Genomic DNA, 144,179 nt, shown 5'->3' with positions numbered 1-144,179 from the left:
CAGTGATGGATGAACAAATGCACTCACACACAGATATCCCATGAAAGAGCAGGCTTAGGGGTCCAGGCCACTCACAGATACTGAGGAGGGTCCAGTAGAGTTAGCGGCTACAGGCCCATCAGCCAGTTCTCATTTATTTAGTACAGATTAAATGACAAAGGTCTTGAGTAAACACCACTAGAGGGTAATTGACATTGCTGACCTCCCGAGTAGAGAGCAATCATGTACCAAAGATAATCAAAAGAGAATTCAGCTGCCTTCAGCCAAACTTTTAATGAAGCTATGCAACCTCCCCAGCCTTCCAATAAGGTTTGTGACTATTTCCTATAACTATCTTTATCATTTCTTCTCTGAAATTTTTCCTACCACTGCAGGAGGTGAGCAGCAGGCAAGAGAGCATTACTGCCTGAGCTCCGCCTCCTGTCAGTTCATTGGCAGCATTAGACTCTCCCAGGAGAGTGAATCCTATTGTGAACTATGCATGCAGGGGATCTAGGTTGCATGCCCCTTATGAGGATATAATGCCTGATGATCTGAGGTGGAACAGTTCCATCGCAGTTCCATCCCAAAACCATTCCCCACCATCCCCAGTTCACAGAAAAATTGTCTTCCATGAAACTGGTACCTCGTGCCAAAAATGTTGGGGAATGCTGCCTTGGGCACCTGAGTCTGCCCTGGCAACAGGCATGGCTACACTGAGGCTGCAGAATTGGCCAGCAGACCAAGGGATGTTTGAGTCAGACTGGCCCCATCTGATGGACAAGACCACCCTGAAGAGCTGAGGTCCAACAGTTCCTCTAAGGCTAAAGTCTCCTATCAGAGCAAGTTAAACCTAGGGAGATGGACAACCCTGTCCATGTTCCACTACAGATGCTCCTACACCAAACCTTCTGGGCTCTGCATCAGTTGATGTGATGTTTCTACCAATTCTTTAGGCCACTCTCCCTGCCAAATCAAATGTTCTTGATATTAAGGGGTCTCCTCCTGCCTGGATTTCTGAGGTCCCTTGGCAAGAGCAGGTTGCTGCATGCCAGTTCAACTCATCCATTACCCTGGAGTCACTGGGGGTCAGGAATGAGTTCTAGTATATGGTAGCCCTGGACAGTGTTCCAGGCTTCCTCCCCCACTAGCCAGCTTCTGTGTCTTCACTCTGAAGATCTGTTAGGAAACATGTCAGTCATCTTGGTTCCTCAATGGGAGCTGTTCCACTTGGCTGTATCTAGTTGGCTATCTTGCCCTCTCTCTAAAATAGCTAAAATTCAATGAAATTGAGATATGAAAAATTCATTAAAAAGATAAATGAAACAAAAAATTGGATATTTGAAAGAATAAATAAGATTGATAGACTGCTAGCTAGACTAATAGAAAAAAGAGAAAAAAGATCCAAATACACACAATCAAAAATGACAAAGGTGACATTACCACTGACAACACCAAAATACAAAAACCCTCAGAGACTATTATAAGTACTGCTATGCACACAAACTAGAAACTCTAGAAGAAATGATAAATTCCTGGAAACATACGACTTTCAAAGATTGAACCAGGAAGAAACTGAATATGCAAATAGACCAATAATAAGTTCCAAAATTGAATTAATAATAAGAAACCCACCAACCAGAAAAAGGGCTGGCTCAGATAGGTTCACAGCTGAATTTGACCAGACATATAGAGAAGATCTGGAACCAATTCTGCAGGCTGCTGAACTCTATTTGCTAGTATTTTGTTCAGGATTTTTGTGTATAGGTTCATCAGGGATACTCGCCTGAACTACTGTTTGATCCGGGAATTCCATTACTGGGTATGTACTCAAAAGAATATTAATTGTTTTCCCATAAAGACACATGCATGCATATATTTATCACAACACTATTCACAATAGCAAAGACATGGAATCAACCTAAATGCCCACTAATAGAGGACTAAATAAAGAAAATGTACATATACACCCTAGAATACTATGCAGCCATGAAAAGAATGATATCATGTCCTTTTCAGAAACATGGATTTAGCTGGAGGCCATTATCCTAAACAAATTAATGCAGGAACAGAAATTCAAATACTAAGTGTTTTCACTTACAAGTGGCAGCTAATTTTCGAATACACATGACACAAAGAAGGGAACAATAGGCACCATGGCCTACTTGAAGTTGGAGGGTGGAAGAAGGATAAGGATTGACAAGCTGTCTATCGGGTAATATGCTTATTACTTGGGCAATGAAATAATGGATACACCAAACCCCCACGATGCATAATTTACACCTGTAACAAACCTACTCATGTAGTCCCTGAACCTACTAATGATACCTTCTGTTTTAATGCTAGAATGTAAATATTATACCAAGAAATAACAGTTAAGAATGAAAATGATTTTAGGGGTGTGATATGATGTTATCACAGAGTTACAGCTTAATAGAACTGTTTGAAATTTTTTGTTAATTAATATTGTTGCTTAAAATAAATCTTCACTGGATTGTGATTTGAGAGTGTAGAAACAGTGGGCAAGTTGGGGTGGATATATGGGAAGGAAATCTAGATGACACTAGCATAAAAATGTCTAATTCTCTTTAAAACGCTGTGAATAAATGGTCATTTTCACAAAGATGATTGAATTTTGATGAGATTCAGTATTTCTAAGCACACATAGCATAAGTGAGCTATAAGTCAAGAACATGGTTAATTCTTATATCTTGAGTTCTTAGCCAGAACTAACATTTTCTTTTCTACCAACTCTAAAATTTTATATACTTTCTTATGCTTGGTCATACATCCACTATTTCTCAAAGTTTTCTGAATGGATGGAAAGTATATGGAATAAATGGATATATTAAATTTCAGAAACTAGATGATGTGGGTATGGGTGACATTTTCTGCCAAGGCAAGTGAATTTCTTACTATCAAGCCTGAAATAAGCAGGATCCTAGCAATTATACACACCCAGCCCACCACACACATGTACACATGTATGTGTGTGTATGTGTGTGTGTATTGCATATATCTGTAAGGAGAAATACTTTATTAATTTAATGCATAAATCTGAAAGGGAGAAAATCTGTAGAACTGGTTTCTGGACTTCACATACCTCTATTATGTGTAAAGAAACTTTTGGAATCTGTAGTTAGTAATTCTTTTAGGTGTATCAGTTCTTAACATTTCAACATAATTCTAAATACATAATTTCCAAGTGGTATAGGAAGGCTCCAAACTGCTTTTGCCTCCTTATTACAAAAAGGATACATACATATCTAGTTCAAGAAAGTTGACAAGAACATGCTATTTTTCTCTGCCATAAACAAACTTAGTCATGATGATAGAAACCATGTATATAAAGAAAGTGCATTTAAAATATGGATAAGAACGAAAGAAATTACATCAATGAAACAGCTATTCTGAAAATTTTCTGGATAACAGAAAATAAATGGAATTTCAGTGATTAAATATATATAGAAATGAAAACCGTAGAAATGAAGCAATGACTCAGAACAGACACAAGAAAAGGTCAGAGTTGAAGTGAAGACCTTCCTCTATGGGGTGGAACTATGGAAATGATGTAAACTTGGAGTTCTCAGGCAAGAATATTTCTGTTAGACCATCATTCATAATCTTGTAAATGCCTTATTCACCATCATAATACTGCACATAGCATTGGGTTTTTTTTTTTTTTTAAAGGAAAAGCATTTTTATTTTTAAAGATAATTAAGTCCTGCAATGAGCTGATGTTTGTGGAATTTACTGGTCTCACTAGGATACTTCATCATCCTGAGATAACTGCACTGATAGGATGATGCAGTGACCTTTTGAAGACACATCTGTGGTGCCATCTTGATGACAACATCTTACAGGGCTGGAACAAGTTCATATGTCTGGGAAATCAAGACATAGTAATTGAAGTGTCTCCTCTGTTACTCCATATAAGTAATTAATACATTGTGTTGTTTCCTATCTCAACAAATTTGTGTTCATATGGCCTAAAAGTCTTAATTCCCAAGGAAGGAAGGACATTACCAAGGGGTACATGGTTCCATGGAACCAGTAGGATGTGAAATGTGGAACCTGCCTCCATTGTAGTCCTCATGTCAGTAAAACCACAAGGAAAAAGGATTACTTTAATGACTGGGGGGATTGATCCTGATTATAAGGAAGAAATTGTATTACTGAAACACGATGGAGGTGAGAAACAGTACATCTCAAATGCAAAAGATTCCTTGGGGCACAACTTAGCACTTCCCTATCCTGTGATAAGAGTTAATTAAAAAGTATAATAATACAATTCAAGGAGGACTGCAGAGCCTTGAGGAATGAAGATTTTAAACACTTTGCCAGGAAAGGAACCTCAGCCTCTTGTTTGCTTCTAAGACGTAAAGAGAATATGAATGGACAATGGAAGAAGGAAGTTTTAAGTACCAGCTATGACTTCATGATTAGTTCCAGACATGAGCACTATAATAATTAGATGTATTAGTTTTCTTATTTTATTGTAAAATATATGAATATGTTTAATCAAATTATTTTCTTTTTATTTTTCAATATTCCATTTCCCTACATCTAATTACCGTGTGTCTCAGGATTTATGTTGCAGGATACCAAAAGGAGAATGAGACTCTTGATATAAGAGAAATCTCTTAAAGGTGGATAAAGTTAGGCTTGGGAGTTTGTAGATCATTTTGGGCAGAGGTTAGTGTGTTTGCATTTGTATGAAGGGTTGTTGAATCATGTTATGCAAAATCGTGATTTTTACCACCATCTTAGGAACTTAGGGGTTGTTAAATGAAGAGTGAATAGACACGTGACATTTTGACAGGAATGAACTACTGTATCTTTGTGCTGGGTCAGTTTAGCTAAGCTAAAGTTATATTTTCCAGATTTCTTTTTACTGTGTGATTCTGATTTAGGTTGGCACCAAGAAAACCTTGTGTGAGAATTACAAGGGGGCAGTGAAGCAGCAGCCATTGTGCTCTGAAGGCATTATGAAATCCACATATGTTGAGATTTGTCTGTTGCTCACCTTAGCCTGGGGCCACAGCCAGGTCTGCAGGTCCTCTCACACTTGCATATCATCCCCTTTATACTCCCTGAGTCCTGGGACAGGTGCATGTGTAGCTTTGTGGCTAAGGAACCAGCTTCTTTTGCTGGGTACCTGCATCTCTTGAATTTGGAGGTGGTGGGAAACATGAGGATTTCAGTAGTCTTGGGGGGTTCCAACTAGGTCTCATGAGTTCCATGTACACTTATGTTTATTATTGTCTACAAACGCATCCCCAACTTTTCCTCCCCTTCACCAGCACTGCTATCTCAGAGCAACTTTATTATTCCTACAGATGCTGAAGAATCAGCTTTCTATTGATCCTGCCTGTTCTCAGGATTTTGTGAGCCTGATTCCCTAAGCTAAATGTAATATTCCCCATCATTCTTAGTGAATTTACTTTTCTATCAAACTGTAATGGATATAAACAGTATAGATAAAAGTGTGCCTAACTTACTAAGGAAGTGATACAAATTTACACATCAGGAAAACTGGGACTCATTTAAAGAGCAAATATTGGAAGATATCAAGAGAAGAGTTTGAAAAGTTCAATGCAGAAAATATAAAAAATCTAGATGACGTGGATAATTTTCTAGAAAAACAATTTATTCACTCAAAAAGCTTACTAAAAACAATTTCCATAAAATAAATCATAAAGTTCACAGAGAGTTACCTGGATCTTCTTGAAGAAGCACCAGAGTAAAATAGTTTTTCAGGAAAAATCTATCAAAACTTTAAAATGAAGATAATTTTAATGATATTTAGCTTTTGAGAGCAAGTGTTTGCAAGTTTTTCTCTGTAAAAAGTGAGATAATAAATAATATAGACATTGCAGCCCACATAGTGGTGTCTATCACATATTTTTCTCTTGTAAAAATAATTCTCATCCTGAGGCTCTTATAAAAACAGCCCATACTCTGGATCCAGCCCAATGGCCACAGTTTTTAAACCTTTGTTTTAGAGGATATAGAAAGAAAAACGAAATGTATGGATTCTCTCATGTGTATAAACCACATTTTCTTCACTCCATTTGTTGACAGGCATTTGGATTGTTTACCTGTTTTGCTGTTGTGAATAATGCTGTAGTGAACAAGGGAGTGCGAATCTTCCAAATCCTGATTTCAATTCTTTTGGACGTTTTTCCATATGTGGAATTGCAGATCATGTGGTAGTTGTATTTTTTATGTTTTAAGGAACTTTGAGACTGCTTTCCACAGTGTAGCCATCATTTTACATCTCTACCAGTAGTGTAAAGGGTTCCAATTTCTTTACATTCTCTCCAACACTTGTCATCATTAAAAAAATATATATTTATATACATATATATAATTTATAATATATAAATATATAAACATATATTTATATATACATATGTAAATTTATATATAATATATACATATTTATATAAATTTATATATTTTTATATATACACACATATATATATGAGATAGCCGTTCAGTGTAAAAAAAGAAGGAAATGCTACCATTTGCAATAATATGAATGAACCTGGAGGCCAGTATGCTAAGTAAATAAACAAGTCACAGAAGGACAAATACTACATGATCCCACTCTTAGGAGGAGTGTAGAATAGTCAAGCTCATAGATGGAAAGAAAATTCAATTAAACCTTTAATAAGAAGATAATTTTCAATGAAATTTATCTCTCCTATGAATAGTAACTTTAAAATTCCAAATAAGAGATTAGAATCCAGAAACCTAAAGCACATTTAAAGATTAATATAACAATTTAGCCAGATATAATGGCTCATACCTATAATTCCAGCACTTTGGCAGGCTGAGACAGGAGGATCACTGGAAACCAGAAGTTGGAGACCAGGTTAAGCAACATAACTAGATGTCATCTCTACAAAAAAATTAAAAAATCAGCCAGGTGTGGTGGTGCACGCCTGTAGTCCCAGCTATTCAGGAGGCTGAGGCAGGAGGATTACTTGAGCCCAGGAGTTCAAGGCTGCAGTGAACTATGATCATACCACTGCATTCCAGCCTGGGTGACAGAGCAAGACTTTGTCTCTTAAAACAAACAAATAAGCACAGATGATTATAACATGAAATCAGCAGTATTTTCCTCCCAAGAATGTTGGGATGGTTTGGTTTTAGAAAATATATTGTATAATAAAATTTGTTGTAATTATTTACTGAAAAAAAATAAAATGTTCATCTTCAAAAATGTTAAAATCATTTGATAAAATTGAACTCTCATTCTTGATTTAAAGCAATATGACTATGCTGAAAATCCAAGAAAATTTACGGAAAAAAATCCTTTAAACAATTGGAGTTTTTAGTAGATGATAGAATATAAAATTAATATAACTCTTTATAATACAAAGATTAATAAGCTTTACTACATAAGTAAAAATAAAGTTATAAAATTAAAATATCACCCTGAACAGACTTAAAAATAAAAAAATAGTAAAATTATGCAATTTATACAGTCCAAAAAGGGCTAATTGCACTAATATGTAAAGAGTTTCTAGAATTTGGTAGGTAAAGGACTAACCAGCCAGACTAGGTGCAGTGGCTCATCCCTGTAATCCCAACACTTTCGGAGGCCGAGGTGGGCAGATCATGAGGTCAAGAGATTGAGACCATCCTGGCCAACAATGGTGAAACCCTGTCTCTACTAAAAATACAAAAATTAGCTGGGCATGGTGGCATGTGCCTGTAATCCCAGCTACTCAGGTGGCTGAGGCAGGAGAATTGCTTGAGCCTGTGGGGCGGAGGTTGCAGTGAGCCAAGATCGCACCACTGTACTTCAGCCTGGCGACAGAGCCAGACTTCGTCTCAAAGGAAAAAAAAAAAAAAAGACTAACCGTCCAATGGAAATAATTGCAAAAGACACACAAAAAACCAGTTAATAGTAAAAATACTAAAACAGAAATAGCCTTAAATGTAGAAAACATACTGAATTTCAGTCCTAATTGGAGAAATTCACAATAAAACTTGACTAAATGGTATTTTACTTGTCCTATTGGCATAATTCTTAAAAGTTTGACCATATAATCATAGTGGGGCTATAAGAATATACACCCCTTATTACATAACTGCTGGGAATATAAAACTGTACAACACCTATAGAAATCAATTTGGCAAAATATATGATTTTCTCATTGCCCTTTGACCCTGTGATCCCAGTTATGGGAATTTATGCTATGTGTATACATGCACTCTGATGAAATAAATAACATATATTCAGGATATTATTTAGAGATGACTCAACAAATGGTAGCCTCAATCTTAGCTATTGTGTTGAATTTTGAATCCTTGTTCAAACAGATCAACGCAGCTTATGGAACCTAGCATGGGGTATTCTTTTCAATACCTTTCATGCAAAAGGATCAAGTGTAACTTTACTTTGAACAGGCAACAGCATCCATTCACAGAAATGCCTCAGGTGATTGAATTTCAGAGAAATGACTGTGTTTCTTTCTGACACAATACAATGTGAAGGGAGCTTGATTATTCGGATATGCTGGAAAACATTGCATTCATGTGCCATGGTGATGCTATGATGTTAATTATATCTAGTGAGAAGGAAGTAATGGGTTCCTTAAATAGCCTGATTATGTCCATTAGTGCCAAGGACCCAGTGAATGACCTAGTAAAATACTTGCTGTATTGATAAAGGTTTTAAGGGCCAGCTGTTCTGGGACATACTGAGATAGCACCTCCCAGGTAAAGGAAATTCTATTTCATCATTAAAACCCTACCACTATGAAAAGACACAGTGCTTATTAAACTCTTTCAGAAAAGGAGAACATCAAATACCCAGAAAGCTGCTGGGGGAAACATGGATAAGGGAATTCAGTCCACAGTAGAAATGGCCTTGTTGTTTAGGTTCTAGAAAGTGATATATCCGATATTGCTAGAGGAGTTAAGGGAACTGTGTGGAATTTTTGAGAAATACCAGTACGACAGTGACAGAGCAGATCTCTAAGACTCTAGAGCAAAGTTATGACTTCTGCATAAGAGAGTTCTTCAGCTTTAGAAAATCATTGTCGAATATGCTACTGTAGGGCCTTGCAGAGAGAGCCTATGAAAGGCCATCAAATGACTAAGCAACCAGAGATGCCTATCATGAACTGGATTTGTCAGTTCCACAAGCTGAGCATGCCCAGCAGTAATGCATCCTATGGTCACAATGCTATGTTTTAGATCATCTCAGAGGAGATTTGGAGGACACAAGAAGATTATGCGCATGAGTGGACCAGAAGAGATGGAGGATGGAAAAACCTGAATCTGATTCATAAATGAGTAGATCTTTGTCTCTTACATTAATACCTATCAGAGAGATTCACTGCAGGGAAAATATTGAGTGGTACCTGTTCCCAGCTGCCATAGTACTTGTGCATAGGCCCAGAAATAGAATATACAAGGAGTCAAAGATGGAGGATATGCAAATATCTAAACACAAGAGTCTTCATTATGGCTGATGCAGCTATTGAATTTGTTGAGTATCTAACTTGTCTGCAGAACAGACTGAAACTGATCTTTTTCTTCAATATTGTTCCTTTAGTAGAGCAGTCAGTTACTTTGCAGAAAGGCACATTGGACTTTATCTCCCCTGAAGATGAAGGGGTTATTGCTTAAAGTAACACATATTCTGAGGTTATAGATTTTCTGCTTTTCCCACGGTACCTGGACTAGTGTCTTTCAAAGAGGGCTAAAAATGTCTGATTTGTTATCATGGGATCATCACCTTCCATGAAGAAGATGCAACAAGGGGCATTTGACCATGGGACTCACTGGTCCTAATATATACAGCATCATATGGAAACTGATGTCCTAGAAAATGTTAGACTTTTAAAGGCACAGCTGAAACTCTGGCTTAACGAGATTCCTTGTGGAATTTGGATGCTGGCCTTCAAAATGCAATGTATGCTTTAAATAACAGCTGTTTTATGTTTGATACCCAATAGATAGAATACATAGGTTTAGAAACTAAGAAATGTAGGTGGAATTGTCCCCATTTACCATCATATCCAGTGACCTATTTTCATGCATAGAACTACTTTCTGCTTCCCAAGAGGGTGTTTTTCTTTCAGAAGACACAACAAGGGTTCCACTATAGCAAAATTCATGCCTACCAACCAGTCACTTTGCATTTCTTGTGCCAGAATATTAGTCTGCAATCCATGGAGTTTACTGTATTGGAAAGGGTGATTGACCTTGATTATTGTTAGGAGATAAGGATACTGCTACATTATCAGACTGGAAAGAGGATGTCTGGAACCCAGAGGATTCACTGTAGGGTTCCCATGCCTGCTGATAACTCGAAATCAGCAATTGCAGAAACAACAGTCTTTGAGTGAGTAGACCAGGTTATTAGGAAGGCTGTTCTGTGAGGAAGAGTTTAGAATATGTCACAGAGTAGAGAGATGATGACTACAGTCGTCCCTTGGAATCTTTCGGAAAATTCTTCCAGGACTCTCTGCAGATGCCCAAATTCACAGATGCGCAAGTCTCGTAATATGACATAGTATTGGCATATAACTTACACAGTCATCCCTTGTACTTTAAATAATCTATAGGTTACCTATAATATTAAGTACAGTGTAAATGCTATGTAAATAGTTGTTATGCTGTATGGGCTTTTTATTTATATTTTTTAAATTGCATTCTTATTTTGCTTTCTTTTTTCAAAAAAATAACACATTCCTACTTGGTTGAATCCTTGGATGCAGAACCTGTGGATACTGAGGTCCAGCTGTATTCATTGCAGCATTATGAGACTGACTTATTTCGCTGGCTCCCCTGTTTTTATGACCCTCTTTGTTTTAATTTTTTAAATTATGTCCAACCACCACCTTGAAAAATCAATGACTGTGGAGTGCTTTTGGTGCATGAGTGAATCTAAGCAGTGCAAGGGGTAGACTGTAGTAAACACTGTCACCCCATCACTCATATATGTTCCAGGAGCAGCCATCAAACAATAACTAACAGAAGTTCATATACAAATATCCAGATCCTTTGCTTGTTGTGTTTGTTACTTCTAAGGTACATATGTAACACTGGCTTCCAGAGTTCCTTCTTTAAGATGAGGTTCCTGTAGCCTACAATGGTAACTAGCTTGAAAATACACACTTTATTGGTGACTTTTTCTTTTTTGGCTCACTTCTCCACTCTCCTGCTTGTGTGTTCTTTCCCCTTCCAAACAGACTCCTTGTCCTTGAACATCTCTATCAGGATCTACTTCTGAGGGAACTCGAAGGTAGATCTTAATTCTTACTTTTGATGGGTGAGTGTCTGTGTTCCCTAGTTTAGGTAAAGTTGTCATTTGGTTGTTTGCAGATCTCCAGTGGAACCACAATAAGGCTTATTTTATGGAACCTTTCTCTCCCTCCAAGTTAAAATTATTGCTGAGTAGATTCGATTACATTGAGATTTACAAGATTGCCGAAATGGCATCAAGTAAAGTTCATTTGGGTTAAAAAGTGTGAAGGAACTGAGAGAAGTTCAGGAGAATCAGGAGCTTACAGCTATTCCTCATCCTGAAATGCACTTTACTCTCCTCTTTGATGAAATAGTGCATCTGTTTTTTCAAGGTTAGTTTAGCTTTTCCCTCTCCAATGAAATCATTCATTAAATTCCAGTTTTGGGATATTATAACTATAAATCCCTATATATTAATATTTTCTGTGTCACTCATTTACCATTTAAGAATAGAAATATAGGAGAAAATTATTAATAAGAATGTAGATGAGTTCCATTTTCCCCAGTTGTATATAATATATTAATATATTGTGCTCTTTCTGAGAGTAGGGCAAGTTGAAATGTATCTCTGTGTCTTTCCCTTGTTGATTGGACTTTTAAAGTTCTTTAATTTTTTTTTTATTGATTAAAGGAAGATATTTTGATGAAGATTAAATTCTAACAAATTTTCCAGTGAAAACTGTCTGTATTTCTAAGCCAAATTTTACTCTTGGAGCTTCTAGAGCAAAAGAAAATAATACCAGTTCTTCATAACTGGCATCCCCCTCTGTTTTTATGGCCTTCTTCTGGATGTCCATAGCTCCCTCCCTAGCAGGGTCACTCTGAGGCTAATTGCAAAAAATGTGCTTTAGAATTCCATGAACACCTTGGGTGAGGGCAAAAGGAGATGGTGGTGATTACTTAACTTCAAAGTATTACTGATATTAAAACCTATATATCTTGTGCCATGCTAGAAGATAGTACCTAAAAATACAATTGATAGCATCATCTTAGCAGCAATTAAACCCTAAAAAGCACAAAGTAAGCATTTCTATTTCAAACCCAAGTATATTTTCTATCGTCTGTCTCCCTCAATCTCACACATGAATGACTTGTTCTTGGTTATTATACACCATAGGGATGCTCTGGTCCCAGAGTTCAGAGTCTGCTGGTATACTGTAGAAAACAGATCAAGCATTAATGTGTGACTGTGGCTGAGCTTTTCAGGGATATTGAGTTCCACAAATGGAAGAACATTTTTAAAAAGACATGCAAGAAATTATCAATGGCTACGTTGCTTCTCAGCCTTTTGGTTAAGATCAAGTGAAGAAATTATCAGTGACTTAAGTGAACAACAATAATAAATAAGTCAGTAGTTTTCCTATACTTCATGTGTTTTTCTTTATGTATTTTAGTTTTTGTAAGATGTTACATGACATATGATAATGTACACTATAGACCTTTTTAATTTAGAAACACCAAAGCTTCTCAGCATTAAGGAGGATTTACATCTTTTCTTTCAAGTTCCCTGTGCTGTAGCCAACTTCTATTTAGAAAAGAATTCTGGTTCTTCCTGTGCTTGTTAACTTAGTAATGGGATTATCTTTGGCAACGCAGCATTTGTTTAGCATGTGGAGGATCTCCTAATGTTTAGGATAGACATTAATACTTCAGGCATTTGTATCTGCTCTAACAGGTTTCCATTTTTAAAAACTGCACCCAGTTTCATCAAAGCAAAACTCTGTCCAGAATTGCCCAATTCTTTACCTTCTGATTTCCTTTAATAAAATATTTTATTTTTGTGCTAATAATAGAGAGTACAAAGTCTGTTATTTTTAGATAAGGTTTTTAGGATAACTTTTAGCTTACTCTACTTTTCATATCATCTTTTTTTTCCAGATAATTAAATGGAGGGACATAACTAAAAGTAGTATTTCTTAGAAGTGATGATATATTTTTCTTTCTGTCAACTAAATAAAAAATTGTTATTATTAACCTTAATCATTTACAGTGTTAGTTTTTACTTTCTGACAAACTGTACCACATAATTCTTTTAAATAGCAAATATTCATAATACAGAATTTTGCAAGATGATTTACTTTACAGAAAGTTATCAGGAATTAAGTCAGAATATGCACTGTGTTTTTTTGTTTTTATTTTTTCCTGAAGCCACTACCATCTGTCCTGGCCACACTGATCTTATCTTTCTAGACTGACATCACCCATCTATGTAGCACCCAATGAGATCGGAGCTGCATTCATGCTAACAACAACAACAACAAAAAAGTGAGAAAATCCCCTTCAGTCTTATGCATGCAAATGGCCCTAGTCTTTATTCCTTAGGCAATAGACATAAACTAGAATCCCAGGATGTTTTTCTCTAATCTTCCTGCAGTCTTTATTCTGCTCTGGGTGGGTCACATTTTCTTGTAATTTGAATAAAACCCTTATCTCCTTCCTTCTGATGGTTTTCCACAATAAATGCATTTTCTCATGTTACAGTCATTTATTGCTATACTTTGTAAAAATATGGCTATTTTTGTTTTCTCAAAAAGGTTATAAGCTCTTTTATGCTATAGGCTATTTTAAATTATTCTGTTGTATTTTTCAAAATTTTAATGTACAGAAGTATTCAGAGCACACAATGGACACTTTTATATTTAATTGTATGTAGTGTATGTAAAGGAAAGAATATACCTGTATTGATTTGTAATGTATTGCTCTTAGTGAGACATTTATTTTGTCAGATAGAGTTTTTATTTATAAACTTAGACTATTGTCATAAAAATCTATAGAGAAAAAAGAAGTTAATGATAATAATTACACATTTCTGGTCACCAGTCTGTTGGCTGTGAGTTTTCTTTAGAATTATTTTTACTATTTTGTAGTATGTTTACTATTTTTGTATTTATGTCCCTGAAAATTCCATATTTTTTTCATAAGCTTTTTATGTGACTTAACTACTTTTAAATTTTAATTTAGCCTTTGAGACTCATGTTTGGTGTTTAATAATTAGCAGTATTCATGTTGTTATCCTTTTTAGGTTCGAGACAAATTGAGAGGAGTAGTATTTGCTTGTATTTAACTCCCACTTACAAGTCCTTAAGAGTTTTACATTTTTACATGTTTATAAGGTTTGGGGAAAAAAGTCTGTGTCTACCCAGGTATCTTTTTTAGTTGTAAATATATCAGATTAATTTTTTTTCTATATTTTTTATCCCTTAACTATAAAAAATATAAACAGCCCAAATGTTTCAACTCATAATAATTTTGCACATCAGTCTTTTCTATTCCAATTGAGTCTCTCTTAAAACCATTTCTTGTTATCTATAAGCCACAAAATCAACAGCTCTTACTCTGTGAATTCCAGATAACCAACTTAACTCTACATCCTTGTTCAACTGAGAGTTCCAGTCTGTATATTACTATGTGCTTGGGGAATTCTCCTTGACAGGTCAGTTTCTTGACATGTGCTAAAACTTTAGGTCTTTTTCTTCCACAATATAGCAGTATCGCAAAGGCCTTCCTATCTCTCCTGAGAATCTACTGCTGCTTCTTTACTTGTTCTGTACATGCTGTCAAACCAAACTTCTATAATACCATGTTATTTTTGTATGTAATGTTTGGATAATCCTGCACTCTCATTAAGAAGTGTGCTTTAGCAGACATCAAACCTTGAGCACCTACATCCTCTTCATCAAATACTTTTCTACCTGTCATTTTCAATATAACTTACATATAACCTTATCTCTGGGCTCCTGTAACACCATTTGCTTACCTCTCTCATAGGAGAAAATATATTACAGTGACATTATCTGCTTCTCTACCTGTCTCAACTTTTTGAAAGTAGGTTCTTCAGTAATAGAGACTAGATTTATTAATTTCTATACTCCAAATACTAAGCAAATAGTTGTTCAATATACATTTGCTGAACTGAATTATACATGTGAATCTTGGCTTCAGATGGAGTAAAACTTGAAATAAATCATCACTTAGAAGGGTAGGAGACACTGCAGACTGTAGAGCTATTCAAGGCGATAATATGACCCAATAGTCCTCAAGATTATTTGAAAGAAAATATACTTGAAACTCATAATGCTTTTTGAGAAACACTGTAAAAATGACTACACCTGCCTTCTAATTTATTGCTAAGTTCCACATTGTTTAAATGAAGCAATGAAGACATCAATACGTTCAAGAATATACATGTATGGATTTGGGAATAAAATGATTTGAACCTGTCACCAGAATATTTTTAGATATTATACGGGCAATGTTTCAAGAAATTTGTTGGTTACCCAGATACGTTCAGTATGCCATTACTCTGAGCATAATCCTTGGAAATAGGCAGTAGGTACTTTTTTTTTCTTTTTAGTTTTCCTTAAGATATTTTTTCATGATGCCTTGTGAATTAATGTGGTCTGTAAGCTTTGTTTTAAACCCTTAAATGAAATTGTGATAGATATTATGACATTGAGTATAGGAAAGGATAGATCATTTGACCAAGTAGATGACGTTGTTATACATGGAATTAAAAAAATCAAATCAGTTCACTTTAGTACAAGTACAGGCATAATGCTGAGGAAAAGTCAAAGTAAAGAAAGTCTTACGTCTGGAGCATAACTACATGACACCTGGATATTTTATGCAAGAATTTCTGTATTAAGATAAATAAGTTAGATGCAGTTTTAGTATTCAGTCTTCTGTTCCTAATTTGTACAAATAACTATTTAATATTTGTATCAATATAAGTCATAACACAGTATATAACCAACATTTTCACATACACCCTGATTTTAACCTGTTTTTTGTAGAAATTTGATTTTGATTTGATGGCTTTTAAATAAGATCCCAGTTTGGGGGATCAAGTAATCATATAAAAAATCAAGATTTTTTAATCTATCAGAAATAGATAGGTTTGCATATGTTAATAGTAAAACTTAGAAACAGCAATAAAAATGACTTCCACTTCTGGCCAAGTTGGAGAAAGAGAGTCTAGATGATTTATAATCTGACATGAAACAGCAAAAATACTAGACAAAATATATTAAATGATGATTTTCAGACATTGAGCATCAGGAGATGCTGGCTGGGAATCTTTAAGAAAGGGGAACTAAATAAGGTGAGCTTAATGATTGCCCTGACTTACTACCCCAAGAGAAGCTCCAGGCTCTATGCAGTGCGTGGTAGATTTTCTTGGTTAAGTGGATGAAGCAGGACATCTGGGGAGGTCAAGAGAGCTAAAGTTACAAGGAAGAGCACCAGAAAAAATAGAGATGCATATAGTGAGAGAGAGATTGGAAAAGACTGCCTTTTTAGTGTTCAGCTGAGTATTGATCTGCTCATGCACATAAGGAAACTATTGTGAGGCCAATGTGGGTGGATCATTTGAGGTCAGGAGTTCGAGACCAGTCTGGCCAATATGTCAAAATGCCATCTGTAGTAACAATACAGAATTAGCTGGGTGTGGTAGCACATGCCTGTAATCCCAGCTACTTAGGAGGCTGAGGCTACAGTGAGCCAAGATTGGGCTACTGCACTCCAGCCTGGTTGACAGAGTGAGACTCTGTTTCAAAAAAAAAGAAGAAAAAAGAAAATTCTTGGAAGCTAAGAATAGAGCCAACAGAAAACAAAAAGAGGTAGTAATTACTGGGGCCCACAAAGGGCCAGGAATAGTTCATGATTCCACAAGTTAGTGTGAAAAATATTGTAATTAAAGGGACATTGTTTAGAGTATTCAGAAAGATGCTGACTCAGTAGTAGAATAAAGTTAGACTAAACATATGTAAAATTGTTGCCCCTGAAATAGCATGTAGAGGAGGGGTAAAATAAAACTTATGAAGAAATACTGATCGTTAATTTTTCATATTTGATGTAAACTATAAACTCATCTCTCCAAGAAAGTCATTGATCTGAAAGTATGAGGAAAATACAGAAATATGAAACGAAAAGCATCATATTGAGCTACTTAAAACAAATGATAAAGTTTCAAAAGCAGCCAGTGAAAACAGACCCATCCCATACAGAGGGACAAACATTAAAATGAGAGAAGACGTCTCATCATAAACAGTGCAGCCCAGAGTACAGTAAAACAACATCTTTAAAGAGCTGTAAGAAAAAACAAATCTGTCAACTGAATATTCAGTACTCAGTGAAAATATCTTTCTAAAGCAAAGGCAAAATACAGACTTTTTTAGATATATGAAAGCTAAATGAATTTTGTGTGTGTGTGTGTGTGTGTGTGTGTGGTGGAGGTGGGAAGATATAAAAGTGAAACACTTTATATATAATGAAATTAAGTTACTCTAGATTTAAAATAGACTGTTATACCTGGAAGGTGTTTTCTGTAAGCCTCATTGTGACCACAAAGAAAAGAAAACTTCTACTGGATATATGAAAGATAAAGGGAAAGTAATCAAAGAATACCACTACAAAAGTAAAAATAATCAAATCACAAAGAAAGACATGAAAAGAGGAGGAAAGGAACAAAGGACCAAAAAACATCAGGAAACAATTAAGAAAATGGCTATAGAACATTTTACCTATCGACAATCTCTTTTAATGTAAGTGAATTGAATTCTCCTATCAAAAGGCATAGAGTGGCCAAATGGGTAAGCAAAACAGGATCCAATAAAAATGACGCCTATCTATAGGAGACTCGCTCTAGTTTAAGGATATTCATAGGCTGAAAGTGAAGGAATGGATAAAGGTATTTCATGCAAATAGAATACAAAAGAGATCAGTAGTGACTCTACTTAGACAAAATAGACTTTAAGTTAAAAACAGTCATAAGAGACAAGGAAAGTCATTACAGAATGATAAAGTAGTCAATTCTTTAAGAGGATATAACAGATGCAAATATATGTGCACCCATCATCAGATCACCTAAATATAAAAAGCAAATATTAACAGATCTGAAGGAGGAAATTGACAGCAATACAGTAACAGTTAGAGATTTCAATACCCTACTTTCAACAGTGGATAGATCATCCAGACAGAAAATCAATAAGAAAACCACAGACTTGAATAATACTATATACCAAATAGATCTAACAGACATATATAGGACATTCCATCAAACACCAGCAGAATACAGATTCTTCTCAAATGTATAAGGAGCATTCTGCAGGATAGGTCATAAGTTGGACTGCAAAGCAAATGTTAATTAACTTAAAAAGATGAGAATCATATCAAGTATCTTTTCTGATAATTTTGTGAAACTAGAAGTCAGTTACAGAAGGAAAAGTGGATAATTCATAAATAAGTGGAATTAAACCACACGTGATGGAACAACCCATCAGTCAAAGAGGAAATAAAAAAGATTTAAAAAAACCCTCAAAACAAATGAAAGTAGAGACATAACACGTAAAAACTTATGAGGTACCGCAAAGAAGTTCTAAGAGGGAAGTTTGTCCTGATAAACACGTACATCAATAAAGAAGTCAGCTCTCAAGTGAGAAACCTACTTTTAAACCAAAGGAACGAGAAAAGAACAAACAATCCAAAGTTAGCACAAGGAAGGATATAATAAATAGGGAATAAAAATAGGAAAAATTAAGAAAAACTGAGAGTTGGTTTTTTGTAAAGATAAATACTCAACAAACCTTTTTTTGTCTTAAAAAAATAAGAAAATACTTAAGTAAATGAAATCAAAGAAGAAATGCCTCAGATTTTTTTTTTTTTTTTTTTTTTTTTATATAAAAGGTTAACAAGAGACTTGTGAACAATTGTATGCCAACAAATTGGATAGCTTAGAAGAAATTGATAAATTCCTGGAAACTTACAACCTACCAAGCCTGAATCATGAAGAAATAGAAAATCTAAACAGACCGATAGCAAACAAGATTGAATCGGTAAAAAAATCCTCCCAACAAAGAAAAGCCATAAGACAAGTTACTAGGATAGCTAAAGACAGATTGACAGGACACTCACTAAAAACCCAAAAGAAAGTAGAAATGGTTTTATTAAACTCAGGGGCAGAGCATGAATGAATTCGAGGAAGTAATAGATATGATACTCCAGCAGGCAAAGGGTGAAGTTAAGGAGTAATAATTCCATTCATACTTAATAACCTTTTCATACCGTCCTACAAAAAAGACCAAATTCCTTCATGGACTCATAATGCCCTACTTGCTCTAACTCCTGCCTGACTTTTAATCATCATCTTTTTCCCTGATCTTTCCTATCTGGTCTCCAGCTTCACTGGCTTTCTTTGTTTCCTGAATGCAACATACTGCCTCTAAAGTTTGAGCCTTAGCAAAAATGTTCTCTTTACCCATAATGTTTTCTACTCCTCATTTTCTAATCAATTCTAAATGGTTAAATCTCAACTTAAAAGTTACTTGGGGCTGGGCGTGGTGGCTAATGCCTGTCCTCCCTGCACTGTGGGAGGCCGAGGTGGGTGGATCATTTGAGGTCAGGAGTTTGAGAGCAGTCTGGCCAACAAGGTGAGACGCTGACTATAAAAAGACAAAAATTATCTGGGCATGGTAGCTCATGCCAGTAATCCCAGCTACTCAGGAGTCTGAGGCAGGAGAATCTCTTGAGCCCCAGAGGCAAAGGTTGCAGTGAGCCGAGATTGTGTCACTGCACCCAGCCTGGGTGACAGAGTGAAACTCCATGTTACTTGCTTTACCTAGAATAAGTTACTTCTGATATTTAATCTTGTCACTTTGTGACTTTTCCTCATAGGATTTATAGTTTGTAATTATCAATTTTTAGAAGTACAATTGACCCTTGAACTATACAGGTTTGAACCACGTGGGTCCACTGATACATGGATATTTTTAAATAAAAGTCACTCCAAGTGTGCCTGATCCTTGTGCCTCTCTTCCACCTTCTCCCCTTCTTCTGCCTCTGCCACCACTGAGACAGCAAGGCCAACTCCTCCCCTTCCTCCTCCTCAGGCTACTCAATGTAAAGATTAGTATTAAATGTATTTATTTTCCTTATGATTTTATTAACATTTTCTTTTCCCTAGCTTACTTATAAGAATACAATATGTGATACACATAACATACAACATATGTGTGAATTAACTGTTCATGTTTTAAGACTTTCAGGTCAAATGTGGTGGCTCATGCCTGTAATCCCAGCAGTTTGGGAGGCCAAGGCGAGCAGGTCACCTGAGGTCAGGAGTTTAAGATCAGCCTGGTCAACATGGTGAAACTCTGTCTCTACTAAAAATACAAAAAATTAGGTGGGTGTGGTTGCAGGCTCCTGTAATCTCAGCTACTCAGGAGACTGCAGCAGGATAATCGCTTGAACCCAGGAGGCGAAGGTTGCAGTGAGCCAAGATTGCACCATTGTACTCTAGCCTGGCAACAGAGTAAAAGACTCTGTCTGAAAAAAAAAAGACTTTCGGTCACAGTAGGTCATTAGTAGTTAACTTCTGAGGGAGTCAAAATTTATATGCAGATTTTCAACTGCATGTAGAGTCAGCACCCTGAATCCCTGCTTTATTCAAGAGGCAACTGTATGTGATTCATACCTGCCTCCTCTACTAAACTGTAAACAACTTGCATATAGGGACTATCTTTTTGCACTGTGTCTCTGCTATTGACACAAAGTAGGGACCAAAAAGTATTTGTATATTAAACAATGATAAAGAGAAGGGGGAGACCAGCACCAGCTCACAATAGAACAGTGAAACCAGAATGAATAAAATAAACACAAAAATAGAACATTAAAGTCCAAGATAGACTGAGACAGTAAGAAAACATCTATAATTCTGGTCCCCTTGCTTGAAAAATATCTTAAGATACTGAAGAAGTTGTCTGAGAGGCAGTATGGTGTAATGAGAAGATTTGTTCTTCCCCGCACATAACTTGCACATCATGGTCTGGCTTTCTTTTGTCTGCTGTATGCTGCTATTATTATTCTTTACTTTTGCAATGTCCTTTTCCTTCACTTTGACATAGCTAGGACATGGCTTGCAGACACTCAATGAAAAATAACATCACAAGGGAATAAATCGATGAATGACAATGGTAGAAGTTCTCATCATGGCCATGAATGCTCCTCAATCTAAGAAAGAGAGTTTTTAGTGAAATAATGATGCCATCAGGGTACCCAGTACTCCATGAATCTAAAGTGAGACTCAAGACTTTTGTTGACATCATTTACTTTCTTCAATGGCATGGTGTGTGTCTTACTGGCAATAGCAAAACTATCAGCTTAGAAAAAAATCACAGTCCCTGTAACCACAGTCGTTCTCTGAGTCACAGGGAACACAGATAATGTAAACCTTGCTGCTTCAAGAATCATTAAAGTTCTTTTTATAGTTTGTTTAGATCTAAAACTCAAAGAAAAAATTAAACTCTTAGTTTTTTTTATTAAGTTTCTGATTTAATTATATTGGCTAAAAACCCCTGTGACCCAAGCAGTCAGATTTATAATAGTTTAAATAACTGACTATATCTTTATATATAATTTAAAATGCTTTTCATCTTCCTCATATAAATTTGTTAGAAAAGAAGTGTACTTCATTTTCTATTTCTCTTCTAGCGTCAGTATTGCTTTGGGGAAAAATACAACTATAGGCTCACAGAAATAATAACGTATTAAGAAATATTTGTGTGTGTGTATGTGTGTGTATATATGTATAATGCATATATATGTTATATATATTTTTATGTGTGTGTGAGTATTTGTGTGTATGCCATATTGTGCTTTTCCAGAAAATATATTGGCTTCTTTTGCACATGTCCACTTTCATGTAACCATTTCTTCCTTTTTAGTAGAAAGCCCACACTTTAAGATGCTACCCTTTATTTTTCTTGACCAAACAATGGATCATCTTAAACACAAGGAGAGTAGATAGAAAGACTGCATGAGAGATTCATATGTCATAGGTGAATAAAATTACCTTCCTTCTGGTTTTTATTTTGGCTCGCAAAAGCACCTGGGATGATAGGTTCTACATAGAGGTAAGATAGTGCAGCACAGAGATAATTTTTATTATCCACTTTTTTTCATCCCATATAATAGGGATACAAAGTAGGCACTTTATGGAAACACCAACAACTCAAGCTGACATATACCACAATGACTCACATAAAAGCACGTCATGCACAGATGAACTGCTCTTGAATACAGAAGATGGATTTCAGTTCTGGACAGTCAGGGTGGGAATTGTATCTGTGATAATAATGGCACAAGGCAGACAGAAGCTATTTTTAAAAGAAGTGCCTGGAGGCCAGAGGGTTACTCCCAAGGGGAGAAAAATAATCAGCATATCTATCTTCACTTCTAAATATAGAGCTTTGACTTTCCCAGTCCTGCTAACAGTAAAACCTAAACAAATGTGGATCAGTAAAATATGCAGCAGAGAATAACAGGGAAATCATGAGTACACTATTCTGCATAGTGCATTACCTATAAATCTGTGGTTAGTATCTCTCCTGCTTCATGTGACAAAAAGAAGTCTCAATGGATAAAAAAAGAAAATGTGCCTAATTACCTTCAGTCTATTACATTGTTATCAGTTAGTGCCTTCGAATAATATATGCCCCTAACAACTATTGGAATCATAAACAATGCATGATAGATTGGAAAACATATTCACAAACTAGTGATATTAAGTTCTCAACTCAACATATAAACCTTTTGCTCATTCATATCTCTCTATCCTTGACATTTCAATTCTAATTTTGTTCATTTGAAAATATGGTCTTTTGATTTATATTCTTCAAAAGTTTCATCTCCCAATAACCAGATTAAAACAAAAAAAGAAAACAAAAAATTCAGCCCCAACTAGATTTCTCTTCTTCCAAATAAGTTTAATTTTATGTAGTCTGATTATTGAATTACTTTTTCTTCTGAATGCTCACATCAAATATCAAGAAACACCTGTGGGCAGGGAAGAGCATAATCAGGGATCTCCAGAGAATTTAATAAACACAATATACTTCTCAACATATCTCATAGGATTCTGGGAACTGTTCCTTCAATAGAGCTAACATCTTTTATGCTGGGTCATCTTTCCCACTCTTCATGGAGAAATCATTGCTGTTAAAATGTTTAATCTCAGAGAAAAGGAAGTTGAGATAGAGACATTTAAACTACTATAAGAATTAAAAGTAAAGACTGACAATGCCTGTCAGACAAACATGAGGCATTTAAAAGTCAAGCATTAAACCAAGTTACTTTGTATAGATATCTGTTGTTCTGGGGAGCTGGATGCAGGGGAATGAGAAGGGACCTCACCCCCTCATCTCACTTCTGCAGTTCTGTTTTCTGATGCTCAGTTTTCATTTGTTTTAATAAAAAGAAATTTTTCATTGTTTAAGACACAGCATGTAATAATAAACACTTATTGAATACTTACATTATCTGCTTAAAACCCAAGCTAAACAAACACACATCAAACTTATAATGATTTGCTTTAAAAAAACAATGCTGTCTACTAGTTGCTGTCCTTGTTGGTCACTATGGCCTGTACAGATCAACTTCTTGAAAGAGTATTCCATTCATTTCCTCCAATTACTTGCTTCTGCATTCTTCGAACTACCACACATGAGCTTCTGAGTCCCAAACTAAAATCCAAGGATCAGTTTGCCAAATATAACTGATGTTTTTATATGCCGAGATGTAAAAAATTAAATGCTACATAATTCAAGGTTATTCCCCCTTCATTTTCTTGCCATCTTCCAGTTAAAAACTGCCAATCCCTGAGTGTGTATCTTCCTATTCCTCTTGCTATGCATTTATAGGTAGATTAAATTGCTTTTCATTCCTTGCTCTTTAAATGTTTAATATATCCTACAGGTCTCTTGCTGGTGGCACATCAGTGTGGGTGGGTCTACTTCATTCTATTTAATGGCTATGCTGTGAATGCCCCATAATGCATATAGCCTCTTTGCTGATGATGAACATTTAAGTTGTTAAAATTTTTGTCTTTAAACAATATTTCAATGAGTATTTTTAATAGGGTTAATGAGTCATAGACAAATGCATTTAAAAAATTTATAAATATTTCCAAGTCATTACCAAAATCATTAATCTTTTCTCATCAACAGCAAATGAGAATTCACATCCAGATTCTTATATCTGAGCCACACTTCTTTGGTATGACTATCTCATTGTGAAAAATATCTCATTTCATTGATTATTAGTTAAGTCAATCACCTTTCCATGTATTTACTGGCCATATGCTACTGTTGCTTTCTCTTTTATAAACTTTGTTAATATTTTATAGCATGGTTTGCCTTATTATATTGGTTTCTAGGAGATTTTTAGCTTAAAGGCATTTAATCCTTTATGTATTTCAAATCTCTCTCCCATTATGTTGATTTAAATAATTTTAATGTTATATTGTGTTGAACATGATTTTTAAAAATTTTGTGTAATCTGTCAGTGCTTTTATGGTATTAAGACTTATGTTACCTGCTTCTGAAGGTCATAAAATATTACTTTATAGTTTGTTCTGCTATTCTGCATCTTTTATCTATTAGGACATTACTTTTTGTCATATATAAGTAGCACGTATTGCTAATCAGGGTTCTAATGTTTTTCTCCTAGTGGAAAGACAGTGTCCTAAGCCATTTATTGAATTGTTTGTAACTACTTAATGATTTTAATACTATCTTTTTTATAAAAATGAGCATATTTCATGGATCTGTTTTTAGACTCTATTCTTTTTTTCTAATGGCTTGTCTGTGTCTGTATTAATACTGTAATATTTAATTTTTATATCAATAATTTATCTTAGTAATTTTGTTAACTGGTAGGGCATGTTTGTCTATACTACTATTATTTTCCAGTATTTCTTGGTTACTTTAATTTTTGTCTTCAATTTAATCTTTGAATTAGCTTATCAGAGTCTCATGAAAATCTCCAATTGGACATTGCAGTATAGGTAGGATATGATTACTTTTAATCATTTAATGTTATTATTCCACTTATTTATATCATCAAAAATTTCTCAAAACTTTGTGTTCAGTGATTACATTTTCCTTTTGATTACATAATTTCTATTTTTTTTTGGCAACTTGTTTTACGAAATGAGAGTTGAAGAGTGTGACCAGCCCTCCTCTTTTTCATCTGACTAATTATCTTGCTTTGCTTTATGCATTAGATATTGCTGACCACATCTTCTAGGACCCCAAAACCTCCCTGATTTCCTCTTACATCTCTGACACTGTTCTGATTTTCTTCTCAGATATTCACTTAATGTAATAAAAATCCTCCTCTGATAGCTCTACTAAGAATATGATTTTGTTAATCTACTGGATACCTCTACTAAAGTAGCATCTCCAGTTTAACATGTCTGATGTAGAAATTACAGTCTTCTCAAGAGATATGCCATCTTAACCCTGTCTTACCACCTCTCTTCCTTAAATATCTTAGTGAAAGATACCAGGAAATGTTCCTTCAATTCTTTCTCACATATGGTTGTCTTCTCTGCTAAACTTACACAGTAACTTCTTTAGCTTATCAACTTCCCATTGTCCTCAAAATTGTCTTGTCCATCAAGATTCTTTCACCCAATGCCATAGCTTGAGTCACTTAAAATGCACATCTGTCAATATAATTTTACTGTTTTTCTTAAAAATATTCTTAGTTCCCCATCACCTGTACTAAACTATGAATTTCTTGACCTCTAAGTCATCTGACCATCATCTGATCCTTGCCCATTTCTCCAGGATTATTTGCTGCTCCATCCATGCATCCATTCCATATGGTTTAATGATATAAATATACTTACAGATTCCTGGTATACAAAACTCTACACGTGTCTCCACGTTGTATTTTCTTGTTGATCTCTCTGATTGGAATGCTTATCTTCCTTCTTCTCAAGACTACTTCCTATGCGTTCTCCAAGGCTTAGTCATGGCTAAGTCTTCCATTAACCCTTCTCAGTATGGGGTAGGTGTACTTCTGTTATGCACCCTGTAGTTACTTCACTATAGCACTTGACATTTTCTAATTGTTGAGTTATTTTCCTTTCTCCTCTAGATTCCGAGGTTTTTGAAAATAGAACTGAACCTTTTATCTCAGCTTCTCAGACACCTATCACAGTTCCGATCCCATTTGTGATATTTAGTAAATGTCTAGCCAATAGCTACATAAAATTGAATGGAAGTGACCAGTATAGTTGAATGTAAGTAAATAAAATAACCACTCAAGGAGGCCTCCCAGTATTAAAGCTGTAATGTGGTATGGAAGTATTCCTGGAAAAAATCAATGCTGCTACCATCAGTATCGTAGGGTAGCTCTGCCCTGCTTAGATTCCTTGGGTTTTGCCTCTGGTTATCAAAATACTTTCTCAAACATTTAAGACCACAGGGAATCATGGACAAATGTTACGTGACTTCAGAGATAGTGAAATCTGCATCCAAAGTGCTAAGGGTGAAAAACCAGGTTTCCCTTTCCGTGCTTAATGTCTGAGTGTTTTCAGAAGTTATTGTAACCAGTGTGGACTCAAAAGAGAATATGCACTCTCATTGGTACCCTACCAAAATTCAGAGCCATAAACCCAGTTTGCTATGTATTTTTTTTTCCAACTTGGGGAAAAGAATATTAACTAACAGGATTGAAGAACTTGCTTAAGGTACAAGCTGGTGCTGGGCATGGGGGTTCATGCCTGTAATCCCAGGCAGGCAGATCTGAGGCGGGGCAGATCACTTGAGGTCAGGAGTTCGAGACCAGCCTGGCCAATGTGACAAAACCTTGTCTCTACTAAAAATATAAAAATTAACTGGGCGTGGTGGCACATGCCTATAATCACAGCTACTTGGGAAACAGGCATGAGAATTGTTTGAACCAGGGAGACAGAGGTTTCAGTGAGCCATGATTGCACCATTGCACTCTAGCCTGGATGACAGAGTAAGACCCTGTCACAAAAAAAAAAAAGAAAAAAAAGACTTAAGTTGGGCTTTTATTTTCAGACTACCTTTATCACTTCTATATGTCAATAAGGAATATCAATAAGATACTAAAAAGTGGCTGGGCCCAGAGAGGACATTTGATCTATAAAATAAACTCAAGAAAAGTCAATACAAGAAGTAAAGATAAATTTAGTGCAGAATAAAAGCATGTTAGTTATAATTACATTTATTTATAAAGATAAATTTAGTGGAGAATAAAAATATAGTTACATGGAATATTCTTTCATACCATTTTTAAAGAATAGCATTAATTTACCTCATTGTGTTATTCATTTGATTGATTGATTTTTACTTAGTTAATCCACTATTTGCCAAAGGAATAGTATAGCTACCACTTATTCAGAGAAGGCTCTGGAAAGCAGGAGCAGCTGTTCCTGTCTGTTTACTTTTTGCCCACTAATTCCCAACCTGCTTCTCCTCATTATATGGCCTCTGTACACAGTGACTTTAGTATGACTTTGACTTCCATTTCAGCAGTGCTTGTGAGAGTTTCATTCAAAGATATTAATTTACTATTCTCTTATTTTTTGTAGAAATATGCAGTTGTCTAGCTCACAGGGATATCCACAAGCCAGACCCAGAAAGCCTTTGCCACTATTGATGAAGATGCCAAGTCCAAATCCCTCTAGCAGAAGACCCTTGGTCCAGTAAGTGTCATCCTGTGATTCTGTGCTCTGAGAGCTCCTAGAAGGTGAGGATGGTGAAGAAGCAAGGCTTCTGTGGGTCCCCAAAGTGGGTCCTTGGTTCAGGGAGTAGGATCCAATAATTCCTGGAATAAATTTAAAGGAAGCTGTAAAATTTCCTGCAAGAAAAGTTGCTCTGTCAGCTTCCATTCTCATAATATTACTGGCTGCTCGATTAGAGCTTAAGTGCTTATATGGTCCTTCAATTTTGTAAGTTTTCCCTAAATACTCCTCAGCTTATGTCATATATCTACATGTGATAGGAATATATAGTTCGTCATCTACCACTTCAGTTTCCTGCATAATCTGCATCCACACCGAATAACTATGACCAGAACTCACTAAATGGATATGGAAGACTTCTGGAAGGATTTTTCAAGGCACCAGGTGAAATTATTTAAAAGCCGATAGATTCTGCAGGCAAGAATGTCAGCTCTTCTGACACCGCTGGGAATTCACACCCTGAAGAAATTCGTAAATGTGAAACAGAAGCCCAAAAATTGTACTGTGCAATGACAAAAATGTCACTATCCCCAAAAACCTGAGTAGATGAAGGAAGTTTACTTTGCATCCTCTGATACAAGCATACATCCAGTTGTCTTGTCAAGTAAAGAATGAGAGCAAATAGTACTACTTAGTTTCATTATCTTTTTTTGCCTTTGATTAGAGGATTCCATGTGCTGGATTTTTATGGAAGAAGAGGAATATGTTGAGAAGGGATGGGATGGTGATAAAATTGAAAACTTCATGGTTGTTGCATTGGTTTCTGAACCTTGTTATTCCTCCTACCCTCAAAGTTCCATTTAAGAAGGGGTCCCAGGAGGTGGGTGACTCTAGCTGTCAGAAAACATAATTAGGTTTGACTTCTTACCTCTTACCACTGTGCCCTAATTCTCAAGAATTAGGTAATAGAACAAGACTCTCAGGGCATTGAGAATCTGTAGGCAAGCTGCACCGTTCAAGTTGAAGACCCAACAGACAAGTCCCAGAAGAGATTGCTTTACCTTTCATCAGCAGGATGGGAAAGATGTATTGCAATGTTGAAATAAAATGTTGAGAATGTATTTTTTAGGAAGTCTACAGTGATGTTTGTCAGTCTGACTTCTATCTGTGTAAAGAATGCAAAGTTTCCTTAAGGAACTTACTATTAATAGAACAAACAAAACTTGTTTTTTAAATTCTCCTTTAGTTTAACCTTTTTTTTTCTTTTAACACAATTTGGCTATTTGTCTTCAAGGACTGAGAAAATAAGCCACAGTCTTTCTTTCACACAAGTCTTAGAAAGGTCTTCAATAGTGCTTAACTTTCTAGTATGCCACTAATTAAAATTAACTCTTTGGGGAAACTTTAGAAAAAGTATTCTTAAATTGTAGAGGTGCTACCACATGCCAGGATTTGTTTGTTTATTTAGGTCTTAAATCTCTATGAAACATCGCTCTTGGAAAATGTCAGGGTATTGATTATGTTCCCAAAATGATACCATATCCTTTTATTAGACCATATCCAGGAGGCAATGAAAATTTATCTTATCTGATGTGACATTCAGAATAACAGTCTAGAAAACTAGCAGAAAAAAAATCCAAGAGCTATTTAAAGTAATGGTATGTGACCTTAATAATCACTTACATCAGTTCTGTGACTGCACACTTATTTATTGGTCCTAAGCTTTTGCTTTAGTTAGTAAAACCATTGCAATTAGATTAAGATTAAATATTATATCATATTTTTGTACTGTTTGGTGCAGCATCTTTCACCGGGCCATCAGTAAATGTTTGCTTATGTTAGTTGTGGAAAGCTCAAGTGGTGAGCAAAATCATAATAAAAATAGTGATTACATTGCAAAATCAAAATTGTTAAAGTTGTAAGCATAATGTAAGTGATCCAAGTGACAAGATCTTTACCTTTGGGAGCCTAATTTAACAATTAGGACCTATTTTGATGGCATTGGCCATAACAACGGAGAGGGACACAAAAATTAACAGGAGTGAAGAGCACCTGCTAAGCTGTGGGAGAGCAGAACTAAATCCAGCAAATCTAAGATGGAGAACACCCCTCCTACCCATATCCTAATACTGATATGCCTACAGCGTGGGAGCAGAGGCCAGGTACAATTGAGAAAATCCTTTTCTCCACCAGTTCCCTCTTCCTTAGCTTACCTACTTAGTTTTCCCCTGGTTTCTTTTTTTAAAGATCAAATTGGACAATAGTTGTAATTGTAGACTCCTGGGATAGGTTGAATTGTGTCCCCCCAAAATTCATGTGTTGAATCCTAACCTACAATACCTTAGAATGTAATCTCATTTGGGAACAGGGTGGTTGCAGATGTAATTAGTTAAGAGAAAAGTATACTTCATGGAATAGAGGGAGCCTCTAATAGAATATAATCACTATCCTTATAAAAAGGGGAAATTTGGACCCAGACATGCATGCAGACCACCAGAGGTCAGGGGAAAGGCATGGAACCAATCCTTTCCTCACGGCCCTCAAGACAACCAACCGTGCTAATAACTTGATCTTGGATTTCAGCCTTCAGAACTCTGATGCACTAAATTTCTGTTGTTTCAGCCACCCAATTTGTGATACTATTTTATGGCAATCTGAGCAGACTAATATCACTCCTTTGGTGTAGACTCCCTAAGTCACAATTTCCAAAGTGATCTGATCATCAGAATTGTTTGTGCGGCTTTAAAAAATATAGATTTTAATGGAAGTTCCCATGACAGATTCTGATTTAGAAAGTTTGGGTGGGGTCTGGGAATCTTTATTAAAACAAAACAATAACAATAAAACCAAACAAAAGGTCTAGTTTATGATCCTGAGGCAGAGTTGGATTTAAGAACCACTACTCAAGAGAAAAAGGACAGAGATAATTTTTCCAACGTCAACTAAACTGGTTCTTCGGTTCTAGTTTTTTCTCTGATTAAGTTGGTGAGCTTAAAAAGTGTTTTCCTCTTCTGGGTTGCACCAGAAGTTGAACCTTACTATAAAGCACCAAAATTTGTAGTCAAAGTTGTTCTTGCCAATATTCCTTCCCTATTTTTGTCACTGAAGAGAACATACAGAATGCTTCCTTCATCATTGTGCATGTGGCAGTCAGTAACAACTTCCACCTTCCTGTGTAGGTCAAGCTCCTCAGGAAATGGACTCTTAAGTTAAAGACCTGTGTGCAGGTGGCTTATTGGAAGGTGAAGAAAACAGAGTGAGCAGAAGGAGAACTTTTGCTGCCACAGAGTCTCAATAGGGGCTCAAACAGTTCCCCTGCTGACATGTGAGCTGAACTAAGCCTTCAGATATTTCCCAAATTGAGGTTAGGGGGCTGGACTTTGGATTGCCACATTGATCAGCCACTCACTAAATGTTGGTTGCTTTCAGATGAAGAAGGGAATTAAATAATAACATTAATAGTAAAACAAAACCTTATAATTTGTAGTTGCTGTATAATAAAGTAAATTTTGCTGTGTCGTGTGCTGTTTAATATGATACCTCCCCAGCTCTGTTTAAGGCAGAATATTAATTGCCTTCCTGTAAACCATTTAACCTTATCTATCCTCTCCACATTTTCAGCAAAGTTCCCACGCATCTAGACATTCCTGTTTTTCTTGCTGACCAGCTGTGAGGTCACAGAGCAGATAAACTAAAAACTGCAAAATATGTTTCTCAAAATGTTACTTTTCCAATGTAAAGTATGTCACAAGACATGTCACAAGTTAATTAACTGCTCTTTGTTCTGGCTTCTGTAAAGCTACTTCCTGCTTCATCAACCTGTACCACCCAGGTGCATAAACGGCAACCCATTTTCTTTGTCCTTTGCTCAGAATTAGGAAGCAATTCCAGTGAGCTCATGATCATGTTACAAAAAATCCTCCTGCAACCCCACTGGTCTTTCCAGATCTCTGCTTTCCCACTACACAGAAAAGGTGAGGAACCTGTGTGAGAAAGCATCCTTCAGCTGAGGACAGCTCCTAAGGAGGAGTCAGGCTGAGAGAGGTGACAGAAGTGCCTCAGTCCTAAACATGGTGGGTCTCCTGGAGGCCACCAAAGCAACTCCTACAGTTCACCTTCTGCACATTGGGTTACACTTGTTTAGGATATTCACCCCATCTGAGAACAGCTCCCCCAAGATTATAGCTTGTCTCTCTTCCTGGGCAACTTATAAAGAGGAATGTTAGTTGGATAAACTATAGCTCTTATTGCTTGCAGCTTACAACTCAACACTTATCTCCCCACTTACTCTCCTGCCTATTTTAAATTCTCATCACCCTCATCTGCCCCCTCTGTTGGTCTATGTGGCTTGCCTGGTGGAATGAGCCATTATCACCCAAGCTTTCTCTGACTATGGCTGCTGCTATAGTCAATTTACCATCATAATTGGACAAAGGAATACCAAGGGATCTCCTTTGTGAGTCACCTCAATTCCTCAGTGATTCACCTTAATACTTGCTACTCATTGTTATAAGATGCTGTTCCTTTCAATAGTCCTGAAAGAGGTGTCCAAATTTCACTTATAATTTTTATATTCTTTACTGCTTTTTATAATGGACATGGGAAAGACAATATAGTTACTTTATATGGAGACTTCATAGCCGTGATGGTTAATTTTATGTATCAGTGTGACTTGATCATGGACTGCCCAGAGATTTGACCAAACATTATTTCAGGATATGGCTGTGAGGGTATTTCTGGATGACATTGGCATTTGAATTGGTGTACTTAGCAACACTGATGACATTATCCATCACAAGAGGGCCTGAATAGAACATGAAGTCGAAGAAGGAGAAACTCACTGTTTTTGCTTCCTGTCTGACTAATTGAGAGCTGGGACATTGGTCTTTGCCTGTGTTTGGACTGAGACTCACACCATTGACTTCTCTGCTTTTCAGGCTCTTGGATTGAGACTGACTTGATACCTCCATCTTTCCTGTATTTTCGGCTTGCAGACAGTTGATTGTGGGACTTCTCAGCCTCCATAATCAGGTGAGCAAATTTCACTTAATAATGTAAAGATTGCTCTAGTCAGCTAGCTAGGTTCTTAAATTCTTGGAAGTAAAAGTGATGGCAGGAGCTGACATCGGAAATACTATAACCTGTGACATAGGTGAAGGACTTTCTCTTTTTTCCATATGATTTTCATCCAGAATTACTTTTGGAACTGGCTAGAAGAATTTCAAGCACTATCTTTTATTGTGAGAAACACAATAGTATTAATTTAAAAATCATATATTTTTTATGCTAGATTGTTGTCTAGCTTAAGATATCCTAGGACCCAAAAAGGACATAATTACTGAAAATCGTGTTCAAATACTGGTTATAATGATCAACATTAAGGTCTTTTAATTCCATACTCTGTGTATTTCAAATAGAATCCTCTATTAGGGAACCAATATCAGTCATGATAAGGGAAACTAAATGCGGCTCTAAATAAATATACTTATTTATGTTTTATATGCTTCAGATTTGAGAAGTAAGTATATTCTGTCTTATAAACCCACAAAGCCTTAGAGGATAGCTCTGTGATTGGTTCATCAATCTATCATGTTAGGCAAAAGTTTATTTCCAAATGTAACAACAAAACACATGATTAAATGTTACAATAAATAGGAAATATGGTTTCTAGTGAAAATGAAACATCCTTGTGTGTACCATCCTAATAATTTATCTCAAGGCTCTTTACAGCATCTTACCAATCTTAAATTTCCAATCAATGATTAATCCAGATCTTGGGCCTTGCGTGTCATCATACAGTTTCCTTTTTATAAGGAAGGGCTGCTTTCATGTGTTACATTTCCTCATGAAAATTACAAATCAGGTATACACCAAACAAATTGGTATACTAAATTTTGTTGTGATCTAATTCCCATTTAAGGCTACCATAATAGTGTTTCCTAGGGAAAATATATTTGAATTTCAAGTGTCATTATCATAAAGGAAATACTTCTCCTGCCTTCCTTACCTCCCTTCCTTGATTTTCCTCACTCTTTTCCTTGTACTTCTTCCTTCTCTTTCATCCTTTCTTAAATATTTATTGAATGTAAATTATGTGCCAGGACCTGTGATGGGCTCCAAGGGTACAGAAATGTGACGCACTACCATTCTTTTAAAGAATTCGTAGTGGGCAAAGCAAGAAAATAAAAACATAAGCACATACATACACACATAGATGAATAAATAACTGCAATACAGTGCAATAAGTGAAATAGCAAAGAAAGATGCAGGAAAAAAAGAGGAAAATCTTAATCCTGAGAAACTTTACAGAAAAGATAATGTCCTAACCCCACTAGGATGAGGACTTTTTAATGCTGTAATACTAATAGGAAAATAATATTACAGACAGAAGAAAAGGCAGCTCAAAGATTGTAATGTCAGTAAAGCATGATATATTTGGGAAATGCAAATTCCTCATTATCACTTGAATTTAGCCCACAGTAGGAGAGCGGTAAGAGATCAAGCTTCAGAGACAAATCAGGAAGATGTAATAGGTTAGACTGCTATACTAGGGTTCCCAAATTTGATTATATTGGATAAAAGCATCAGCAGAGTCATTTTGTGGGCATCAGGAATGGTGTGTGTGTATGTGTGTTGTTTAATCAAGTTTAGTCTAAAGCTGCCTGCTCACATATTTTAAGTTCAGCATAAATGTTACTGTGTACATTGTGACAGTAACCTAAATGGACTTGTAAACAGACTGTAGCCGATTCTTGTGCCAATCACTGAGTTTTTGCTAATCAAAGGTGGTGAATTGTTCAAACCAAGTTCAAATAAGGCAAACAGACAATCTGGCTGTTTATGTACCTCACCTCTGTTTTCTGTGTGTCACTTTCCATTTTCTGTCCATAAATTTTCTTCCAACATATGGCTGCACTGGAGTCTCTGAACCTACTCTGGTTCAGGAGGCTGTCCAATTCATGAATCGTTCTTTGCTCAATTAACCTCTTTTGAATTTAGTTTGGCTAAAGTTTTTCTTTTAACAGTGTGCAAGTGCACACATGTGTGGGCCAGTAGAATTCTGGTAACAGTTATTAGGCTGAGTTGTAAATTTGGGGGGTGTGATAGTTAATGGTGTGTCAGTGGTGAGTGGGCCACAGAGAACCAAGATTAAACCTTGCCTCTTGGTACATCTGTGAGAGTGTTTCTGGACAAGAATAACATTTATGTTAGTAAAGTCTGTGAGAGAGATGGCCCTCCCTGCATGGTTGGGCATCATCGGATCCATTAAAAACCTGAGGAAAACAAAAGGTGGAATAAAGGAAAATGTGTGTTTTTTTTCCTGCATCACTGCTTGAACTGGGACATCTCATTTTTTTTTTAACTTTTATTTTAGGTTGGAGGGTACAAGTGTAGATTTGTTATATAGGTAAACTCAAGTCCACAGGGCTTTGTCATACAGATTACTTTGTCACCCACATATCAGTACTAACTTGGAATGTAAATGAGCTAAATGCCCCCATTTAAAAGGCACAGAGTGGGACACTAGATAAAATATTAAGGCCCAATAGTATGCTGTCTCCAAGAGACCTGCCACATACACATTGACACCCACAAGACATCTTATCTTTTCTTCTCTGGTTCTTCAGCTGCGATTTACATCATGGACTCCCTTGGTTCTCAGGCTGTCACACTCAGACTGAAAGACATCTCTGGCTTTCCTGGTTCTCCTGATAGCAGATTTTTCAGTCTCCACGATCATATGAGCCAACTCCTCATAATATACCTTTTATATGCATTTATATTCTATTAGTTCTAGTTCTCTGGAGAACTATGACTAATACAGAGGATTAGATAAGGTTAAAGGCAAAAATGTCAGTTAGGAAATAATTATAGAGTTGTTAGAAATTGTAAAAGAGTATAGCAGTATCTCTTATGAGGACTTGGAGGGAAACATGTCAGGATTTAGTGGCTGATATATCAAAGCAAGAAAAAGGAGTCATGGCTTAGTCGTTCATTTTAACTTGGAAGACTGAATGGTTGAGTGCAGTCATTCTTGAAGATATGAACCTTAGAGAACAAGCAAAAACTGCATTGGACCCATTAAATTTGCAGTACATGTAGGAAAGTTGAATTTGTGTTTTTCTTTGTTGCTTTTGTAATGTGAAGTTTATTTTACCCTGCATATTTTTTTCTCTCAGTTGTCTAAGATATGTCAACATAGCAGCATAGCCTTGTGTATGTTCCTCCCTGAGACTGTTGCTATTTTGAAAGAGTGAATTAAAAGGTGTTTAGTGTGCTTTATACAGTACTCAGCATACTACTTTGTGCGAATAGATCCACATACCTTTGGGTGAAGATTTTATCAGGAGCTACCCTGAAGTTATCCATAAATGGACAATGACAGATTTTTCAGCAAGTTGTCACCTATTTTCTTTCTACTTTCTCACTATCTTTAAGTATAGCACCCCTGACATTAAAGTGTTTTACAAATGGCAACTCACTTATCTTCACACCCTTCCTGTGAAATACAATTGTGATGAGAAAACCTGTGATATTTTGAGAGGAGAAAGAAACACACAGACTACTGATTATGTCTTTGCTGAGTATCAGAGGGGGAAATTATCACAGGACTCTTCATTTCAGATTTAAGTATTTCAGAAGCTTGTTTCTCCACAATTTTAATGCCTTGCAATTATCCTTTCACTGCCAATATCCCTGAATTTCATCAAATTATCCATGTACAAAATTAACCCTAATAGTTCTTCACACCCAAAGATAGATCATTTCTAAATGTTATATCCTGTTGTTTTTTTTCTATTCCACCTCAGACAAAGCCAAGGAAGCTATACTTCTTCTGAAATGCTTGAATGGCATCTCAAGTCCTATTCTAACACAAGTTTATGAAATAGAGTTTTGAGGAAAACCATAGTCAGATAAGATTTCTAAAATAATGTATTTGCAAATTATTTGTGACATATACATAGCAATTTTTTCAGTTTTTCTCATTTATGAAGAGTTGGAACTCTGATGGGCTCATCTAACTTTGGATCTAAGACTGCATTGTTCTTTATGTTCTCATTTCAGTAATTGCTGCTGCTCAAAGTGTTTATTGACTCAGATACAATACGATTTTCTCAATTCATATACACCTGGGGAAACACACATTAATTAAGCAGACTTCTGATTTTTAGATGCTCATAGAACTTACCGTGCTGGTGAACATTGGCCATTATTTCACAAATGACTTTCAAAACAAATGCTGTGCACCATGTTAAAGCACTGAACCTCAGATATTCAGAGTGACTCATTTAGCAACAGGATGCAGCCGGGAAATGCTGAAACTGAAGAAAACAAAAGATTTGAAAATTTGTGATCACAAGCAATAATCCCTATCACGGCACATTTAGAGCCTAGGTTGGCCTGTATAGCCACTCGCACAGCCTGTATAGCCACTGTATAGCCAGTGTCTCGAAGAAACTGTCACTTCCAATCCCAGTTCTCTCTTTCTAATTGTAGCTTTAGGTATCAATGAAGCTCTCCGATATTATTTCCTCCTTTGCAAATACTGAGTTTTTAATTCAGCAAATTATTGCAACAAAAGTATCTCTTAGCTGTGCACTTTGAGAGTTCTGAATGCTTATAACAGCTTTATTTATGTTTACCAAAACCTGGAAACAACCATGATAGCGTTCACCCAATGAATGGATAGACAAACTATGCATATATGCATGCAATGGAATCCAACTGAGCAATGAAAGAGAACAAATAATTGATTTATCTAAATTATCATGAATATTAAATGCATATTTCTAAGTTAAAGAAGCCATAAACAAGGTCTTTATTCTATATGACTCAATTTATATAATATTCTGGAAAAGGCAAGACTATACGATGGAAAATGATAAGAAGCATCAGTGATATTCACAAATTGGAGTGAATGGGGGATTGGGTATAAAGGAACAGTGCAAGAGTTTGCTGGGTCAACCTATCTGTTCTGTATCATGACTTTGATGGTAGATACACCACTCTGTGCATTTGTTGAAACCAGTAGAATTACATATCACAAAAAGTGATTTTACTATATTCAGAAAATGGAACAGAAACCAAACCAAATGAACTAACCATATTAATGAGAATAATACAATGAAGGGAAATAAAAGAACCTATTTAACACTGGAAAATAGGATTTTGATTGGGTGATTTAAGACTAAAGTCAAAATGTGCTATACATACATTTTCTATTCAAGTTAGAAAATAGTGCACAGGTGTATGAGTTAGCAGTTCTAAAACTAGCAGGCCCTAGGGTAGAACAACTAAGTAAATGTATTGTAGCAATCAGAGCGAAAATTCTTGCTGTTGGAGAAAGCTCCAATATTCTTGTAAAGGCTGGAATGAACCTTTGAAGTTTGATTTGAATTAGAGGCATCAGAATGATCTTGATTTATTTTTAATAAGTAGATTGATAGATACATAGAAAGATGATTGATGGAAAATAGAAGATAGATGGGTAGATAAATAGATAGATAGGAAATACACATGGATGTATATGTAAGCCCAAATTACTATATAGACATCTACTTCCTAAGCTTTTTCAACTAAGAGAGCCTAGAGGTAATGACACTCTACAGCAATGAGCATAGCATATTCTAAGATATATTTTTCTAAGTCTCAAGTACCATAAAAGCAATCTTGAAGAAGTGATGTATTCCAGAGGTGGGGCAGAAAAAAAATAGCAGATGAGCCTGGAGCATCTTGTGGTACCAGAAAGTAGGGGTATGCTCCAAAAAAAGACAGGTGGCATATCGAAAGCGCAAGGAAGAAAACCTGAAAGAGCTATCAGTTTTAAAAATTGGAACATTTTGGACCACAAAACAATAGTAGTAGTAATAATGGGTATACTCTCCAAAGAAAATAAATATCTAAAATTCTATACTGAAATAAATAATTGAATGACTAAGTAACTGAGGAATAACACACAGCTGTTTCTTACAAAGAATTACAACAAATAAATGAAGAAGGAAAGGAAAGAAAGAAAATCACCACTAGAACACCAGGGTAGTAATTATTTTAAGTAGGAGCCACCAAAGGGTGCAAATTAGTAAGCAAAATTTTGAAGAGAAATAGGACATTTGCATAGTCTCAAATCACTTATTACAAATGAAAAAGTAGTATATTTTCAATCAAGAAACTAAGGCAAAGTCACCTTCATCTGATCATTACAGTACTCCAGTAATAAGACATATTGACATCACATATAGTCTAATATGATGCACTGACTGAGGAGGGTACATTCTTCTGTGGTACTCTTGTTAATAATGAATGTTAAACTTTCATAATAAAACATCAAACAAGCCCCAATTAAAGGTGCAAGTCAAATTAGCTGGCCAGTACTCTTAAAAGTGTTAATTTCATAAAAGAAAAATAAAGACTCGACTTTTTTGCAGATTGGAAGAGATTAAAGAGACTAGCAATGAAAGGCAATTCCATATCTTGGATTGGAATCTAGAACAACAGCAATAAATCTATTAGTGGAAAAATTTATGAAATATTAATAAAGTCCATATTTCAGTTAATAGCATCATACTGATCAACATTACTTTATTAATTTTGCTATTTGTACTATGGGATACAAGATTTTACAATTGAGGACACTGGGTGAAGGGATATATAGGAAGCCCCAGTGTATTTTTTCAATGTTTCTGTCAGTCAAAAATTATTTCAAAATGAAAATTCAAAAATGTAGACATTGTTATTTTATAATTTAATGAGAAAGCAGGGTGTTAGCTAATGTTGCTCATTTTGTGTATACCAATGCAATACACTTTCTGTGAGATTTAATGGGTCTTTTACAAGAAGCTAAAAGACAGTTCTAGGCTACTTTGGTTCTCTTTTGGGTAGAGATCATTGCAGTGAATTGTGGGATGATATAAGCCTATGTCTCCTCATGGGTAGAGGATGACTAGCTTTTTTTGGCATCCTTAGGCTCCGTTAGATATATTGGGAGTGGTCATGTAGCTGATCGCCCAAACATAGAAAGGATACAGAGAATGGTATTTATGGACATGAGCTTGGGGTGAGACTGCTTGTGCCTGAATTCAGCTTCATCACTTGATTTGTGGTCTTGGGCAAATTACCTAATCTCTCTATGCCTCAGTTTCCTCATCTGTTAATAAGGAAGAGAAACATGTCTTAAGATTTTTATAAAAGGTAAGTGAGAAAAAATTTGCCAAGTACTTAGAATAGTGTCTGGCATTAAGTAAGCCTAGTATAAATTTTTAAAAATATTAAATTGAATGACAGTAAGAAAAATAGAAAATAGCATCTTAGAAACTCCAGATTATCTTTGGGTAGACAGCGTACATACAGGCATGGTTTTAAAACATTTTACCAAGCAGTAATAAAATAAGCACAAATTAGCCTTGGTATAAAGAATGAGTATTTCACATGCCAAGTAAGCGAGTGATCCCAGTCAAGTGGTGTTAATCAGGAATGCTGAAGATAAATCATTTCTTTCATAAATATTATGTATCTGATGAAGCTATCCTCAAGGGCACTTCATCATTTTTAATAAAGATGAATTACATTTTATTTTTGAATAGTTAACACATTTTTGTACCAATAGTGAGAACAAGCATCTGCTTCACTTAACAGTATATTTAAACTAGCAGCTTTTTTTTTTTTTCTTGAGACGGAGTTTTGGTTTGTCACCAGGCAAGAGTGCAGTGGCACAATCTCAGCTCACCTCAACCTCTGCCTCCTGGGTTCAAGGAATTCTCCTGCCTCAGCCTCCCGAGTAGCTGGAACTACAGGCATGTGCCACCATGCCCAGCTAATTTTTTTGTATTTTTAGTAGAGACAAGGTTTCACCGTGTTAGCTAGGACGGTCTCGATCTCCTGGCCTCATGATCCGCCCAACTTGCCTCCCAAAGTGCTGGGATTACAGGCGTGAGCCACTGCGCCTGGCCAGCAGCTTTTGTAAGTTCTGTAACTTTGGCAGTTGTATACACCCATCATCACTGCAATTATCACCTCTTTTGGTAATTCAACCTCAATTCCTGATCTCTCTCCTAACATACACTGCACTATTTCTACCTACTTAGCCTTTCAGAGCCTCGATTCTATAGATTAAAATTAAGGTTCCTCATATTTTATTTAAAATTCAATTCTTTTTTCCACACCATTTTTTCAATTACACAGATGTGTAATATAACTTCACTGTCATTTTGGAAACTTTTTTTTTTTTTTAACTAAATTCAATAGGTAAACAATTCTTATAAATTCTACATTTGTTAGTCAATGAGAATATATACTGAATACTAGCGAATGCCAGACATTTCACTAAGTACTAGGGATACAATAGGGAATTAAACATTGTCCCTAGACACAAGGAAGTGTAGGGTAGACAGAGGCTTACTGAACGTTTCATTTCTTTCTCACATCCTCCATCTTACTTGTTGTTGTTAGAGCTAGGAGACTAATCCTGTGGTCTCTGAGCAGAAATGACAGGCATCATCTTGAGCTGAAGCAGTGAAGTGCCCATGTGCACATCATTAATTCCTGATGCATGGTGGCTGAGAGCCATGTTTCCAACAGAGTCTGAGATATATTTGCATGTAGGAGATTTATTTGGGAAAATCCTTTTAGAAACAAAATGTGAAGGAATGAAGAAAGGGTTGGGCAGACGGAGAATAAGATGCATTCACAACATAGGCTTCAGCTGCTCTTTTGGGGAGTCCTGGAGTTTAGGGGCTGTCAGGGTTGTCTGAAGTTGAGGCAAAGGTGCTGACCCTTTGCCCTCTTTTATCAGCCAGTTTTTAAATGTAGGCTGATGCCAGGACTAGGCAGCTACCTAGTCTTTTTCCTGTGATGTCTAATTTGTCCTTAATCTCATCCAGTGTATTTTTCATATTAGGCATTGCTGTTTTCACATCTTTAGAAACTTTACTTTTTTATATCCCAATCTTTTCTCTAACATCTTTAACATAGAGGTACATTTATATTAATACTTTTAATAGCATTTGCTATTCTACTCTGTCTTTCCTTGCCCCTGCCTTTGAGAAATCCAAGTGTTCCAAAAGGTATAGCCACCAGATGGAAGGTCTGTGTCACCATGGGTTTTTGAATGACTCGCAGAGCAAAGTTCCTCATCTGACGGGCATTAGACATGCAGCACATTTAGGAAATTAACTTGGTAATGTAGAGCCATTGTGATTTAGGAATCTTTTAATTGTAGTGAAGTATAACCTACTTTGTATATGTGTGTGTGTAATGATATATGTGTGTGTTCTCGTTTAACTGTTTTAACAACCCATATAAAATTGGTTTTACCAACTATATTTAATAATAGAGTCCCAAATGTCATGTTAACTGCTTAAGATTACATGGTGAAGAAGTGAGCTGGGCTTTCAACCCAGGCCTGGCTGACTTCAAATTCTATCATCCAAATAACTACACTGCTGTGATTGTCCTGAACACCTCCCTCCCTCCCTCCCTCCCTCCCTCCCTCTCTCTCTCTTCCTCTCTCCCTTTCTTCCTTCTTTCTTTCCTTCCTTCTCTCTCTTTCTCTCCTTCTTTCCTTTTTCTTGCTGATTTTATGCAAAGGGCTGGCATTCTCTTTGTTCTTTTTTCAGGTTTAATCCTTATTTTAATAAAGTTTTCAAGAAAAAAAAAGAAAGAAATAACTGATCTTTTCAACCTGGATGAAATTCCTCACCTGATACAAGTACTTGGATGCACACCTACATGTTCAAAGACACTCATTTGCAAACACACACATACTCTATCCTTTATGGCCCCTCAGATATGGGAGTAGACTTGAAAAGAAAAAAATGTCTACTCAGTTGATTGTGATTCTCCCCATTCTTGCCCTTCCTTTTTGCAGAGTGACTGGTTAGGCAATTCTTACGGAAATTGTGTTTGTGGATAGCAGAAAAGAAACTACAGCTTCTTTTTAAAAATTCTTGTTTCTAAATATTTTTTCAATTGAATAGAAGTGCTATTGTAAAATAAAAAGAAGTGCAAGGAAGATATATGGTGGTTTTTATGAAGTAGTAAAGTACAATGAGGACACTGGCAAGAGGTGAGGTGGCCTGTACTGTGCGGAAAGGTGTCCTTCAGGTGAGGAATAAAAACTGGTGTGCAGACATAAAGGCCTCCTCCCTGTCCCTGGCTTACCTTCTGTTGGGGAATAGTAAACATTTTGAACTTAATATTTCTTCTAAACTTTCCCCACCATAGCCCCTTCCCTCTCTCCCTAAGTATTCCCACCTCCATCAGGACACATTGCTCACCTTACCTGCTGTTCGTGGCCTGAAATTCCAGCCTTGATTGGTTGGAGCCCCTCCTAAGAGGTGAACCAAGAGGCAAATGTGAGACAAGCAGCCTTCACACTGATTCTTCACATCTACACTATAAAAGGCTATATGAAAAGATGACATTATTGGATAAATTACAGCGTGAAAAAAGGAAAACAAATTCTTGAAGCTGTCATTAGCATGACTTTTCCTGTTGTTCAAAAGCCGTACCTTGGAAATTCAGTGTCTTTACAGAGAGCCCTCTGGTGGGCACACCTTGGTCCCTAATACATCCTCCATCTGCGACTCTTCTCTCAGAAATGCTTTTTCACTCATTACCAGGTGGGACACCATCCATGCAGTCACCTCTTAATAAACTTCTCCCCATCATCAAAGGGATTAATATCATCCTCAAGAAAGAGGATGTCTTCTCTGTGTCTCTGGTATTCAAGCTAAGTGACCTTATATGTGGGTCATTCACATGGCGAATATAGGAGTTGTGACTTGACACTCCAAATCTGGAAGGGTCATTTATGGAAAAATAGGTGTGAAGGGAAGAGGGGTGGTATGTGGACACTATGCATCTCAACGGCAGTTGAGTGTGAGTGTGAGCTTGATATAGTCCCTTCTCATGGCATATGTTTTAGAAATTTCTCTTTTCCTTTCTGACTGTTGGGACCTGTGAAACACACACACACACACACACACACACACACACACACACACACACACACAGAGTTTTCTTCATTGAGGACAAACTTTCTCAGAGATAATAATGCCCAAACTCATTAGAAGAGACGGCTTTTTCTAACTCCTCAGTGTTTTACTATTTTACAAGGCAACTACTTTCCAATGGAGTACAGTGTTTTGCATCAAAGTGTTTGTTCCTTTCGCACTTCCTCTCTGCCCCTGAAACTTTTATAATTGGGCCACTTGGGTGCCTAGCAGAAGAATGACTCCCTGTACTGAGTGATATTTCTCTTAATAAAAAGTGTTGCCTGTACATTCTGGACCACATGAAAGAACTTACTCAAATCTTTAGCCAAAGGCTAGTCTTATTCAAAATACTTGCTTGGAAAGAGGAAAGAGTTGTTTTATTTTTTATTTTTTTTTTTTTTTATTTTTTTTTTTTTTTGAGGCGGAGTTTCGCTCTTGATACCCAGGCTGGAGTGCAATGGCGCGATCTCGGCTCACCGCAACCTCCGCCTCCTGGGTTCAGGCAATTCTCCTGCCTCAGCCTCCTGAGTAGCTGGGATTACAGGCACGCGCCACCGTGCCCAGCTAATTTTTTGTATTAGTAGAGACGGGGTTTCACTATGTTGACCAGGATGGTCTCGATCTCTTGACCTCGTGATCCACCCGCCTCGGCCTCCCAAAGTGCTGGGATTACAGGCTTGAGCCACCGCGCCCGGCCTTATTTTTTAATTATAAGAAGAAAGAGACCACTGTGGTAAGAATTCATTTGTAGTCAGGATACAAAAATGAATGAAGCTTTGACAGATGATAGCTACTTCCTCTGTTAAGTAAATTTGGGGTCATTGGCTAATGGTAATGTGGGAGATAATTGGAAAATGGTATAGAAGAGAGTGGTTGCAGAAGAAATAGTCATTATGGAGTTGAGAAAGGCAGCTGATAACTCTGTATATAAGTTCTTCTATAAGTGGGCCTAGTTGAAGGTAAAGACTGTACATTTTTCATGGTAGTGATCTACATGTCTATGGCTTGGTACAGAAATGAAAAACACAAATGGTCATACTGAGCTAATGTTAAGAGTTTGTACGGGAGTGAGTTGCAGACCAAAAATAGTAGGTGGATAGATTTGCTGCTCAGAGAGTGAGTGATATACTGCGCATAGCCTAGGGAGTCTTCCTCTGCAAAAGGGGAGGGGAAAGGAAAGGGAAAGTTAGGTGGGTAGCATCATGGGCTTCTTCCTGTCCCACTGTGACTAACCTAAATCCTGTTGGCAGTCTTTCCCAGAGGTATTCATACTGCCTTGCAACCCACCACCTCCTGATCCTCTGTGTTACAAGGATAATTAAACTGTGATGCCACGTTAATCTTCCTATTGCAACATTTTAATTAGGAATTCCCCTTGCTCAAAAACTTTTCCAGTCTTCCCATTGCCGTTCCCATGTACTCCATTTCTCTTACTTGCAACTTACAACTCTCACATGGACTGCATTTCTCGATAGAGTATTCCAGCTTGAAAAATGATCAGCTCTATTAAGTATGTCACTTCAGGTAAGGTAGGGTAGTTGATTCTAAGTCTTTAGGGAAATTAATCTAGTTAATGTTGACCCCACACTTTAATGAAAGAGAGGAGCAGTTCTGACAGACAAAAGGAGATGTGTATCCGGAGCATAATACAAAGTCAGAACCCTGACCCTAAATTGGGCTTTGTGATTGCTGCAAATCTATAACAATATGATGAGAATCTGAGATGTAACCTAATTCTTAAGCCCCTTCCTTCCACATGCTCAGGTGGGAAAACAAGGGGCACATGGAGCTAGCTGTGATCCATAAACTTATTAAGAGTGTTTTAGATGTTAGATCATACCCATCCTAGAGAGAAAGCATATGTTCTCTGTACTTTTCTCCAGTGTTGGAAGTGTTGCCTTGGAGGTTGTTGTCATGTCTCTCCTTTCTACATACATAATAAATTGGATTTTTTCCCTTTGTTAAGATTTTTAATAAGCAGCAGTGTTAAAGAGCACTTACTTAGATGAAACATGCTAGAGAGCAAAGGGGAATTAAAGTATCCTATAAATTATTGAAATTAGCCAATGGGAAACATAATTAATATCCTTTGCTTTCTGGCAAGTCTGTATATGCTCTGTATCCATGCCTTTTGAAATTTTATCTACTCAAAACTTACCTCCAGGGTTATTTTGCACGCATAATTTCCCCCAATCATATATGTTCCCTTCCTCCTTTCAACTCAGGGTGACACTTAGTGTTTTGTAAAGCTAATATGTTTCATGTTATAAAATAATTATTTCCTACATATCTTATCTCTACAATTGTAAAATTATTAAGAAGCTTATAGTGACATTCATATTCGCATAAAATGAATACTATTATTTTATTTTGAATAAAGTTTTATATGCCTTTTCTATTTTAATCCTTGCTGTAACCCTCTGTGCAGACATTATTTTGAAGATTATTACTGTGCTCTAATTTATCTTGAAGCTTTAGAGTAAAACAGTCATGGCTGTATTCCTGGATTCAAAATATATTGAATTTATGTCTCTAGGCAAGTTATGTAATTTATCTGGGCTTAATTTTCTTCATTTGCAGAAGTAGAGTGGTATTTATAGCTTATATAATTTATATAGGTTCATATATTCATATAATTAGTTGTTGTAAGAAATGAATGCTTTCTTATATGTAACATGTAAAATGCCTACAAGTAAGGTATTCAAATAATTGCTATTGGAAACATTTTTTACTATATGTATTGGGATTCTACAATGTTCAAAACAGTTTGGAAGTTGCAACTTTCAAGTACTTGCACTTGACTATTAGTGGTTAGGGAATAAGCCAAAATAAAGCATGGAATCCTGCAGTCATACCTTTATCTTGAAGCTTTATATTTTCATATTTTCTAAGAGCAAATCCCATAGTCCTAGACATCATCAAACACGTAACACAGGAAATTGAACAGAATGAGTGCATATGCATACAATAAGCCAAAATACTATATTAATAGGCTCAAATGTTATGAATCATGAAAGAATATCATCATAAAAGAAATTACCAATAAAATATGCAAATAATAAGCTCACTAGCATAACAAGTTGCTACTATTAGGCAAGTGTAAAGACAAAGCAGACATAGTGATCTTTCCAGATTCTTCTGAGCTCCAAATAGAATGAGAAAAGTTTACAGGCATTACATGAACATTACTGACTGGTAAGGTATAGTGTGCCTCTCACTGTGCACATTTTAACCTCTTTCATCGTGTCTGTTGCAAGAAGAACAGTATGTCAAAGTAGAGGGTCTGGAGATTCTAGTTAAATACCGTGAGTATGACTGATGAGAAATGCTTTGGCATTGTTTGAATATCAGACTCATTTACACTATTTTGCAGAAAAAAAAATGTAGCTGTACTTAGAGTGATGAAAACATCTGCTACTGGCAGTTCGACAGAGAGTGGCAAGTAAAAGATTTCACAGAGGTTGGCTTATTGTGGAAAGCAGCAGGCCACAGCTGATACCGATTGAGATGGACATCCATATCAATGTGACCTATATAATGTCTTGAAACAAAAATATTTTATTTGATGGCTTTGGCATTCTTCTGGCCTGAAAAGACTGTGATAACTTTATGAAGAATGGCAAAAGCTGACTCATGATAATGGCATTATTGCAAAATGGGGCAATCTATAGGGAATTAAGTAATGCCATAATGTATTTTGAAGTCAGCAGAGGCCATAATATATAGTTGGAAACATTTAGTCATGTTGTTAAGCAAAATGATGTATTTTCCCACAAATGCCCTCAGATGTATGAACGCTTGAAATGGAAGCAATAGGAGTTGAAAAAACAAGGACAGGACTTTTGACCCAGATGTAACTGGGCTCCTGGGTCTTTCACTTTCCAGCTGTATCACACTGGGAACAAGAGCAGGAAAAGACATTATGTATACTTCCAGTTTCTCTTTTATAAAGTAGGTGCCAGATTAATTATCTCATGGCATTATTGAGAAAGAGATACCATGTGTGGCCGACACAGTTCCTGTTACATAGTAGGCACACAGTCAATGGCAAGTTTTTGTTCATAATTTTATCATGGCTTTGGTTGAAATATTCACTGTGAGTTCAAATTAACTTTTTGGTTTTCAATGCTAAATAAATAGTACCTCAGTGATACCTCAAGAGTCAAGGTCAGTAGGAATGACTTTCTAGTGTACTGGATAATAATCTCCATTTGGAATAAAGAGAGATGTGTTTCTGCACTAACTTATTTTTACACACTTACTTAATGATTTGATTCTACTTTTAGATGAGCTAAGTGTCCTTCTCTGTTCCCTTAGAAAACAGAATCAGTCCAAGCACTCACTTGTACAGTAGATGATATAGTTTTATTATCAGAATTTAGGGGTAGCTTGAAGAGATCACTGGCACTTCTACATAATTACTGTTAGAAATAATTATTTAAAATGAAGTATTCCAAGGTCAAAATAATTTTTTGATAAGTGTCCTTCAGCATAGAGTTAACTCCACAGAACAAATCTGTCCATTCAATTACCTGGGAGTTCTTTTTATGACCTGTTTATTTTAAAGGATTAAACCTGGACATTGCATTATTGGAAGTTATATGTTCTCTAGGTGCTTCGTTCAAGTATGAGTTTAGTAGTACTTTAACACATTTCGAGTTAACATTATTGCAGTCTTGCCTCAAGGGGAAAAAACACGGAGGCCTCAGTTGCCCATTTGACAATTTGTTGGTGTGAACTTCAAATTTGTGTCTGAGCGAGTTTTGGTTCTGCTTGCCCAAACTAATTCAAGAACTCCTCCAAGGTTGGAGGAGTATCTCATGCATGTTTTTGACCTTTACTTTGCTATTGGTAAAGTCAGGCAGATATTCTGTTAATTGGCAGCATGGACTACTGTATCTTAGCTGTAATAAAAACTGCACAAGGATAATCGCTTGAACCCAGGATGTGGAGGTTGCAGTGAGCAGAGATTGTGCCACTGCACTCCAACCTGGGCCACAGAGCGAGACTCCTTCTCAGCACACACACACACATACACACACATACACATGCACAATGTTTCTGAATAATGTTCATGGAGGACAATTTGTAGGATAATCCATTTCTTCAGATACTTTAAGTCTTATCATTTGGTGAAATCAGACTATAAAAACTATGCTACCTGTATGCTATTACTCAACAAAAGTGTGACTTCTTGGCGTCTGGCAAGTGTAACTTGTCACTCCGTAGCCAGCTCTTTTGAAAATTTGGTTATAGCACATTCTGTTTATTTTGGATAATATCTCATCCCTCAGTTTTAGGAATAGATTAATTCCTTTAAACAACTTACATATATATTTTTGTTGGCCAAACTAAATTGTTTATAAATGATATTTCCTACTTTTTATTGAATATTTAAGTCTCAAAGCAATGTTTTTGATCCAAAAGATTTTATGGCATGTATTTTTCACTAATCTTATGCTCAGTTTCATCTTATGATTCTCACCCAGTTTCCCTTTGTTCAAATTTGTTTAAATCTTTGCTTTTTAAAATTTCTTGTATCATATGAGTCATTTGTGGTATCATGGTAGCCATGAAAATGCATGGTTCTGATCTCTTTCAAGAGACCAAGCTGGAGTATGTATGTCACTGACAAGCCTAGAGATCCAGCATCATTTAGGAGAACATGTTTTCCCTGTGTAGGCTTCTCAGGGATGAGGGCTAAGTGTGGTGTACATCCTGGTGCTGGCCCATTTCTACTGGATACAGGATGCCTTCAGGCTTGGGGATCCCTAATCAGCCTGACCCCAACTTGTCTTGAGCTCTGCTGTAGTGTGAGGCTCTTCTTGCTCCATCTTCCACAGCACTACATGCTGGAGGTCCTTGCTGCCGACTCAGGCCTTGTTCCCTTTGCCTTCAAGTGAGTTTCTCCCAATAAATCCTCTGTACAGCTAATGTTGATATGGTTTGGATGTGTTTCCTCTCCAAACCTCATGTTGAAACATGATCCCCTGTTTTGGAGATGGGGCCTAGTGGAAGGTGTTTGGTTCACGGCGGCAGATTTTTCATAAATGGCTTGGTGCCCTGCTTGTGGTAATGACTGAGTTCTTGCTGTGAGTTCATGCAAGATCTGATTGTTTTTTAAGAGAGTGTGGCACCCCTCTGCCCCTTGCTCCCACTATTGTTATGTGAAATGCTGGGTCCCCCTTCATGTAACATCATGATTTGAAGTTTGCTGAGGCTCTCATCAGAAGCTAAGCAGATGCTGGTGCCTTGATTGTACAGTTTGCAGCACTGTAGTCCGAATAAACTTCTTTTCTTTATAAATTACCCAACCTCAGGTATTCTTTTATAACAATGAAATGTATGAACATTGGACAAATGTGCTATAACAAATGTAGTTCTTGGTGTATACTTCTTGAAGGGCACGAACTAACAGAAGTGATCTAAAGATTAGTCTGAACAAGCAGACATTGAGATGGTGCTTGGGAATTCGTTCACTTGCTGCTAAGGTATAGTCTCTGAAATAAGATGGGAGTGTGGTTGCTAAAGATTTCATGAGTCGGCCGGGCGCGGTGGCTCACGCCTGTAATCCCAGCACTTTGGGAGGCCGAGGAGGGTGGATCACGAGGTCAAGAGATCGAGACCATCCTGGTCAACATGGTGAAACCCCGTCTCTACTAAAAATACAAAAAATTAGCTGGGCATGGTGGCGCGTGCCTGTAATCCCAGCTACTCAGGAGGCTGAGACAGGAGAATTGCCTGAACCCAGGAGGCGGAGGTCGCGGTGAGCCGAGATCGCGCCATTGCACTCCAGCCTGGGTAACAAGAGCGAAACTCCGTCTCAGAAAAAAAAAAAAAAAAAAAAAAAAAAGAAAGATTTCATGAGTCATAACCTAAGGAAACAAGGATGTGCCCTTGTAGGTGGAATGATGCAGCCTGAATGATGCAGGCACTTGAAAGGTACAGGGGGACATCATGTTCATAAGAAGAGCAAAATTGTGAGTTTACAGCCAAATAGTATTGGCCTTGCAGAGGAATAAAGAGAAACTGAAAAGCTTTTGCCAAATGGAGGCTAATGTGAAAGTCAAATGGGCTTATTAAGTTTAGAATGAGGCCCATAAGTCCTCATGTGAAAGCAGACAGGGTATTAAAGAGGAGGAGGAGTAGTTCTCCCGAGTCATTAGGTAAGGCAGATCTGTTATGCTAAAGTCAGACACTGACTTGAAAAATATGAAATCCTGAAAATGAAACAGGCCCATCTAAATGAATGTTCCTGGGGATTTTGATTCTGCAGCAGTGGGCTTCGTCTTCATAGTAGGAGCTAGCAGTTTGTCCTGTGGATTGATAAAGTAAATGTCTTTCTCCAGAAGGCCAAAGGTGCCTCCCTAGACCTGTTATAGACTGAATTGTTTCTGCCCAGAATTCAGTGTTGAAACCCTAACTCCCAGTGTGACTGAAATAGGAGATAGGATGAGGTCATAGGGTAGAGCCCTATTCCAACAAGACTAGTGGCCTTTTAAGAAGAGAGAGTGACACCAGCAATGCACACGCAAAGAGGGAAGGCCCCGCAAGGATGCTGAGAAAGAAGGTGGCCATCCGCCCACCAAGGAGAGAGGCATCAGGAGGAGCAAACCTGTCAATACCTTGATCTTGGACTTCCAGTCTTCAGACTGAGAAAATGATTTTTTTTTTTTCTGTAAGCCACCTGGTCTTCAGTATTTTGTTATGCTAGCCCTAGCAGTAGTGCAGTCCACCACTGTCCTGGCTTCCAGGCCTACAACTAGGGCTACCTTCTAGCATAAAGTCACCAAGGATGTCCTGGGCACAATGAAGGAGGAAAATGATTACACATTGAAGGAGACAGGGGTGGGGGGCAGGGAATCATTGGTATCTATTGGTAAGACCTGAGGGACTTTGGTGGGTGCTTGATAATGGGGACTGGAATAAATGCTGGCTAAGCAAAAACTTACTGACTTGGATTCACTTTCTTAGAACATAATTTAACATCTTGGCAAGGATTGCAGGACATGAAGCAAATTCCCTGCTAGGGTGACCCTTAGAAGCCTGAAGAAAATGTAAAAGCCCTTTCTTGAGGAATTGCCAAATTTCCTAAATTGTCATAACGAAGGGTAGAGAAAGGTAGAAAGAGGATGAGGAAAGTGAGTACTCTGAAATGGACACATTAGGTGAGGGCAGAAGATCTGCCAAAGATTAAGTATTATGACACGCTGTTCACCAAAGCCATCAGAAATGTGCTGGTGAAAAAGGCTACAGACTCACTAAAATTTCAGTAGTGGCTGTTCTATACAGGCCAGGGCTGAAGGTAGGAGAGGCAGTCACAGGCTGGATTCATTGACAGCCATGGGCAAGTTCTCTCCTCCACACATCCATTGGGCTCATGGACCCATTTATTGGTCATTTTCCCATTGGCCAAGTGGATAACAAGGACTAATATACTAGACAGTTGGAGTAACCCCCACATTGGATCCTAACCTAGTAAGGAAGGCCAAGTCAAACCTCTGAGACTGACCCTCCTACTCAGTCCAAGTTAGTAAGTCTCTAACAATGTTGCATCCCAGGAGGATGATGATTACTACCACCATTAAAGATCTACATGGGCCAGGTGTGATGGCTTATGCCTGTAATCCCAGCACTTTGGGAGGCTGAGGCAGGTGGATCGCTTGAACCCAGGAGTTTGAGACCAGCCTGGGCAACATGGCAAAACCCTATTTCTACTAAAATACAAAAAATTAGGTGGATGTGGTGGCATGTGTCTGTAATCTTAGCTACTTAAGGGGCTGAAGCACGAGAATCACTTGAACCTGGGAGATGGAGGTTGCAGTGAGTCAAAATTATGCCACTGTGCTCCAGCCTGGGTGACAGAGCAAGATTTGATCTTAAAAAAAAAAAAAAAAAAAAAAAACCTAAATGACACAACACTAATGGTTCTTAACCTTTCCCCATTTAAATTATCTGGTCTGGCTCCTGGATGGATCCTGGCGAATGCCAGTAGACAACTGCAAACTTAATTGGGCAGTAGCTTTGGTTACAGTTTCTGTGTGTGTCTAGAGCAGATTAATAAGACCTTCAGTAACATGGCATGAGGACATTGATTTAGTGAATATATTTTTCTCTCTTCTATTTGAAGAGAAGAGAATAAATTATTTTCATTCATGTGGAATTATCAACAATGCTTATTTACAGTTTTCCCTGGGGCTAAGTTAGTTCTCCTTTTCTTTGTCATAATATTGTACAAAGAAATCTTGACCAGCTGGCTATTCCACAAAACATATTAATTCATTCCATCTATGACATCATGCTGATCATTGTTACTGACAAAGCTGGTCCCTCAAAAGATGGGGCCCTTCACTGTTTGGTGTCATGAAGCCAATACTTGAAACCAAAAGGGAGTGTCAAGCAGTGCAGGTTTTATTTGATGGCCATAGAATTGAGAAGCAGGAGCATGACTCACAAATCAACTTTGATGGGTAAAGGGTAAAGGGGTCAAAATATAGGGTTTCTCTAATGAAGGGTTTCGACATTATAAATAAGAGACGAATATTCATGTCTTTTTCAGAAATATGTGGTGAACTACCAAGAACCAGAGTGCCACCTTCCTTTTTGGCCTTTTATGGCTTCTTCTGGCAATTGTCAACTGTCATGGGACTGGTGGGAGTGTCATTTAGCATAGAAATGAGATGATAATAAAGGCTAAGGGCTTTTTGAAGTCCTTTGGTCAGCTGTCTTCATTCAAACAGGTCCTAGCTTGTCTGATTATAAAGGTAACTTTTTATTGCAAGCATCCTGCTTCTTAAAGATAAGCAGAGTTAGGACTGGTGGAAATTCAGCTATGTCAAGTAGGCATTACACCAGGTAATAACCAGGCAGAATAAGAAAGACATGGCCACTACCTTTGAGGCCTAGATAAGATACATGTCTTTAGCAGGCAGAAAATAGATATAAAGGTTCAGGGACCTGCCACTTCAATAAAATTTTTAGCAGTCCAGTGATCAGAGGCTTGTCAGAATATGTATAACCTCCAAAGTAAGAGACAAACTGTAGCATTTTATGTTTTCTATCATTAAAAAAATAAAGTACAGTGCTTACCTAAAGAGGTAGGCCATCTTAGCTTCTTTTTTTTTTTTTTTTTTTTGAGACAGAGTCTTGCACTGTCACAAGGCTGGAGTGCAGAGGCACGATCTCGGCTCACTGCAACCTCTGCCTCCCGGGGTCAAGCAGTTCTCTTACCTCAGCCTCACAAGTAGCTGGGACTGTAGGCACTCACCACCATACCCAGTTTATTTTTGTGTTTTCAGTAGAGACGGGGTTTCTCCATGTTGGCCAGGATGGTCCCGATCGCTTGACCTCATGATCTGCCTGCCTTTGCCTCCCAAAGTGCTGGGATTACAGGTGTGAGCCACCGTGCCTGGCCAGGCCTCTTTAGGTTCTGAAAGCATCTTATTTTATATATAGGAGTATGGCTCTCATGCATATGCTCAGTAACCTGAAAGACAACCAGTTGTAGAGCTGGGAGCAGGGAATGGTTCTGTAGCAGACCCAGGCTGTAGTGGAGCCAGACCTACCACTTGGACCATATAATCTTGCAGACACTGTGTACTGGAGATATCAATAGTACTGAAAGATAATGTGTAGAGTTTATGGAAAGCCCCTTTAGGGAAATTATAATGGTGGTCCCCAATGTTCTGAAGTAAGGGTAAGTTACTACTAGACCTAACCTAATTATAGTGGTCATATGCCTTTTGAGAGACATCTCTTAGTTTGTTACCATGCCCTGATAGAGACACGTTACCAGGAGGCAACAAATGAGTACATATTCTTAATTGTACATTATGAATTGGATTCCTTGGACATGTAAACTACACAGTTAACTGGCTCCAGCAAATGTCCATTATGAAACAGAGATCATACATTGGCGAGTAAATCTGATGAGGACTAGAGCACATGAGTAAGATGCATGAGCAGGGAGCGCAGATGACCTTGGCATCCACCATGGTTGTACCAGAGCCCCTTCCCAGTGTTACACTTAGTGCTGCACAGAGTTATCATACAACCATGCTGAAGAAGGGGAGAAAGCTTGAGCTTGGCTTATGGATTGATGGGTTGGGTCAGCACCTGAGTGTAAGTGGAAAATGAAGTACAAACATGAGTAATGGCTACACTGAAGCCACATTTAGGGTGATCTTGAAAAATAGTAAAGGGGAAAAACTTACCAATGGGTAAGGCTTCTAGCAGTGTGTAAGTCATCAGCTTTATTTGGAAGAAATGGCTTGAGGTTATACGTAGCTTCCTTGCCCCTGGTCAGCATCTTCGCCAGCTGATTCGGGCCCTATAGGAAAGGGAGTAGGATATTAAACAAGGATTTGAGTAAAGGCATGGAAATGCATCTCATGCTAATGCCCATCTGAGAGGAAATTCACCATGAAAGTGGTGCTAAACAAGTAGAGAAAATGCTTGCCTGGTTAACATTTCATAGTTCTCATCATTGGCCACCCTGGAACTGAACCTGTAGACACCTAAAGGGGTGGCCACAACAGCAGAGAAGGAGGCTATTCCTGGGCCCATCAGCCTAGATTCTCCCTTACCAAGAGCTGTCTAACAACTGCTGCCCTTAAACGTCCTACCTGTTTTTGGAACAGACAGAAAAGCTGAGCCCTTGACATAGCACTGCTCCTTGGGAAAAGCAACCAGCCGAGTGGAGGCAAGCCAAGTCTATTGTGAGGTTCATCCTCACAGTCATAGGTAACTATTGTATCTATTGAGGTATGGATTTGCAGTTCCTGCCAGCAGAGCTCAGCCAGTTTTACTCTCCAGGGATGTGAGGAAGGTTTGACCCACAATCATGGGATCCCCCCCAACGTAGAATACACCAGGGGACTCACTTCACAGTGAAGCAGGGGCATGAGGGGATATGACCATGGGGTTCCCTGGTCTCATTACACATCACATGAACTACATCTTTTTACATCCTTCCACAGTCTCTGCCTGAACATGGCTGAGCAACATTTCTCAGCTCCAGAGAAATAAAAGCAGAACGAGTGTGGCAGTGTGCACAGAACTCTCTGTCCTAGGTGTGCCACAATCAAGTGAGCTGGAAAAATGTAGCCTCATGCATACAGGTGACAAACCAGACAGGGCATATTCATCTTCACGTTCTAGGTGCATGTCCAAAGAGAGATGGGCATAGATTAATTCTCCTTAATCAGAAAGAAGGGCAGGCCTTGTTCAACTCCTGAAGACAACGCTCCCCAGGGTTGAGAAGGTTCCTATGCTTCTCCACCATTACTTCCATACTGAGTGCCTTGTACCTAATTATGTTACTCACGTTACCAGGCAAAAAGGGCTAGGCAATGTGATCTAAATCTAGAGTTCTATGAAAAGAATAAAAGATTCATTTAAGTACATAATAGATTCTTATTTTTCTTAAACACAGAGCTGTAGTCGCTGGAGATCTGCCTTTGTCTGATATATACGTCACATAAATAATGTAATGCTCGTGAGGCTATTTTAATAGAGTTTCTATCACATTTCATTTTTACATTCTATTTCCTCAAAGCTATTCTGGAATTTGATGATAGCATCCTTCATGAGGGCTTGGTACTGCTATTGCCATGTTGATGAAAATGTCTCATAAAGGTATAATTTCTTTTGTTATTCTTTGACTGAATAAGGGACAAAATACCCTCATGTTGTGAGGATCCATTCTAAATACATAGTTGTTTGTCCACATCATTAATAGTAGTAGACATGTATTAAAATATGTGAGTATTTATTATAGCACATAAGAAAATTATTGCCTGTCGTCTGAAATGCAAATAAGTATAAAGAAAGAAAGTCAATAAAATGTGTTGAATATTTGCCATATGCTAGGTGTTAAACAAGGTGCCATTATATTTTATCACATTTAATTTTTACAACTATTTTATAAGAACAGGATTCTTGCATTCCATCTAAATCTTAAACACACACACACACACACACACACACACGCACACACACTACAGAATGAGAATTTAAGAAATTTTCTTGCCCTTGATCTCCTAGCTTGATAGTAAGATAAGCTTTAACTTGCATTTGAGTTCATTACTGTCTGACTTTAGCTGCTGTATTCTCTTCTGCATCATGTTAACTCAACTATTTTTCAATATGACACAAGTGAAAAAGTGAAACATAAAAGCCTCCTTCATAGTCCTACATCAGAATGAAGGCATTATGTTATGGTGAGAAAGCCAGAATCCAATTTATTCTCACAAACTGATAGGTGAAGAAGTTCGAAGATTAAACACACCTGTGGAGAGGCATTCAATGGGATTATAATGTGTGATTTTGGGCCATGGCCTCCAAAAACTGGGAAAAGCATTTCATCTTGGTAGTTTATAGATGCTTTCATTAAACATGGCAGTTTTAAATTATTTTCAATATTTTATTAATACAATTTCTAAAAATATTGACAAAAACTTGACAGTGTATTACTATGAACACTCATATCTGACAGCTATGTTTTTACCATTTACATTTTACTGTACACATTTTATCACATATCAAAACACAAATTCATTCTTTTATCCATCCATCATTCCGTCTTGAATTTTGAATTCCTTCCAATGTTAATTTCAGATGTCTGCATACATCTCCCTAAATATGGAAGCAGGAATATCATTAACTAGAAGATATTTTAGAGTTCTTCTTTTAATGTGCAAATTACATATAATGAAATGCACAAATCTTAGGTGTATATTCACTGCATTAAAAAAAATGCATGTTCCTAAATACACAAATCTTTATCAAGAAGTAGAACATTATTATAATCTCAGTTTCCTCATACCTCTTCCCAATCTATCTCAGATATCAACCTCCAAAAGCAACCAGTGTTCTGGTATTTTTAGATTTGTTTTGTCCATTTTAGAATTTCGTATCAATTGAATCATGCAATATATAGCTTTGAACTTTCTAAAACTTGTTAATGTCGCTAGATATCAACAGCTGGTTAATTTTTATGACTGAGTGGAGATCCATTATATGACTATAACACAGTAGAGTATCTGTTCTACTGTTTACAAATTTTGGCACTTATGAATAAAGCTGATATAAATATGATTTAAAAAATCCTTTTATAGACATAGGTTTTTACCATTCCTGGGTAAAGCCTTAGGATTGAAATTACTGGGTCACAATGAAGGTTATATTCTGATTCACAAGAAACTGTCAGAACTAATTTCAAAGTGGTTGTACCGTTTTACATTCACCTCAACAATGTATTAAAATTCTTCTTCCTTTATATCCTTCCCAATATTTGGCATTATACATATTTTTTAAAAAATTTTTTGGCCATTTGGTAGATGCATATTGTTATCATTTTGTGGGTTTTTTTTTTTTTTTTTTTGAGATGGAGTCTTGCTCTGTCACCCAGGCTGGAGTGCAGTGGCATGATCTCGGCTCACTGCAACCTCTGCCTCCACGGTTGAAGCAATTCTTTGCCTCAGCTTCCCAAGTAGCTGGGATTACAGATGGGCACCACAACAGTCGGCTAATTTTTGTATTTTTGGTAGAGATGGGGTTTTCACCATCTTAGCCAGGCTGGTCTTGAACTCCTAACCTTGTGATCCATCCTCCTTGGCCTCCCAAAATGCTGAGATTACAGGCGTGAGCCACCAGCACTTTACCCTTTTGGGGTTTTTAATTCATATTTCCCTGAAAAACTAATGATATTGACTACTTCATATCCATGCTTACTTGTATTAATATATCTTTTTCTTATGAAACATCTATTCATTGTTTTGTTCTCTTTTTTAATTAGTTTGTCAGTTTTTATTATTTGATTATAGGATAACTTTATATATCATAGATATGAGTTTCTTATCAAATATATTTTTGCCAATATTTTCTTTTAGTCTGTGACTTGCCTATTAATTTTAATAGTGTCCTTTGATGAGAAGTATTTTTAATTTGGCAGTGCATAATTTACTGTACAAAATGTGTTTTTTTGTCTAAAAATTTATGATTTTATCTTTTTTGTTTGGGTCAATGATTGCTTCCTTAATCTCTAGAGTATATAAATGTACGCCATTTAATTTCTCATTTAAAAGTTTGGTAATATTTTGATATGATTCTGTTTGGTATGTTTTCTATTTTTTTGTAATCATCTTTGAACAATAGATTATATAAAAATGTGTGGCTTAACTTATCAGTTTGTATGAGTTCAGTATTTTTAAATCTATTGAGACTTGTTTTATAAACTATCTTCCCAAAAGTAGCATGTAGGCTTGAATATATTGTATTCTGAAGTTATTGGGTGTAGTGTTCTAAAATTGTCAATTAAAGGTGGTTGACAGTATAGTTCAGAGCATTTATGTTATACTGATAATTTTTGTTTTATTAGATACTGAGAGTTGTGATACAATATCCATTATAATCATGATATTATTTATGTTTCTTTCTCAGTTTTTATTCATGTATTTTTGTTAGTAGGCTGACACATTTATGATTGTCATATATTCTTGATAAATTGACCCTTTTATCAGTATGAAATATTCCTCTTTATCCATGGTAATGTACTTTCTTTTAAAATCTCTTTTATATAATATTAACATAACCACCCAAATCTTACTACACTTCCTCTTTGCATGATATTACTTTGTTCATTTGTATCTTTCAATGTATCTTGTATTCAACATTTAGAGATCATCTTTGAAAATAGATTGTGAGTTCTTGTTTATTTAATCAGACGATTTCTAAATTTTAATTGGAGTTCTTAATACATTAGCGTTTAATGTAATTGCTTATGTAATTAAGATTCACCATCTTCTGCATCTCCCTCCATTTTTATCTGTCTTGTTGTTGCTTTTGTTCCATTTTTCTTCTATCCAATACTTCTTTTAGATTATGTAAACATTTTCTGAATTGTATTTTTTAATTTCTCTCTTTTGAGTTATTTAAAATATTTGTAATAGTTGTTTTAGTGATTATATATCCATAAATTTTCAGGGTTATTTTTAGAGCTACCAAATGACTTTAAAATATAAAAACCATTTAACTGTATAGTCCATTTGTGCTGTTATTATTTTTTATATCTTGACACATATCTACATATAGTATAAATGTAATATTAAATTATTTTAATTTTTGCCTGAAGCAGTAATTTGTGTATTATAAAATCTAGTTGAAAAATATCCTTTTATATATACTGAGATTTTACTATTTCTGAGTTTCTTCATTTCTTCCCAAATGACATTCTTAATCTGGATGATGTTCTTTCAGACTGAAGAATTTCCTTTACTAATTATTTTAGTTCAAGTTTTCAGTTGAAAGATACTCTTAGTGTTCTCTCATTGAAAAACAGATTTAATTTTAGTTTTCCTTAATCCTTAATTATTTTTGCTGAGCACAGAATTTTAGATTATTATCATTTTTCACTCACTCAGGACTTTTAAGGTGTTATTTTACTATCTTCTGGAATTAAAGATTTAAAAGTCTACAGATATTCAAATCATTGTTTTCCTGTATATACAGTATTTTCCCTGGTACTGTTTTTTTTATTTTTAGCAGTTTGATTATGATGTGCTGTGGCATAGTTTTCTTTGTATTTATTGTACCTGGGATTTGCTGAACTTTCTGAATATAAAAATGTAAATCTTTCCCAGGTTGGGGACATTTCTGATCTTTAGTCCTTCAAATATATTTTCTACCTCATTTCTTTCTCTCTGGGGCTGCAGTTATTTCTGTTATTGCATTTTTCATTTTAAAATTTACATTTTATGATTTTTATAATTTTTTTTTATTAAAATAACTGTGTTTAGATATTTAAATTCTAATTCCAACACCTGTGTCATTTCAGTGTCATTTTCTATTGAGTGTACTTTCCTTTCCCATTGTCCTGTGTTTCCATGTGTCATGATACTTTGAATCATATCCTAGACATTGGGTAATACTGTTATAAAGACTCTAGATTCTGTTATATTTATCTGAAGAGTGTTGATTTATTAACAACACTTTTAAAATATGCAATTTACTTAAATAATCTCAAAAAAATATTTTTGTAAATATTGTGTCATTTCACAGCTTTGCAGTCCTAGGGTGAAGTTAAGACCTCTTATTTGTTTCATTCTGCCCCTCTCATCCCCGATTCCTCTCTTTTGATAATGTAATCTTGACATGTTACTGAAGCTTAAAGCAACTTTATTTACAGGTTATTATCATTTTCTATAGAGGTAGGATGATAGCGTGAGTGACTTCATGAATATAGTGCTCCAACATTAAGCTTTTAGGAAAGTCATGCTGGCCTTAGCAAACTGTAAGCCAATAGTACTTGATATGTGAGAATCGTGGATCTTCCAATTAATGTTTTTCATAAAATTTGAAAAGTATTTAGCCATTATTTCTTCAAATTTATTTTCTTTCATGTTAAGTGGTAATTTTCAAAACCCAATATCTGGGTTCATTCAAAGTCAATTTCTACTGACTACTGTTTAGCTGAGTGTGGGCCATGCTCTTATTTCTTTGCATGTCTAGTAGTTTCTAGATAACTGAATATTTAAAATCATATCTTGTAGGAACTCTGAATTTTGTATTTTCCCTTCTCTGAGATTTTTGGGTTTTGTTTAGTAACATGAGCTTTACTTTAAATTCTGTCTTCTTCATTACTGATGTCTCTTATGAATTTGTCTGAATTTTTATTTCTAACTCTGTATACCTAGGTAACTTACCTGTGTCTGAATTTTTGTAGTTACCTAATAGTTTGGGCAAAAATAATGCTCAAATACCTTAATCCTGTAATACTTTCAACTTCTGCCACCCAAACTATTTGAGATGAGTAATGAATTCAAAGTTCAAGCCAGTTCTCAAGTCTTCTTTGCTAACATCCTTTGCATCCTCTTGGCATGTGGATAATTCAGCCATTCTAGGAATTCCTGTTAAATATCGTACTGGTTCTCTGCCCCTCTTGAACCAGGACCACAACGTAAGTCTAGCTAAGCTGTGGGTTTGTTTTTTTTTTTTTTTTACCCATTAAAATAAAACAGATTTGATGATAAAATGGAACACTTTTCATAATTAAGTTTCAAATAATAAACAAAAACTAACACTGTATTGGGTAAAGAAGATAAATGAATACCTATCTAGAGGTGGTGTTTTATGGTAGAGGAGCACAGAACAAAGAAAATAACTCTTAGTTTTATTGGAATGAGTATGTCAAACACAAGAAAATTGATACTCTTGGTACACCATTTTTTCAACTAAACTAAAAATAACTTTCTTCATAGATCTTTCTTAGATTTATTTTTGAGCATCCTTGACCTTTGCTTTTATTCCCTGTTTTAGCTGGTATTTTTATGGTATCACTGAGATAAACTAATTTAAGTGAGTAAAACCCACACTTGTTTGGAGTATATATCATTTGAGAACTCTTTCTGTACATATATAATAAATCACTTCATACATAATGCAAAATTTTCTTTTAGTGTTTTTGGGTTCTTACCAATTTAATTTATGTTTAAGAATGTTACCTATGGTTCTAGTTCTGTAGCTTCTTTAGAGAAACTGTGAAATTATTCCCTGGGAACTCTTCTTGATGGGAATCTGTGTTTGCAATTGTCTCTTATAGACTGGGTTATCTTTGTAGCTTCATTAGCAGTGATAATCTTATTCCTCTCTGAGGTCTCACAATTTAGAATTATTGAATGTATTAATTTATTGATTAGGATGGAAGCAAAAGAGTTGTAGCAAAAGAGAATGGGCTAATATACCACACAATTTAGTAATTGGGCTCAACTGAGTTGATAAATTATGTCTACCCAAGAGTCTCACCTGATGATGTATTGCCATAAATAATAGTTTTATTCATAATAACTAAATCTACAAACAACTAAGATGTCTTTCAAAAGCTAAATAGGTAAACTGTGGTATGTTTATACAAAGGAATATTATTCAGAGATCAAAAGGAGTGAGTTATCAAGCTGAGAAAAAACATGGTGGTACCTTAAATGCAAATTGCCCAGTTACAGAACACAGTGTTAAAAGTCAACATAGTGTAAGACTTAATTTGTATGACATTGTAAAACAGACAAAGCTATACAGACAGTAAAAAGTTCAGCATCTTCCACAGGTTTGGGGGGATGAGTAGGAGAGGGTTGTATAGGTGAATTATAGGAAATTTTTTGGAAAGTGAAACTATTCCTTATGATATGACAGTGTTGGATAAATGACACTGCAATTGTCTCAACCCATATAACATTATAGAATAAAAAGTGTACATTATTGTATGTAAACCAAAAAAAAAAAAAAAAAAAAAAAGAATTTACAAGGTCAGGTATTCCAGAAAAGAGCACAGGCTCTAGAAGAGAATTTAACTTTATTACTAATGTATAAAGCCATCTCACTGAAGGGAGTGGGGAAAAAAGTGCTGACCTTATGTTACTAACAAATTATTATACTTATTAAAATTAACTGAGCTGTAAAACTAATGGCAAAATAAATTGTATATGAAGATTGTATTCTAGTCAATAACGTTTTCCAGGAGAATTCAGGCTAACAGTTGTGATAGTGCTGTACTCTTATACTAGAATTGAAGAATTAAGTGACTAGAAGTGTTCACAACAAATAAAAAGTCCACATTGATAAAACTATGTCAAGAGACATAGGGCCAACTGAAGAGCTCGCATTGCCAAAACTGAAATAGTTTGAGCAATATGTAAAGTAGTATTAGATTATAACACAAAATATAAAATAAATACCCCTCAGTCCATGCTGATATAAATAAGCTTAGAAACAAATGAAGACACACATCTCACAACATCAGAATTGCAAATAGTTTATGTAGGCATCTGTACTCAAGGAGTGGCAGCATGCCTCCCCATTCCTTTAGTGACTTCCTGAAAAAGAGGGCAGTTGGGAAGAAGGAAACTGGAATTTGATAAACAGGACCTCAGTCCGTTTGCTACGGTCAATTTCAACAGTAATAAATCATGTTTAAAGAGCATAACTCTATGATGTGATTAAAAATGGCTCTTTACCTCTTCATTCCTCTTCCTCAAAACTGAGAACCGTGAAAAAAAACCTAGACGAATTTCAACAGGGAGCATCCTACAACAACTGATCAATACTCCTTAAAATTGTCTATCATTAAAAATAAAATTCTGAGAAAGTGTTCACAGCCAAGAAAATAATGTCTAAGGAGACATAGCAACTAAATATAATCTGATATCTTGGATGAGTTCTTGGTAGGTAAACACTTTAAAAATCTGGGTAATGTGTGGACTTATCCATTTTTCTTTAAAATTATTCTAAAAAATGAAGTTTATTTTAAAAAAATTAATTACATTTCCACTTGTAAAAGGTGTCTTTTATTTATTTCCTTAATAAATTTCTTGGTAATAGTTGTATATATTTTTTTATTTTTCAATACTTTGAGATTTTACCTATTGTTTTTTGGCATCTAATATTTGCAAGGAGAAGGAAGCTTTAATTCATGCCATTATTTCTCTCTATATAAAATTTGTGTTCCCTACCCCAACATTCTGTCTGCTTTAAAGGTTTTTTTTTAACTTTCCTTTAAGATGTGATTTTAATGATAATTATATTTTGTTGGTTTGTTGAACTCTTGAGTTCTGCGGGTTGATGTTGCAGGAATACCTTAAGCCATTACTGCTTCAAATACTATTTTATGTTCCCTTGTTTCTTTATTCTTCTGAGATTCAAATTAAATTGATGTTAGAACATTTGATATTCTATTATTGTATTAGAATATGTGAATTTTCTGTTCCACTTCTGTTATTCAGATTGGAAAACTACTGTTTATTTATCTTACAGTTTACATTTTTTCCTTCTCCATCTGCTGTTCATACTGTCATGTCAAATATTTTATTTTTCACATCTATAATATCTATTTTTAAATATTTACATCTCTGCTGAGAAATTAATTCATTTTGATTATCATTTGATGTTTTAGTTTTGATTTCTTATTTTCAACATTACTGTCATCTTGTGGTCTGTTTCTATTGATTATTTTTTCACTTTAGCTTGTGTCATATTTTCTGTTCTTCACATCTTTAGCTATTTCTGATTGATATACATCACCTTGTATATGATGTGTGGTTAAGTATTGTATTAGTCTGTTCTCACGCTGCCAATAAAAACATACCAACGATGGTAGTTTATAAAGAAAAGAGGTTTAATTCACTCACAGTTCAGCTTGGCTGTGGAGGCCTCAGGAAACTTATAATCATGGTGGAAGGGGAGTCATGAGGGAGAAAACTGAGAGCCAAGTGAAGGGGGAAGCCCCTTATAAAACCATCAGGTCTTGTAAGAACTTACTTGCTATTCCAATTATAGTATGAGGGAAATCACCCCCATGATTCAATTACCTCCCACTTTGTCCCTCCTACTACATGTGGGGATTATGGGAACTAAAATTCACAGTGAGATTTGGGTGGGATTCCATTTTATCTTCTCAAGGCTACCATTTTTCTTCTTGCAGACAATTAAATTACTGGTTGAATATTTTTGGAACTTACATTCTATTATGTCAGATGACTTTTACCAAGATATAGACTTACTCCTAAAACAAGACCTTTTAGTAATTCTATCTGAAAGTTCAAGGTGTTTACTTACCCCCTCTAACTAACTCAAATTTCTGTCTTTTGTGGTAAACAGCAGTTTTATAGCTCCTGAGCTTTATTGTTTTTTTTTGTTGTTGTTGGTTTTTTTTTTTGGTTATTGCCCTCCTACTTGGATTACCTCAATATTTGTAAAATTTAGGAAACACCAAAGGCTTTGAGAGTGGTTTGTTTACCAGTTTTAGAGGTTTCCCTATGGAGATTCTTCTCAAGACTTTTTCCCTCAATTTCCAACATCTCTAGTAATTCTGATTTCTGTTCTTTTGATGTCTGAATTTAGAAAAAGGACTGCAACTTTTTGGTGGAGGTAACACCTTGAGAAGTGCAGACCAGAAGCGGCCTCTGTGGAAAAACTATACAACAATGCCATTCTTGTTTAAGGGGCCAATTCTCCTTTCATTTTTTGATAGTTAAGATCACCTTTCAGGTTTCATGAGAGTGTGTGTGTGTGTGTGTGTGTCTGTGTCTGTGTGTGTGTATGTGAAAGCAAGTTTAATAAGAAAGTAAAGGAATTTAAAAACTGGCTACTGAATAGGCAGAGCAGCCTCAGATTATTTTTATAATCTTTTATAATTTTATATATCTACTATATTTTATAATTGTTATATACAAGATATTTATTTTGATAAAAGGCTGTGATTTCTGAAACTATAACTAATTTTGATAGCCAAATTTTCCATCTTTTCATTTTTTTTCCTCTCTCTCTCTCCCTCTCGTCCTCTCTCTATTTTTCTCAGTCCTATATTTTAGCCCACCTATTACTTCTCCCAATGCATATTCATCTGGTTAATCAATTCATTGATTTTTTTTTAAATTTCAGTAATAATATTTCAATTTCTATAAGTTTTAGTTTTTTTTTAAATATGATTCCTTATTTTATATTATCTTCTTCTCTTGTAATACATACATGCTTTTATTTATTTAAGGAAATATGCTAAAATATGCTTATTTTATATATTATATTACTTCTAATAACTTTGGTTGTGGCATACCAGATACTATGTTATTTAGCTTCAGCTCATTCATTTCCATGATGACGTATTTCCTTATTTGCTACATACAGTTTTTATAAAATCTGTATTTGCCAATTCCATAGCCTATATATTTGTCAAGTTCATAGATTACTATAAATTCAAAGCCAAATGAAGTTTTTGTAATAGGGATTTTTGGAACATGTAGTAGTATAAATTTTAGCCATAGCCCTCATAGAAATTTGAATGGTTTTTCCTTCTTTCATGCATAAAAGTCAGTTAAGCATTCCTCAAATTTCTGCATCCAGAGACAGCTTTTATTTTTCTAGTTGTCCTATTAAAATTGCTGCTTTTCAGTTATTTTGGGTCTGGGTGTGATTCTTTGGTTTACTTACCACTTTGCATGAAATTCCAGGGATTTTCTCCTATCTCATGCACAAGTAGAGATTATTTGTTGCCTTCTTGAAAACAAAACTTCAGTGCTTGTGTTCTTTCATGGATATATGCATTTTAATACTGTCTGACCTCCAAGGATCTCCCTTACTTTCTTACCAGACTAATAATGTATTTAGTTAATTTACACACACTCACACACACACACAGAGAGATATGTTAACAAATACCTAATGTTCTCTGTATATATATAGGCTAGTGCCTTATGATAAGAGACCGATGACAATAAGATCTTGTGACTGAAATAAACATGCTTACTGTCTGACAGGTAAACAGGGCTTACTGCCTAATAGGTAATAGCTATTAAAGCAATTACACAAGAGTATTTGAATATAATTGTGATAAATATACTAAAGGTAAGGCATAAGGAAATAAAGGAAGTGAATTGGGTTAAGAAAGTAAAGGGTCATTTAAATAGAGATGTGAAAGTGATTAGGAGTTAGCCAGTCAAATAAAAAAGAAGTTATAATTTATATGGAAGAAACAATACTTTTAAAGCCATTGAGTTTGGTAGAATATGAACAATTTTAAGACACTGAAATATGGAAAAATTGGTGGGAAATGAGAATAAAATGATAGCTAAGAGCAAGACTATTGATTGTTGATACTGTTGACTTTAATTATATTAAACTTTAACCTTCCTCCTTATAATCATTTATTTATTCATTCAGTCAGCCATTGATTTAGTAATTCATTATTTACTTGGTCTTACTTAGTGCTTAACAAGACTGAGGGAGTCTCTGCCATAGGTGAAATGAGTATTGGGGGGAGCATAGACCACAGAGATTAACAAATAAGTATGATAGATTTCAATTGTAATTCTCCTTCTGGTCCCAGTCATTTTGGCTATCAGAATAATAATTCTGAGAAAATGCTTACATCAAAAATTTTCTGTAACTATGGATGAATTCCTTAAGCACAAGATTATATAGAGATTTGAATGATATGATCATAGTAAGTGTTGGTATATTCTAGTATAGTTGTACCAGTAATTTATGGCTGGCCTTATTTCTGATTGGTACATATCTATGCTATACTACTTGTTAAATATTCTGGATATGTTTAGTAGTGTTGCTGCAAGATGAATGTTATATTTTAGTAGATTTATTAGAAGTCTATTGCAAGAGAAATTATGTAGTTGGGATTTAGAGTTGGTCATAAATGCGTGGAAGATGGGCAGATTAAGCTCTATTTAAGAGAGAGAATCAATAGGACTTGATGACATTAAACACAAATAGATATGAACTACAGACCTCTTTTAAGATACCATCTGGTCTCTGGTTTGTACAACTTCATATATGTTTAAAGTAAGGTAAAAATTAGGCCATAAGAAGAAGACAGTAAGAAGGTACTTCACATATAATTTTTTCTTTCACAATACATATTAAATGGAATTGTATTTTACTAACCATAAGGTAACACTACACAAGGTTTTCTACTGCTCCATGCTGTGAGTGTTGTAGGTTAAAAGTTTAAAAAAATAAAAGGTGGTTTGAATAAGTCTCCAAAATTTCATGTGTTAGAAACTTAATCCCCAAATTAATATGTTGATAGTATTTGGAGATGGGGCCTTTAGGAGGTAATTGTGATTAGATAAGGTCATCAGTGTGTGGCTTCATGATGGGACTAGTGGCTTTATAAGAAAAAGGAGAGAGACCTGAGCTGGCATGCTCTTTCCCTCTTACCATGTGAGGCCCTCCACCATGTATGTTATAATGCAGCAAGAAGGCCCACCCCAGATACAGGCCCTTGATATTAGACTTCCCAGCCTCCAGAACTGTAAGAAATAAATTTTTCTTTATACATTACTCAGTCTATGGCACTGTGTTATAGCAACAGAAAGTAGACTAAAACAATATTAAGAACACAGAAGCACAGTTGTTTCAGTGAGGAAAGTATATTGTTTGAATGTGTTTGGTGGTTTGCTTCCAAAGTACTTGAGTATAGCCAATGAAGCTACTAATTAAATGGTTAGATTAATCCAGCAGTCTGAATTTGGGATTATCAAATAATATAGTCAAAAACTTACTATGAGAGAGAATGTAATTTCCCAAGGAGAGAATATGACGTAATAAAAAGTATCTGGAAGAAGTCTTAAATCATATTTAAAAGTTGGGCAGGGCAGAACTGCTGCTATGCAAGGCAAATGACAAATAAATTAGGAAATTACTTTGTCATGAAGCCAAGGAAATAGTTGTTTTTAAGAGCAGATGGTCAACTATCCAAGTTGAAGAGAGGTCAAATAAAATAAAAATGGATTTTTTCTCATTTTTTTGTACAAAAATATATTAGTATCTGAAACATTGCCAGCACTTCTCTAGGTTATGTGCATTTTTGTTTTGTTTTGTCCTCAATTTCCTAAGAGAGAATAAGTAAGTAAGAAAACATTTTGTATATAATGTAATAAATTACTATTAATATACCAAAGGATATCTAGCATTAAGAAAAACTAAGGATATTTAGCAGTGTTGTCCAGCACAGGCATATCACTTCATTTTAATTTTTTTCTGTGTATTAGATTATAAGGAACAAAGTAATTCGGAATATTTTTAATTTTATCATCATAATCTTATTTTGTATAATTGTCTAACATAACATTTCATAGAATTTAGACACAAACTTGTCCATCAAATGCCTTGATATGGTCCACAGGGGAAATGTATACTTAGAATCAGCTGATTTTAAAGAAAAGTAGAATTTAGTATTTTTATTATCTGTGTTTGCAAGCAGAAGAAATAGGGTTTTAACTGAGATCAGGAGTTTGTTACAATATCCAGGATTATTTGTTGCTTGAAAGCTGGGACTGTGCCTTGTTCCACAAATTGGCGTCAGTTACTAGACTTGATGCATGGTTGGAATACAAATGAAAATTTCATTGAAGAAAGTGTCTGCTGCTCTACAAAGTAGTAGAAAATATAGCCATCTCCTAATACAGTTATTGTCTGTATCCATGAGAAAACCATTACATTGATAAATGGCTATCAATCTCAAACTAATAAACTATCATATACTAATTGTCATATTATTTTTACAACGTAAGAATTTAAAATAAATGAATAGACTGGGTGCGGTGGCTCACATCTGTAATCCCAGCACTTTGGTAGGCCAAGGTAAGTAGATCAGTTGAGGTCAGGAGTTTGAGACCAGCCTGGCCAACATGGTGAAACCCCGTCTCTAAAAAAAAAAAGAAAGAACCATAAAAGTTAGCCACATGTAGTGGCATGCACCTGTAGTCCCAGTTACTCAGGAGGCTGAGGCAAGAGAATCACTTGAACCCAGGAATAGCAGTGAGCTGAGGTAGTGCCACTACACTCCAGCTTGGGTAACAGAGTGAGACTCTGTCTCAAAAAAGAAAAGATAAATGAATAAATAAATAAATACATAAATAAAAACATAAATAACTGTTATGTACTAATTGTTATGATAAATGCCCTGTTACAACAGCATCTCTGTTATTTATTATGATAATATTAAATATGGTTTTCTTAAGATGGTTATCTGTTATAGGTACATTTGTTACATCATAGGCCTTTGATGTTAATGTGTTTAATATTACAGGCTATGAATATCATCAGTGATCCATGGAGAATCTGTTTTTCAACAATTCGTGATTTTGAGGAAGCATATATGTGAAGAGAATATTCTGTAGGATGGAGTAGGGAGCAAGTCACTTAGGTGGCAAGTGTCTTCCATCACTTTTTAGAATAACTTAGCTATTTGCCCATTATCAATGAATATCAGATGAATTAAAGAGTTGTACTGCTAGATTTTATAACCTTATAGAAATTATAACTTAGAAAGGCTTGCATGAATATGGGGTTTGTAAAGCTCTTTAGCTGTGTCTTTCACATAGGTCAAATATGAGCAGTTGTGGGAACTGTTATCATATTTAAGAGATATGCAAGAGAAAGTAGAAAATAAAAATAAAAATTATACATTCATAAGGAAAGAAATAATATGATAACTGGATATGTTCCCAGCCTCTGTTAATGAAGACACCTGCATTTTTAGGCCAGACTCTCACTAATAAAAATCATCAGCTTCTCAAAATCAACAGAAGTGATAACACTGAAGTTAATTAACACTTAAAAAAAATTTTTTTAACCTATAACACTCACAGCATGAAGCAGTGGAAAACCTTGTGTGGTAGTAACTTGTGATTAGTAAGAAAAGACAATTATATTTAATACGTATCTTGAAAAAAAACCCCTTGTATTTGGAATACCTTCTTACTGCCTTCTTCTATGGCCTAGTTTTTAGGCCATAAGAAGCATTTAAGAATTATTAGTCTTAACACGTATATTTTATTAAATGAACTCTTTGTTCAGTATTGGTGGACATCAGGAAATCTCAATTTTGACTGGGCACTCACATATGTATAATACCAGCACTTTGGGAGGCCGAGGCAGGCAGACCATGAGGTCATGAGTTTGAGAACATCATGGCCAACATGGTGAAACCCCATCATTACTAAAAATACAAAATTTAGCTGGGTATCATGGCTTGTGCCTGTAGTCCCAGCTACTCAGAGGCTGAGGCAGGAGAATCACTTGAATCTGGGAGGCAGAGGTTGCAGTGAGTTGCAACCTCTTTTAAAAAAAAAAAATAAGTGCCTTATCCTAGAGCACTAGAGTGACATATGTGGGATGAGGTGTTTTATCAAGTTATGACAAAGAAACATAAGGCAATTGTCTTTATAAAATTGGGTTATGTCAGCTGCTTAGAGCAAAATTAACTGAAGAGATGCTTCAGCCAAAACAGATGATCCTAACAATAAGTAATGAATTATTGAGCATTAATTAATTATTTTCGCTGTGAATAGATATTTACCAATGACTGACCATCGTTTAAACCCCATGTGGGTCAGACTGTCAGAGTGGCTAGAATAAACTGCATCCCTAGTTGTCATCTTTAGAAGAGTGGAGAGTATGTTAAAAAGACTTCCCATGAGTGTTATGTTACTAAGAAGAAACAAGGGAATGGCATTCTACTCAGCATTATTTTTGTACTGGATATTTTGTTGCTGAGTATGCACAGATGGTGTTTGAATTATTAGAATTTCATTTTGTTACTAGTACAGTACTTGGAAAGAGAGAAGGAACAGGAACTTTCATCATAAGGGGAATAATAGATTATGTAAATGCCAGTAGTTTTGCCTGTAATCCCAGTAATTTGGGAGGCCAAGGCAGGAGGATCACCTGAGCCAAAGTGTTTGAGACCAACCCGGGCAACATAGTGAGACTCTGTTTCTACAAAAAATTTTAAAAAATAAATAGCCAGGAGTGGCAGCATGAACCTGTAGTCTCAACCTCTCAAGAGCCTGGGAGGTGAGAGGATTGCTTGAGGTTGAGGTTGAGGTTGCAGTGAGCTATCATTACATCACTGCACTCAAACCTGGGAAGCAGAGCAGGACCTGTCAAAAAGAAAGAAAGAATGAAAGAGAGAGACAGTGAGAGAGAGAGAAAGAAATGAGCATTTTGTAATGCTCACGTTTGATTTCAGTCTGACTGATTTCACTGTCAGATCCTAGGATAACTGATGGGTCACCTGAGCAAAGGGAGAGGTGTTACTGCTGTTTCTTGCTTTTTATCTATTGGAGATTAGGGTTTGGTTTCTGTTTGAGCTATTAGAATCACCCACACTTCCAACATGCTCATTGTAGCAGCCTTGGACTATAATATTTTAGATGAATGTGGTAAGTGCAGAGCAAGTCAAATAGGACCCAAGAAGAATTATCTCCAGTGCTTTACTTAGTTTCTCTCTGCTCAAATGTGAGCAGCAGAGCAGAGGTTAACAAACCCAGAAGACATGATTAGGGCTATATTTTTATTGGTGACCCACATAACAGCAATAACAGTGTGAATGTCTGGCATTCTTTGCACAATTTTAAAGTAGGCAAGGTAAGCAGGGTAGTTAATGTACAGGTGAGAAACCTGTTCCAAGGAATTCAAGTGCTTACCTGAGGTCCTGCAGCGAGTAACAGTTAAGACAAAAGCAAAGACTCAGACTGACATAGTCCTAGAACACACTATTATTCTGTTATAAACTTGATGGAGCATATTTCATGTATCCTTAGGAAAAGCCACTGACACATATTTCTTAAAGTGAATAGTATATGCTCCACATGGTTATTGTATGCTAGATTGTTGACTTTATAAATCATTTTTTACTTTTGTACTAACCTGATAATATCATATAGTTTACTATGATTTACAAGTAGTATCTGTTAATGTCAACTATGTATCAGCAACTGGGCTAATTGTTTTATACAAGTCATATATTTCATACACATATGATATATATAAATAAAAAGCTACATATTATTATTACAACCACTTTGTTGATGAGGAAACTGAATTTAGATAAAGTATTTAATGTGCTAAGATCGCATAGTATTATTTGATCTGGAATCTGGAGCTAGGTCTGTCTGACTTCATCACATAATACTAGAAAAATACAGAAGTCATAGATATTCATGAATATTATGAATGTGTTTTCTCATTTCTTTCTGAAGATCTAGTCCTCCCACCCTCTGGTTTTTATTACAATCTTAGAATGGGTTTTAAAAAAATAAAGAGCTGCCTTTAAATAAAAGGAGAGTTTGCTTAAAAGCAGGCAGATGGTTATTCTGCCACTCTTCTTCCTCTAAAGGGTAAAAGGCACAAAAAGTATTATACATCATATGTATTACCCATCGCATATATTCATCATTCCTTCCTTCTCTCCCCCACAAATAAATGCTGGTTTTCTGACTGTATCCAGTTGCCATCAAGTAACAAAATGTTACATTTTAAAAGTAGTTTCAGAATTGGAAGTCATTCAGCAGCTCTTAACCATTCCTGACTCATCACATAAGAATTATCTTTAATGATTCTTCTTCTTAATGGCAGAAATGTTGAGATTTCAAGGAGCAGTCAGAAATATTTTATTCCAGCCACACTCTGTTCTGTATAAAGATCAGATCCCTTGCCATTGGCTAAAGGCAAAGGAAGACAGCAGAATGTTTCAGGGTGTCACATCAGTTTCGGCCCAGGCACCACACAGTCTGATGGTAATTTCTGAAACTGGAAAATTTAGGTTTGCCACTGTCATATTTGAAGAGCTTCTCGGCTCATTTTTGACAGATAAAGATTGTAAAGTGAGGCAGTTTATGCATGCTTCTTCCTAGATCCTCTTTGCCCTGTTTCTGAACTTCTCAGAGTCACCTAAAATATATTTCAAGAGTGCTACAAAGAGGATGCTGTAAGTGTTGGTGACCTCAACTACTGTCCTCTGACTCATGGCTGCATGGTCTAGAGAGGTCAGAAACTGAACTACATAAGGAATTGTACTTTTATAATGAAACCCGCATTGCTAACAAAGAAAAAGCAAGAACAGCACAATGTCCTCTCACTCTGCTCAGTGACGTTTCTGGGCTCTTAGGATCTGACAGTAGAATGAGGACACCACAGAAAGAGGCATAAAATATGGAAACACTTGTTTCTTCCATTTTTACCTCAATGATGAAACCTCCTGTTTTCTTTCTTTTTCCAAGGGCTAGTCATGATATGCAGTCCTGGTAATTCACAACATTCAGTTTACACTCTCATCAACAAAATATCCAAAACAGCTCTTTTCCTCCCTGGCTGTTTGAGGATAGGCCACCATCATGAACAACACAGTAACTATCCACACTAGAATGTTCTTGACCAACTGACTACTTCAGAGGAAACAAATCGTCATTGATGTCCTTCACCCCGGGAAGGCAAAGGTGCCCAGGACAGAAGTTCGGGAAAAACTAGCCAAAGTGTACAAGACCACACCAGATGTCATCTTCGTATTTGGATTCAGAACTCATTTTGGTGGTGGCAAGACAACTGGCTTTGGCATAATTGATGATTCCCTGGATTATGCAAAGAGAAATGAACCCAAACATAGACTTGCAAGACATGGCCTGTATGAGAAGAAAAAGACTTCAAGAAAGCAACAAAAGGAACACGTGAACAGAATGAAGAAAGTCAGAGGGACTGCAAAAACCTTGGTGCTGGCAGAAGGGGAACTGGAGATTGGATCATAGCCGAAGGAATAAAGGTGCTACAATGATGTTATCTGTGGACGTTGTGGATTTTTCACGAGAAGCTCAATAAACTAAAAACTTTCATGTGAAAACAAAAAAATTAAACAAAATATCCAAAACAGAAATCATGCAGGGTAGTTTGTTTTTCTGTTAGTAGTAGACAATTCAATAGGAAGTCTTCCAAAATGTATTTGAGCATTTTGAGATTTTATGAACCCCGTTCTCCAGCTGCCTGCTCCCACACTTCCCAGCTTGGAGGAGCAGGAAAAGCATTGCTATGTTACTCAGCAGTGGAAGTTGCAACTTCCTACTTAGCATCCAGCAACACCAACACCACACCAATGAGGACAACGGGGTAGTGGTGGCTGCGTGAGTTTCTTTCCCCTGTGGTAATCTTTCACTGAAGTAGAACAAAGATTGTCAGAGGTTTTTGTCTGCTCAGCCACCTGTTTTTCAATTCTTTGGCTAGAGGAAAACAAGCATCTCTTGATAGTTTTTTTCTCTATGACTGTTGTTGACTCCATACTGAAGGTCTCTTCCATGTCCATGTAGATAGATACAATGCAAAAGAAAAAGAAAGTCCAGAGAACTAGCCATCATGTTTCTTGAGTCCCAAGGCCCCTAACCAGTCTGCCTTCTTTTTCCCAACCTTCAAAAACTGCCTGTGCTTGTTTTATGAATTATGTCTAGAGTTTCTCTCTGTACCTAGTGGGACAAATAGAGAGAAATGTGTCTACCTCTTTTTGTCCAGAATAGGAAGTCCAATAAATGCATTTATAACAAGCTTACCAGTAATAAGGGAAAGGGAAATTAAATAAGATGTTGTTTTATTCCTATGGTGTGTTAGAGATGGCATGAGAAATGGTAGCTCTTAAACATAACAGGGAACATATAGACTGTTTCATATATCAGTTTATTATTATATCTGAAAAGCTTTAATAATTTTCATAATTTTGGATTTAGGATTTTTCCTTCTTAAAATTTGTCCTAAATTGAGAGTTGCAAAGATTGGTGTATAGTTAATTTTTGCCCACATATTAGCTAATAACATTACTAACTTGAGAAAGGCTAAGTAAATTGTGCTGTATTTGTATCATATGAAGAGATATTAATTTTCATAGTCTTTGTAATAAGTGAAGGTCATAGTAGGTGTTTACATACTGTTTTTTCCCTAAACCTTGAGTTTTGTGGAAGTTATGTAAAATAATATGTATAGGTAAATATTTTTTACAAAATTCTTATACTTTTAAAATAAATTATTTTAAAAAATTACATTAAACTTTATCAATATTGCCACTATTGTGAGCTAGTAATTTATCTTTTTAATAGTTTATTTTTTCTCATTATTGTACCTTTGGATTATTTTTGTTGTTTTTCTCTGCATTAAAATATTATCCAAATTTCTTGAAAAAACATGCATCCATGGAAATATTTTTAAATCCTTTAATATTTGAGCAAGACTTTATTTTCCTTCAAATTTAAATTATAATTTTGTTGGGTGTATAATTATTGTTACAGAAAAACTTGCCACAAAAAAATCATTCCATATTACAAAGTAGAATATCTGATTCCTATATGATTCTCATTTCTTCTGTTGTAAACTTTCTTTTTATATCTGAGCATTTGGAATTTATTCATTCTTGAAAGACAGATGATAGATAGGTAGGTAGGTAGGTAGATAGGTAGATAGATGATAGATAGATAGATAAACAGTATATATAGTTTTATTCCATCTTGGAATACTTTATCCATAGAATAAAAGCATGTGTATATGCCTTTTCAAAAAGAGCATTGAGTAATCTGGTCTTAATTTTTTTTTTGAAATTATTTTACTCAACACTTAAGTGTCTTAAGGTATTCTTTAAAGACAAAAATTTTTAACTAGGCAAATGTTCTTATATTTCCTGTTTTATTATTTGTTCTCTTCAGTATTTTCTGCTTTCTCCTTCTGGATTTTATTCACATGTTTTTAGAACAATCTTTATTTTATCTTTGACATATACATTTATTTATATTTTTAGAGGAAAAGTTTAAATTTTTACGTAAGAAAACTGTAAATATTCAAATTTGTTTTCATTATATACATTTTCACAGGTTCAACTGGTTTTTCGGTTTGTCTTTTCTTTCATGCCATTAATTTTTCTCAACCTTATAACAATTCTGTACATATTTGTCAATATGTATAATATACATGAATAAACTTTGTGTCAAGTTAGCAGTGTGTAGGTCTCCTTCAGCAACGAGTCTTTAAATGAGTTGAACATAGATTTTCTTTTAGTTTGTGAACAGCAATCATGTATGAGGGTAGACAACACCTACAACTGGTAAAAAAGAAATACTTGTGTTCTGTGTATCAAGTTCTCCTCCAGGATGAAATAAAACATAACACACTGATTTTCTTTTATTTCTTGTATTCTTTAGGAAGTCTGTAGTTACTTGGGAATCTGCTTTGCTTTTTTCCTGTTTCATTAAATACTTTTCAACTGGAAAAATATTTAAACTTTAGGTGACATATGACAGTCTGGTGTAAAATAATCTTTAATTGTATCAGAAACATTTACTAAAGTTGCAAGTAATTTACTACCTTTTTGGCATAAAATGTATCTGATTCTGATATTCTAGTCACTGATATCTACTATTGTTCTATTTACCAGATTTTGTTCTGAGTTACATATACACCTTTCTTCTGTATTAAACTGTCTTAAGATTCATAGTTTCCAAAGAACAAGGACGGCTTTGTTATATTTGTGCCAGGAATGAATTGGTCTATCAAACAATCTCTTACTATTTACTAAAAATATATGTTTTCATACATTTTGGATGGTTATTATGTTTTGAGATAATAGAAATAGATAATTAACAAATATGTTAATTTTTTGCTACTTTCAGAAAGATTCTTACTTTTAAAAATTTTAGAATTAAGATATCAGATCTATTTCATTTACTATATTAAAGATGAAGTCAGACCCATGCACGGCTATGTGTTTAATGAATAGAACCTGTCAGATTGTCAAAACCAGTGTGTATATAAGCCACAATAATAGTAATCTTTCAAAGATCTGAAAACTAGTTATTTGCTATAGTTCTTCTATTCCTTAAAAGGAGAGTTGGGCCTGCAGCCTTGCTACAGTGTCAGAATCTTGTCTTTTATTTCCCCCTTTTGGTCTTATAATATGAAACCTATGACTGGGATTATTTGCCATGGAACTTTTTAAAAAATTTTTATTCTAAGTTCAGGAATACATGTACAGGTTTGTTATATAGGTAAACTGCACATTGCAGGGATTTGGTGTGCAGATTATTTCATCACCAGGTAATAAGCACAGTTCTCAATAGGTAGTTTTTTGATCCTCACGCTCCTTCTACTTTCCACCCTCAATATACCCTGGTGTCTGCTGTTCCTTTTTTTGTGTTGATATGTACCCAATGTTTAGCTCTGACTTATAAGGGGGAACATGAGGCATTTTGTTTTCTGTTCCTGTGTTAGTTTGCTTAGGATAATGACCTCCAGCTCCATTCATGTTTCTGCAAAAGACATGATCTCGTTCTTTTTTATGGCTGCATAGTATTCCATGGTATACATGTACACCATGGAGGAAGGGATGAATAGTCAGAGCACAATAATTTTCAGGGCAGTGAAAGTATTCCAAATGATACTGTGGTAGATATCTGTCATTATATATTTGTCCTACCATTTGCGCCATTCACTCAGGAACCTGGGAAAAAACATGCCTGCCTTTGCCCTGGATACCAGGCTCACTGACCTCATTCTGACTGCAAATCTTGATGCAGCCTTGTGATTGGTTCCCTCAGCCCCTGTCAGCAATGGTCCAGTGATAGTCCTGTCCATCCAAAGTTCTGCAGAGAGAACTGGCAGAAACTCTTCCAGGACATGGTGAGGGCTATACTTGTCCTTACAGCTGGTGACAGACCCACTGATTTGAGCATCCTGAAGTAGACCCTTGTCCCAGTGCCACTACTACTGACCAAAATACTGGAGGCAATCCCATCATCTCCAGATATGAGGCAGGATCCATGCTTGCCCAAGCCTCTGATAACTGAAGACATACTGTGAACCCAGAAGGAACCATGTGACTCAGCTCCAATGTCACTTCACTGCAATTCCAGAGAAATTCCTGTTGTCTGTGGCTAATAGGAGATCTTTACCTGCCTAGACCAGTCTATAGACTCTGGAAGAGATATCTGCTCTTTCAAATTTATAGACACAAATGCAAGGATATACAGATCATGGGGAATCAAGCAAATATGGCAACAACAAAGGAAACTAATAAGTTCCAATAACCAACCCCAAAAGAATGGAGATCTATGTGTTACCTGATAAAAAATAAAAAGTAATCGTCTTAAGGAAGCTCAGTGAGATGTAGGAGAACATAGACAGCTAAACAAAATCAGAAAAACAATTCATGAACAAAAGGAGAAGTTTAATTAAAAATAGAAACCATAAAAGTGAACCAAACTAAAATTCTAGAGCTGAAGATTACTAGGATAGGACGAAAAATTCAATAGAGACCTTCAAGAGCAGACTCAGTTATGCAGAAGAAAAAGTCAGCAAACTTGAAGACAGGTCATTTGAAATTAGCCAATTAAAGAAGCTGAAAGAAATAATAATGAAAAAGAGTGAAGAAAACATTTGAGACCTCTGAGAAACCATCAAATAAGTATATGTTATGGAAGTCCCAAGAGAAGAGAGAAAGGAACAGAAATAAATAGTGGCTAAGAACTTTCCAAATATTGGGAGGAATATGAATATCCAGCTTCATGAAGCTCAAGTAAAATAAACACAGCAACCTAAAGAAGATTACCTTGAAACATATTATAATCAAATTATCAAATGTCAAAAACAAAGAGAGAATTTTGCAAACAGCAAGGGAAAAGTGACTCATGTTATATCAGGAATGTTCATAGGGCTATCAGCAAATTTCTTAGCGTGAAAACTATCATTTTGATTTATAAATTTCTATTTAGTCATTAGGTAATATATTTCTGGCAGAATAAGAGGTAACAGCACCAATCCCTTTTCACCTTCTCAAACAAATACTAGAGTTGTCTACTATGTCTCAGAGAAAAGTTCTGGAAATAATCAAAATGATCTGGAATGGAATAAAACTAGTATGTAGCATGTATCTAAATGAGCAAGAACTGTGAGATAATTATTTTTAATGCTTATTGGTGACAAGGGAAATATATTATGTATATTGTAGTCTACTATGTAGTTTACAGCATGAACTGTAGTAATTAGAATTGGAATTAGTAAGATGCCATTATTGGTTATAAAACCAGTTGCAGCAGGTTTTCATGGGAAGAATCCTGTACTGAGGGAATAAGCTAAGTTGTCTACAAGCTCAATAAATGCTTATAGTTCATTATGGGGCTATCAAGTAAGGTAGCCTCAAAATGTTAATGTGGCATCTAAAAGTGCCTAGCTCTCTCCATAGACTAGAAGTAACTAACTGACTCAGTAAAATTTAAGAGTATCAATATCAGAAGTAGAGTTCAGTGCCTCAAGAGTTTTATAAAAATGTTGTCATCATCGTTGAGGCTTAAATTGAAATTAAATCCTAGTGCTTTCTTTAGAAGATCTTGTAACGTGGTATGAGCGTATTTGAAAAGTTCAGGAGTCAGTATTGAAAAACGTAATCTTGTACTGATGATTACTGAAAAGAAATGCAATATTTAAAGAAATGCTGATAAATGGAGTAAGAGTTTTGGATTTATTATCTGACTGAAGTTTTGAAGATAACATGCCTATAGGGCAAAATTTGAGCAGACTGGCTAGCAACCCTTATTAAAGATCAGGGATTCCTAAACTTGGGATTCTTCATCTGAGACACAACTTTTTTGTGTGTGCAGAATATACCTGGGATCATACCCATGGGACTTGGAGATGGGACAAGAAAAACTCATGCAAATGTGATGCTCATGCTGCCTGTTCTGCCTTGAATAATAAATGTCCTTTATCTCTGACCCAGGAGTCTCATGTGTCTTCTGTCAGCATTTTAAAAACTGTGGCAGCCTAATTTGTCAGCTGACATGGAGGGTAAGTTCTCAGATCATTCCAGTTCTTGACACCAAGGAAATAGATAAGCAATGGTATGTTTATATAATAAAATGTTATTTGGCAATAAAAGAGAAACAAATACTGTTACACCAACAACAGGGATGGCTCTCAAAAAACAGTACTCTGCAAAAGAAGTCAGACATAAACTCTACACACAGTAAAATAAATTTATATTAACTATACAGCTGATAAAACTATGATGATAGAAATCAGAACTTTTGTTGTTTAGGGTGTTGACACCTTTCTAATTAAAGTCACATGAAGAAAAACTTTCTGTAGTAATGATCATGTTTTCTATCTTGATTGATGTATAGCACATGTATGTATTTGCTAAAACATTGAATTTTACATTTGAGATTTATGAGTTTTTTCTCAATAAAAATAAATATGAAAATATCTTGAGGCTATCTTAAATGTGAGGTGGAGAGAACACCTCAGTTTTTTCACAGCTATGCCCCACTGTAGTGCTCGGTGTTTGTTTTAACTTGTCCTCTGAACTATGGAATTACTGGGCTTCTCTTCATTTATTTAACTAAGTTTATCAACTTTTCTTTATTAGACTTTCAATTCCCCATTCCATGTAAATGTACATTCCCAAATTTCAGGATCCTCAAAGCATTCATCTGTCCTAGGTGATAGCTGGCTAAACACATACTGCTTTGTGCCTAAGAATAGTTTATCTCAGATATTAATACTTATGGTTTACAAGACAGACTATGTTGGTGTCATTTTATGAGGTCTACAAAGAACAGGGATAGATTTAGATTCCCCAGGATCTGTTGCATATTCAGGATGCACTTTGAACTTAGCTGCTCAGGTATTTCATATAACTCTTGTAACTTTCTAACATGCTCTGAATAAGAGGAAGAGCTGAGGTACTAATAATGGAGATGTTTCTTAGAGGTCAGTCTAAACTTGAGACCATTTACTAGGGTAGAAATAGATACACCATATTGGATTATTATGACATAAAGTAGATGTTAGCATATCTTGAAGTACATTAACACAAAATATATTAGCTTCCACTTCATCCATGCTTTGATTTGAGACTACAGAGTAGAAGGGCCAGAAGGCACCTCATTTGGTTTTTGGCTCCTTGAATTTACTCCAAAAATAGCAATAACAGCAATTTTATTTCCCAAAATAGCTACATTCAATCGGAGTGCTCAAGGATGTTGATTCTAAGAACCTATTTTGAAAGGCTTCAGAGAATTAAATTATGTTTAAATGGGATGAATGTCATTTTCTGTGCCCTGGCCTTGCCCTTCAAACCCTGGTTAAGCTGCTTGCAAGAACCTGTGGGAGCTGTGGTCAAAGTGGAGTGAGGCACTAATGATGTTGGGTCAGAACTTTCATTTTTATCCAAGATAAACTCAAGCCTCTGGTATTTCTGGCTTCAAAAGCTCTTAGCACAACAGGAGTTCTTAACCTTACATGATGTAGGTTTTATTTTTAATCCTTATCTCTCCTTGTTTGACAGGCAAAAGGGGGGAGTGTGCCTGGGTCATTTTCTGTGACTTTCTTGATCTTTCCTAAATGCCCAGTAACAAGCAGGTAACATTTACCAGGTCACTCTGACCTCTGTCTGCAAGGTAGTTTTTCTCTAGTGTAGGTGGGAGGATGGAGCCAAGGGTGTTTGCTAAACTATTTCTATGTTTTTAGCCATGAGGGTGGAGGATATGTTTTGAAGGGGAACTGAAATTCAACTTCAAATTCTGTGGCTTAGGTGCATTCAGATTTGACACGTCCTCTTGATGTGATATACTGTACCCCAGAGATGAAGAAAAATGCTAGTAGAGATGTTCTCTTATGTTTTGCATTTTAAAAAAAACTTTCATAATGCATTCCTTTGGCACCAACTGTTAAAAATAATGGGAAGACTAATAGACATAGCAAGTGTAGTTAGTAGTGTGTGGAAAGTTGCCAGGCTGGGCCAGTAGCAGCTCTGTGTATAAATAACTGGCATTTTTTACTTCCATGTGTTTTCTCATCACTAGCCACCTCTCCCCTTTTTTTTTTCACAATGTATTCATATTAAGGGGAAATAGTAATCTACCATTTCAATTTCTATTAACTTTCAAAAGAATTACTTGTGGTGAAATCAGAGTATTCCCCACAGAGAGATTGCTGATTGACCCTCAAGCAGCTACCCCAAAATATGAATTTACCTGGTTCTGGGATCTATCCATCAGTACTTAAGCATCAAAATTCTCTTCTTGACAGCCCAAAAGGATAAGATTTGTGTTGCATAACTGGCTCTTATTAGCCATAATCACTGTATTAATGAATAGTATTAAGTGTAATTAAGAAATACAAATAATATATTTCTTTGCATGGCAAATCACTTTCTTGACATAGTTGTGTATACATGGAAACATCAATTTAAAAAAAATAGTTGATTGGAAATAAATGAGAACAATGCTAGCTATTTATATAACTAAAATATGTAAAGTGCTTGTCTGTATAACATGGATAGACTTGATATACAATATATAACACTTGAAAGTTATGGGTCAATTTTCTATTGTTTGTGTAGTGGTTAGATAGATACCTGGAGTGTTTACCTCTAGATTTCTCAGTCTTTTCTAAATTCTCTTATCAATTATTTTCTTACAAGCACTTACCAGTTATTTTTCTGTTTGATAATTATTACTTTCTAATATATATTATAATAATTATTGAAGGAATCAAATGAATAGTATGGCTTAATAGTCAAAGAGGTTTTGGAGACTGTGTATTCTATAGTGTATTGATATTATAGTTTAATTTTTAGAAAACAACCATATTTATCTTATGGTATAATGTATGAGTCTCTTTGGGGACTCATATCCATGAGTCCATTTATTTTTCCATTCTCTACTTCTTTCAGTTTCCATTCTACCTTTTTCTTGGATATCTGTTTGGATATCTTATCATCTCTTCTTTCCTCAAGGATAATCCACTTCCCATAGTCCTAAGTACTTGATCCAGAAACCTGGACTCTTCTCATATACAAACTTCTTAACCCAGAAACTTGTTTATTATTTGCAATATCTCTCTTTTTCAACATGCCTCCTTCTTATAAGATTCCTTCTCTTAGATTTCAAAAATGATTTACTTCATCTGCCCACTGCCAGTACCCTAGTACAGGCTCTTATCCGGAGGACCAACACTAACTCTGCATTAAATATCCTCATTGAAATACCACCTGTGCTTTTGCTTCCTGACTTTATATATCCATTTCTACAAGATGAAGTCCTAGAAGACAGATCTTCAGACATGGAACTCTGAATTATTTTGATCTAGTCATGCTACAGTATTCCTTGAGTTGTGGTCTTGTATCTCTCTGAACATTTTTGCCTAATCACATCTCCCCCTTCTATTTTTAAGGACCCTTTTGATGACATTTAGTCCACTTGAATAATCCAGGATGACCATCCTATATCAAGGTTAGTTGATAACCTTAACTCCATCTTGGGAAAAATGGGATAACTGTATTAGGCTATGCATTAGTATCACAGTTACACAAATTATTATATATATGTTTTCTTGGGATAAAGGACAGGCAGAGTTTTGAGAAACCAGTTAGCCACCTGATTTGACAATCATGATAGAAGTAATGACTACAGAAATTCGGGAGTGGGATAGCTTCATCTTCTTGAACTTTAATCCATAAATCTCCCTAAGCATCCCTTGCCAGCCAAAGTAACCTCTCCTTTTCTGGCTGAGGAGAAAGGCTTCCATGAAGATTTTATAGTCACCTCTCCAAGTTAGTTGCATTTCGAGGGAAGTCCTCGTCACCTCAGGAACCACCTCCATCACTTCCATTGTCTGTAAATCCACTTCAAGTAAGATACAAGTATTCTCCAAGAGGATTAGAGCAACGTCCAATCCAGGAAGAGACAGCTTATTCACCAAAATAATTGCAATATTTGCTCATTTATATTAAAACTGAGAAATATATATGATAATTGCAGTGTTAGGCAAAAATAGATGGATTTTAATACTGGATTTTGCAAAAGTTGTCAAAGCATTTACCATGAATCTAATGTGTTGGCTCAAGGAGCCAGGACTTATCTGAAGAATTTCCATAGTTGATTGCCTGAAACCTGGATTCAACTGCCTTTAATTTATTTTTAGTTTTTAATATCAAAAATGTTTTACACTTAATGATGCTTAGAAACAAACATCTTCCTTGATATAAAAGATAGAATCCCTTATTTTAGGGGATACAAATCTTAGAGTGAACTAATCTTGTTTGCCCTGCATTTCTTGTTGAGGTTCCAGAGGACACTCTTGACTAAAGTACAAATTGATAAGTAACTTAGAGATCACTAGCATCCTTAAGAAAGTCTTTGGTGGTTTTCCTCTACATGGTGTGGATAATGTTAGAGTTGACAGAACTGATACAAGCTTCCTGTTTTCAGTAGGACTGGTAGTATTGTAGAGTGGCAAAGACCAGATGTGATTCACCAGAAACAACATGGGTGTGATTCCTGTCTTAAGCAGCAATGTTGAACTGCCAGTCAAAATGTTTGTATCTCCAGAAAGCTGATCTAATAATAAAATAGAATATAAACTAATAAAGTCTTGCTTTATCTATAAAAGCAGAAACGTGTAGGTCTGATGGACAGCTTCCTGATTCATCTGAATGTAATTATTTTCATTTTAAGAAACAGCTTCTGACTTACAACCAGACCCTAGTAGATGATGCCTGATCATAGAATATGAAGTCAGTTAGTTATCTATTTCTACCATAATGAATCACCACAAAGCTGGTGACTTAAAACAACATATATTTATTATTCTACAGTTCTGAAGGTCAGACATCTGACAAGGATCTCATGGACCTAAAATTAAGGTGTTAGCAGGGCTGTGTTCATTTCTGGAGGCTAGAGGGGAGAACCTCTTTCTTGCCTTCTCCACCATCTAGAGTTCCCTCAGTATTCCTTGGCTTGTGGTCTTGTATCTCTCTGAATATTTTTGTCTAATCACATCTCCCCCTTCTACTTTTAAGGACACTTTTGATGACATTTAGTCCAGTTGAATAATCCAGGATAATCATCCTATATCCAGCTTAATTGATAACCTGATTTTCATCTGCAAACTTAATTTCCCTTTGCTATAAACCACATATTCACAGGATCTGTGGATTAGGAAGTGGGTATATTGGAAGGGGAGGGTCCATTATTCTGCTGCGTCTAATGACTATAAGACCTGAGCTGCCTATCATGAATGGTGTCTTCCCTAATCCTCCAAGCCATAAGGTCAGGTGTGTGTAGCAGCAAACAGTATGGAGTTGAAATGGCATGTGCCAGCATAGGCTCAAGCGGGTCCCTGACAAAAATCATTTGCATGAGCAAGTAGATTTCTGTGGCACCTAGTCTTGCATCATTGCCTTTTCTCCTAAGCACACACCTGTGACCACACAAAATTCCCTATGAGTATGTGATAAAGGAAGGGAAATCTCAGGCCTGGTTTATAAATGATATTAGCCCCATTGAAGATACTCTCTGATTGTCTTCTGAGTAGGTAGTACTTCAAGCAATGCATTTGGTTTTTCACTGTCTGGACAGAGAGATGGTCAGTGGTATGGAAGTGTGCTAATTCATGGGCAGTGCAACTGGTAAGCCAGATGATTAGGGACTGGTAAGAAGGAGATTTGACAGGCAGGCCTGGGTAAGACTTAGGTGGATAGACCTCATGAATTGGGCCTAGAGTTTGAGGATACTTGTGTGCTACAAGAATGGTCATCAATATGTCCTCATTAGAGTAGATTCATATTTTACATAAGGCTTTTTTTTTCTTGTTCACAATGCTCTGTCAGCACCTCCTGTATCTGGATATTTTGGATGTCTCATTCATCATGTTAACTCATGTAGCATCATTTTAGATTGAGTCACTTATTTTACAGTATTAATGTATCAAATGGTTCACACCCATGGAATTCATTCATATTATATCCATCACCCAGAAGTAGCTGGCATGGTAGCATATAATGAAGATCTAGTTATAGATACCATTTGAAAACAATTTACTTCAAGTTTGGTACATTAGTCTACAAGATGTAGATATGCCTTGAACTAAAGAGCAATAAGTGATGCTGATTCTCCCACCATCAGTACACTCAGATGCAGAAACCAACGGGTGAGTGTGGGAGTAACTTCTCTCACAACGACAATAGCTGAATCACAGAATTCTTGTTCATATCTCAAAAATTTAGGCACAACTTGCTTTAAGGTTCTTCTTGCTCAAGGGAGAAATTCTTCCATCACAAGGACATAGGTATGTTTGTAATGAATTAAAAGTTGAGAATGTACCTTGCTATTTTGGGCTCCTCATGCAATGGAAATAACAAAGAAAGGGTTTACTGTGCTGGCAGACATGATTGATCTCAAAATCCAAAGGGATATTGAGTTTCTGCTCTACCATTTAAGCAACGAAGATTATATTCAAAACTGAAGGATTTTTCTTTGTGTCTCTTCACTTTTCCATATACAAAGGTAAAAATTAATCTGAAGAAAACCCCAACAGAGTAACCCAATAAAGATAGAACACCTAAGGAGTCAGACATGTCAGGAATAAAGTTAGGTTCTCTCCAGGTAAAGAACTTCTTCTGCCAGCTGATATGTGACCAACAGTCTAAGAGTAAAGTTAAAATGGAGTGGGAATATAGGAAGTCAACTAAAATCAACTATACCCTTGTGCCCAGTTACAGAAATGCAGTGTCTAGCAGACATACACATTGCCTTCTTACATTTACACTAATATTTGTCTCTTCTTTTTTACTCCTCTTTTCTCCTTTCAGTTTGTATGAAATTTTGATTGAAGTGACTTTATAATTTGGTCTTTGGTCTTCAGCTTATAGATTATTCAGGTGGAATTGTGACTTGTGGATTCCAGAGAGGTGTGAGTAGGGAGTGTTATGATATTGTGTTTGTTTTACCTGAGAGTTGGAAGCAGAATGTTATTTTATTTGTTGTCCAGAATTCAAATATAGGTAGAAGAATGTATACAGATGCCAAGTAGATAAATATAGACTGTGCTTGTTTTTCTTATTCTAAGCCTCAAGTCTACTTTTCTACCCTCTGCTCTGTGATGTTTGTACTAAGAGTTTGAAAAGTATATTTCCAGGATCATCATGTCAGCTGCTTTTTTATTAGGTTCTTCCTGATAAAAGATGAATTTTCAGAAGAAAGGGGGATGGACTTTTTCTATTCACAACTTGCATCAGTGTATTAGTTATATATTGCTGCAAACCAAAATATCACAAACTTTGCAGATTAAAAAATTATACTCATTATCTTATAGTTTCTTCAAGTTCATAAATCCAGGGAAATCTAACTGGTTTCTCTTTAAGGCTGCAGTCAAGATGCCAGCTAGACCTGGGGCTCAATCAGGGAAAATTCTATTTCCATACTTACTCCACCTATTAGCAGAATTTATTTCCTTATATAGGTAGGATTACACTAGGTTGCCTCTTCAAAGACAATAACAAATAGACAGTAAAGTGAACCTGCTAATAAAGTGGAGACTTATATAACATAACTTAATCATGAGAGTGGTATCCCATCATCTTTGCTTTTTTTTTTTTTTTTTTTGAGATGAAGTCTAGCTCTGTTGCTCAGGCTAGAGTGTAGTGGTGTGATCTTGGCTCACTGCAACTGCTGCCTCCTGAGTTCGAGCTATTCTCCTACCTCAGCCTTCTGAGTAGCTGGGATTACAGGTGCCTGCCACCACACTCAGCTAATTTTTATAATTTTAGTAGAGACTGGGTTTCACTTTGTTTGCCAGGCTGGTCTTGAACTCCTGACCTCAGGTGATCTGCCCACCTTGGCCTCCCAAAGTACTGGGATTCCAGGTGTGAGCCACCACATCCAGTTGCCATTTTTCATTGGCTAAATTGAGTTCACAGTTCCCACCTGTATTCAAGAGAAGAAGATGTTTTCATTTATATCTTTAACCTCCAGGCAAGGGTTTTATATGCTGTGCCATTCAAACTAAATTGTACTCACTGGAAAGTGGGGATTTGGACTTACACTTTCAAATGCAGTTGAAAATAAGTTCTATCTGATATGTTTCCAGGTAAGCTGTGAAGTCTCTTCTCAAAAGTCTGAGCAAAAGCCTTGTAGATTCTGTGATTCCAAGTTGTGTCTGTATCTTTCCCAATCCCTATTCTGTGAAAAACAGGAGTGTACTTTTCATGTTGATTTTCCATCAGAGCCTAGCATGGGTTTAAACACATATACTTTCAACAGATTGTGGGGGTTCTGTTGAAAGAATATGTGTTTCTCATACACATATTTATAAAGTTATCTTTATAATTTTAGTTACGGAGAATATACATAAGCCCTTTTGGAAGGTCTGAGGGTTTTTATTATAGTACGTGGCTGAAGGCAGCCTTGTCCCCTTAGCTAAATAGTTTAGAATAGAAACTAAGGAATGTGGGGAGTTTATCTAACTAAACTTGTTTACTCATATGATCCTAAGACTGGGTGATTAACTGCCTCCTACTTGGGGGGTTGACAGAAGTTTATTAGCTGAAAATAATATTTGCTTTAGGTCTCAGAACCTGGCCTTTAATCTTTACCCTCTAGTGAAGTTGACTCAAAGCTTTTGTCATTTAATATGTATTCAATAAATGCTGGGAAGGCCAGGGAGTCGGGGCCAGTGGTTGTTAACTCCTTTGGGTGAGAGGCCACGGACACCCCTAGCCCACTCTTTCGCTATATTCTGTGAGTGAATTTATTCATCCATTGTGGGCTCAGGGACCCCAACAACAGACAATTTTGGATAACTGCTTGAACAATTGTAATTTACAATTATAAAAGAACCAAGTGGGGAAAACAAGTCTGTGAGAAACAAAACCATAAAAAAATGTAGATACTGTTACAGTAGTGGAAGATAGAGTTTATCATGCTTTAGGTGGGCAGTCTAAATTGAGTTCTGCAAAGATGTTGGGAAAATTGAAAAAAAAAAAAAAAACAGGGAAACAGAGGGGAGTTTGAGGAGTAAAGACAAGGAGGTAGTTTTTACACCCAAGTCAGGAGGGTGCTGCTGTCCCTGGAACCCATGAACCTGTGATAGTACTGCCACTATTCACATTATGGTCCTGCTGTTGGACTGACGCTGGTGGCCCTGTACTAGAAAATTAGAAGTTTGGGCCAGGCACAGTGGCTCACACCTGTAATCTCAGCACTTTGGGAGGTGAGGCAGGTGGATCACCTGTGGTCAAGAGTTTGAGACCAGCTTGACATGGTGAAACCCTGTCTCTACTGAAAAAGAAACAAACAAAAATTAGCTGGGCATGATAGCATGCTCCTGTAATCCCAGCTACTCAGGAGGCTAAGTCAAGAGAATTGCTTGAACCCAGGAGGTGGAAGTTGTAGTGAGCTGAGATCACGCCACTGCATGCCACGCCAGCCTGGGCAACAAAGCGAGAGACCATCTAAAAAAAAAAAAAAATTGAAAGTTTGTACTCAACATTGTGCTGCTTGTGCTGCTGTACCTGCCACCAACGCTGCTAGGCACTCCACCACTTAACAGGCATCCTCAGTTGCTATGACTGCCACTACTTCTAGAACTACTTTCGGGGGAAAGTTGACCTTCCCCTTCTTTCTGTCTCCCAATATCATTATTATATCTCTTTGAAAGTCAGAAAATCGTTTGTCAGGATATAATCCTAGTGATACTTTCGAGAATATAAATTGGTGTGTTTGGAGCTGAGGGATATTAGATACACTCTGTTACAGGGTTTCAACTGATACTCATCCTGGGGTGCATAGATAATGAGAACTAGTTGAATTTTAACATGGATTGAGTAGGGCCCTTGAAAGGTTTAATTCATCCTCGCTGGAGCTTGTAGAAGTAATTGTTCTGTCAAGAAGAGAGAAGGCATTCAACCTATTTTGAGTGTAAAAGGGTAAACATAGAATTAGAGACTTAAATGATTTGGGAAGTGCTTAAGGAACAGCAGTCAAGGAAGCTGCCTCTGCAGGTTATGGAAGTTAGTGCTGAAGGGCAGGGGATCCACCAACCAGGAATTCAGCTGCAAACACTGAAGCTGTCACCAAAAGCATACTGGGAAGTTGTTACCATTCTCAAAAAACAACATCAACAACAACAAAATGCAAACAAACCCTAGAAGCTCTCACATATTGCCCCTCTGCAGCAGTTCGCAAGTGGATTTCAGGGGTACGTGGTCACGCTGTTGGGAATCTCAGTCTGTGCACATCTGTTTGCAATAGCCTCCTGAGAACTTTCGTTTCTGCTTCTTTTCTGTGTTCCTAATGTATATATTTTCCTCTCATTGACAAACTATCCCAGGAAACGGATTCAAGAAAATGTAGCTCCTGGCTTTTCCTCTGCCACGTAGAAGAGACCTTATAAGGGAGGTGGTAGCGTTGCATTGACCAAAGACCCCCTGCACAGGACTGGAGGAGAGTTGAGACTGTTATATTGTACCCATATGTATGTCTGTACTTAAGACTGAGTGTATAAGAGGTTACTTGCTTTCTCAAATTTTACCGTGGCCTTGACTAAAGTGAATTTTTTTAAATCTAAATTTGGTGCTTTCCGTTGAAGAATATCCAAGCTGCTTCCATTCTTACCTGAAAATATTTGTTCTCAAGGATTAGGCATTAACAATTATTGGAACTTTGAAGAGAAGATTAATCTGCCAAGAAATCACTGTCGAAAAGTTTTCCAGCCAGTGTTTTATTCTTTCTTAGAAAAAGCCTGGGTAAAAGGCAAAAGTTTACATTAAGTATTTTATATACATATAGTCTTTTTTGAAAGTGGAAATACTATAAAACTAAAGCCTAATTAAATCATGGTGAGAAACATTCCACATCTTTTGACAGAAATATTAAGTGTCTTGCTATGCATGTGGTACATTTTTGTACATCTAATTCATGTTTACTTGGCCATCTTATAGTTATCTTTATGTGGAAGTGATCTTTTTCAAGTTTTATTCCCCTGCCTGCCCCCAAGGAGACATATTAGTGACTAAAGATTTTCACACTGAGATACATGTCAAAAAGCAAACATTATTATAGAGGGGTTGCCTCTATCAAAACTTTCTTCATGGCTATTTTATTGCTCACCTATGACTATGAAATTTTTCTTCTCTTTTTGTTTTTATCAAGTTAAAGAAAAAAGAAATAAAAGAAGACTTGGAGTTGTCTTCTTTTGAATAGCCTTTTTAAGCCCAGTTTTTATATCCGCAGTAAAGGAAACTGTCCTAGTTTACATGTAAACAGAAGAAATATCTTTATTTTCTAAAGAAGATGGATTCTGTTTTTTAACACAAACCCCATTGAAACCAATTAATACTGATATATGACCTACATAACAGATTCTGAACTCGTTTTTCCTCTCTTTTTAAAGCAATACAGTTGTTCATATAACTTTCTATAGATTCCATAGCTACTTGTCTAAGTGTGTATATATGACTTGAAATAGATTTCCAAAAAGCTCTTTATCCCATATTTGCACACTACTAAATATTTTTAAGAAATAGCATCTTCCATGCTGCTAAACTTAATTTAGATATTTGGGCTGGCCATGTTTATATATCGGTAGCCATATATGTTGATCCTGTGATAAGATTGCTAAGCACATGCTCCCTTTAGAAAAATTGTAAAGGAAAAATGCTTGATCTTTATCTGTTCCTCTGTCAGAAATCTGTATCCTTTGGTTTTATTCTGGTCTTTGTATTCTCAGTTTTTTCCCATTAAAGACTATTTCTCTGTGACCTTGCTCTTGAGTGCCTACCATTGTTACACTGATGTAGATAAATAATTGCCACATTTAAGTGTTGTTCCACCTCTGCATCTTGAAAGAAAGACTTTTAAAAGTGAATTTCAGGAGGCTTACCCGACAGAAATAATCTATAGAGTTGAAATTTCCAGCAACATGCTTAGTGCTGGAAAAGATATTTTTGTCGGGGGAAACTTATTTACAAATCAGATAGATACACATAAATACTAGCCATGTGATCAATTAAACACTTTTGAAGCAATGATTAGCCCTTTATATTTCTTTGAACACTCATCAGAGCAGAAATTTGCAGGGTCACCATCATGATCACATGATATTATTGAGCTACAAGTGTTGTAAATCTCAGGAGGATTTCCAGAAATTTGATGATTTCTTTGTAGGATCAGGTTGCCTGTAAAGAAGACTGATCCGAGAGCTTTAGTTGATGAACTACGTTGATGTCTGTGTCTGTATATGTCTCTCTGTTCTTTTATCTGTGTCTACCTTGATATTTGCTATTGGCAGTTTTCTCTTCCTCCAGGTTTATATCTGTATCTTTTGTGTGTATGCAGGACCTATCTAATCTCATCTTTAAGTGCCACACCTAGAATGCATTATTGGCATTTCCCTTTCCATAATAACCCATGTCTAACTAAATTCAAATTCCTTTGGAGTTTATCTTCCACATGTAATAATATAGTATAATGAATGCCCATGAAACCTATCTTAAGAAGTGAAACATTTGCATATTATGATGGATTTCTTGTATATTCTTTCGCAGTGGCATATTTTTCCCTCACACGTTCCCAAAGATAATATCTTCTTTGATTTCTTGTTTATCATTTTTATTGCATTCCTTTTTCCTTTAAATATATGTGAACATCTTTAAATATATGCATACATATGTATAGATACTATATTTAAACCCTCTACATAAGTGGAATTATACTGTGCTGTAAATTACTTTTTCCACTCAAAATTGTTTTTGTGCCAATTAAGATGTTTGGCAGATTTTGTTTTCCTAAATGGCTGTGACAGTCTTTTTCATCTTATGTGCTCTTCTTATCACGTGACTTTGATACTCCTCCTGAGAGATGTCTGGGGGGTCCCCTCCTACCGAATCTGGGTGGGGAACTTTGGATTGCTTTTACTAAAAGAATACAGCAGAAATGATGCTTTGTGATTTCTGAAGTAAATCATTAAAAGGAGACAGCTTCTATTCTGCCCTCAATATTGGAATAATTGCTTAAGGGAAACCAGCCACTGCGATATGAGGAACCCAAAATAGTTAATGTGACAAGACTACATGAAGAGGCCTAATGAAGAGTAACCGAGGTATCAGCTGACAGCCAGCCTCAGTGGCCTTGTAAGTGAGCATGCCTGTGGATGATAATGGTCCCCAGCCCTCTAGTCTTCCAACTAAGGCATCAGATGAAGTAGAGAAGAGATCAACCATTTCCCCCATGCTTTGTCTAAATTCTACACATTAAAACTAAGAGCATGATAAATGGTTGTTTTATATTGCTAAGTACTGGAAAAATATGTTACGAAACCACAGTAACTGGAAAAAACATGTGTCTTTCTAATTTGTGATTGCTGTACATTATAATGATTATTGTACATCATTAAACTATTTCAATATACCCCAATTTGTTAATTTATTCCCCTAGTTGGTGAACACCTGGTTTGTTTCACTTTTTGCTATAATGGTTAAAGCTACTAATAACATCCCTTAAACACATCTATAGTATGTGTCTGCAGGAGTTTCTCTGGCAGCATAGATTTAGGGGAAAAATTGCTTGGGCCACAAAATATGCATATCTTTAACTTAACCATATTTAACTAAAAGATTATTGAGGTTGTACTAATTTATACTTCCACCATAAGTATATGGCTTCTTGTTTCTTCATAACCTAAATTTGTTAGTTTTCTATCTTGCTAACTCTTGCTTATGAAGGTGTATCACTGGCTTAAAATTCTGTAATTACCCTTGAAGTTGAATATTCTTTAATGTGTTTTTATGGTGGTGAATGACATGTAAATATTTTCCAATGTAAAACAATTCATGAATCATTTTGATAGACCAGATTTAATTACATGTTTTCTCTATATTAACTGCTTTGGATTGGGTAATTTTTAGTTTTGTTACACTTGATATTACTATTTTAACCTCATAATTGAAATTGACTTAAAATTTTTCTTTCTGCACTTGGTATCAAATCTATATTAGCATCATAACATGTTTTAAGGAAGAGTCCCTTTTTTATTTTTATGAAATTGGCCTTATGTTTTTTTCTAATGTTTAGATGTTTAGCTGAACTCATCTTTTAAAATTTCTAGACCATTCTTCATTGGAATATGTTCAATTATAGATGCAAATAGTTTAACAATTACAGATCTATTTTATTGTGTCAATTCAGTATATTGTATTCAGTATATTACATAAAATAATTTATTTAATTTCTTTTTTTTCCCATCCCATATATTTTGCCATTTAATGAGATTATTATAACTGCCATTTCAATTTATTTAATTTCTATTCAGATTTGTCTAGATGTCATTCATTTCTTTCAGTGGTGTTTCATAGTTTTCAGAGTAAAAATTTCTCTTCCTTTATTATATCTTTTCATAAATATTTAAGTTTTTGATGTTATTGTAAATGAAATTATTTTCTTACTATCATTTTCAGATTATTCATTGCTAATGTATAGAAATACTATTGATCATTTTGTATATTGGCCTTGTGCCCTGAAACCTTGCTAAACTAATTTATTAGCATATAATATTACAGAATATTAGTGTATAGCATTGGATTCCTTAAGATTTTCTGTATACAAGATCATGTTCTCTGAAAATAGAGATACTTTTGGTTATAATTTTTCCAAGATGGGTGAATTTTGTCTATTTTTCTTTTCTAATAATCCTGGCTAATACCTCCAGTAAAATATTGAAAATAAATGACAAGGACATGCATCCTTGTCTCATGCCTGATCTTAGGGGCAAAGCCTTAAGTCTTTCACTACCAGCTATGATGTTCCATGTGGATGTTTTGTAGGTGGAGTTTATAATTTAAAAAATTTCCATTTACTATTTAATTTGTTGATATTATTTTTAATTATAAAGATATTGGATTTTTCAAGTTGCTTTTCTGCATATATTAAGATGCATGATCATGTAGTTTTTGTCTTTAATTCTATTGATATGGTTTATTATGTTAATTGATTTTGGTTATTAAACCAACCTTGTGATCGTGGAAGAAATCTCAGTTGTTCATCACGTGTAATTCATCTTGTATATATTTTTGCATTTATTTTGCTAGCCTTTTGTTGAACATTTTCCTACCTATATTCAAATGAGATAATGCTCTTTGGCTTCCTTTTCTTGTAAGGAGAAGGAAAAACAAGAGGGTACTGGTTTTGGTGCCAGGAAGTACTGGCCTCATAGAATAAATTGGGAAGTATTCCCTTTTCTAGTTTTTAGAAGAGTTTTTGAAGAATTGCTATTAATTATTCCTTAAATATTTTATAAAATTTTGAACGTATAGAGAAAAAGAATAGACACTGGGGACTCCAAAATGAGAGAGGGTAGAAGAGGGGTAAGGGTTGAAAAATTGCCTGTTGAGTACAGTGTGGGTATGATGTTCACTATTTGGGTGATGGGTATATTAGGAGCCCAAACCCTACCATTATGCAATATGTCCATGTAAAAAACCTGCACAGTACCCGTAAATCTATTTTTTAAGAGTGTTTTGTTTGTTTGATTTTTTAAATACAGCATCTCTCTCTGTTGCTCAGGCTGGAGTGCAGTGGTGCAGTGTCTGCTCACTGCAGCCTCCGCCTCCTGGGTTCAAGTGATTCTCATGCCTCAGCCTCCCAAGGAGCTGTGATTACAGGTGTCTGCCATCACAGCCAGCTAATTTTTGTATTTTCGGTAGAGACAGATTTTACCATATTGGCCAAGCTGGTCTTGAACTCCTTACCTCAAGTGATCTGCCCTTCTCAGCCTCCCATAGTGTGGAGATTACAGGGGTGAGACACCGCACTCAGCCATCCCTGAATCTATTTTTTAAATATGTTGTATAATTTGCCAGTGAGGTAATCTGGGCATGAATTTTTCATTGTGAAAGTTTTAAAAATTACTCTTCAATCTTTGATTTTGGTCAGAGTTTCTATTTCATTTTGAGTTAGTGTTAGTTTTTATGTATAAAATTTTCAACTTTTATTTCATTTCCTGTCCATTGTATTCTCTTATAATCATTCATGTATTTGCATAGTCAGCAGTTAGTTATATTTTCTCTGTCATTTCTGATTCTAGTAATTGAGACTTTTATCCATTTTTATTAGTCAATCTAGCTAAAGTTTATGAATTTTGTTGATATTTTTACAGAATTATCTATTGTAGAGATAATTATAATTTAATTAATTATATAATCTAGAATCTTATAGTCTAATGTAGTGTTATTATTGATAAATTTGGATTTACATATGTCATTTTATTCTGTTTTTTTTACGTATCACATGTCTTTTCATGTTCCTCTGACTGCATAACTGGATTTCTTTGCATTAAGTATAATGTTTTCACTGTATTTTTTAAAGTTTTTTTTTCTTAGTTCTTACTCTAAGGTTCCTTCTCTTAGGATTTATTCTAGATTCTTATCAAAATCTACTTCAGAGTTATACTAACTTAATTCCAGTGAGGTCTATGAGCATTATTTCTATATAGGTCTGTTTTCTTTTAACCTTTTCCGTACTTTTTTGTTATGCATACTACATCTGTATATTATAAATACAGTACATTGTTGTAATTTTACTTCATGCAATTATAGGCCTTTTAAAGAGGTAGAGAAAAGAAAGGAAAGTATATATTTATAGAGTTTATATTAGAAAAAGGTTACCAGTTCTATGTATTTGTTCCTGTGAATTCCAGTTATGATATTGCGTCATTTCCTGACTCAAATACAACTTTATTCATACCCACCTCCTTTGTTCTGTTATTGGCAAATGTATTAAATAGCTATAGATTATAGGCACAAGAATACAATGATACACATATCATGTTATATAATTGCTTTTAAATCAGTTAAGAGAGGAAAGGGGAAGAAATATGTAGCTAACAGTGTTTTAAATTGGGTACGCAATTACCATTGCCAGAACTCTGTGTGTGTGTGTATGTCTGTCTGTGTGTATGTATGTGTGTGTGTATGTATTTAATATATACACATATATATTCAAATTACTTTCTAGGATCACTTGTTTTCAGTCTGAAGAACTTTATTTAGTATTTATTGTAAAATTGATCTGTTAGCAATGAAATATCTACTTATTTTTTCACTTTTTAAAAAGAATTTGCTGGATATGAGATTCTGAGCTGAAGTTACAATTCTTCCCCACTCTCTACTCCTTTTTCTGAAAGTCCTTTGACAATCTCATCCCACCGCAATTTGCCATTCATTGTTTCTTGTGAGAAATTGACTAATCTTACTGGGATTGACTTTTTCATAAGACATTTTTCTCCTGCTCTTTCTCAGATTTTCTCAGCATTGGCCTTCAACATTTATATCAGGATGTATCTGTATGTGAATATCTTTGGATTTATTCTGCTTACAGTTAATTAGCTAATTGAGTGTCTTAACTCAATAAATAATTAATGCATAATTAATATACAAATTAATTTTAATAAATAATTTTAAAATTACTTTAATGAATATTTAACAATATTTTAATACATTATTTATATGGTAATATTTCATATCCATTTTGTATTTCAATAATTTTGTTCTACTTTCTCTCACTTCTCTTATTTCTGATATTCCCATTACATATATGTGCACTTAATGGTGTCTCATATTTCTCTGAGGTTCTATTTATTTCCCTTTTCTTAAAAAAACTATCCCTTCATTAATATTCTTTATTTGAGGAGACATTGTCATTTTATCTTTAAATATGGTTGCTTAGTTCTTTTTTTTTTTTTTTTGAGACGGAGTTTCGCTCTTGTTACCCAGGCTGGAGTGCAATGGCGCGGTCTCGGCTCACCGCAACCTCCGCCTCCTGGGTTCAGGCAATTCTCCTGCCTCAGCCTCCTGAGTAGCTGGGATTACAGGCACACGCCACCGTGCCCAGCTAATTTTTTGTATTTTTAGTAGAGACGGGGTTTCACCATGTTGACCAGGATGGTCTCGATCTCTTGACCTCGTGATCCACCCGCCTCAGCCTCCCAAAGTGCTGGGATTACAGGCGTAAGCCACCGCGCCCGGCTTTTTTTTTTTTTTTTTTTTTGAGATGGAGTCTTGTTATGTCACCAGACTGGAGTGCAGTGGCGCAATGTCGGCTCATTGCAACCTCCGCCTCCTGGGTTCAAGCGATTCTTCCGCCTCGGCCTCCCGAGCAGCTGGGACCACAGGCACGTGCTGCCATGCCTGGCTAATTTTTGTATTTTTAGTAGAGACGGGGTTTCACCATGGCCAGGATCGTCTCAATCTCTTGACCTTATGATCCGCCCGCCTCGGCATCCCAAAGTGCTGGGATTACGGGTGTGAGCCACTGCACCCAGCCTCTTTAATTCTTTTAACATATTTATAATAGCTGCTCAAAGGTAGTTCCTATTAACTATTTATTTCAGTATGTAAGTTACACTTTTCCATTTCTTTGCATGTTTCATAATTTTTGTTGAAAATTGGTTATTTAAGATAATGTCTTCTTCCAGACATCTATTCTTTACAAGCTGGGTGCTGGAGCCAATGATTACCTCTGGGCTTTATAGCTCACCACTCATGGCATGGGACTGTCTTTCTTTAAGTAAGCTGAGGCAAGGGTAATTGTGGTCCAGCATCCTCTGCCTTCCACTCCTGGAGTAGAGCTTCACCTTATGAATGTAGACTGAGAGAAGAAAGAGAGCCATTCTTTCCTGGAATACAGCTTCTGAAAGATGGAGCTGGAATTAGTGTGAGGGGGTGAGAAATGCTGCCTCATAAAGGCTGCTTAGCTGCTCCCTATGCGCTGCTTAAGAATCAACACATGGCTTCAGGGGAGAGTCAGCTGGGAGAATCAGCCTGGGATGTTCGGCCTCCATCAAAGAGTCTCCTTTTCAGAATCTTGGAGACTCACAATGTGAATCCTTGGTAAATTTCTGAGTGTGTGTGTGTGTGTGTGTGTGAATGTGAGTGTGAGAGAGTGTGTGTGTGTATTTACTCTTACATAACTTAACCATTTGATTTTAGTAGGAGATTAGCTAAAAGATAAAAAACCTGAAGTTTACAACAATTTGATATGGAGCATTTCATTATTTATTTACATATTTCTAGTTACTTTTAAATTTCTTATTTGAACCATGCAAACATATGATGATTAATCTCCTATCTCTCTCTCCCAATGAGGCATTAAAATTCAACCTGTAAGTTATAAAGAACAGTAAATCTTTCCAGGAAGGTATATCATCAGTGTAAGCTAGCTACACTGATTTTTAGTTCCCCTTGTCACTCTATTAAAACCTGGAGTTTGTATTTCTTTCGGTGAGTTGAGCTATATTTTAATGTTATGCTTACTTTAGAGCATATTTGCAATATCTAGTCCACCGTGTTGCCATATAGGGAAGTATTAACTCTACAGAGAGAAGCCAATGTAATTTTTTGAAAAGGGAAACCACATGCTTAAAATCCCTTTAATGTCATTCCAGTGATCATAGGATTAAGATGAAGTTTCTAAACAGGGACATCCAGGCCCTGTGTGCATATTTCTGTTTGTGGTATGGCTTTGTTTTGCACTGTGTTTTATGTGACAGTTTGTTCTTCAGGAATTACAGCCTTCCATTGCAGTTTTCAGTGATGTCAAAGGGCTTTTCTACATACTACTGTCTTTGAATGCACTTCCATCTTTCCTTCATTTATTAGTCTGTTTTCATGCTGCTGATAAAGACATACCTAAGACTGTGTAATTTATAAAGGAAAGAGGTTTAATGGACTCACAGTTCCACATGGCTGGGAGGCCTCACAATCATGGCAGAAGGCAAGGAAGAACAAGGCACATCTTACATGGATGGTGGCAGGCAAAGAGAGAGAACTGATGCAGGGGAATTCCTCTTAATAAAAGCATCAGATCTTGTGAGACTTGTTTACTGTTACAAGAACAGCATGGTAAAGTCCCGTCCCCATGATTCAATTACCTCCCACTGGGTCCCTCCCAAGATACATGGGAATTGTGGGAGCTGTAATTCAAGATGAGATTTGGGTAAGGACACAGCCAAAACGTATCTTTCTGCCCCAGTCCCTCCCAAATCTGATGTCATCATATTTCAAAATAAATTATGCCTTTCCAACAGTCCCCCAAAGTCTTAACTCATTTCAACATTAACTCAGAAGTCCACAGTTCAAAGTTTCATCTGAGACAAAGCAAGTCCCTTCCATCTATGAGCCTGTAAAATCAAAATCAAGTTAGTTACTACCTAGATACAATGAGGATAGGCATTGGATAAATACACCCATTTCAAATAGGGGAAATTGGCCAAAATAAAGGGGCTAAAGGTCCTATACAAGTCTGAAATCCAGTGGTACAGTCAAATCTTAAAGCTCCAAAATGATCTTTGACTCCATGTTTCATATCCAGGTCACACTGATGCAAGAGGTGGGCTTCTGTGGCCTTGGGCATCTCCAACCCCTGTGGCTTCACAGGGTATATCCTCCCTCTCAGCTGCTTTGACAGGCTGGAATTGAATGTCTGCAGCTTTTCTAGATGCACAGTGGAAGCTGTTGGTGTATGTATCATTCAGGGGTCTGGAAGACGGTGGCCCTCTTCTCATAGCTCCACTATGTGGTGCCCCAGTAGGGACTCCGTATGGGGGCTGCAACTCCACATTTCCTTTCAGCACAGCCCTAGCAGAGGTTCTCTATGAGGACCCCACCCCTATAGCAAACTTCTGCCTGGGCATCTAGGCATTTCCATACACCATCTGAAATCTAGGTGGAGGTTCCCAAACCTCAACTCTTGACTTCTGTGCACCCACAGGCTCAACACTATGTAGAAGTTGCCAAGGCTTGGGGCTCGTACCCTCTGAAGCAACAGCCTGAGCTATAATATAACCCCTTTTAGCCATGGCTGAAGTGGCTGGGATGCAGGGCACCAAGTCCCTAGGCTGTACAGAACAGGGGGGCCCTGGGCCCAGCCCATGAAACCATTTATTTCTCCTAGGCCTCCTGGCCTGTGAGGGGAGGGACTGCTGTGAAGCCCTCTGACTTGCCCTGGAGACATTTTTCCCTTTGTCTTGGCAATTAACATTTGGCTCCTCCTTATGCAAATTACTGCAGCCAGCTTGAATTCTCCTCAGAAAATGGGTTTTTCTTTTCTATCACATTATCAGGCTATACATTTTCTGAACTTTTATATTCTGGTTCCCTTTTAAAACTGAATGCTTTTTAACAGCACCCACATCATCTCTTGAATGCTTTGTTGCTTAGACATTTCTTCTGTTAGTTACCCTAAATCATCTCCCTCAAGTTCAAAGTTCCACAGATTTCTAGGGCAGGGGCAAATGCCACCAGTCTCTTTGTGAAAGCATAGCAAAAGTCACCTTTACTCCAGTTCTCAACAAGTTCCTCATCTTCATCTGAGACCACCTCAGCCTGTATTTCATTGTCCATATCATTATCAGTGTTTTGGTCAAAGCCATTCAATAAGTGTCTAGGAAGTTCCAAACTGTCCCACATTTTCCTATATTCTTCTGAGCCAGCCAAACTGTTCCAACCCTTAGCTTCTACATTTATATTGGAATAATCTCTCCCAATGTCTCTGGGTAATTTTTTTTTGAAAAAGCACTACTCATATAGATTCTTGTTGCTTCTAATTTATTCATTTCATTTCATCAGATATTATGAGTTAAACATTTCCCAACTGAAGCTGTTACTGACATGTAGAAAATTTTTCACTTTTTAAAGCAGAGTTCTGCTTTTTAGTTCCTGATTATAGACTAAAGTTCGAAAATTGCCTCCACATTTTGGGATATCTTTACAGCAGCAGTAAATTGGTGCCCATTTTACCAGTACCAATTTACTGTATTAGTCTGTTCTCATACTGCTAATAAAGATATACCTAAGACTGGGTAATTTATAAAGGAAAGAAGTTTAATGGACTCACAATGGTACATGGCTAGGGAGGCCTCACAATAGTGGTGGAAGGCAAAAAGGAGCAAGTCACATCTTATGTGGATGGTGGCAGGCAAAGAGAGAGAACTTGTGCAGGGGAACTCTTCCTTATAAAACTATCAGAGATCTTGAGACATATTCACTATCACGGGACCAGCATGAGAAAGACCCACCCCCATGAATCAATTACCTCCCACTGGATCCCTTCCGTGACACATGAGAATTGTGGGAGCTATGATTCAAGATGAGATTTGGGTGGGGACACCACAAAAAATATCACTTCATTTAGTTAATTTTCATTTTCCTGCAGATCTCAGTTCCAGCTTTCTTTTCTTAAGAATTACTTCCTCTCTTCCTGAGTTAATCCGTGTCTCTTCTCTCATCAAGCTACTGTTTATACACAGTCATAATTATATATTGAAATTTCATATATGTATACAATTATTTGGTTTAATCTCCTTATCTAGATTGTAAATTCTCTGAAGTCAGATAATGTATCTATTTTTATACATGTTTATTATCCGCAGAACTCTAAACACTTAATATGTATGTATATATCGAATATACTGAAGTAAACATAAATATTAATATAACTACAATAAATATAAAAGGGGCCAGTTTTGAATAGAAAATGTTTGATTTTTAGTTTTTCTAGTTACGAAGAATTCCCATTGTAAAAGAGGACCAGAAATGAATCTTGGGCTAGCCTGGTCTCTGAAGTTAGGAATTTAACCTTCCCTAGTCAAAGAAACATGCTTACCTGTTCTTCCTTCTACCTCTTTTATTCTTTATCTGTGGGATTATGTTTCCACATATGTGTGCCATTTTAGCAGAACCTTCATCCTCCCAGAACTCCCAGAGTGAATATGAATGGCTGGCACCCTGCAGCATTTGGTGATGGTTATCATGTGGCTGCTCAAAGGCAATGGTGGCTCATTCCTAGCAAAAGGACAGAAGAGGCAAGGTGTTCCTGCAAACTCTAGCCTCACCCATGGAGGAAGAATATGTGTTCAGGATCCACAGCCTATCAGATAACCCAAGCCCCACCAGACAGGGCAGGTAAAGCCTTCATGAAAAGAAATCTCTGAACTTCATTCAAGCAGCAAACTTATTCACCAGGAAATGCAGAAAACAGTTTAGTGAAGAAACCAGTAATCAGAGAAGAGTGATAGAATATCTGGAGTTGTATGGCTAGAAATGGGAAAATAAATATAAATAGGTACCTAGTTATATCTGCAGCTCTTCCTGCAAATAGCAGAATCTATCCACAGGAAACTACCATAGTGATGAAGAAAATGGTTAAACCAAAAGGGAATTAAGTTGAGATTGCTGAAGACACTTTGATAAAACAGGAGTTCAGAATAGTAACACAAAGACAAGTGTGGTGTTACAACAGGGCTTTTTGAGGGCAGAAGAAGCCTATCTGTATCAGAAATCAAGTACAAAAGTGATGTTGTAAGAAGAGAGACCCCATACTCATGAATGAAGGGCTAAAAGTCAGCAGCCACAGCCACAGGCTAGGGTGGAGGCACCATGACCCAGTTCATTCTATGATGAATGAACTCTATCTTAAACGGCTGTATCTTAAACCCTATAAGGTTGTCAGTAGGATTTTTGGGTCATAATTTAATGGACAGAAAAAATCTTTAATTGTATTCCCCATTTTCATTCACTCAGTTAATTCCTACTTTCCTTCAGATCTTAGTTCAAACTTCACCTTCTCAAGAATGTCTTTCCCAACCTCCTGAATTAATCCCATTTTCTCCTCATCCATGTCTTCATTAATTCATTCAATACATTATTAGTTTTGGCTTTTTATTTTCTTCTGTTGAGTGTGTATGTTTTGGGGGTTGGGGAGGATACCTACCACAACAGATCCTAATCTACAAGCTAGTGACAGAAGTGAATGATACACCCTTTTCTTGGCGACTTCTCAGTCTAGAATAATCTGTCTGTTGCTGATTGTGCAGGCAGAAGAGTTCTGTGTGCTATGATGTGTGTGCAGCAGTTGGGGCCCAGTTTGAGAAGAGAAAAGTCAGCAAAAATGAGCTTGGGAAATGTTACCAGAAACAGCATTTGACCAGTTTTGAAATTCAGTGAAATAACCTACAGTCTGCGAGATTTTGCCACACAGGAAAGGCAAATGGTAACGGGAAAGCCACTGGGGTCTGCAGATCTGTTGAGTTACACTTACTATTGAATTGCATTTAGTCTATAACCAGGCACTAAAAGGCAGAACTCTGCTTTATAAAGTGAAAAATTATCTACATGTCAGTAACAGCTTCTGTTGGGGAATTTTTAACTTATAATATCTGAAGAAATGAAATGAATAAATTAGAAGCAACAAGAATCTATATGAGTAGTGCTTTTTCAAAAAAAATACCCGGAGACAATGGGAGAGATTATTCCAATATAAATGTAGAATTCTTGCTAATTCTTAGGCTACCCTGGTGAATTTGCATTAGGCAGAACACTCTCCATCACATCGCAGCAAGAGAGGAAAGCTCTGATTCAAATACAAAGAGCCGATCCTGTTCTGGCACAAGTCCTTCATCAGGATGAACCAGGTTGGATTCTAACAGAGGCCTTTTTGCCAGAGCTTGGATTTTCATAATGTGAGTGATTCTTTCTCCTTGTAATTACTGATAATGTTGCTGGGTGAACTGAAGACACGTTGAATAGGGAATTAGATATTACATCTCTCTATTGCAGAGCATATAAAGACAGCAGCCTTGCTATTTACATCACACAGACTTCAAATGCAATTTTTGGATCAGTGCTCCCTGTTCGCATTCTCACTTTTATCCATACTCTCCTCATTTGCCCTGTGCGATATACTTTTCATGTCATCTGCACTCTCTATACACATTTTCATGTCATCTGTACTCTTTGTAATTATTAATCAAAATCAATACTATATTATGACTCCAAGTGAACTTTCCTTTGAAGTATTCAACATTTGCCAATTGTGAATAATGAAGTAGCTACTTTATGTTTTTTTACGCATTGCTTATCATAACCTCAGGAATGACTTAATCCATCAAAAATGTACAGTTGCTTGACATTTAACCTAAATGTATTAGTGCTAGGATAGAAAAACATCCCCGCTTTGCCATAGATATGTCCACAAGTTCAGAGTTTTGTGGCTACAGGAACTGACAGGTCAGTCATGGGGACCAGTTCAGTGACACGTGTACCCTGGGAACTGTTCACCATGGCAGGCAATTTGTGAGTTTTCAAGTATTTTTTTTCAGAACCTCTCTTTGGAATCAGAAACAAACTTGATGTGTACTTTTTAAATTACTTAAAATATTTGTTAGAAGCTTTTATTCTGCAAAGTTCTAAGTATGCCTTATAAAGGTAGGCATTTCACATCTTCTGTAGTGAACTCTTTACTTACTTTGTCATCAATTGTCTGCTTCTTGAGACCAGTAGGCTCTTTTTTTTATCTCTTTTGGTCTACTATTTCTATATTTAAGGATCTGGCCCAGTTTTTGCAGTCCAGCTAAACTGAAGAGTTCAAGAGTTACTTTGGATTAACTATTTGAAATTTAAAAGCTTGCCTGACCCTTGCTTTTAAAGTTTCTTGAAGATTTCTTTTAGTGAATTGGAACAGTAAATTGTTGTTCTCTCATCACCCAGACCTTTCTACTGAACAGAATTGTACTTAATTCTAACCTTGGAGCCCCTGAAGTTTGAGTTGGTTCAAATCTCAGTATATATTCCCTTTCAAACCAAATTGCTACCAAGAACAATGACACCTCCAGATGCTGTTAGGTTTTCTAAAATCATCACCACACTCTTTAGCATGTGCACTGTAGAAAGAAAAGCAACAGAATGTCCTACTGAGCTGAGATTGAGGTAAGGGAGGGAACAGCTGTTAGAGCCTCTTTCCTGTTTCCTTAGAATTAATGGAGGGATGTGTCCTATAGTAAAATACCAAGAGCACTGTTCAAAATAGTTTTAGTAAATCCCAGCAGGAAAATGAAGGGAGAATAATCCTTGCACATAGGGGCCACTTTAAAAATTCCTTTTGAAAAGTAAGGAGAATGATGTTTCACTTTATCTGTTTCATTTGTGCAGAAGAAATCTAGAAGTCCTCATACCTCTGTCTGAGTTTTAATTCCTATTTCTTATATTTGAATGAAAATAAAATCAAACAAAAAATTAGACTGTAAAAAATCCTGAAAATTGCACTCTTGAAGAGATAACTGAATTACATAATAATTTTTTTAAACAAAACATAATAAAATCTCCTTTGCAAAGGGAACTATAATGCAATGAAATAAGACATCAAAATTACAAGAGAAAAATAATGGAAAAAGTTATTTCCATTGCTTACTGTTATATAAAAAGTCATCCTTAGCTATAATCCTGGTTGAAACATTTCATAGAAAATATTAGGTTGCCTTGAAGAGTAGGCTGAAAAACTTTACTAGGTTTGTTTAATATAAGGTTTCCTGTTTTGAGGTGCATTTCAAACAGAGATAAAGAGAGATATTCAGGCTAAAATGGCTGATTGAAGCCATATCATAGAACCTTTCTTCCATAATGACAAATGAAAAACATGATAAATCCCAACAAAAACGATAATAAATGAGAAGAAAACAAAAGGCAACCTAAACCAACCAACCAATTAAGAAACAAACAAAACACGGAAAGAAGTGGAATATTCTGGTAAGAATTGCTTGTTAACTATTTTTATATTTCCTGGGAAAAATTTTAATGAGATAAAAATGTCCCCAAATCTGGAACAGCTTAAACAGTGTGGGCATCCTTTCTTTTCCTTTTTTCAACTGAGAAGTAAGGGAGTGTGTATTGGGAATAAGGTTGGGATAAATGAAGAAAAGAAAAATAAAACAGGAGCTCTGTCACACAAATGATTTCAGGGCTGCCCAATACGTTGTCAAATGAAATGGAAACTTGGAAGGTATCCCTCCATGGAATCATATATGCCCTCCAATTATGTAAAGTGAATCTTGGTACAGAATATTTAACTATTTGCCAAGTAAGAACAGAAGCAACTATTCCAACAACTGCAACAAAAATTGTACCACGTTAGCAATGATATGGGCCTTTCCCTAACACAGAAGAGCTGTGTAGATAGAACACAAATAATCACCGTTAAGCCGTCGCTCAGGGAGGAAAACAAGCAAGTCTCAGATAGAGTTGTAAATATTACACATTTAAAATGTCAAAGTATTGTATCAGAGCAAATAGAAGTTTTGGAAAGAAATCCCCAAGCATGAGTGAGATGAAAATGAATGATGATGCGTTTTTATAAATAAATTCAGGGAAGAATTCAGTAAGAAAATCAGAAAGAAAAGGAGAAAAGTAAGGAAGAAGAGGAAGAAAGAAAAGGGGAAGGGGGAAGGAGGAGGTATATAATAGACAAAGGGCTCTACCTAAGGGAAAACATAACTCAATGAACAGGAATAAATTTTCTGTGTTTGTTTTATTCCCTAGTTTAGCATCTTACTAAGAATTTATTAAATTGCAAAATTTCAAAAAATAAAAATGGATATATGATAACAAAAGAAATTATTGATCTAATGAAACAGATAAAGGACCAAAATAATTTCTCTGGAGAACATTAAATTAAACATAAACGGAAAGGATAAGTATATTAATGAAATCTAAAGCTATTAGATATTGAAAGTAAGTACAGATTATTGATATCTTTGAGGTAGAGAAGCCAATAAATGATGAGAAGTGCTGTTCAGAGTAGAATATGAGAACTTAATTTTTCTGAAGCAAAGATCTACATTTGTTGCATAAAAGATCATGACATATTACAGAAAAGAAAAATCAGTCAGTAAGTTATTTACAAGAAGGCAAATGTCTCACAGACCTTAGATCTTTTCACAGCAACTTTTGTAGCTAGAAGACTATATAACAATGATTTCAGGGATCCCAAAGTATTTTAAAATATATATTCAAAATATATTATACCAATGCAGACCAGTCACAATATTGTATCAAAGCAAATAGAAGTTTTAGAAAGAAATCCCATTTTATAAAGGAGCCAGCCCATTTTGAGCTTCTCAAGTTATTCTGTTTTGATTTCACAATCTATCATTTCATTACTTTCTTCACAATGTATTTTTTCTATATCAAACCTGCAGCATTACACTATGCCTGATATACTTGAGAACACAAAGAGTTGCTCAAGTTTGAAAGACATTTGAGGATGATAAGATTGCATTCAGTCAATAAACTAGCAAGCAAAAAAAGACAAATGTTTAGGCCAAATGAGAATGCCAGTGAGTGGACTTGCTTTCTGTGCCTTCCTAGGCCCTTAAAGATCTGAATGAACTTGGTAATCGGTGTAGCCTCCAAGGATCGAGTATCCCACTGGGTTAGAGGAACTAGAAGCTTGGTCTCATTACCTTACATACCATTAGGCTAAAGGTGGGTTGAGTTGGAGAAGCTGTATCAGTACTTGACATACAGCCTAATAAGGACATTTTTATCTCACAAACTGAATTTTCTTCATACTTGTACTGTCTCATCACACTTACATTTAAACTGACTATGGCTTGTTCCAATATGTATTAACTACATTACATGGTCAAATTGCTAAAATATCCTTTTCATGTTTGAGACACACTTTTAGTATATGGATGATATATTCTCTTTTATATTTTCTTTTTATTGTTTTCTCTAGTTTGGGTAACAACTACAGAAAGAGATACTGGCTTTTAGATTCCATAAATGATAGACTAAATTTGAATGTTATTTATGTATTCTTAATGTTATTTATGTATTCTCTGTGACATAAGGTTTACTCCTAAGTACATCTGACCTTACATCTGTCCTGACTCTAGAGAAGTTTTGTAGCAAAACAAAATTAAAAGAGTTCATCAACTGAGCTTCTGAGAAGGGAGATACTGATACTTATGTCTCAGTAGTGCACACAGGTAGAGAAGCTGAGATGAAAAAATCCAGGATGGGACGAGTTATTGTACCTTCAATGCAGGTTAATGATATTTTAAAGTCAGATGCACCACACAAGGATTCTTAGTATTATTCAGTGATGTACAGTTTTAACTTATGATACATTTTTTTGTTAATTAGGAGTGCAACAACATTTTCATCCATTCATTTCTCCATCCACCTACCCATCCATCCATTTATTCAAGCAATATCTACTCAAATTCTCCTATGTGTCATGTGCAATGTTTGATGAGTAACTATCAGAAAAGACAACAACCAAAATCATTGGCATTATTTAGCAACATTTTGAATATTTAGCTACACTCTGTGTAAGCATATTCCATGCTTCAGTAAAGTGTATCAGGTTTTAACCTAGATCTTATGTCATACCATTTACTGTAATCCTTCCATAATTTCAGATTCGTGTGTCTCACTCTATAATTTTCTATATTTCCAGCTCACTCTCTCTGGTCCCAAAATTGTAAAATTTTCTTCACTGGGACCTTCATTCTACCGATCCTTCCAGCTTTCACTGTCTCTCATTTTGTAAAAGGAGAAGATGCGTTTTCTCTCACTTTAAATAGCTTAGAGTCCATAGATAACCATTATAATTACTTCCTGCATTTCATTGACTTCCGCACCCTTCTCTAACTTCATTGCACTAACCTGGAAAAATCAGAGCCTTTGTTAAATTCAACTTTGCCTGCTCCATAACTGCCACCATTCAGCTGAAAATGACTGGAGCAAAAACATGCACACACATGCACACGCACACACACACACACACACACGCAAAACCATGTATGTTTGAAATTCACAACACATACCTCGATGAGGTCTTAAGGCTTCCTGGAAATAATTTTATATTTCCTTAATAGTTTCACATCTTGCTCTATTCCAAACCTCCATTGCGTCCTCCCAACAGCTCACTTTTAGATCTTAGTAACTTAATTTCTTATTTCAAGGAGAAAATACAAATGGGGAAAAACTTCCATAGACCCATAGGTTTCCATCGGTACATACACTCACTTCCAGCATTTATTTTCTCTGCCTTTTAGCATTTCATTGTAGATGATTTTTTCATCATCACTCTGAAACTAGTCACTCAATTCATAGCTAGATCCCATCCCTTCATTCATACCCTATAATATGCTTTTATGTCTCTCAGTTTCTAAATGCCCTCTCTTGAATCCCCCAACTCTATTCCACTTTTTATCCCCTTTGCAGAAAAGCTTGGAAATATCTACACAAATGCTCTCCATTTTTTTCCCTCTCGTTCTCTCTAACGACTACAGTCAGATTTTGCCCTCAGCAGTCACTGGAGCTCTTGACTTCTCTCTTTCTGATGTCAATGGACAATGCTCAGTCCTTTCAGCAGAAATGAACACAGTGAACCACTCATCTTTTGAAGAACAACTTTGCTTGAATCCCAAAAGCCTGCTATTCATTTTGTCTTTCTCCCATCTCCCTGGTTGTTCCTACTGCCTCTCTTTGGCTGGCCTCTTTGTTTATTTGTGACCACCTTAATATTGAAGGTTCCCATTCTGTGCTCTTCTCATCTCTTCTCTCACAATCTCTTCCAATATTTTCTATGATTGCCAAAATATTTTGAAAAATATTCCTGGAGTAATGGAAGTCAACACAAGAGTTTATAAATGATTTTGATTCAATTTTGAATTATTGATATCCTTCAAATTGAAAACTATTTTCTTGAGTAAGCTTTTGATAAATGAGACACTTCACTAATAACGAGATGCCCACTGGTTATAACATAAAAGCGTTTAGGAAGAAAATAAATGTCTTCAAGGCAGAATTAAATGTCATAGAATTTGAAGACTTTCAAGTAAATCAGTCAGTCATCTGTTGAAGAATATGGGCCCAAGTTTGATTACTTTATTAAGAAACAGTTATCTATTCAGTCTTCTCTGACATAAGCATAAATAACATCTAGTAAATTACTGCATTTCATGAGAGGTCTCATAATGATGGGCATGACACTTAGAAAAGTTTGGATTCTTTTGCATGTGATAATACAATATTTCTAAATTTTTTGGTTGTTTCCTTATGATTTTAAATGTATGTATCTGTTAAAATTTAGGTTTTTTTTTTCCTCCATGGGGAAGTAGTTTAAAACTTTAGTAACTTTATCAGGAATATTTTTGTTTGTGTGACAATTGCTTCAACAATGGGCTTTCTTCTCAGGAGGGAAAATATCAATGACATGTGGTATGTCAGTTGCTATGGTGACTATACCTCGTTCCTTTTTTAAATAGCAGTTTGAACTGGATCTTAAACCTGAGCAAAACCCTGCCCTGCTGAGGAGTAAATTGCTGCCTCACCAGAGCTCAGCTCTCAAACCTTACTTCCTTCCCCCAACCAATCCTCCCCCACCTCCAGATGCTTGTTTGAGGCTTATTCATAGATACTCTTATTCACTCCACTTGGTTAGCTGTGGAATGCAATAAGAAGTAGTTTCATAAGAGACTACTAATTAAATATGAAGTGAAGAAAAGACTAAGTTTTCCAGTTTACTTTTGTTAATATAGAAAATGGGTAGACTTTATATCTCATTAACCTATCAGATCTCTTGACTTAAAGTATTAACTCCACATCTACCTTTCATACGGAGCTCTGGTTTGAAATGTTTGACCACAGTTCTCTACCTCAGTTTTTGTACTGGCCATTTGAATACAAATGAGGCTCAAAATAGATTGGTGTGCATTTTAATTTCTTTGTAATTGAAATGAAGTTTTTACTACCAAATCTCTAATGTGAAAGTAAGTAAAGTACCCTTTGACCCATGTCATACAATAACATAGAGAAATCTGATATCCTCTCCACTGTTCCTTTTGTAGCTGCTTGTGAAATAAATCATAAAGTACTTAACATATAGAATATAGTACTTATCTTATAATCATGATCTTTATTTTTTAAATTAATTAGTTATTGTTATTATTATTTGAGACTGTGTTTCATTCTGTTGCCCAGGCAGGAGTGCAGTGATGCCATCTTGGCTCACTGCAACCTCTGCCTCCCAGGTTCAAACAATTTTCCTTCCTCAACCTCCCTAGTAGCTGGAATTACAGGCATGTCCTACCACACCCAGCTAATTATTGTATTTTTAGTAGAGGCAGGGTTTCACCATGTTGTATAGGCTAGTCTTGAACTCCTGACCTCAAGTGATCTGCCCACTTCAGCCTCCCAAAGTGCTGGGATAACAGGTGTGAGTCACTGCACTTGGCCTATAATCATGGTCTTTAATTAATAAAGTTTATTTTATTGGGATGAATGGACTTGTCAGTATTATAATACTTTTTATTTTAAAATTACTGTCAAGAACACAGAAGGATCTAAATGCAACATAGCTTATTAATATAAAGATCTGGTTTGTGTTCTTAGGTCCTTCAAAACATAGACCTCAAAATATATGCAAAATTAAATTTTTAATCAGTCATAAGGGTTAAGTACTATTTTTATAAGAGGATAAAATGGATGATATTGATATTATATTCTTACACATATACTATCATTTTAGTTGTATTATATTAAACATTATTATTGTATTTTCACATAGGTCTTGAAAATATTATCTTCAAATATGTGTAGGAAATCAGTAAAATATAGCCTTCCAAAGTCTTTATTACATTTATATATTTGTTTTATACATTTTTATATGTAATAAGTATATATATATATGTATATGTGTGTGTTTTATAAGGTACATCATATGTCTGTATACATTATGCACAGTATGATACATGCCCAGAAATATAGAATTCAAATATTGTGATTAATGTTTATAAAGGCAAACCAAGATCTATTTTATTGAGAAAAAAGTCCTCATCACATTCTCCTATCCCCAGAATGAATCAGAGAATATGAACTAACACAATGACTAGAGTCCTGACAGGCAGCCTGAAGATTCAGGATGCAGTTGAGGGCTTACTTTGCTAAATAAAGACCCTGCATTTTCTTTCAGGCCAATCATAGAGGTATAATGAATCTTGTTCCCTGTATCACATTACCCCACCTCCTCCCTTGCTCTAGGACCCCTAGGGCACAAGGCCTATAGGACTTACGGATTTTTGAGTATATACACAGTGTGACACTTCTCTCATAACCAGTACTAAATTTTAAAGACTAAATCAAAGTGGAAAGAGGGAAATAGCCCCTTCTGTAATATAATATCTAGTATATTAGCCAAGGATAGCCAGAGAAACAGCAGCAGTAGAATAATATAAAGAAGTTTATTCTAAGGGATTGGCTTGTGTGATTATAGAAGGTGGTAAGACCCAAGATCTTCAGGGTGACTCAGCAAGCTGGAGACCTAGAGAAGCGAGTGGTGGTGTTCTAGTCCAAAGGCTGCAGGCTCGAGGAAGATCCAACGTCTCACTCTTGGACGAGAATCCAAGATTCTCATCTCTTTCTTGGGGAGGTCAACCTTTATGTTTTACTCAGACATTCCACTTAATAGGTGAGGCTCACCCACATTAGGGGGAGCAACCTGCTTTACTCAGGCTGCCAATTTAAACATTACTGTCATCCAGACACTGACATAAAAGCACCCAGAATAATGCTTGCCCAAATATCGGGGCAACCTATGACCCAGTCACATTGACTCACAAAATTAATAATCATACCTAGGTTCTCTTCTGGTTCTGCCACTACTTAGCAATTAAACCTTGCCAATCACTTAACCTTTATGGAGTGATTGGGTAAGATAAATTATAAGATCCATATTCATTCTAAAGTATATTCTCATGCAGGTAAAGCCATTTTAGCAATATTCATCTAATGTCCCATAGAATCAAACACACAAGAGAATCCGCAGCAGAAAATCTGCCAAAAATATTTATTCACATTGTGTCAGAAGCACCAATGCCTTGTTCTTCTATTAATCTTTAACTTCATTTCAATTTGTGCAATCCGAAGAAGACTTTAAATATCACAAATAGGACCAAGGACACCTTTAGGATGTTAGCAAGGAAATGAAGAAGAAAGTTCAGTAAAATTGAAACAATGCATTTATACTCAAATAAATCCATACAGTTTTTGAGCTATTACTTACCTCCTTCCCCTATCTTGCATAAAATCTTATTATCACTACAGTGAAACTCTTAGGAATTGACCCCTTTCTAAAATATTAAGACACAGAAGAACTTGCAAATAAGAGGCATCAGTGTAGTGAGATCAACTACACAAAAAAAAGTCCTTGAGGTAGTATGTGAGATAATGGACAGGGTGCTCTGAATTCACATTTGAACAAGTAATGTGTCTTTAGATGTATGTATTTAAATGAGAGAGCAATCACATAAATCCCTGGGGATGTGTTGATAATTACACATTCAAATGCTATTTGCTTTTAGCAGTAATTTAAGAAGCATTTACAGTGGTTTCCAAATTCTCTGCTTTGCATTTCTTACCAGTAAATATATTTAGGTATGCCCCCATGTACATGTTTATTTATTTTCAAGTCATATATAATAAAGAGAATACTCAGAATATATTTTTAAAAAATGAAATTGAAATTTTAACATTTTTTTCCTCCCTAAAATGAGGCATCTTTCATTAATCTCTCAATTGTACATGCATCTATAATGCACTGATACCGCTTTGTGCCATTTTGAACAATACTTATTCCTAAAGACTGGTGGGGATTAAAGATAAAGGAGGAGATGGTACAGCAGCCATTTAGAAATGGGAGAGGACTGATCGCATTAAATTCTCATAGGAATTTACTAACGTTATGATTTGGAATGTTATTTATCTAATCAGCATTCAAGTTTTCTCATTCTTAAAATGTGATCGTTAGAATCTATTGTTCCCCTTTAGCTCTGAAACTTCAGTTCTCAACTACCAGCTTCTGGGGCAGCATATAAAGAGCTTTGAATCATCACTCACATTCTCACAACAACAAACAAGACCAAACAAACCCTGAAAATCAACAGCTCTTCTTAGTCAGGAAATTAAGATCCCATGGCAAACGATGGCCACTAAAAATGGCCAGTTGGGGAAATTCAAGAACCACAGCTTAAAAGGAGCAGAAGCCAGCAGCCAGCTGAGCCAGCACTGACCAAAGCACTTTGACTGTAATTGACAAATTACCAGAGGCTCAGACTTGGTGGGTTTGAGTTAAAACCTCCAAAGAAGAGGACAATCTTTGGGGTGTTTTTATGCTTTCCTGAGTTTTACAACAAGAGCCTCATCAGATTCTCAGGATGAAGACCAAATAAAAATCCTCTTGTATTTCAGGCAGTGAAAGGAGTAAAAACCATTTTGAAATATGCCTGGAGCATTTTGTTCTCCCTAAGAAAGGACTGCCCTCAAAAGAAGCAAATTATGCCAGAGCCTAGCTCATTTGGGTTTTACCAGAACTTGACATCCCTGAGGGAATAAAAATAGTGTAGTCCCCCCCTTATTCTCTGGGAATAGGTTCCAAGACACCTACTGCCTGCCTAAAACCAGGAATAATATCAAACCCTATATATATATACTATGCGTTTTCCTATACATAAATACCTATGATAAAGTATAATTTATAAATCAGGGACAGTAGGAGATTAATAATAATAAAAGATAATTATAACAGCATACTCTAGTATAAGTTATGGAAATATGGTCTTTCTCTCTGTCTCTCAAAATATCTTATTGACCTGTACACAGCTATTTTCTGACATCGGTTGACCATGGGCAACTGACACTGCAGAAAGAGAAACTGTAGATAAGGCAGGAACTAAGGTACCCAACTTCTGCGCACAGTAGACTTCCAGCTTCACCTAAGGGAAGAAGTACCTGAGAAGCACCTGTGAAGGTCACAGCCAGAAAGGTACAGCCTCCCTGAAAGACAGAGCTCTAACCATAGGATTACGGAGCACTTTTCATTGCTCGCACCTTCCCATCATATTCAGGAGTGGGACTCCTGAATAATAACAAGGTATTACAGTTGAAAGAACTGTAAGCCTCAGACACTACTTAAAAAGGAGCCTCTAAGAAAACCCAGAGATAACAGAGGAGACAAAACCAAGGATATTAGAAAAAATTTTGGACTCTGACACACAACTATAGCGAACAATAAGCAGCATATCAACTCTAGCCAGACAAACATAAAACCCCAAATGAAAGGCCTATTTTCCTCCGATTCTTTTAGCTGATACATCACGTCTGGCTTTCAAAAAGAATTTTAAAAACATGCAAAGAGGCAAAAACATAGTTTGAAAAATCAGGGTAATATCAGAACCAGACTCAGATATGGCAGTGATTTCAGAATTATCAGAATAGTAATTTAAAATAGCTATACTTAATATGCTAAGGAATCTAATGGAAAAACATTTAGGAACAGATGGGCAATTAAGCTAGGAGACAGAAACTCTAAGAATCAAAAGGAAATACTAGACATCAAAAACCCTATAACAAAAATAAAATGTGCCTTTAATGGGCTCATCAGTAGATTCGGCATGTCCAAGGAAAGACTTAATGAGCTTAAAGTTATGTCAATAGAAACTTCCCAAACTGAAAGGCAAAGCTATAAAAGGATGAAAAGTATGAACACAATATCCAAGAACCGAGGGGCATTACAAACGATGTAGCCTGCCTCTAAGGGAATACCAGAAAGAGAAACAACGAATATTTAAAATAATAATGGTTGATAATTTGCTAAGATTAATGAGACACCAAACCACAGATCCAGGAAACTCAGACACTAAGCAGTATAAATACCAAAAAATCTACACCTAGATTTTTAAATACACTAAAATTGTTAATATCAGAATGAAAAAGAGACCATAACTACTGATTCTATACACATATTAAATTGCAGAAAATCGAAGGCAGAAATATCTTGAAAGACGTCAGAGGGAATAAAAACACAAAGGATACAAATTCTGACAGACTTCTCTTAAGAAAGCCTCCAGAACCTTCCAAGAAGAAAATGTCATGAAATAATTAAAATACTCTGTATAGAGCAAAATTATCCTTCTAAAGTAAAGGAGAGAAAATATTTTAAACAAGAATTGCGTATACCTGCTTTGCAAGAACTGTTAGATGTTCTTCAGAAAGAAGGGAAATTATACAGGTGAAAAGTTTGGATCTATATAAAGAAACAGCATTAGAGAAGGAATAAAGGTAAAATAAAATCTCTACTTTTCTATTCTTAATTGATCTAACAAATACAGTTTTTTCAAAATAATAATGTATTGGGTCATTGTAGTTTGTGAATCAGTGAAGTGAAAGACCATAATACAGTAAGGCGTAGGAGGGAAGAACTGGGAATACTCTGTTAGGAGGCACTTGCACTATACTCATGCAACAGTATAGTGTTTTTGGAAAGTGGATTTAGAGTAGTTGAAAATGTACATTGAAAACTTAAAGACAACCTCTAAAAAGTTTTTTGAAAGAATTATAATTGATAAACTAAAAGAAGAGAAAAAATGTAATAATATAAGATTCTTATTTACAGCCAGAAAAGGCAAAGGGAACACAGAACAAGGGCAATGAGTAGAAAAGGGTAACATATATGGTAAATATTAATCTAACTATATCAATAATAACTTTAAGTGCAAGTGGATTAGATGCATCAAATTAAAAAAGAAAGACTGTTTGAGTGGACTAACAAAAAAGAAAAAAAGATTCAATTCTACGTTGTCTACAAAGAAATCTGCTTCAAATATGAAGATACAGGTAAATTAAGGTATAGAAAGATATACCAGGCTAACACTTCTCAAAACAAAGCTAAAGTAGCTGTGTTAATTTTAGACTAAATTAATTCAGAGCAAGAAAAATTATCAGGAACAAAAAGGTGCATTACCTAATGATAAAGGTCAGTTCCTCAAGAATACATAGCAAGCATTAATGTGTGTATGCCTAACAGCAGAGTGCCAGAAGATGTAAGGCAAAAACTGATGCAATTACAAGATCAAGTAGACAAATCCACAGTTACAGTTGGAAACCTCATCACCTCTCTATTAATAAATAACATATCCAGCAGGCAGAAAACCAGTAAGAACATGGTTGAACTGAACAGCACCATCAATCAATTGGAACTAATTGACATTTATAGAACATTTCTTCCAACAACAGCAAAAACCATTTTCTTCTCAATATCACATGGATCACTCACCAAGTTAGGTCCACATTCTGAACCATAAAGCATATCTTAACAAATTTCAAATGAAGTCATACCAAGTATGCTCTCAGACCACACTGAGTTAAAGTATTCACCAATAGCAGAGAGATAGGTGGTAAATTCCAAAAAGAAAAATAGAGATTAAACAACATACTTCTAATAAGACATAAATCGAAAAAATTCAATCAAATTTAAACATATTTTGATTAAATAAATAGAAAAATGCAAGTTTTTAAAATCTGTATGAAGCAGCAAAAACAGTGATTAGAGGGAAATTTGTAGTATTGAATGAATGTTTTAGAAAATAAAAAGACCTAAAATCAAGAATATAACCTTCTAATTTAGAAAACTAGAAGAACGAATTTAATCCAAAGTAAGCAAACAGTGAATAAAAATTAGAGCAGAAATCAATAGCAGTGAACACAGAAAATCAGTACAGAAATTGATAAAGCCAAAAGCTAATTATTTGAAAAGATCAAAAATTGATAAACTTCTATTCAGCCTAACAAGAACAAAAGAGAAAAGAAGATGGTAAATATTGATTCCATAGATATTAAAAAGGATAGTAAGGGAATATTATGAATAACTCTATACTTATAAATTTGATAACTTAGAAGAAATGGACCAATTTCCTGAAAGGAAATACCTACTAAAACTTACACAAATAGAAACAGCTAATTTGAATCAGCCTTTATCTAATAAAGAAACTGATGAATAATTAATAGTCTTCCAGAAAAGAAAACACCAGGGCCAGATGACTTCTCTAGTGAATTCTCTCAAATATGTAAGAAAGAAAGAATATCAATGCTCAATAGTCTCCTATAAAAAAGAGAAGCAGAAGAAATCTTTCTAACTCATTTGATGATGATAGCGTTACCTTACTAGCAAAATCAGAAAAAAGCTTACAAGAAAAAGAAACTAAAGACCAATATCTCTCACAGATATACATGCAAAAATCTTCAACAAAATATTAGCGATTTTATCTAACAATTAATAAAGAGAATTAATTACTACAACCAAGTGAGGTTTATACAAGGTATGCAAGGCTGGTTTAACATTCAAAATAAAATTAAGTAACCCATCACATCAACAGGCTAAAAAATAAAAGAAAAATAAAGTGATCATATTGATAGTTAAAAAAAAACCATTTGAGAAAATGCAACAATTTATAATAAATAATTTATAATAAAAACTTTCCACAAACTTGGAATACAGAGGAACTTGCTCACTTGATAAAGAACATCTACATAAACCTATAGCAAACAGCATACCAAATTCCTAGTACATAGGAACTCAATTGACCTGTGTGTGTTAACCTTGTATCCTGCAACCTTGCTATAATTGCTTATTAGTTATAGGAGTTTTATTTGTTGATTCTTTGAGACATTCTTTTTTTTTTTATTGCATTTTAGGTTTTGGGGTACATGTGAAAAACATGCAAGGTTGTTGCATAGGTGCACACATGTCAGTGTGATTTGCTGCCTTCCTCCCCTTCACCTATATCTGGCATTTCTCCCCATGCTATCTCTCCCCAACTCCCCACCCCCTGCTGTCCCCCCCACTCCCCCCCAACAGACCCCAGTGTATAGTGCTCCGCTCCCTGTGTCCATGTGTTCCCATTGTTCAATACCCATCTATGAGTGAGAACATGCGATGTTTGATTTTGTGTTCTTGTGTCAGTTTGCTGAGAATGATGGTTTCCAGGTTTATCCATGTCCCTACAAAGGACGCGAACTCATCGTTTTTGATGGCTGCATAATATTCCATAGTGTATATGTGCCACATTTTTCCTGTCCAGTCTATCATCGATGGGCATTTGGGTTGGTTCCAGGTCTTTGCTATTGTAAACTGCTGCAATGAACATTCGTGTGCATGTGTCCTTATAGTAGAACGATTTATAATCCTTTGGATATATACGCAGTAATGGGATTGCTGGGTCAAATGGAATTTCTATTTCTAGGTCCTTGAGGAATCGCCACACTGTCTTCCACAATGGTTGAACTAATTTACACTCCCACCAACAGTGTAAAAGTGTTCCTATTTCTCCACATCCTCTCCAGCATCTGTTGTCTCCAGATTTTTTAATGATGGCCATTCTAACTGGCGTGAGATGGTATAGGCGTAGGCAAGGACTTTATGACCAAAACACCAAAAGCATTGGCAACAAAAGCCACAATAGACAAATGGGACCTAATCAAACTCCACAGCTTCTGCACGGTGAAAGAAACAGTCAATAGAGTGAATCGGCAACCAACAGAATGGGAAAAAATTTTTGCAGCCTACCCATCTGACAAAGGGCTGATATCCAGAATTTACAACGAACTAAAACAGATTTACAAGAAAAAAACAAACAAGCCCATTCAAAAATGGGCGAAGGATGTGAACAGATACTTTACAAAAGAAGACATACATGAGGCCAACAAGCATATGAAAAAATGCTCATCATCACTGGTCATTAGAGAAATGCAAATCTTTGAGACATTCTACATAGTCAATCATGTCATGTCACCTGAGAATAAAATTTTATTCTTTCTTTCTCAATCTGCATACATTTTATTTCCCTTTCTTGTCTTACCACATTAGTTAGGACTCCTAGTACAAAGTTATATTACAGTGGTGATAGGAGACATCCTTTCCTTGCTCCTGATCTTAAAGGAGTGATTTGTCCTCCTACCTTGTTTTATAATGGGATTCAACACAATCTCAGTTAAAATTCTAGTGATATGTTGGACTCAAATTAACAACTTGTACTCTATTAAAGGAACAGAGTTAAGAAAATTAAAAGACAATCCAAAGTCTAGAAAAAACAAATTTACAAAACACTTATTTGATAAACTTGTATACCCTAAGTACCTGAATAAGACTTAAAATGCAACAATAAGGAAAAAAATCCACTCAATGTAGCCAGAATATCTGAACAGACACCACACCAAAGGAGATATACAGGTAGCAAGTAAGCTGTGAAAAGATATTCAACATTATCTGTAAGTATGGAATTATAAATTAAAACAACAGGATACCACTACACACCCACAGGAAAAGCTAAAATCCGAAATACTTACAACACAAAATGCTGGCACCCATATGGAGCAACAGGAACTGTCATTCATTGCAGGTGGGAATGCAAAATGGAGCAGCCTCTTTGGAAGCCAGTACCATGACACTTTAGTCAACAAAGCTCAGCTTCGTGTCACCGTACAAGGCTGTAATCATGCTGCCTTGTATTTACCCAAATGAATTTAAAACTGATAACCAAAATAACCTTCACACAGATATATTTTGAGTTTCTTCATTACCCAAATTTGCAAGCAACCAAGTTGTTTTTCAATAGGTGAATGAATAAACCAATTGTAATGCATACTTAAGAGTGAAATACTTTTCAGTGATAAAAGGAAATAAACTACCAAGTCACAAAGAAAAACATAAAGGAACCTGCAATGTATATAATTAAATGAAAGGAGCCAGTCTGAAAATACTGCATACTATGATTCCAACCATAAGACATTCCAGAAAAGGCAAAATTATACTGGAATTGACAGTAAAAAGATCAGAGGTTGTCAGAGCTTCCAGCAAAGACAGGGAGGATGAATAAGTGGAGCATGGGAGATTTTTCACATTACAAAATATTCTGTATGGTATTGTAATGGTGAATATATGACATTTGCCACTTGCCAAAGCCCATAGAACTGTACAACATGAAGCGGTAATTGGAGCTATGAACTTTAGTTAATAACAATGTATCAGTATTGGCTTATCAGTTGTAACAAATGTATCACATCAACACAAGATATTAATAAATAGGAGATATTGGGTGTGTAGGAACAGGATGAGAGGGCATATGGAAAACTCTACTTACTTTCTGTTCAGTAATCTAAAACATCTCTTAAACATAAGGACTGTTGATATTTTTAGAAAAGAGAAATTTGATTCTGTAAATGCATGATTGTCAAAGCCTCATGTGTCTCTGTGTACTGGGTGGCCCAAGTTGTACAGAGGCATGGGGATAAATGAAATATTGAGAGGGAGATTACATACGCACACACACACACCCCTGTGTGTATATATATGTGTGTATATGTGTATTCATGTATATATGTAGTCATGTGTGGCATAATGACACTTTAGTCACCAATGAGCCACATCTATGACTCCTCCAGGGCAACTTCCAGTCTGACAAACTCCATTCATGGTAAGTGCCCTATGCAGGTATACAATTTTTATCTTTTATATCACATTTTTACTGTTGCTTTTTATGTTTAGATATACAAATACCTTTGTGTACAGTTGCCTATAGCATTCAGCAGAGTGACATGCTGTACACATTTCTAGTCTAGGAACAAGAGTCTATCATTTAGTCTAGGAGTATATTAGGATCTACTGTCTAGGCTTGTGTGAATACACTATATATTTTCCCAATGATAAAGATGCCTCATGAGGCATTTCCCAGAACATAACCCCCCATCATTAAGTGACATATTACTAAATGTGTGTGTGTGTGTGTGTGTGTGTGTGTGTGAGAGAGAGAGAGAGAGAGAGAGAGAGAGACATCTTCTCATAACTTTTTTTTTAATTGTATTGTATTTTTTAATTTTGAGATGGAGTTTTGCTCTTGTTGCCCAGGCTGGTGTGCAATGGCACAATCACAGCTCACTGCAACATCAGCCTCCCGAGTTCAAGTGATTCTCTTGCCTCAGCCTCCTGAGTAGCTGGGATTATGGGCATGCGACACCACTAATTTTGTATTTTTAGCAGAGAGGAGGTTTCTCCATGTTGATCAAGCTGGTCTCCAACTCCCAACCTCATGTGATCCACCCACTTCAGCCTCCCAAAGTGCCGGAGTTACAAGCATGAGCCACCATTCCCGGCCTATTTTTTAAATTATCATTATTTTTTGAGATAGGGTCTTGCTCTGTTTCCCAGGCTGCATACAGTGCTATGATCACAGCTTACTGCACTTTAGACCTTCCAGGCTCAAGGGATCCTCCCCACCTCAGTCTCCCAAGTAGCTGGGACTATAAATGCATGCCGTCATGCCTGGCTAATTTTTGTATTTTGTGTTGAGATGAGGTTTCTCCACATTGCTCAGGATGGTCTGGAAATCTGCCTACCTCAGCCTCCCCAAGTGCTGAGATTACAGGCGTGACTCACTGTGACCTTGCCTTCTCGTAAGTTTTACGAAGAAACTGTTCCCATGTTAGGGATAATGAAATGGAAGCTCAAAAAGGAAAGAACCTTGTCCAGGGTTCAACACCTTAGAACAAAGGCTAACCCCCTAAGTTCATGTTCTTTCTCTGATCAAACACTTTGGGGTTCGGATTGAAGTCATTAATGAGAGAGTACCTGGGCTTGCTCAGGAGATTTTTGTCCAAATTGTCATGCAAGCATGTAGGAATGAGTATAGAAACAAAATACCTGAGAACCAGTGAAAATGCAAAACAGAAGAGGCATTACTCACTTACAGCCACCCAATTTCACTTCAACATTATCCAAGAATCCTGGCATACTTACGGAATTTGTTGTCTCCACTGAGTTAAAAAGACCTTATTCTTTTGAATCACTGACTACACAGTGTTTTCCATACTCAGCACAGGAATTTAATAACAATATATCCATGACAATGCCTGTCAAAATGACTATATTTTTTTGTTATGTTGAAGATATTTTTAATTCTTTAAATTAAAGCTCATGAATATTTGTCTAAAATGAAACCACTCTCTTTAACATTGTAAAGTGAGTTATAAAGGGTTCCTTCCTCCTGTATACTTGGAGTTTGTATAAAATTGGGATTGATTCTTACTCACTTATTTGGTAGAATTTGTCCATGAAGCCATCTGGACCTGAAGATGTCAGATGGTTTTTACCAGGAATTCAGTTTCATTAAAAGATATAGGACTATTGAGTTTCTGCTTCTTTTTGTGTGAGATTTTGTGTCTTTCAAGGGATTTGTTCATTTCATTTGGGTTGTTGAAAACAGTTTCTTCATTGGAAACTTTCTTAGTTTCCGTCTCTCTACTGATGTCCCTCCTCTTTGTGTAGGTATTTTCCATCTTTTAAAATGGAGCCTTCAATATTTTAATCTATTTACATCCCCTATTTAATAGTTCCAACATTTGGTGACCTCTGAATCTATTCCCTGTATTGCCATGTGTCATGATGAATTTTTTTTTTGAAATCTTGTGTTTGTGCTGTTGAGTGTCTCATAATGCTTTACTCAAGCCAAATATCTTTTGTAGAGCAAAGGAAACTGAGGTAAAATGTATTTCCAACTGCAACTGGCAGTTAGTGTTAGGGATCAAATTCACCTAATCTAGAATTGATCTATGGCCACATTCTTTGCACCACTGGTTTCGAATTACTCCAAGAATGATTGAGGCTGGGTGAGGGACTGAAGTGCTGAGGGTGTGCCCAGTGTGCTTTGCTCTGAGCTTTGAGCCACCCCTTACATCTGCACCGCAGAGGAGTACAAACTCTCGTTCTTCTCCCCACAGTACAGCACAGTTGCTTATTGCTCAGTGTTCCGATGTTGGTGTTGGTTGGCACAGGGTGGGCTCTCCACGTCCCTGGTCCAGATTTGGTCTCAGGTCAGCTGTGTGTGCCAAAGACTTTGAGGTGAATTTTTCTCATCATTTATCCTCTTTCTCTGTGTGCCAAGTTTCTTCCTGCTTCTCATCTAGAGATAGGAGACCTCTAAGAGTATTCATAGAAGATCCTAGCACCCACACTTTTTGTCTGCCCCTTTGAACCTTTCCCAGTTTCAGAAGATTCTGTTGCTGTCTTAATGCCTTCAGAAATGGCTAGGACCTCAAGGCTAGTGTTTGCTGGTCTTCTCTCAGAGCTTAAGGGTTTTGAGAGAATAATTGCCACAACAGGAAGGGAGAGGTTTATACCTTTCTCCTTTTCCATATATATATATATATGTATTTTTTTTTTTTGAAACAGAGTCTTGCTCTGTAGCCTAGGCTGGAGTGAAGTGGTGTGATCTCAGCTCACTGCAACCTCTGCCTCCGAGTCCCGGTTCAAGCGATTCTCCTGCCTCAGCCTCCTGAGTATCTGGGATTACAGGCGTATGCCACCATGCCCAGCTAATTTTTCTGTTTTTAGTAGAGACAAGGTTTCACCATGTTGGCCAGGCTGAACTTGAACTCCTGACCTCATGATCCGCTTGCCTCAGCCTCCAAAAGTGCTGCGATTACAGGTGTGAGCCATCGCTTCCAGCCTCCTTTTCCATAATTCTACCAACAAGAAAGCCTCTCTCCAATCTTTGTTCTGCTGATCTTTCACATGAGGACCCTGTGGGGGTTCATGGAAATATGCCTGCAAGTAGGCATATGTTTCCCTTGTGCCTGAGACTTCCAGGGGTTCTATTTTCCTGTGTCAACAGATACTCATCATTCTGTAATCCATTGATATTTTATGTTCTGGCCCTCATGCCTGTGACATGTTCTTCCCATGTTTTTCTACAGCTAAGACATTCTGCGCGTGTTCCTTATCCATGGGAGAATGAAGAGCTCTTTTCCCTTGGGCTTCAAGCTACTTAGTTGCCCTGTGACCTCAGCTGTCTGAAAATTGTGATTTTATAATTTATCCTACTTTTTATTTTTTTAAAGATGGGAGCAATATTTTTTTTCATTTTCTACATCTGAGCCAGAAATGGAAAACTCCAATTCTCTTTTATGTTTTTAATCTTTTCTTCCAAATTGATTCTTCTCCAACAAGATTTAAAAATTTTTTTCTTAACAGACACACACATATATACACACACTCTCTCTCTCTTTCTCCCTCTCTCCTATTCCATATCTCTTTCCAAACTATTTTTAACTGCTTCCACTTGCTCAGCTTCACTCACCCCTTTGTCCAATGTAGTACTGCTGGTTTCTGACTCCAGCACAGTAGGAGTAACTGCTTTCTAACAAACTTGTTATGGTTAAATACAATAGTCTTAGGTCAGCTGTGGACTTAAATTTAGTTTTGGAACAGAGTCAATAAGTCATCAGAGTAAGAGAGTTCTCAGACCAAATAAGGTTCTAGAATTTATAGAATGTTAGCAGAAAATATTTCTTATAGGAAACAGTTTACACAGGATAATACTCGTGTAAGACTTATTGTTCATGGAGGAAATGAAAAAAATAAACAAAAAGGGTAGACCGTGGAAAAAGGAATAAAAGAGAAATTAATAGTTGAGTGTGAGCAACTATTGGTCCCTTTGTCTGAAGAAGGACTAAGTAGCTAAAAAGAGTAGAGAAAAAAAAAGACACTGAGAATCATCCTGTGAATTATAGTATAGAATATTCCAATGAGAAGGACTCAAGAATTGGAGTACAAATAAAGTAGAAACAGCAATGCATGCTTAAGCCACTAGGAGTCAACATGGGAAATTATGTGAATGATACAAAAAAAAAAGCGTTTTTGAGATGACACACATACACATATAACATTATGTGGGATCACAATGCAGATATCCACAAACACAGACAGATCCTTTTAGAAGCAAGGTGGGTTAGGAAGAGATTGGTATCTTGAATAAGATACATGAAAATGAGGAAGAGGTATTTGAACACTGTTTTAAAACAATACCTTAAATTATGTGAGAATGTTTATACCTAAAGAGCAAAGAAAGCAATGAGTAAAGATTTTCTCTACAGAAAGATATTTCTGTAGGAGAAATAGCTATATCTATCTATCTATCTATCTATCTATCTATCTATCTATCTATCTATCTATTACATAAAGGGATTGGTAAGATTTCACTTTGACAAATTCACACATTAATGGGAAAGAAGGAAGAAAAAAAATTCCTGCTATTAATGGCAGGAGGAAAAAAAAAATTCTTGCAAAATTTCCTGTGAAAAGGACTTTTGCATAACCCACTAGCTTTGCACAGTTATGTCACTTGGTTGCATTAAGACTCTTAAACTCACATTTAGGGCTTAAACTCCCCTTGCTATGAGCCCCACCTCTAAAAATTACACAGAAAATGAGAAATGCTTGCTCACAGGAGTCTAAGCATCAGATAAATATTATCTTTCTTTTTTCTTTTTTTTTTGTTGAGACAGTTTTGCTTTTGTTGCCCAGGCTGAAGTGCAGTGGCACCACGATCTCGGCTCACTGCAATCTCCACCTTCTGGGTTCAGGCAATTCTCCTGCCTCAGTCCCCCAAGTAGCTGAGATTACAGGCATGCACCCACCACATCCAGGTATTTTTTTTTTTTTTTTTTTTGTATTTTGATAGAGATGGGGTTTCACCATGTTGGTCAGGCTGGTCTTGAACTCCTGACCTCAGGTGATCTGCCCGCCCCGGCATCCCAAAGTGCTAGGATTACAGGCGTGATCCACTGCATCCTGCAAGTATTGTGTTTCTTAACTCCAACACATACCCTCTCAGGAGAGCCCATCAGTCATATCACTGCATGAAAACCCCAGACGTGGTGGGTGACCCTAAAGAGCAGTGAGGGAAAGGAGAAAGTTTGGTTCCTGTACCTTTCTCTTTGCTCCAGAACTGTTGAGTTGGCTGTGGGATCATTGTTTAATGAGATTTAATGAAACATCTTTATCGTTTTAGCCTCCCCCCAAAAGGTATACAAGTCCAAATTTTAATGCATATTGTAAGTGATCTAATGGACATTATACTATGCAATAGCATCCAAACGGTAACCCAGAGAAGAAAGAGACACGTTCTACTGCCTACCAGGTCTCTAGAATGAAAAAAAAACATTAGCTGAATGTATTAAATTTCAAACTGCTACAATAATTTAAATATGATCCTTTGGTTTAAATATATATTGCATACAAATGAATCTGAAAGTTTGCTCTAAAGTAGTAAAAGAGGAGAGATGGCTTTTTTTAGAATGAGAACTAAGCAACAAAGAAGGACACCTGTGTGCCACATTAAGCACATTTCTCTGGGGGAAACTTTCTGGCACAGGATGTCAGCAAATAAATATTATAGCTTAATACTCTCCTATAATACTCTCCTATAACTTCCTGATGGTCCTAGTGTAGGTGATAAAGGCCACAGACTAGTGAAAGTCATGAATCCTCTCTAGCTCAGTTTTCTATTAACTCTTCAATGAGAAAATGTCCAGTGGAAAGCTCATACATGCTTATTATTTTTCTTTAATTTCAGTCCAATAAAACTGCATCATTTTATCATTGAAAATATTCTGTTATTTTCTAGGAGCCTTGGTTTGGTTTACAATTCCTTCAATTTTATGATGATGAAATGGCCTACTGACCTTTAAGTCTGTTGCCAATTCTAGAATATGAACTGATATTTTTCTAGTGGTTTTGCAATTTGGGGTACCTGGCAGTTATTATAAGCTCTGAAAATGTTTAGCTGTAGTAAAACCTGGTAAAAATTGCATTTCTTATGTGCATTACTTTTAATCTTCTGGTTCCATATACTAAAATGTATGTGTATTTGTGTTTTCTTTTAAATACCGCATTGGTGGTTTGTGATGGACAAATAATTGAAAAGGAGTTAGCTTTCTGAAATACTACATTTTGGATAATAATGCTTTTCTTAATATAATATTATGAGTATTGTGATATCATTAAATGGTCTTCAACATGCCTTTTTTTTTTTGAGACGGAATTTTGCTCTTGTCACTTAGGCTGGAGTGCAATGGTGTAATCTCGGTTCACTGCAGCCTCCGCCTCCCAGGTACAAGCAATTCTCCTGCTTTAGGCTCCCGAGTAGCTGGGATTACAGGTGCCTGCCACCACACCCAGCTAATTTTTTTAGTTTTAGTATAGATGGGGTTTCACCATGTTGGCCGGGCTGGTCTCAAACTCCTGACCCCAGGTGATCTGCCCACCTCACCCTTCCAAAGTGCTGAGATTACAAGTGTGAGCCACAGCACCTGGCCTTAACATGCCATTTTTATTAAGTATGTACTATTTGATCTTGTGAATATATTTTTTTGCCTCTTCTGTTTTGTACATATGAAATGCATTTGAAACTTGGCTTTGTAAGTAATCTTATAATTTGTGTCTTTGTACATACCAATATTGCTTCTTGGCCTTTTGAACAATCAGTTTTGCCTGACAGGTTTCTTAAAGAATAACTTATTTTCCCCATGTGTTACAATTATGGCCAGTACTGGCTGTGGTGATGGAATATTGTGACCATCCATTGTACTTCTCACCTTGATAATTCCCACAATTTAAAGAGATTGAATTTTTTTTTTTTTGAGATGGTGTCTCACTCTTGTTGCCCAGGCTAGAGTGCTATGGCATGATCTAGGTTCACTGCAACCTCCACCTCCTTGGTTCAAGTGATTCTCTTGCCTCAGTCTCCCCAGTAGCTGGGATCACAGATGCCTGCCACCATGCCTAGATAATTTTTGTATTTTTAGTAAAGATGGGGTTTCACCATGTTGGCCATGATGGTCTCAAACTCCTGACCTCAGGTGATCCAACTGCCACTGCCTTCCAAAGTTCTGGGATTACAAATGTGAGCCACTGCTCCCTGCCCTAAAGAGATTGAATTTAATATTGCACCCATACTGTGGTCAAACTCACACCACACTTTTCTTGTTACCTACCTAGGAAAAGGTGTGAAGGCTATGAGGTGAAAGAATCTCAATGTGAGTTCCAGAAAGCTTTCTGTAAAAAAGAGTTAATCAGGACTGTATCTCAAGAATTCCCCAAAGAGAAAACAATCAGAACCTAAACATAAGGGACACAGGATTACTTTTACAATCCTTCTTCTTAACTTATTTTTTTTTTAAATCAGTCCATTAGATTTAGAAGAGAACACTTGATGAGCTGCCACCATTTAATGCACATGAATAAATGCACGTACATATGTTGAGTCTATAATGCTTTTTCACAACGCTAGCTCTCTGATAGTTCAGGAAGAACACACTGGTTGTTAGTTGACCTTCATTAGCTTTTGTCATTGGGAAAAAGTATTTGTGTGAGCATTTTTGCAAGAATTGTGTGAGCTGATGAATGTGTGCCTGTGTGTGTGTCTCTTTTATTGTCAAGAATCTTCTATTTGTTATTTGCTTGGCAGGCTTATTCTGTACTGAGGTGGACAAAACTCCAAAAGCTCAGGATCACAAGCTATTCAGCAGGAACTCAGCCCCCTATTCTCTGACAACCTTCCATATTGATCTTTGCTCCTCCTTAAAACTGATTTTATCAGAGATCCATAGAATGGTGGACCTATGAGATGTAGTTTAATTCTTTCACTTACTCGTGAAGAATTAAGTCAAGTGAAATCACATGCAAAAGATCATGCATTAAGTGAATAATTGAATTAAGAATGAAACATGAAGAATTTGGTTCCTGAAACTCTAGTTTGATCAATAAACATGGTAAGGAATATTCTGTCCCACTGGTGACAAAGTAAAGCAGACCAAGAAACACATTTTGGATCTAGAGCAATGCTTCCCAAACCTTAACCTAGAAATGAATCACCTGGTGGACTTTGAGATTCTGCTTTACTAACGAACATCCAGGTTATTGCTGGTTTGGAAACAAAGTTTGAGTAGCAAGCATTACAACAAAATGGCCAGTCCCTTTGCCCTTAATATAACAATTGCTCATACTAGAACCCTTTTCGTGAATATGGAAAAGTGCGTGGAAATATAAGTAATATCTCAAGATAGGTAAGCTTAAAGAAAGTATACTTAACCTGTTATATTTTAAAGATAGCTAAATTCAGACCTTTACATCTTACAATCAGAAGTACTGTCTGAGTTAATTATTGAGTAAGTAGGAGCATTGTGAAATATACCATGATGCCCTACAAAAATATAACCCTAGGTTCTAATATATACCTGAAGAAACTTAATAGGTTTTGTTTTATTTTCCTTTTGCTTTATCTAGAAAGCTTATACATACTAAATATTAGAAAATCCCCCCAAAACAATAACTCCTGAGGATTGATTTCATACCTTAGACTTTACCTGTGAATGTTTCTATAGACATAGTATTAGAAATAGTTCAAACCATAAAAGGAAATATGATGTTAAAAATGATTTCTGTGTTATCTGATGCAGATTGAAAGGCAAGAGACACAGCTTGCAAAGAAAAATGGCTTTACTTTGAAATGAAAAGACTGACTGCTTATGTTCTTTGTAATCTGGAACAACTTACAAATAGTAGGGCCTGAGTAACTCTGAAATAATACCCTCTGCAATGGTCTGAATGTTTGTGTTTCTCCAAATTTCAGACATTGAAATCTTAACCTCAAGGTGATGGTAGGAAGTGGGGTTTTGGGAGGTTAGTACGTCATGAGGGTGGAGCCCTCATGAATGAGAGCAGTGTCCTTATTAAAAAGCCATAGAGGCTCCCTGGCCCCTTGCACTCTGTGAGCACACAGTGTCATCTTACAAATAGAAAGTGAGTCTTCGCAAGCTGTGAAATCTGCTGGTATCTTGATTTGGGCTCTTCCAGCCTCCAAATAAATGTTTGCAGCCTCTGACAAATAAATGTTGGTTGTTTATAAGCTACCAAGTCTATGGTATTTTATTATAGCAGCCAGAACAGACTAAAATATCTTCTAATCTCCTACGTTCTCTTGTCCTATCCTGTGCAGTTTTTCTAACAGGCCCTGGCCTCCATTCTCAGGAAACTCATGAAAAACCTGATAAGCTCCTTTTAGTGAGATTACTTAGGATCTGCATATCACCTCCTTCCCAGGGATAGTTGCATCTGGCCACAGGTTAGAAACTGTGTGTTGCTTTTAAAAATAGCTAATACTTAGGCTCCCCACCCCCACCACCTCCAGATGAATTAAATCAGAATTTCTAGGGTAAGTCCCAGATGCTGGTATTTTCTAAAGTTCTGTAGGTGATCTTAATGTTTGGTTAAGGTTTGTAATCAATGTTTAAATAAAGACAAATAGAAAGGATACAAATTTGAACTGAGAGGTTAACTCAGAAGACATCCAGGGGCAGAACTGCTAATTGTATATGACTGGGTGAAGTGGTGGCACATACATTGTGTGTTTATCATTTTTGACCCATAAAAGAACAATCAAAATATGAAAAAGATTTTGGGCAAGGAGGTTGTGATGGTTAATACTGAATGTCAACTTGATTGGATTGAATTATACAAAGTATTGATCCTGGTTGTGTCTGTGAGGGTGTTGTCAAAGGAGATTAACAGTTAAGTCAGTAGGCTGGTAAAGGCAGACCCACCCTTATTCTGGGTGGACACCATCTAATCACCTGCCAGCACAGCCAGGATATAAAGCAGGCAGAAAAACATGGTAAGACTAGACTGGCTTAGCCTCCCAGCCTACATCTTTGTCTCATGCTGGATGCTTCCTGCCCTTAAATATTGGACTCCAAGTTCTTCAGCTCTGGGACTCTGGCTTCACTTTCCTCAGTTTACAGATGGCATATTGTGGGACCTTGTAATCATGTGAGTTAACACTACTTAATAAACTCCCATTTGCATATATATATCTATCTATCCTATTAGTTCTGTCCCTCTAGAGTACCCTAATACAGAGATCTTCTAAACACACTTTCATTTGTAACATAAAGGCTGCCTACAAAAGGAAAGGAATGGAGTAAGTCCCATGATGCTGTAATTTATACCCTGTATTCTCACCTCTTGTTAGCAGTTTGTTTGCCACACCCCATAGCACAGAAAATTACCCACCCAGGTCTGCTCTGTGTCTGCTTCTGGGTAATTTTCAGCTCTGGGTTATATTCTTTTTCTTTCCTAGTATCTCTCAGTATTTCCTTCTCAGAGCTAATTCTAGTCCCATGGAAGAGGTAGCTAACCAAATGCAATTCAGCAGCAGCATCCTAGAATGTTTCCTGACCTGGAAACTGTGCCCCAAAGTGACATATTGGTCCCTCAGTTGGTAGCCAGATCTCCCCCATTGAATCCAGTTTTAACAGCAGGACATCACCATTGATCCTGACACATGAGATCATATTCTTGCAGCTTATGTAGGAATGCAGTCCCTTTAAAGACGGAAGACCTGCATGGCCCCTCCCATCTATATATATCTATAATTGCAGCAGAAGCAGATCTCTTAGACTCTTACCCCACTGATAAGGAGTAAGGTTCAAAGTTCAGGGCTCAGATGCTTCTTGTCTGCCTTTTTTATTATAAACAATGGCCTTACCCAGATAATAACCAAGGTATAACATTCTAAATACAAATCTGTGCAATCTAAAAATGTCACACAGGACTCCCCTAGAATTTGTTATTCTCCTGCCACTGACACTGAGCTACTGTATTTGAACCTTTATATCTTTGGTGTTCTGTGTTTGTGTTAAGTGGCTCTATTCTTCATCAAATTCTTCTCAGAAGAGATGAGCCAGTAAACCTCTAAGAAGTACTATGTTACTATGTTACTCCATTTTCATAATGCTATGAAGAAATACCCGAGACTGGGTAATTTATAAAGAAAAAGAGGTTTACTAGACTCTCAGTTCCACATGGCTGGGGAGGCCTCACAGTCATGGCAGAAGGTGAAGGAGGAGCAAAGGCACATCTTACATGGAGGCAGGCAAGAGAGCCTGTGCAAGGGAACTGCCCTTTATAAAACCATCAGATCTCATGAGATTTAATCACTATCACAAGAACATGACAACAGCATGGGAAAAACTTGCCCCTATGATTCAAATACCTCCTACCAAATCTCATCTGAATTTGTAGCTGCCATAATCCTCATGTGTGTGAGGTCCCTCCACAAATCTCATGAGGATTATGGGAGCTACAAATTCAGGTGAGACTTGGGTGGGGGCACAGCTAAACCAATAAAGTGCATCCCACTTCTCAAAGCCCACATAAAATATTATAGTACAAACACCACACACAGACACTAAAAAGACATAACCCAAGGATTTCAATAGATATTCTTCCATGCAGTTGGATTGCATGATCTTTAAAAACCCAAGATCTGGCCAGGCATGGTGCCTCCCACCTGTGATTCCAGCACTTTGGGAGACCTAGGTGGATGGATCACATGAGACCAGGAGTTTGAGATGAGCCTGGCCAACATGGTGAAACCCTGTCTCTACTAAAAATACAAATTGTAGCCAGGCATGTTGGCACATGTCTGTAACTCCAGCTACACAGGAGGCTGAGGCATGAGAATCTCTTGAACCCAGGACACAGAAGGTACAGTGGGGTAAGATTGCATCACTGCACTCCAGCCTGGGAGAGGGAGTGAGACTCTGTCTCAAAAAGCAAAAACAAAACCCAAGATCCTTTTGTTAATTCATTCTCATTATTTCTTCTAAAAATCACAAACAAAATTGAATTTACTTACCTGTCCATTACTTGGTGTGTTTTTATTTATTTTTTCTCATAACTGGATCCCACCTGTCTAGATTATATTGATGTTGCTTCAGAAATCCTTACACTTTTTACTTTACTTTTACTTTTTTCCCACTTTACTTTTACTTTTTTCCCACACAAAAACCATTTTGTTTTTGTTTGTTCCTTTTTTTTACACTATAGAAGTAAATCCCACTTCTGCCATCTTTCGTTTAATACGCATTTAGCTTTTTGCTTCAAAAACATTTAATATTAGGGCCAATCTGTGATTTCTCTAATTTTGAGTAATTCCATCTCTTCCCACTATTTGTGAATGACAAATAACAAAATTTGGAATAACTTTTACATTTGCTTATTTAAAATGATGTCTTGTTTTATATTACTGATAAAGGGGCATGTTCTTATCAATTTATCATACAGATACATAAGCCATTTGCTGAAACATAAACAAATTTCTCTGAATTTTCTATATGTCCTTTGGTCAGATTATGTTTGGTTTTCTCCTAGATATACTCAGGAATAATTTCCTGTTGTTTGTTGGTGTCTCATATGCATGTTTAGCAAAAAGGAACTTGCCACGTTGAGTACCAAGCACCCTCAGCTGCTGAAAGCTAGGGATCTGCTCAAATGCACACATACTATATCAGTAGCACAGATGATCAACAGACCAAGAAGGCAGAGAGTATCATCAAGTAATCAGACAATAGCTCTTGTGGGGTAACTTAAAATATACTGCCACTCAGATAACAGTAGAATTCTAAATGGCCAAATCTTACTGCATTTCATTTTTAGTATCAAGTATATGTCAGTGATAAACAAATAAAATATATGTTCAATGGCTTGAAAAATAGCATGATTTATTTTCTTCTTTTTAATAGCCACTGAATAATTATAAATGGAAAGCTTAGATAATCCAGAATTACTGTATATGCTTATGTAATATACCATAAAATTATATCAAATTATTTGTGGTTATATACTATAAAATATATCATAAAATTCATTAGTCTTGGTGTAAAAGGAAAAAGTTAATGTTGTGGGACTATCTTCTAGAGTGTTGGAAATGTTATAAAGTGTAGAAAAGTTACTGTTGTAGAAACTTGAATGTTCTTGCCAAGAATATTCAGGTAATTAGAGTGGTATGGGACGTATAAGAGATTAGACAATATGCAAAACATTCTTCTCTGACTTTGAGTGATATTTTATGGTAATGGTGCTCTCTAAAGTGGTAATCAGTGATTTTAAGGCCTATGGTAAAAACATCTGCACCACAGAGCAGTAAAAACAAGAAAAATCCTGAGAGCTCCTTGAGTATGAAATTTTGAAAGACACTTACACAGAGATAACTTCATAAATTGTGTCCATATTTTGGATTCTGGCTTTACAGATTTCTGTCTGCCTGGTATCTGTCCTTGTATAAAATGAATAAAGTTATTATGCATTTATGTGTATATTTATTTATTTGGGTTTAGCTGGAGCAAATGATGTCATGTCCTCCTGTCACTGCATTTATACAATCTATCTTGATTCACTTGTATTATTTGTTCCCAACCATAAAGTTCATCTTATACTAGTCTATATTTATTCTGTTGAATTCAACGTTTTTTACTGTCCTAGATTTATTTCCTTGAAAAATCTCTGACAATAATAATGGTATTGGTATATTTTGTTTCCATATACATGCCTTATCAAGCTAATATATGTGATTTTATTTTTGTAATGCTTTAGAGTAGATAGGAAGCTTGAGAAAGAGCTGATATAAATAATAAACATAATATTTATCATTATTACTTTTAGTGCTAGGTTACCAGAAAGTGCTTAAATTGCTTTGTATAAGTTATCCTATTTATAACTCTCATAATAACCTTAGAGTATAAGTACTAATCTGTTATGAAATCAATTGACAAAGAAAATAATGATTCTTTCTCTGTCTCATACATATATACATAGAATGTATAATAGATACACTATATATCGAACACTATATGCAGTTATTGTACACTTATATAGTTAGTTGGTGTGTTGTATATTGGCTTTTGTGTCTGCTGTATTCTTACTGATTTCTATCTACTTTTTCTGTCACTTGCTGAGAGGGGAGTATTAAAATTTCTAATATATATATAGTAAAAAGCATATATATATTAGAAATTTTAGTTCCCCTCTCAGTAAGAATATAGCAGACACGAAAGTCAGTATACAATACCCCAACTAACTGACATTTATAAAGGATTCCACCTAACCAAAACAGAATACAAATATAAACGATACATTCACAAAGCTAGACTATAAGTTTGATTATAGAAGAAAGCTCAATACATTTGAAGTTACTGAACTAATATATATTATGCACTAATATCATAATAGAAATAAATTTAAAAGGAATAATAAAGATATTAAAAATGTTTCTAAAATACTCCTAAATAACTAATGAATTAAAGGAGTTAAAGGGAATACTAGAAAATATTTTTGACTGAATGAAAATAAAAGTAAACCTATCAAATTTATGGGATTTAGTTAAAACACTGATTGGAGAGAAGTCTTTAACTTTTAAATTCATTTAAAAATAGCAGAAAAGTTTAATTCAATGATCATTATTAGAAGGTATAAAAAGAAGAAAAATTAAACTACTGTCAAAAGAAAAAAATTAATTAAGGCAAATAGAAATCAAAGAAATAGAAATGAGTAATAAAGGCAACTGAATCAAAAGCTTGTCTTTAAAAAGATCAATAAAGTTAATAAAACTCTAGTCAGACTGATCAAGATATAAGACATAAATTAAGAAGTAATAAAAGTGGGACTCATGAAAGCTACTGTAGGAATTGTATGGTATCTGGGAAAGTAAATTTTCTGAACAACTTTATGCCGATCAATTTAAAACTTAAGTAAAATGGACAAATTCCTTGAAAGACACAAACTCACTGAAGACACAGATAATCTGAATAGTCATATATGTAGGAAAGAAACTATATTGGTAATTGACAATCTTCTCAAAAAGAAAATGTCATAACCAGTTTGATGGTTTTACTGGCAAATTAAATAGTTAAGAAAAAACAATATGACAAACCCAATTTAAATTCTTAAAGAAAATAGAGAATGAGGGAACACTTATTTTTATTAGATCAGCAGTGTCCTCAGATCTTACCAGACCAGATATGATAGAAAATTTTAAAAAGCCCTACATGTCAATATTCTGTGTGAACAAAGATGTACATTTCTTTGAATAAATATGAGAAAATTGAAATCAGCCATAGACTAAAAAAGATGATATAACATGATTCAGGAAAGATTCCTTACTCATAGCTAGTTTCATGGATAAGGTACCTAAAACAAAGACAGGTTAATAGGAGAAAAGTATATAATTTTATTTAATAAAAGTTTTGCATGACAGAGCAACCTCCATAAGGAAATGAAGACCCCAAGAAACAGTGAAACTGGTGTGTTTTTATGCTTAGGTTGGATGAAGTGTAGAAAGCCATGGAGAGAGGTAATGGGAGGGGAAGACAAAGTTCATTCATGATGATCAACTAACTGGGGGGAACTTGGCACGGCCTGTTTCTTCAGATTATTCTCTTAAAAGATAAGGAGTTCCTTTCTTCTTCATATAGAGTGAGAACCACTCCATGAGGATCTTATTACCTACTTCAAGAGAATGCCAGAAAATTCTTTCTAGGTTTTACAACCTGCTTTAAGAAAGAAGGGTGAGGGGAAGATAAGAAAAAGCTTTCTGCTTCTGCTGTTTTGTCAAATGCCAAGACGCCATATTTGGAGGCAGCATGCCTTGAACCATATCACAGACTTAAGTGGAGATTGTGTCGGCAATGAAAAGTTTGGTTTAACACTTAAAAATCAGTATATGAATTCTTCATTTTAACAACGTAGTGGAGAAAGGGCATATGATCATCTCAATAGTGGAAAAACAGACTAAATTCAGCATTTATTTATGATTAAAAATTATAGGAAACTAGAAATAGATGGGAATTTCTAAACCTAATTGAAGGAATGCACAATAAGACAAGTAACTTTTTTTTTTTTTTTTTTTTAAGACTTAGTCTTGCTGTCACCAGGCTGGAATGCAGTGGTGCAATCTCGGCTCACTGCATCCTCCACCTCCTGAATTCAAGCAATTCTCCTGCCTTGGCCTCCCAAGTAGCTGGGACTACAGGCACATGACATCACACCCAGCTCATTTTTAAAGTATTTTTAATAGAGAGGGGGTTTCATCATGTTGGCCAGGATGGTCTTGATCTCTTGACTTTGTGATTTGCCCACCTCAGCCTCCCAAAGTGCTGGGATTACAGGCATGAGCAACTGTGCCCAGCCAAGTAACATTTTTAAGGTCAGGCATAAGGCTTAGATGTCCACTCTCATAGCTTTTGTTCAATAGGTACTGGATGCCCTAGCTAGAAAAGTAGAGTAAAAAAGGAAATCATATGCATGCATACTGGAAAAAAAGAAGTCAACATGTCTTTGTTCACAGACAAAATGTGTGTAAAAAATGTTTAAGATTTCTCCAAAAATGTACTCTTCACTTAATATTTAGCAAGGTGACAAGATTAATATGCACAATTTATTATTTTCCTGTACATTAGTAACAAATAACTGAAAATAAATTTTAAAATGTAACATTATTTACAGCATTTAATTTCATAAAATACTTTGGTGAACATAAAACAAAATATGATGCAAAACTTGTAGAAAAAAGAATTCTGAAGAATTGTTGAAAGATATTACAGATATTCTAAATATATTTGGAGATATACCATGATCATTCATTTTAGGCCATGTAATCTTCACAATATTCTCTCCAAACAGACATAGAAATCCAATGTATAAAACCTTGATTAAAACCTCAACAGCTTTTTTGTGGAAATTATGCTGAATCTAAGATGCATATGAAAATGCAGAGGATATAGACCATACAAAATAATATTGCAAAAGAAATATAAAGTTGGATTTTAAGATTTGCTATAAAGCCACACTGTTCAAGACAGTGTGTGAAACTGACATAAAAATAAACACCTAGATCATTGGAACATAATATCGCAATTGACTTTGGACAGTGGTGTTAAAATTTTCAATGGTAACGCGCGCGCGTGTGTGTCTTTTAACAAATGGCACAGGAAACAACAGAAAATTTCTCTGTACCTGTGTCTGTAGCCACCTGTGTCATTTTCTCATGCTATATACGAAGTATTATTAAAAAAAAAACAACTCTATACAATAGCTCTTTTCCTGTTTCAGCCCATTTCTGACAGACCAAGGCACTGTTAGCTTGAATATAATAAATTCAACACATCAAATACTTCTACAAAAATGTTTTATCTGACCTCCTCTGTTTAACAGATCTAATCATGAGATTATATGGAAATTGAAAATAAACAAATTGTTCTCAGGTAGCTATGGAGGAATTTGTAAGAAAAATATCAATGAGTATTTGATTTGTGGCAGTAGTTTTTGAAATTTTTGGATAGTCTGCTGAAAACCATATCACACAATTTTGAACACAGTTTCAGGGGTTTATGGATTATCTGAAACCCATTCATGGATCCAATTTCAGTTAAGTACACATGGTACATAGCTTAATTCTATGCTCTATTTTTTGTCATACCATCCAATATTACCAGCAATTATGCTTCACCTTTCTCACTGACATTAGAATTTTAAAATACACTTAAACTATATGCTGAATTAATCCTTATTCCAAACTTCATTAAGCTAAAATTCATACAAATTAACCACCCACTCAATAAACCCAGCCTCACAAAATAGATCCAAGAATGAGCAGGAAAATGGAGCAACCTGGAATATGAGGGCAGAAACAAGGAAACATTTGACTGATCTTGGACTTCATAAGGTATTACACAAAGGCAAGAAAGCCGGAATGATACAAATTCTTGTTTTATTAGGAAATGTATTTATTTTCATAATATCTTGTTGGAACCAAGTGATTTGGATTCCCTGGAGATTTTGCTAGTGTTACCAAGATGGAGTTTAAATTCATTCTTTTTATTGAGCATCTGCCATGTGGTAGATGTTGTGTTTAGGCTGTGAATGTGAAGATGGATGAAACGCAGAATTAGAGTTTTGGCTCTCAAAAAGCTTGCAGGAGCAGGAGCAGAATATGCCCTGAGCAGAAAAGGAAACCATTAAATATAGTGGAAGTTCACTGTGGAACTTCGGGGAAAGACTTTCTTAGAGAAATAATCTCAGAAGTGAACTTTGAGGAAGACATTTGCTGAAAACAACTGATAATTTAGTTACCAATTGATAACCCATTCTTTTAACTGGTCACTTGGCCCAGGGAAGCCACTGAAATGTCATTTTAAACATTATTGTCATAAATTAACTAATTTGCATTATATGGCCTCTTATGTAATAGAGAAAGCTTGTTGTTCTTAAAATACATGACAATTTAGCATAGAACTACTGCTATAGAAAAGAAGTGTTACAAGTAGCCTTAGAGGTGTAAATCCTTTTATTGCTCCAATGGGAGTCATTGTATGGAGAAAAGATTGAATTCTTAATGAAAAGCAGACCAGAGTTACAAACCCTTCAAATCCTTTTTTATTTTTCCTTTTGCTTTTTCTTCTTTCTGTAATACATAATCCCTCTGCAAGAAGAGATGAAAATCAAGTTGTGTATATGTAAATATGTTTAAAGCAATTAGGTAACTGTCAATAGCACCATGTGACATTTTCACAGTAGGCTGGTCTATTGATAAGAACCATCATTCAAGATGCCAACCTCAATATAAACTAAAGATGCTGTTGTGAATAGGTGAAAGCAGCAAACAATAGATTGCAACAAATAAAACCTTGATGTTTCTAAGCCATGAATCAAGGGCTTTGTGTCCTAGGGACAGCAATGACCTTCAACTTATAAATGCTTGGCAAACTAAGTCTGAATAGTATGACTGGTGTAGATCACACAGGACAGTTATAAAATTATAGTATATTCTCTGCCAAATCACAAATGAAGAATCACCTTTTAGTAGATTATTGGATCTAAGAAAATCAATGCTTCTGCATCTGAGTTAAGCATTTATAATATTTGTTGGCATCCAAGAGTTATGCTTCAGACAGTCTTTTCCTTTTATTAAAGAAGAAGAGGGAAATTAATTTGGGGTCAGCTAACCACTGGAAGTCTTTATATTTTCTATCAGTGAAATATTTGAAGGTCTTTTAAAGTGTTGCCCAAAATAAAATGAAACCAGTGACAATGTGGAAAGGTCTAAAACTAAGATGAGTAACTACCAGGTGGATCCTTCTTATTATAGTTTGTGTCTTTTTGGTTTAATGAGGAATGATGAGACAAAAATCAAACAAAGAGAAATCAAGGCAGAATGTTAGCAACTCTTGTGTAATAGTGAGATCTGTTAGAATGTGTATGGGTCTCCATGAGGAGCTTCTTCACTTGAGTTACTTAAACCCAGACTGGACAGTGAACATGCCATGTGTACAATCTTACACTACAGGGGCATACTAGATGACCTAGTAGTTCTTTTTTAAAAATTGTTTGTTGTTCAATATATATGAGGTTTTGCTCAGCAAAAGTTCATCCCAAGAATGAATTATATCAAGGCAACCTAAATCTTCTGCTTATGGTATGAAAGGACTTGAGTTAATTTATTGGCTTATTATGGGGCAAGCATTATGCTAGGTGATTTCCTAATAAATAAATATATGAATATATTATCGTGATAGAATTATTACTCTAATTGGATGATGATGCTTATTGACAGAGACTTTAATGTAACATGCATAGTCTGGTAAAAAATGAAAAAAAAAAGATGAAGAATGAATGAATGTAAGCTGGTATTAGACCAGTGTCTCTCTGCCATCAATCTTATGCTAGTCCTGTTGCAAACCATTATACCATCAAAAATCAATCTAAGTGCCTCATTAGAATCTCCAAATATTGAAGATACTATAATTACATAAGTTGTTAAGAAACCACCCTGTGGATGGTTACCATATATCCCGAGCTGATCAGTGTACTATGATCTATTAATTCCCAAATTGCACTTAACTTCTCGTTAATCTGTCTATGAGGACAACTCTGATTACAGGATGAGTGACTGAGGCTAATGTCCTCTACATGGGATGAGGTGCTCAGAGTAGAAAAGTTGAAAAGGGTTAGAGTACAACACTCACAGAACAATGAAAAGTCAAAGATACTTGTCATATTCTCTCTCATTGAAATACTGGAGATTAGTAAATCACTATTCTTTGCCTATGTAGAGAAGCCATGGTTGCCTAAGTTTGAGAAGCAAAAGAGATGTAAGCATTCCTTCTACCATACCTGCAACCAAACCTCATATTTTCAACACTAATACTCACATATATTAGGGAAAAAAGAGATAACAGTATAAAACAATGTTTTTTATTTTAATTGATTTTAAATTATGACAGTAATTTTGATAATTAGAATAAATTGTGAAAGGATCAGCAGACAGCTCCTTCTGTCATGGATGAGTAAATCAAAGGAAGTTAAATCTAGCCAAAAACAAAAATGAAATTGCCCTCCTGCTATAAATAAGTAGAAACCTAGAAAAAAAAAAATAGAAAGCAAGTATTTTCAGACATTGGTATTTAGACTGCACTACTATCTTAGAAAAGGGAGCCAGATGAAGTTCCAGCTTCATAAATCTTTCTGCCAGGAGTCAATTCTGGAAGTGCAGTGCAGTGAGAACACAAGTATAGACTAACCATCTTGCTTAGTTGAGGATGGAGAAATCAGCTATCAGGGATACTAAAGTGCCTAGTATCCCTGATATTCTAGGCAGATTATTGGTAAGCAGAAAGTTATGCAGAGACAATGGCTCAAAACTCTTTGTGGAGCTTTCTCTATTCTTTGGATAATGATAGATCTGCACATAAAGACTTTAGGGGTGTGTGTTTGTGTGTGACAGGGGTGGGTGTTGGGGGTGTGTGCTTTGAAGATACTGCTCCACTGTCTTCTGACTTGCATAGTTTCTGATTATAAGTCTGCCAAAATCTTCTCTTTGTTCCTATGTAAATTATCTTTTTTTGTCTGGCTACCCTCAACACTTAACTTTTTCTCTAATATTCAGCATTTTTAATACGATGTGTC

General features: G+C 36.0%; 1 long non-coding RNA gene across 1 annotated transcript; it reads left to right on the top strand.

Moving 5' to 3' along the window:
• The first annotated feature begins 32,129 nt into the window (after window positions 1-32,129).
• LOC135271577 (uncharacterized) lies at window positions 32,130-84,337 on the top strand. The gene is made up of 3 exons (XR_010339704.1): window positions 32,130-32,204; window positions 32,686-32,779; window positions 84,277-84,337. It is a non-coding gene; the product is annotated as an uncharacterized LOC135271577 (long non-coding RNA).
• Window positions 84,338-144,179: the final 59,842 nt, after the last annotated feature.

This window comes from Aotus nancymaae, unplaced genomic scaffold (genome assembly GCF_030222135.1).
Source record: "Aotus nancymaae isolate 86718 unplaced genomic scaffold, 86718_ANA_hifiasm-v0.15.2.pri h1tg000083l, whole genome shotgun sequence".
Classification (NCBI taxonomy): domain Eukaryota; kingdom Metazoa; phylum Chordata; class Mammalia; order Primates; family Aotidae; genus Aotus; species Aotus nancymaae.
Note: the sequence above shows the minus strand (reverse complement) of the source record. Positions and strands in the feature narration are given on the sequence as shown.